At 39.7% G+C, this 142083-nt stretch overlaps 12 protein-coding genes, 1 long non-coding RNA gene and 3 pseudogenes across 20 annotated transcripts in view; 8 read left to right on the top strand and 8 right to left on the bottom strand.

Annotated features, from left to right (window-relative positions):
- Positions 1–7473: 7473 nt before the first annotated feature.
- Positions 7474–8137, bottom strand: LOC121795296 (calvin cycle protein CP12-2, chloroplastic-like). The gene has a single exon (XM_042193802.1). It carries the CDS (start codon positions 8030–8032, stop codon positions 7652–7654), a length of 381 nt encoding a protein of 126 aa, XP_042049736.1. The 5' UTR covers positions 8033–8137; the 3' UTR covers positions 7474–7651.
- A 7086-nt stretch (positions 8138–15223) lies between these two features.
- Positions 15224–21728, top strand: LOC121769031 (annotated as a pseudogene).
- Positions 21729–23757: 2029 nt separating this feature from the next.
- On the bottom strand, positions 23758–32839 carry LOC121740851 (histone-lysine N-methyltransferase EZA1-like). 3 transcript variants are annotated; one of them, XM_042133495.1, is made up of 19 exons: positions 32692–32839; positions 31707–31808; positions 31197–31474; positions 30274–30435; positions 29784–29868; positions 29462–29614; positions 28844–28891; positions 28690–28761; positions 27796–27913; positions 27541–27704; positions 27263–27372; positions 26584–26737; positions 26150–26370; positions 25798–25929; positions 25108–25195; positions 24969–25016; positions 24768–24896; positions 24190–24267; positions 23758–24106 (listed from the first exon to the last, which is right to left on the bottom strand). In XM_042133495.1, exons 1-19 carry the CDS (start codon positions 32713–32715, stop codon positions 23915–23917), a joined length of 2358 nt encoding a protein of 785 aa, XP_041989429.1. In that variant the 5' UTR covers positions 32716–32839; the 3' UTR covers positions 23758–23914. The 3 variants fall into 3 exon arrangements, with proteins under 3 accessions (XP_041989429.1, XP_041989421.1, XP_041989437.1); XM_042133487.1 differs by having other exon boundaries at positions 27263–27704; XM_042133503.1 differs by lacking the exons at positions 31707–31808; positions 32692–32839 and having other exon boundaries at positions 27263–27704; positions 30274–30440; positions 31197–31334.
- An 11450-nt stretch (positions 32840–44289) lies between these two features.
- LOC121796577 (probable WRKY transcription factor 14) lies at positions 44290–45119 on the top strand. The gene is made up of 2 exons (XM_042195400.1): positions 44290–44427; positions 44608–45119. Exons 1-2 carry the CDS (start codon positions 44331–44333, stop codon positions 45030–45032), a joined length of 522 nt encoding a protein of 173 aa, XP_042051334.1. The 5' UTR covers positions 44290–44330; the 3' UTR covers positions 45033–45119.
- Positions 45120–46343: 1224 nt separating this feature from the next.
- LOC121740831 (cylicin-1-like) lies at positions 46344–50843 on the bottom strand. Of its 3 annotated transcripts, XM_042133475.1 has the most exons (8): positions 50397–50843; positions 49612–49631; positions 49085–49517; positions 47631–48231; positions 47440–47540; positions 47261–47350; positions 46787–46914; positions 46344–46694 (listed from the first exon to the last, which is right to left on the bottom strand). In XM_042133475.1, the coding sequence occupies exons 3-8, from the start codon at positions 49505–49507 to the stop codon at positions 46550–46552; spliced, it is 1488 nt and encodes a 495-aa protein (XP_041989409.1). In that variant the 5' UTR covers positions 49508–49517; positions 49612–49631; positions 50397–50843; the 3' UTR covers positions 46344–46549. The 3 variants fall into 3 exon arrangements, with proteins under 3 accessions (XP_041989409.1, XP_041989394.1, XP_041989401.1); XM_042133460.1 differs by having other exon boundaries at positions 49085–49631; XM_042133467.1 differs by lacking the exon at positions 49612–49631.
- A 2197-nt stretch (positions 50844–53040) lies between these two features.
- Positions 53041–55647, top strand: LOC121795285 (pentatricopeptide repeat-containing protein At1g02370, mitochondrial-like). Its single transcript, XM_042193792.1, has 2 exons — positions 53041–53398; positions 54080–55647. Exons 1-2 carry the CDS (start codon positions 53141–53143, stop codon positions 55304–55306), a joined length of 1485 nt encoding a protein of 494 aa, XP_042049726.1. The 5' UTR covers positions 53041–53140; the 3' UTR covers positions 55307–55647.
- An 8390-nt stretch (positions 55648–64037) lies between these two features.
- LOC121767364 (ATP-dependent zinc metalloprotease FtsH-like) lies at positions 64038–65805 on the top strand. Its single transcript, XM_042163973.1, has 6 exons — positions 64038–64241; positions 64603–64683; positions 64793–64880; positions 64968–65128; positions 65490–65570; positions 65680–65805. Exons 1-6 carry the CDS (start codon positions 64038–64040, stop codon positions 65803–65805), a joined length of 741 nt encoding a protein of 246 aa, XP_042019907.1.
- Positions 65806–72611: 6806 nt separating this feature from the next.
- On the bottom strand, positions 72612–75507 carry LOC121802890 (pectin acetylesterase 11-like). Of its 4 annotated transcripts, none has more exons than XR_006050873.1 (6): positions 75401–75501; positions 74829–74879; positions 74268–74757; positions 74096–74175; positions 73803–73889; positions 72612–73489 (listed from the first exon to the last, which is right to left on the bottom strand). XR_006050873.1 is itself a non-coding variant. In XM_042202581.1 (6 exons), exons 3-6 carry the CDS (start codon positions 74296–74298, stop codon positions 73570–73572), a joined length of 342 nt encoding a protein of 113 aa, XP_042058515.1. In that variant the 5' UTR covers positions 74299–74757; positions 74829–74879; positions 75401–75501; the 3' UTR covers positions 72612–73569. The 4 variants fall into 4 exon arrangements, 1 of the variants encoding a protein (XP_042058515.1); XR_006050874.1 differs by having other exon boundaries at positions 72612–73473; XM_042202581.1 differs by having other exon boundaries at positions 72612–73713.
- Positions 75508–86395: 10888 nt separating this feature from the next.
- LOC121740813 lies at positions 86396–88633 on the top strand (annotated as a pseudogene).
- Positions 88611–91688, bottom strand: LOC121740821 (peptidyl-prolyl cis-trans isomerase CYP21-3, mitochondrial-like). Its single transcript, XM_042133453.1, has 8 exons — positions 91469–91688; positions 90969–91152; positions 90478–90517; positions 90210–90260; positions 89809–89894; positions 89484–89621; positions 89247–89397; positions 88611–89081 (listed from the first exon to the last, which is right to left on the bottom strand). Exons 2-8 carry the CDS (start codon positions 91118–91120, stop codon positions 88998–89000), a joined length of 702 nt encoding a protein of 233 aa, XP_041989387.1. The 5' UTR covers positions 91121–91152; positions 91469–91688; the 3' UTR covers positions 88611–88997.
- Positions 91689–100656: 8968 nt separating this feature from the next.
- Positions 100657–117168, bottom strand: LOC121766613 (annotated as a pseudogene).
- On the top strand, positions 103477–104901 carry LOC121740796. The gene is made up of 2 exons (XM_042133428.1): positions 103477–104168; positions 104447–104901. The coding sequence occupies exons 1-2, from the start codon at positions 103484–103486 to the stop codon at positions 104482–104484; spliced, it is 723 nt and encodes a 240-aa protein (XP_041989362.1). The 5' UTR covers positions 103477–103483; the 3' UTR covers positions 104485–104901.
- LOC121740807 lies at positions 110774–111158 on the top strand. Its single transcript, XR_006037676.1, has 3 exons — positions 110774–110808; positions 110892–111007; positions 111102–111158. It is a non-coding gene; the product is annotated as an uncharacterized LOC121740807 (long non-coding RNA).
- Positions 117169–132021: 14853 nt separating the features above from the next.
- LOC121795274 (calcium-dependent protein kinase 11-like) lies at positions 132022–134197 on the top strand. The gene is made up of 7 exons (XM_042193781.1): positions 132022–132559; positions 132646–132789; positions 133064–133216; positions 133285–133400; positions 133468–133635; positions 133703–133927; positions 134003–134197. The coding sequence occupies exons 1-7, from the start codon at positions 132022–132024 to the stop codon at positions 134150–134152; spliced, it is 1494 nt and encodes a 497-aa protein (XP_042049715.1). The 3' UTR covers positions 134153–134197.
- Positions 134198–135656: 1459 nt separating this feature from the next.
- Positions 135657–138522, bottom strand: LOC121795266 (uncharacterized membrane protein At4g09580-like). The gene is made up of 4 exons (XM_042193770.1): positions 137772–138522; positions 136577–136847; positions 136238–136408; positions 135657–136097 (listed from the first exon to the last, which is right to left on the bottom strand). Exons 1-4 carry the CDS (start codon positions 138104–138106, stop codon positions 135969–135971), a joined length of 906 nt encoding a protein of 301 aa, XP_042049704.1. The 5' UTR covers positions 138107–138522; the 3' UTR covers positions 135657–135968.
- Positions 138523–141800: 3278 nt separating this feature from the next.
- The window catches only part of LOC121805162 (beta-amyrin 6-beta-monooxygenase-like), a 1627-nt gene continuing 1344 nt past the window's right edge, over positions 141801–142083 (bottom strand). Inside the window, exon 3 of the mRNA XM_042204953.1 lies at positions 141801–142083. This exon is cut by the window's right edge and continues 17 nt beyond it. Within this exon, the coding sequence (XP_042060887.1) occupies positions 141801–142083 (283 nt within the window).

Raw genomic sequence — 142083 nt, 5'->3', positions numbered from 1 at the left:
CGCTAAGTATAAGAATATCACTTCGGCATCTGTTGGAGCAGAGAGAATAGGAAGCTCGGCTAAATAACTTTTGAGCTCGTCAAAAGCCTTTTTCTGCTCGACTCCCCACTCAAACTTTGGTGCCTTCTTCAACACATTGAAGAACGGCATTTGCTTTTCGGCTGCTTGGGAAAGGAATCTATTCAGTGCGGCTAGACATCCAGTTAGCCTTTGCACATCATGTATGGACTTCGGCGTTGCCATGTTCTGAACAACTTGAACTTTTAGCGGATTTGCCTCGAGTCCTTCCTTTGAAACCCAACAACCTAGAAACTTTCCCGAATCTACCAAAAAGGTACATTTTTGGGGATTGAGTTTGAGGTTGGCTTTTCGGAGCACGTCGAGAGTGGACTTGAGATTGTCTTCGTACTCCGAAGTGCTTCTGCTTTTAACGACTATGTCGTCAACATACACTTCAACCTCTTTTCCGATTAGGTGCCGAAATAGCTTGTCAATCATCCTTTGATATGTGGCTCCGGCATTCTTTAAACCGAATGGCATTTTTTTGTAAGCAAAAATGCCGAAGTCAGTAATGAAAGCCGTTTTTGAAGCATCACTCTCATCCATTAAAACTTGGTGATATCCTTTGTATAAATCAAGAAAACAAAAAATTTCGAAGCCTATCAAAGCTTCTACTTTTTTATCTATGTTCGGAAGGGGATAGCAATCTTTAGGACAGTGCTTGTTTAGATCGGTAAAATCTATGCACATCCGCCATCCTCCCTCTTTTTTCTTGATCATCACAGGGTTGGCCACCCAAGAAGGATATTTCACTTCAAATAACACATCCGCTTTCAGTAATTGGCGGACTTCGTCATGGATGACTAGACTTCTTTCTGCCGCAAAGAGTCTTTGCTTCTGTTTTATAGGCCGGACTGAAGGATCAATATTTAACCGATGTGTAATTACCTCGGGGGGCACTCCGGTCATGTCCAACGGCGACCACGCAAAGACGTCTTTGTACTCTTTGAGGAGCTGGATGGTCTTTTCCCGGAGTAGAGGTGTTCCCGCGAAACCGATCTTCACCGTTCTGGATGGATCATCTTCATATAACCGAACTTCCATCGAGTTCGGCTCCGGTGTGACTTCGGTCATTTCGCCTGCCTCTGACTCCGGCTGCTGTGATTGCTATGCTTGATGGTGCCGATCTGATTGCTCGGCACTTTTAAGCGCAATCTGCAAACACTCTTTTGCTCTCTTTTGATCACCTCGGATGACCGCTATCCCTCCTTTAGTGGGGATCTTGATGGTGAGGTGATAAGTAGAGCAAATGGCCCGTACTGTGTTGAGCCAGTCTCTTCCCAGTATAATGTTGTACGGGGACCGAGCTTTTACCACAAAGAACTCGATCATCGTACTGGAGCTTGTAGGCGCTCTTCCCACCGTAATCGGAAGGCTGATAATACCTTCAGGGCGGGTGTCCTCCTGGGCGAAACTTTTCAGAGGAAGCGGAGCCGGACTGAGCCGAGCTGGATCCACTTCCAGTTTATCGAAACATTCTTTAAAAAGAATGCTAACTGACGCTCCTGTATCCACGAACACTCTGTGGATCAGTTTGTTTGCCATTCCGGCTTGAATGACAATAGCGTCTTGATGAGGAGAGATGGCCGGGACGGGATCGGCATCTGAAAATGTAATCACTTCGTCCTGCTTCAGCCTTTTATGCGTTGGCTCCTCTCGATTGAAGCCTCTGCGCTCTGACTTCAGGGACGATTTAGTCTTCCCGGCTGGGAGAGCGTCAATAGTCTGGATTACTCCATCATATTGCGGCTCGTCATCGTCTTCGGGATCCTGTTGCCTTTTCGGATCCTGAGGAGCACAGTTCGCACCTCTCTGCTTCTTGTTCTTTTTCGGCTGCTTCTTTGGTATTTTTTTAACGTCCCTGTTTTCACAAGAACATCAATACCTGCAGCCAAATGTCGGCACTCCTCGGTATCGTGACCGTGGTCTTGATGGAAGGAGCAATAATTATCCTGACTTCGGCGCGCGGCCGATTTCGTCATCCGCTTTGGCTTTTCGAACATATCGGAATGCAGTTCGAAAATTTCTGCTCTCGACTTGTTCAATGGTACGAACTGAGCGGGCGGTTTCGCAAGATCGAGACGTGGTCCCAATCTGCCTTGTACCGGTGCCCTTTGAATTCTTTCAAAAGGAGTTCGGCGAGGAAGCCTCTGATCGCTGTGATCGGGCTTCTTTTTGTCTCCTCTAGATGAGCTGTCTAAAGACCGTTTTCGACGGTCTGCCTCATCGGCACGAGAAAACTGGTCCGCAATGTCCCACATCTCTTGAGCTGTTTGCGGACTGCATTCAACGAGCTTCCTGTAGAGAGCTCCTGGCAGTATTCCATTTTGGAATGCCGAAATGACAAGTAGATCATTGAGATCATCTACTTGTAGGCATTCCTTGTGGAACCTCGTCATGAAGTCGCTAATTTTTTCATCGCGACCTTGACGAATAGAAAGCAGCTGAGCCGAAGTGATTCGGGCTTCCGCTTTCTGGAAGAATCTCCTATGAAAAGCATCCATTAGATCTCTGTAAGATCTAATGCTGCCTTGAGGGAGGCTATCAAACCACCTCCTTGCGTTCCCGATAAGCAGCTCGGGAAACAGCTTACACATGTGAACCTCATTGAGACCTTGGTTCGCCATATTATACTGATAGCGTCCCAAGAAATCATGAGGATCCACTAACCCGTCATAAGTCATTGACGGAGTTCGGTAATTCTGCGGCAACGGAGTTCGGGTGATATCATCCGAGAATGGAGTCTTCAGCGCTCCATACATGGCGAACCCGACATCTCTTCGGTATGGTGGAGATGGAGTTCTCCTGTGGTTCCGGTAACGAGGAGGAAGAGGAACATGTCGGTGGTGAGGATTCTTTCTCCGGGGAGATGCGACACTACTGCGGTAGTGACTTTCATGTCTGGATGGAGAGGGAGAATCCGCCGTTTTCGTCTCCGGCTTTTGGCCTGTTTGCAGGAATGTTAAGAATTCATCCTGCTTCTCGGCCAAAAACAACTTGACAGCCTCGTTCAAATCGGGCTGCTGGGAAGACTCGGTGCGACGACTTCTGGAGTGGCTTGTTCCTTCACCGTGAGAACTGGAGACAGATTTCTCACGAGGCTGTTTTCCAGACCTACGGGCTGGACTAGCTTCCTCATGGTTATCACGGACGGAAGCACGGGTATTATGTGATCTGGTATGCATTTTTTTGGTGGAAGAGGATCAAAAACTCGCTTTTATCACAGATTTGGTTCTCTGGTTCCCACAGACGGCGCCAGTGATGATTGGGCAAATTTTTGATAGTAATAAATGCAGGTAATAAATATAGATCACGACACAGAAAGTTACGTGGTTCGATTTACTGAGGTAAATCTACGTCCACGGAAAGAAAGGAGGGCAAATTTGTATTGCTTGATGAGGATGAGGAATTACGGACTTCGGCCCTCTCCAGGGAAAGCCCGGAGCCGCTGTCCTATTGTAAAAAAAGAAGCGATTTTGCCATTTCGGCCATTTGGTTTTACAAAAGGCTCTAAAGGGCTGTAAAGGGATCAAGTAAAACCAAGATCCCTTCCTCTTAAACTGGAAGAAATTAAGGATTGCCCTCAGAGACAGATCCTTATCTAGCCTACGCAGTTCGGCAGCAAAGGCCGATAAGTGCCTCCAAGAATTCGGAGTCACCTGACCTAAAGGGAGTTGGAAAAAATCAAGAAGCTCTACAAAAGGTGGGGGAAGAGGGAAACGAAGCCCGCATTCTAAGCAGGCTTCGTAAACGGTGGCATAACCCTCCGGCGGCGAGTTAGCCCTATGATCGTCGTCGGGAATCACCACCTTCCCCCCGGGAAGAAGATATTTTCCGTGTAGGGATATCACAGTGTCCTTACTCAAGATGCTGTGAAAGTATTCTACGGTCTTCTCCCCGGACTCTTTCCGGCTAGAAGATCCCTTACCCCCTTTCCTACCGCTACCTGACTCAGAAGAAGAAGAAGAAGACATGATTCTTACTCTTTGAAAGTCTGAAGAAGTTCTGAAGAAATTCTTGAAGGAGCGGAAGGAAATTTTGCGCAAAAGAGAGAGAATGCAGAAGAAACAATAGCAAAAGTGTTCCAATGATGGAAAATGGTAATATTTATCAGATTCACAGAGGCATTTCAAATCCGTAGCGCCGTTTCAAATCCCCCTTTTTCTGGATTCAACGGCCGGATTCGCTATCGCATTTAATGCAGACACGCGCATGGCACGTCCCCTGACGTCAGCCTCCCCCTTACACTCATCCAAAATGCCGAAGTGATTCACTTCGCTTTTCGGGGGGGGGGGTAGTGATGGGGTACGAACTAAACAACTAAACCCTAATGGCGAGCCCAATAGCAGTGACGGCCCATTAGCCCAAAACCCAAGAAAGAGTATCAGTTCGGCACAACCAAAGAGTTCAGTTCGGTTCGGCACAACCAAAGAGTTCGGTCGCAGCCTACAGCTCGGTAAAAGCCAACCAATCAAGCTCTACTCTCAGATCGGCAAAAGAACCAATCAAGCTCTACTCTCAGATCGGCCAAAGCTGATCGGCAAAGTTCAGCAGTTCGGTCTCAGTATTCGACCGAACAAGGAGATAGTGGACCCATGCAGGACCTCCACGACCTCCACTACACCCACGATCTATTTAGTGGTATGAAGCAGTTGTCAACCTGCAAGCCACGATCTTGGATAGTGGACCCATGCAGGACCTCCACGACCTCCACCACACCCACGATCTATTTAGTGGTATGAAGCAGTTGTCAACCTGGAAGCCACGATCTTGGTTCACATGTATAAATAGAACTTAGATCAGATAGACAAGGGAGCTCTCTAGATATCGAATCTCATATAGCAAGTCAGTATTGTAAGCTGTAATCCAGATCAAGCAATACAAATTTGCCTTCCTTTCTTTCCGTGGACGTAGATTTACCTCAGTAAATCGAACCACGTAACTTTCTGTGTCGTGATCTATATTTATTACCTGCATTTATTACTATCAAAAATTCGCCCAATCATCACTTTGCCTGTGACATCCCTGTTAGATACTGCCCTATTCAGCCCATCCCGGCCTCTTTAGACATCTTGTTTGATTTGCAACAATAAGGTCCTGCGTTTTGGGTTATAAGATTGTGTTATTTAATTTATTGATGGATTTGTGGCATGAATAAATATCTCATTTGTACTACTCCACTCGATTTGATTCAGTAATCACTATGATGTTTGCCCCTTGCTTCACAAAATGATAGCTCCAAGTATTATTTAAGTAACTCAATTCGGAACTCATTCTCTGTTCTGTTTATTGCCCATCATGTTTCCCCCACTTTTCACTTTATGAGTATTATTTCAACCAGTAAAAGAGAAAAAGAGACGTGAAGTGTTCCTAGCTAATAGTGACTAGGGGACCCTTAGGCCATCTGTAATACTGTCTCTTATCCGTCCCTTAAATTATTAATCATGGCCACACTGTGCTTTTTTACTCCATCTCTTAACTAAGGGACGGACCTGCAACCTTCCATCTCTTATCCGTCCATTAACCGTCTCTTAAATTACTATTCATTCAATTTCATTTCTTATTTTTATTTCCAACCAAATTTAATTAATAAAAACACACTTCATTAAATAAAATAAAATTACAACATAAAATAAAAATACAACTTAAAATAAAAAAAATAAAAAAACACATAATTAAAATCCTAAAAAAATAAAAATTACATAATTTAAAATACAATTTTATAAAAAATAAAAAAAACTACTCCGCCGGCGAATCATCCCCCGAAGGCGGTGGAGGTGCACTGAAACCACCTGGAGGCGGAATGCCAAGTTGTCTTGCCATAAACTCAATTCCGGCAAGATAGGCTTGGTATTGAGGAGGCGTCATGCGGGAAGTGTCCTCCATTGTGGCGGTCATGCACATGGACATTAGGGAGTTCGAGGGTGCCCCCGAGCCCGAGCCCGCCTGGCTTGATTCGGCTAGGCCCCTTCTCCCTCTAGCCGCCTTCGCCGCATTTCTCCCTTGCGGCCGACGGCGCCCACGGGAGGACCCCCGGCATCGTCTGCCGTGCCCTCAACCTCCTGCGAGGCAAACTCTTGTGCGGCGCTGCCCGAACCGCCCTCACTAGACGAGTATTGGCCACCCACCGTGTGCTTCGTGCGCTTCGAGGTCGAGCCCGAGATGGACCGGACACCGCCGGCCCACCTTTCTCGTCTTTGACGACCTCCCAAACATCGACATGTTTGAATTGTATAGCGGTGTCGTCGAAGTAGACTCGCAAAGCCGACCTCAGAATGTCGGCTCCCGTGGCTCCGCCTTGGTAATGAGCCGCTTCACTCTTATAGATGGCGCATAATTTTTTGACCTCTCTGTCGACTCGGTCAAAGTGAGCGCGGAGCATCTTATATGTGCGGGAGCGGGACCCCTTCGGCTTAATCTCGTGGTAGGCCTCGGTGACCTTTTCCTAGAAGCACTTCCGAGATTGTTGATTCCCGACGATGGATCGTATGAGACGCTGATCCAGGCGTTGTACACCGCCAGCGTTTCTTTGGGGCTGTACGGATGCCGGCCTAGATCCTCCTCCTCCTCGTCCGCCTCCGCCTCCCCCAACGCCTCAACCTCCTCCACCGCCTCGGCCTTCTTCCGGAGTGGGTTCAACGGAATAATCCTCCCGAATCTGGGATAATCACTGCGAATACCTCAGGGCGGAGGGACGGGTGTATGCATCCACATCAAAATGGGGTGGTTGGTACCCCCCAGCGTCGACGAACCGGAACCACCACCCAGGACATTGTACATGCCCCCAGTCGCCGAACGCGTTGATGTCGAACCCGCCGGAGCCGCCACCGCCAGAGTTTCCGTCGACGGACATTTTGTGATGAGAGGTTAAATGAAAATTGGAGAGGAAATGGAGATAATTTGGGAAGAATAGATGTGTATTTGTGTGTGAAATGAGAATGAATTAGGAGTATTTATAGAGTAAAAAAATAAAAAATAAATAAAAATAAAGAAAAAAAACGGTAATATTAACGGTAATATTATCATTTTTCGTTATTTTATTTTATTTTTTAATTCGAATTAAAAAAATGATTTATTGCGTCAGCGTGACGATGCCCACTCGCGGGCCGGCGAGTGGGCGTCACGCATGGCGCCGGAGCGCGCCACATCGCGCTGGCGCGTGGCGAGACGTCTCGCCATCCGTCTCGGCGGACTGGGGACGAGACGGGGCACTGCAACACGTCACGCAGTTCCGTAGCGGCGTGACGGATTACGGGCCACCCGCTTGACGCCTTGCGGGTGGCCTTACTAATTCACATTAATTTGAGGCCCAAAATTTCTCTCAAGACTTTTTAAGAATGATCTCACAACTATTGGTGAGTTTTATCATTGTCCAAATTAGCTCATGAAATATAAGACACATACCAATCTAGATTGCTCATAAATACTATCTAATTATATTCTCTAATCAACAAGTGATACTATTATGTTTGAATAAGTATCGTATAATGAGTTGGCATACTGTAACAACTAACAACAAACCGTAAATATCGAAAATCCTTAAAAATATAAAAAAAAACATTACAGCAACAATAAAGAAGAAGAAGAAGAATCAATTATCATAAGTGCGGCACTCGTCGGTCTCGGGATTGTCCTTGCAGTAGGTCTCCAAGGGGTCGGAGTCCTTCTGCTTGTCCCTGGCGTGGCTGGCCGCCGCGCTCAGCTCCTCCACCTCGTCCCACGCTGCCGCGCACTCCCCGCTCACCGCATCGCCCGCGCATGCCTCCTCCGCAGCCTTGATGCTCTCCTCCACCTTGTTGGTCAGCTTGTCCGGCGCCGCGGCTACGCACATCCTCCTCAACGGCACGCACACGCTCACGCTCCGCCTCCACGGGTTGTTCAACTGCGAGAAGCTCACGGATTTCGGCTGCTCCGACGCCCTAGCGAACACTTTCACGGCGGCGACGTTCACTCCAGCTACGGCTGCTGCCATTTTTTGAACAAAATGATATGATGATATTTTGATATGGTTTATGTGGAATGGAAATTATATAATCGTTGGGATGTGTGGTGAATTGCGGATAGAAATTCTTATCATTTTCATGACCATCCTTAGCCGTCCACGCTACCATACAAGATCTTTTTATACGTAAAATATCTTTTTTGTGGACTTTTTTTATTTTGTGTTGTGCACGAAAAAGAATTGAGAAATTTTAATGCAATGGTTAATTTGCAGAAAATTAGGGGAGTTCGGTTTGCAAGATTGTATGCGAGATTAAATTTGTAGTGTGTTTGGTGATAGAAATTCATGGGTTCCATCCTAAAACCAATTGGTGATAGGAGGAGGGGCCCATGAGACTTATATACTAGTTTCAGTTTTTATCTTGACACCGATGTGGGACAGTTATATGTTATATTTTTAGTTTCAATTGCCAACACCCTCTCTCAAACCCTTCAAGGTGAACCTTGGAGGGGTTGGACTTTTTTCTAATCGATTGGACAATCGGCCCAATTTTTTTTCGATCGGTTGGACCACTTGGCCCAAATTTTTAAGTACAGATATACTGCTGGGTCAGTCATTTTTTCGGTTTCGGACCAGATATACTGCTGGGTCAGTTAAATTTGACCCACAGTCGGCGACCCGCTCTGATACCATGATAGAAATCCGTGGGTTCCATCTTAAAACCAATTGGTGATAAGAGGAGATGCCCATGAGACTTATATAGTGGATTAAGCTCTTTGTGTACAAAGATGTGGGATATGATTATATTCATTTTTATGTTTCAATTGCTAACACCCTCCCTCAAACCCTTCAACGTGAATCTTGGAGGGGTTGGACTTTTTTATGATCGATTGGACAATCGGCCCAATTTTTTTCCGATCGGTTGGACCATTGGCCCAAATTTTCAGCCCAGTAATACTGCTGGGTCAACCAATTTTAGCCCCAATCGGTGACCCGCTCTGATACCATGATAGAAATCCATGGGTTCCATCCTAAAACCAATTGGTGATAGGATGAGGGGCCCATGAGACTTATATACTAGTTTCAGTTTTTATCTTGACACCGATGTGGGACAGTTATATGTTATATTTTTAGTTTCAATTGCCAACATTTGGTTCTTGAGATTCAACCCTACAACTCAATTTTAGATGGATAATCATGGGATAATTAGTCATAGGGAACCCCCTAAGACTAAAATAATCTCACAACTCAATCCTAGATTTTATCTTAGTATTATTTTATCTTGGAAACCGAACACCACCTTAATGTATTAAGATTTCCACACTCGTGTTGTGAGTTGCAACGCAGGTTGGAAAATATCAGCTCTGAACGGACAAAGCTGTTTCTGTCGTGTGTATTATAAGTACTATGGTTTGATATTTGAGTTGTAACGAGTTATCTTTTTCTTTATCATACTATTATGTGAGTTTTTTCTACTTAATATGCATGATTCAATGACTTACTCCCAAGTCGGAACCGTATCTGGATGTGGGGTTGGCCATAGTAAACAAGATTGAAAAGTATGGCCATACATAGTATAAATATAATACTATTGATAAAAATAAAATGTATTAATACAGATTAGTGTTTGGTCGCAAAATTTGATCGACCATTCGGCTGCCCCGCTACGCCATGACTCCTCTCTTCTTGGATAATTACAGCTAAGCTCGCCGACCCTTCGGCCCGATTCTATTTTGTCGCGACCCATTCTGTTTCCCCTCAATCCCGCGACATTCCATCTCACCCCTACCCCGGTGGCAGTGACTAAATTTATCTTATCTCTCCTCTCTCTTGGCTTTGATGTGATGATCTTTTGCAAAATCGAAAGAGAGTTTTAATTTGTTCGAACGAGCTGAGTGGTGGTCGTTTCTTGGCTGGGCAAACTCATAATGAAACTTCTTTGCAACCATGGCAATGATTTCCTCTCCAAATTCAATTTGTTGTAAATCTGAGCCATTTTCGTTTAATTTCTCTGTCCCATTTTAGAGGAAGTCGGGCCAATTTTTGTTGGATTTTTGTACTCCCTCCTTCTGCGAATAGGAGTTCTATTTTGCCATTTTAGTCCGTCCGCGAATAGGAGTCCCGGTTCACTTTCACCATAAATGGTACTCCCTCCGTCTGCCATTAGGAGTCCCGGTCACTTTTGTGCACTCGTTTTGTAAAAATGATAATAAATAGTTAAAGTAGAGAAATGGTAAAATAGGAGAGAGAATAATAAGAAGAAGATTCTTGTCAACATTATTCTCTCTCTTAACCATTTCTCCACTTTAACTATTTATTATCATTTTTACAAAACGAGTGTGCAAAAGTGACCGAGACTCCTAATGGTGGACGGAGAGAGTAATAAGGTCCCACCTTCCACTAACTCATTCCACTCACATTTCATTTAAAACTAATATATACAAGTGAGATCTCTTGATACGCTCGGATTTTGCACGGTTTTAAGGCCGTTATTTTGTCCGTTTTGAATGTCAAAGTTGCATCACATATCCTTTATTTGCATATTTTGTATATTTTGGTATTTTGACATGTTTTGTGAGAAATGTGCATATTTGAGCTTAAAAAGGGAGTCAAAATGCGAAATAGAAAATCTGGAGTTTCTGGTAGCGTCCAGCGACCGCTGCAATATTGCCGGCGACCGCCATATCTGTAGCGGTCCGTTTCGGAAAATTTGTGCATGCAATGAAGACACGCCCAACGACTGCTGGGCAATGCGTGGCGACCGCCACCCAACAGTCAGAAGCCTCGGATTAATCCATGGCGACCGCTGGCCAAGGTGCAGCAGTCCGCCACAAAAACGCGGCGAGCAGAATTTGCCCTACGTTCTCTCCAAGATTTACCATATTTTGTAAACATTTTCCTTATTTGAGAAGGGACGATTTTCCCCTATAAATACCCCCTCAAGCTTCATCATTGGGATGCTCTTTTTGCAACATATTTTCTAGATATTAAAAGTTAGAGTGCTTCATTGTGCAAGGAGTTGGAGAAGGATTCAAGAACATCAAAGCTATAAGGATTCAACCTTTGGTTTTTATTTGCTTTAGTTTTATGTTCGAAATGTATTCCCTTCAATCTATGTCTTTAGATTATTCTATCATGTGTAACTAAATTCATAGGATTCTAGGGATGTGTTAGTAACGACTTTGGTTATATAATTCCTTTTCTATTAATATATGTTTTGTTCTTACTTTGTTTCTTCCTTAAGTTGTTGGATAATGCTTCACGTTTGAGTGACACATTCTGTGATGAATTAATATAACTTGCTACATAATCGTGAGAGGAGGTTGACGAGTTAGATCCACTTAATAGACACTACAATTAGCTTCCTTTAAAACGGCGCTGTTAATTGAGAGTGGAGACTTTTCAAGGGTCTTAGGAGCTTTTAGGAGTTACGTATTTAGGATTGACAACCTTAATGTTTGTAACCAACGTTTGCATCGCATGAGCATAAACTAGGTGACTCGTTCTATCAAAGTAAGAACTGTGCTAGGGTTAGGGGTGGGTAGGTACGGTATACCGTACCGACCGTGCCATACTGCATACCGTACCGGAAAGTACGGTATGAAAAAATTCAATACCGATACCGTACCGAATTTTCGGTATACCGAAATTCCGGTATACCGGAAATTTGGTATGATATTTTTTGATACCGGTTACCATACCGTTATTACGGTATTCCGTAATAGCGGTACGGTACGGTATACCGTAATACCGAAATAAAGATTCAACAATAGTAATAATAATTTGTTTCTTGATTTGTTCATTTACTAATGATAGTTTTAGATTTTTTGGATGATAAAATGATACTTTTGCATCATAAAATGATAGTTTGAGGGGATAAAATGATAGTTTCAAATGATAAAATGATACTTTTGTTTAATAATGATAGTTGTAGATTTTTGAAATATAAAATGATACTTTTGCATCATAAAATGCTAGTTTGAAGGGATAAAATGATAGTTTCAAATGATAAAATGATACTTTTGTTTAATAATGATAGTTTTAGATTTTTTGGATGATAAAATGATACTTTTGTGTAATAATGATAGTTTTAGATTTTTTGGATGATAAAATGATACTTTTGCATCATAAAATGATAGTTTGAGGGGATAAAATGATAGTTTCAAATGATAAAATGATACTTTTGTTTTAAAATGATAGTTTTAGATTTTTTGGATGATAAAATGATACTTTTGCATCATAAAGTGATAGTTTGAGGGGATAAAATGATAGTTTCAAATGATAAAATGATACTTTTGTTTAATAATGATAGTTTTAGATTTTTTGGATGATAAAATGATACTTTTGCATCATAAAATGATAGTTTGAGGGGATAAAATGATAGTTTCAAATGATAAAATGATAATTTTGTTTAATAATGATAGTTTTAGATTTTTTGGATGATAAAATGATACTTTTGCATCATAAAATGATAGTTTGAGGGGATAAAATGATAGTTTCAAATGATAAAATGATACTTTTGTTTAATAATGATAGTTTTAGATTTTTTGGATGATAAAATGATACTTTTGCATCATAAAATGATAGTTTGAGGGGATAAAATGATAGTTTCAAATGATAAAATGATACTTTTGTTTTAAAATGATAGTTTAGATTTTTTGGATGATAAAATGATACTTTTGCATCATAAAATGATAGTTTGAGGGGATAAAATGATAGTTTCAAATGATAAAATGATACTTTTGTTTAATAATGATAGTTTTAGATTTTTTGGATGATAAAATGATACTTTTACATCATAAAATGATAGTTTGAGGGCATAAAATGATAGTTCAAATGATAAAATGATACTTTTGTCTTAAAATGATAGTTTAGATTTTTTGGATGATAAAATGATACTTTTGCATCATAAAATGATAGTTTGAGGGGATAAAATGATAGTTTCAAATGATAAAATGATACTTTTGTTTTAAAATGATAGTTTAGATTTTTTGGATGATAAAATGATACTTTTGCATCATAAAATGATAGTTTGAGGGGATAAAATGATAGTTTCAAATGATAAAATGATACTTTTGTTTAATAATGATAGTTTTAGATTTTTTGGATGATAAAATGATACTTTTGCATCATAAAATGATAGTTTTATATATATATACCGGTATACCACGGTATACCGGTATACCTTGGTATACCGAATATTCGATATACCACGGTATACCGGTATACCGTGGATTCGGTATATACCGAAGTTTCGGTATATCGTGGTATACCGGAATACCGTGGATTCGGTATACCGCGGTATACCAAGGTATAGAAAAAATGATACCGTTACCGTACCGAAACACTGCGGTACGGTATCATACCGTACCGGAAACTGCGGTATACCGAAAAATCGGTATTTTCGGTATTTTTCCGGTACGGTAAGTCCGATATTACGGTATAATTTCCCACCCCTAGCTAGGGTATTGTAGTTGGAATTTGTATAACCATAACTGTGAACTCACATACATGGAATTCCCTTATCTCTATACTTTTATCTCTGTGATTTATTTGCAATTAGTTGTTTATTGCTTTTAAATAGTTCTTTGTTTTAAAAAATTCCCAAAATCTTTCGGTTCTCCAAATAGTAATTGAGTTTTAGTAGAGGGTAGTCAGTCTGTGATTATTTTTCCCGTGATCGATATCTGGTACTGACCTTTAGCTATATTATTCCTACTCTGTATACTTGCAGGTATTTATAGTACTAATAAAAAGTGAATCACATTTATTCCACTAACTTTTTCCACCCACTTTTCTTAACATTTCTTAAAACCCGTGCCATCAAGAAATGAGACTCCTAATGGCGGACGGAGGGAGTATTCCTTATCTTCGATTTGGTTCGATTGTTGGGGTCAATTCTGGTCCATGAGCTAAGGCTGTGACGATTTTCAGTTGATGTATTAATTTACCAATTTATTAGTACTCTCTACATCCCAAAAAATAAACAACATTTGAAATGACACGAGTTTTAATGTAAAATTGGTAAAATAAGAGAGCGATATGTTGGTGGGAAATGGGTCACACCTCTTTAGCAGAAAGAAATTTCTTAAAATAAAAAATCTCTAACTTTAATGAACGAACCAAAAAGAAAGAATTTCTATTTTATTTGTCAAACCGGACATGGGCCTAAGTGTTGGAAATAGCAATCGAATATGATTATTGGATATATACGCTCAAACTATAAATGAGACGACATTAGACGAAGTCGTTTTTGGTGTATCTATAAATATGTAGTTAATGTGCGGCAAAAGTTTAATTATGCTTTTTGTTTAGAGTGTCATTAGTAGGTCGGCTAATTATGACACTAGTCTTTATTTCTCTAGCATGCATTTTCATTTTCCAAAAGAGTTGTCTAATACTCTCTTCGTCCCATTCAAGATGACCTACTTTCCTTTTTGGTTTGTCCCAATCAAGATGATCCATTACTAAAAATGGAAATACCTTACTCTCTACTTTATTCCCCCTCTCTTACTTTACTCTCTCCACTTCACACACAAAATAAAGCTGCATAAATTCACATGCCGCCCAAGGAAGGGGTTATCTTCCTTGGGACAGAGGGAGTATTCCATCTTTAAATAGTAGAGATGAAGAGTCTTTCAAATCTATCAAATAATCAGTTTTTCTCCCTGCGAAGTCACCTCCGTAACAGCTCCTAAAACAGAAAATATACGACCATTATCTTAATCAGAGCATCTCCAACAAGGAAGGGTAAATAAAAGAGATATATCATCTATATACCTCCTCAAAAAGTGAAATATACTCTTCCAAAAAGAAACATACTCCAAAGGAAAAAAATATATAAAAAGATAAATGATTTTTAAACATAAAATAATAGTACAAAATGCATTAAAAAATATGAAGTGTGATACATTCTCAAATACTTTCTCCCTTGGAGAATGGTTTTTCATTAAAAGAAGACAAATATGGTAGTTATAAAATTTTACCTCTCCATTGAAGGAGAGGTAAAAATACCTCTTCGAATAAGAAAAATGTATAATACCTTGTTAAATACCTCTCTCTATTGGAGAATGATTTTTCATGAAAAAAGGTAAATATAATAGTTATATAACTTTACCACTCCATTTACCTCTCCCCTTGGAGATACTCTCAAAAACAAAGAAAAATTCTAGTGCCGAACGATCCAACGAAATACACCTTTTTTCACCCATCAGTACTCTCTCAGCCATGGCATTGTGCTCCACCAGATTCCTCCTCCTCCTCCTTCTCCTCTCCGCCGTCCCCGTTGCCTACATCATCCACTCCGAGACGTCCGACCGCTAGGCTCACGTCTACGCCTAAGCCAGCAAATCGTGGCTCCGTGAGTGTGCCAAGTGGGACGATCTCAACCGCCGCTTCATTGTCTCCTACATCGAGGGAGGCGTCGGCGTGGTCCCCCTCAACGGAGACGCCTCCATTTTGGAGGAGATCACGGTCGTCGGAGATGCCGGCTTCGGGAACAACTCGTCGCTCGGAATCGTAATTGACCGGCCCAGGAATCGCTTGCTGGTGGCGATCGCCGATGTGCAAGGAAACAAGTACAGTGCCATCGCCGCTTACGATTTGACCACGTGGAATCAACTCTACCACACCAAACTCGCCGGACCAGGTGATTCCTCCCTCCCTCTCTATTCTACTTACTAAAAGTCGATTATGTATAAATCAATAGATTTCTTTCCTCTGCATTTTTCAACATCGCATCCATTCATAGTTCTTCGAATTAACACAAAATCGGATATGAGTTTTAAACAATTGTTAACTTTGATCTGCAATTGCATTTTTTTGCTATAGTTTGGGTCAACTTGTATGGAGGAAGCTAGATTAGATTAGTGGTATGACGTTACACTGTATTTCCTTTGAGTAGTGTATAATTTATGTATGGGATATAAGCACCTAATATTACAGAACTTTTAAAAAGTTAGGTTTTTCCCATTAACTTTAAAATTGACAAATAATATAACAGACTTTACCTTGGATTTGTTATTTCCCACTAGTGAAAAAATTCTTGCTATATTAATAGATTGAAGAACAAATTTGGAGGGTGTGCTTCAAGAAAAACTATTCTCAAAGATTGAAAATCTTGAAACTCTCGAAGTTGTTGTCGATAAATTACGAAAAAAATCTGTATTATGATATTATTTGCCGGAATTTTTTCATTGGTGGAAAATAACAAACTCGGTGTAAAGTTCGTGATATTATTTGCCAATTTTAAAGTTCGTAGAAAAATCCAACTTTTTTAAAGTTCCATGATATTAGGTGTCAATATCCATTTATGCATTTACCATATTTGTTCTTAATTACACATTGGCTTAATTATTAACCACTAATTGTGTAAATGAACAATATTAATTAATTACATATTGCATTTCGCGTAAAAGATGGCAAGTAGGAATAATTTAGGATTTGAAAAACAACGATTTTCTTCATGGATTAAGAGGCAACACATTTACTGCAACAGATATTTACAGTAAATTTGTGGAAATTAAATTAATTGAAATAGGGGATAAGACAGCGATGTACTACTTTCCATTTCATCTAATACCAGTTCCTCTTTTTTTTTTTGTGGCTGCGAATAACGTTTCCACCTTCAACTTTAGGCAGTGTTCACTTGCTTGAATACCTAGAAGCAACGGCTGAGGTGTTTAGAAAAAGTTTAAGCAGTTTTATCTATGAAATTAAAAGACTTCTTTCAATACTACATTTAAATAGATGGAAAAATGGTTTGTATGTATTAATAGACGACGCTGTTGTGTTTATAATGTGCTTGTGCAGAAGGTGAGAAGACATTTGCAGATGATGTAGCCGTTGATATGGAAGGAAATGCTTATGTAACCGATGTAAAGGGAAGCAAGCTTTGGAAGGTTGGTGTGATTGGTGAGCTCCTTTACACCATCAAGAGCCCACTCTTTATCCCAAAAGAGTGGTACTATGATACGTGAATATCTCCAAGAATATCTCCAAATCTCTCTTATTTAGTTTGGTATTGATTTAGCATAACTTTTCATATTTATTAGGATTATTTTCTTGTTCCTTAAGTTAGGGTATCCACTATTATAAATAATGGACATTGTTATTCTTTTGAATCATTCAATCAAGAAATAAACTACTTCCTCTCAATCTCTCTATTCTCCTTTCTCTCTAGTCCAAATCTTCCTCCAAACTCTAGTTCTTGCGAAATCGTCCGGTTGAGGAACTTCTTCCTTAACAAGTTGTGCTTTCATCGTGAGCTCTTCCTCCAATTACGTCATGATGTCACGCAACTATGCCGATTATCAGTCCGGACAACTAGTTTACACATATTGGCAGCTGCCATATCAATTCTACGCTGCCCAAAAGCCGCCCACTCATAACCAATACGTCGCTGCTCGCTCATGGCAGCAGAACCGTGCCTCCTTCGACCAGCGGGACAGGTACCCCCCGCAGCTAGACCCAGACCCGCCCGACTCCGTGGATTGGTGGCAGCCATACCATCCCTACAACCAGAGCACGCCCGCTGCCCGTCAGCCTCACGCGTATCAACCGCAAACGCAGACCTTTATCACACCCTTCGGACAGCAAATTTCCATCGACATGGACCCAATCGACCAATCACTGAGCCACCGCACAGCGCCGCTGCCTGCCGCTGTCCCGCCACAATCCGGCTCCACACATCTGCCTCTACAGGCCAGAAAGTTTATTGATTCGGAGCAGCAACGTGATCTCCACAATATTCCTAGTCTCAAGGTTCGATCGCTCTCCCCTGCCCAAATAGCTGCCGTAAACGATTACAACGAGAAGTTACGTGTGTATAGATTGGACCAAGCCGCCCTGCTCGCCCGTGTGACCACTTGGTTTAGGGAGAATATTGATGACAAAAATCTAGCTGAGGATGTTCCCGAAAATGTTGCTCACAATGGGGGCGTGATACGATCCTAACTCTCTTCTATTATAATTATTTTGTTTAGATATCATAGGGATTTAGCATATCTTCTTTTATTATTTTGTTTAGATATTATAGGGATTTAGCATATCTTTTTTGTATCCACACATATTATAAATATGTGTGGAGTCTTCCATAATATTCATTCAATGAAATACAATATTATTTTGGCCAAGTCCACGTGTGATTCTTTGAATCCCTAATTCCTTACGCTACCTGCTGCCCGACGGAAGGTCTCCGCGCACAGCCGGAACGTATATCTGATCTGTAGCCGTTGCCCGACGGGTTGGAACCCGCGCACAGCCGCCAAGATCTTTATCTCCGCCGACCCTCACGGGCGCTGGATTATCTTTATCTCGTTATTGTCCGTTTTATCGGATCGTTAGGGATTTAGGTCCTTAACAACTGGTGCTTTCACCTGTGTACTCATGAGACGATACAACAACAACGGTAGGCAAGGTTGGGGCGCAAACCGACCCGACTACTTTCCGAATGGCTCGTCGCGCCGTGATAACGCGATTGGCCGCCGAGACAACGTCGGTTTCAACCGACAGCAGACCGACGAGGGGGACCGTGAGGGTCGCCCAACGGAGGATGCGAACCACGATGATTCCGTGGGTTATAAATTGGATCGCTTGATAGATAGACTCGACAGATGGGATTCTTGGAGGGATGAAATGGATCGCCGGTTCGATAATCTTGAACCAAACCCCCACCGCAGGTATGATCAACGAACATGGTATGACGACGATGATTCTGATGGTGACGGGGCACGACGAAAATGTAATTGGGAGATGGGGCCTCACCCCAGAAACCCTAATTTTGGCACGCATGACAACCCGCAGCGAGATCGATATCGTCGCGAGGGGAGAAATCATAGGGGTTCATGTTGGGACCCACCAAGATATCAACAACATCGTCAACAAATAGGCGGGTATGATCAGCAGTTTAGTCGGCCTGCCACTTGTGACGACCCACCACAGTCGTGGCAGCCCTCTTGTTGGGAACCGTCGCGAGGATATTCGAATTATGATCAGCCACCACTGGGTCCGCCTAGTCGTTGGGATCCACCCGACTATCGCTGCCCGCAGACCTTGCAGCCTACGAAGTATGAACGACCGCTGAGTCACCGCACAGCTCCGTTGTCTGCCGTTGCCACGCACCCGCCTCAACGGTCCAGCAGGTTTATTGATTCGGGGAAGCAGCGTGGTCTGCCCAATATTCCCAGTCTCAAGGTTCGTTCGCCTTGCCCGGCCCAACTAGCTGCCGTAAGTGATTTCAACGAGAAGTTACGTAGTTGTAGATTGGAGCAAGCCGCCCTTCTCGCCTGCGTGAATGCATTGTTTGAGGAGAATATTGATGACGATAATCTAGCTGAGGATGTTCCCGACAACGTTGCTCACAATGGGAGTGCTAATCTTGTTGTACCAAATGACGAGTCCCTGGAAGAGATCATCAAGACCAACAATACGCCGCTGCAAGTGCTTGTCGGGGCATATGATGAGAAGATTGATGATATTAGTGTTCCAACACATAAGGAATTGGAGATGAAAGATGATGTAGCGACTTTGTTGGAGAAAGGAAATAAAACCGAAGCCCTTCGATCTAGTTTAGAGCAGAAAGAAAAAGATTTCAGTGTGTTGAGTGAGAAGCCGAACAAGAGAGAGAGCATGGAGAATCAGAGCCTTATTGATGGCATCGAGGCTGGATTGGATATGAAAAAACAGGACAGTCATGAGGAAATGGAAGAGAAGCGAAGGTTGTTTGAGGATGAGCTTAAATTAAAGGCAGAAGAATTGGGTAAGACAGGTGATGCTCACTCCGGTTCGCAAGCACTTGTTTGTGTCTATGTGGATTTGAATGTCAGTAATGTTACAAGTATGAATCCTCGATTACCGTCGCTCGCCGCCGATGCAAGGTTGATTCCTCCGGGAAATGACACGCCGTGTTTGAGCATTCATGGAGGTGTGGCAAAACTTTTCATTTTTGCGTTGAATTGTCACGACAACAATGTGGCGGGGGTGTCCACCATATCTTATACCCAACACGGTTCTCTATTGGTGATTTTGGGTGGAAATGATGAAGGGAGACGCACAACTATTCGGTGGGCGTTTGATCCAGGAGGAGATACCTCGCCAGAGCTTCTACTTTCAACTCTCTTCGTGGTTTTATGGTTCCTACCTTGAGGACAAGGTGGATTTCAACCGTGGGGGAGTTGATACGATCCTAACTCTCTTCTATTATAATTATTTTGTTTAGATATCATAGGGATTTAGCATATCTTCTTTTATTATTTTGTTTAGATATTATAGGGATTTAGCATATCTTTTTTGTATCCACACATATTATAAATATGTGTGGAGTCTTCCATAATATTCATTCAATGAAATACAATATTATTTTGGCCAAGTCCACGTGTGATTCTTTGAATCCCTAATTCCTTACGCTACCTGCTGCCCGACGGAAGGTCTCCGCGCACAGCCGGAACGTATATCTGATCTGTAGCCGTTGCCCGACGGGTTGGAATCCGCGCACAGCCGCCAAGATCTTTATCTCCGCCGACCCTCACGGGCGCCGGATTATCTTTATCTCGTTATTGTCCGTTTTATCGGATCGTTAGGGATTTAGGTCCTTAACAGGGCGCTAATCTAGAGGTTCCAAAGGACGAGTCCCTAGAAGAGATCGTCAAGCCAAACGACGAGCCCCTGGAAGAGATCGTCAAAACGGACAATATGCCACCGAAAGTGATCGTCGGGTCATATGATGAGAAGATTGGTGATCTTATTGTTCCAGAGCATCGGGAATTGGAAATACAAGAGGATATAGAGACTTTTGTTGAAGAGAATGTTGTCTGCTATGAGGATATCGCTGTCCTAATTACTGGTCTGTTTGATAGACATATTGGAGCAACACAGATAAACTCCAAGAGTTCAAGATCCCATATTATGTTCACAGGCATAATTGAATCATGGTGCCGGTCAAGTTTGCAAAGTTCGATCCGTTATCAACAACGACGGCTCAAGTTTGATCCAGGAGGAGAAGCTTCTGTTAGCGACCATCTTCATGGCTTCGTGGTTCCCACCTTGAGGACAAGGTGGATTTCAACCGTGGGGGAGTTGATACGTGAATATCTCCAAGAATATCTCCAAATCTCTCTTATTTAGTTTAGTATTGATTTAGCATAACTTTTCATATTTATTAGGATTATTTTCTTGTTCTTTAAGTTAGGGTATCCACTATTATAAATAGTGGACATTGTTATTCTTTTGAATCATTCAATCAAAAAATAAACTACTTCCTCTCAATCTCTCTATTCTCCTTTCTCTCTCGTCCAAATCTTCCTCCAAACTCTAGTTCTTGCGAAATCGTCCGGTTGAGGAACTTCTTCCTTAACATACTACAACTTCATGGTCTCAATGGCATCGTGTACCATCCGAATGGGTATTTGTTGGTTGTCCATACTCTCCGGTGCAAGCTCTTCAAGGCTGAGATAGGCAAGGGAGATGTGGTTAAGGAAGTTAACATCATTGGCGGTTCTCTAATGTTTGGAGATGGGTTGGAGCTCATATCGCCCACAAAGATCGCTGTTGCTGGCAATGCGATAAGGCTGGTGGAGAGACTGCCCGTATTGTAGGGAAGTCGAAGGGTTTTGGTCATCGTCTGGTGACAGCAGCCACGGTCAAGGAGGGTAAGGTTTATTTGAACCACCTTGTTGGTTTGGGGTATCCTAAGAGAAAACATGTTCTTGTTGAGGCTATTTTTACTTGATTATAACAAGACTCGAGGGGTTCTGATTGTGGGATAGAGGATCTTGTCTGTTACTTTCTGATGGTGGTGTTTCTTTTTGTGTTAGCCTTTTTTTGTTCAAGTTATTATGCATAAAGAGATGTATGTGAGAGAGAGACAGGAAAAATACGAAGAATGAGATTAAAGGCTTGAAAATAGTTTGAACTTCGAACCATATTTTATATTTTTATGGGATGAATTTAGAATAAAATATATTTCTAAAAATCAAAATTTGACCGATTCACAACGCCACAATTCAAATAATAGGAAAAATAACTACTCCCTCCGTCCCCTATTAATCGTCCATTTTTGCTATTTTCGTCAATTCTCATTAATTGTCCACTTTCACTTTTATCATAAATGGTAAGTAGGCTCTATATTCTACTATTTCATTCCACTCACATTTTAGAGACCCACATTTCACTAACTTTTCAATCCACTTTTCTTTACATTTATTAAAATTTGTGCCGGAATCAAAGTGGATAATTATTGGGGGACGGAGGGAGTATTAAAAAAGCTCATTTTTCGTATTTAACTAAAAATAAATAAATAACAAATAAAAAATTGGTGATGGCCAATTGGCATGGTTCTAACTAGTTTGTTGAAATTGTCTTTATTAGCTAATGGTAAATTTTACGTCGAAATATACATGAGCTAGCTAATGCTGATTGTACCAAGTGGAAATAAACATTTCCAGATATGAATATGAATGACATGATATAGCTGTAGTTTGTTTGTGTAAATGTTAAACGTACTATTTGACAGAAAAAAAGTGAGTGCAGCAACTACAATTCTTATGTTTTGACTTTATTTTTGTTTAAAACTTTAAATAATAGTAGTATGTAAAATTACATGTCTGGACATTACGAACATTCATTAACAAAAAATTCTACACACATTCTATAAGAGATGAATTAATTTGAGTATTCCATCACTTCTATAAACGTATCAGTAAATAGACAATAATTTCGATGATTCCAGTAGACGAGAATTATTACTCTTGAGGAACAAATTTAGCCAAACTACTCTGGAAGAACAAATTTAGCCAAACTACTCTTGAATAACAAATTTTGAACAAATTTAAGGAAAAAATATTTCAATTTTAAAATGTAATTGGTGAGATTCAGATGAGAAAAGGTAAAACAGATTCATAGTATAAAACTTGGTTTATAATAGCGACTACTAATATTTAAACTGAAAATCATAATTTAAAAATAATTGTGGATGCATTGCTTTGACTTGGGACACGTGACGTGGTTTATAGGTTTAACATGCGAATTTTCTTTGTATGCAACGAATTATCTACACAACTGTCTCCTTTACTTCTTTAGCAAACTCCTTCCATTACCTAAAGATAGGGGGACTTATTGTTTCTAGTTTGAGGTAGCTTTGCTCAAAGCTTTCTGGCCTTGTGAATTGTGATGATTGATTGTTTACGTTCTGTATTGTTCAAGTTGGTTGCTTTGTAGGAATTCAAATGCACGGTTGAGTTTTATGTTTCACACAATCTAGTCCACGAGAGTAAGGCAAAAAGAAAGGACTGACGTTGTGCATCGATAAAGGATAATCGAGATGTAGATGGGAGGCCACTGCGGAGAGCCACTAAACGAGACATTCACCTCTGTCAACCCGGAGAAGAATTGGATCATGGACGAGGTCTTGAGGAAGATGATGAAGACACCCGTTACTTTTCTGAATATAACAGGTATTACAGACCGGATGCTCATCCGTCTATACATAGAAGAAAACTACAAATCGAGGTGATCAAGATTGCAACCATTGGTGCTTGCTCGGTGCTCCTGATATTTGGAATCAACTGTTGTACTGTCATTTGCAATCAACAAGCAAAGCCATTTTGCAGACTAGATAACATTTTTGTGTCTTCTAATTCTATTTTTTTTTGTGGTTTTCTCTCTTCGCAGCAGAATTAGGCTGCAATTGTAAAGTCACACAACACTTTTTAACTTTTGATTAAGTCCTCCTCACTTTCTACAGCTTAACTCCACAACAGTTTTAACCTCTTGCAGCTTATTTATCATACTATATTGAAGTTAGACACGGAGGTGTAAAATGAGTAAGTTTAGGCGGCAGACTATAGATATGTGACTACATTATACTTGAGTTATTACTTTCCAACAACTTACACTGCGAGGAGGAGATTTGGCTCCTCAACCAGATTGGTGCTTCTTTGCTCGACCATGAGGGAGTGGCGAACCATCTCTCTTTGAAGCCCCGGGCTTCCGGGCCCAAACCGGTGCTTGATCAGGACAATAACGATAATCATAGAAAAGCTCTTCACCAGCTTGGATGTGCTCATTAGCATAGATGCCAACACGGTGATCACCAGCCACCAGCATTACCTGTATATCGCATCCTATATCAGGAAAAAAAAAAAGGAGAAGGATGATATTGTCATAGAAGAAGATCTATGGAAGATGAATACCTTCGCGTAGCAGTTTGGATTTGATGAGTGGTTTGCAAATTTTAACTTGTCGCCCTTGCGGTATGCATCAAGGACATACTGTAACAAGAGAACTCTATAAAATGTCGTATGCAAACCTGGATTGGAGGCTTTTTACATAGTATTTCTTTACACCAGTTGCTCATTCTCCATAACTTAGAAACATACGTGCATACTGAAAATTGCACCAAACATATTTTGGCCTACTGCTAATGTTAGCCCTTAGTTAACAAGTATTGAGTTAATGAGAAATAGTTGCACCAGCTGACATATTCTAGCTCATCCTCTAGCGTTAAATATATAAATCTGCAATGTCCTGTTACTGTTTATTTTGAACCTAGTTCTTTCAATTTCTCATGTACTCATCATATGTAAAGTTTCATGTTATCCTACCATGGATCTTAAGAAAAGTACGAATACGAGACAGTGATCTACAATCTTCCTCTATTGCTATTGTATTTTAGTAGAACAGTCTAAAGAGCAAAATGACTGAAAAACTAACTGATATAGAAATAATTAAAGCAAAGGAGATTATCTGCCAAGAAGATGCTGCTGCTTACCTTATCATTCAAGTCAAAGAGGAATGATGAATTTGCACGATCATATATCTTTCCCCGCTTATCTGCTTCTTGATGGGAGATCAATTCACCAGTATATTCTCCAAGATAATCATTTTTGTTGGCAGGATTCTGAAATTACACATCCTAATGTAACCATTACACGACTACAATCATGATAGAAGGCTTGCACTTATTTAGTACCTTAACAAAAGCTCCCCAACCAGCAACTTCTGACTTTGCCAAGAGAACCTATCAATGAAAAAAGCAAGTAGTTTTCTAGACAGTGCATTCATTACATGAGAGAAGGATAGTAAAATTAGATGTGATCCAAATCAGTTACCCTTTGCTGTTGCCTCAGAAGGAGCTTCATGTTGCCACACTGACTATCTCCTCGTCTTGGTGGTTCCCCCAACAAACCGTCCCCACAGCTGCACAAAGTTGGAAATCCTTTGGAACAAATTCTTCATAAAAATTTAATACTCAGGGGCTGTCAAATATTCTTATTCTCTCTTTTGATGTGCTTAAAGATGAACACAACCAAAAGGGAACCTCAAGAGTATAATATCTGAGCAAAACAAAAGTCCGAAGCAAACAAGTACGCACCAATCTGTATGTGTCCATGGAGATTGAATGGATAATCTTGGGGCAAAGAATCAGTATCACAAAAAAATTGGTGCAAATAACCAGTTTCATAAACAAAGTTTCTAGAACCTGCTATATAACTTCAAAATGCTCAGGCATCGGTTGTAGGTCACAATAAACATAATAATATTGTTTATTCTAATGTTTCTCTCCATATGACGAAAATAACATATTTTAGTATAAAGAATGCAGTGTTTGTAGAATTCCTCAAAAAAGAAGGAAAAGCCAAATGAGGTGCTAGGGGAAATGAAAGCAATGATGAAGAGAAGAAGAGGGAATCAGGGGTGCAACAATTGTGAAAAGTAAATGGAAGGTATAAAAAGATGTAAGAACAAAAAAAACTAGAGTAGTCATGACATTCAGTTGAAAAGACATGAAAACTCAATACCTAACCCAACAATTCCGGCAAACATCTGGGTCACATTCACGTCCAGCTGCAAAGCAGGGGCATTGCCGGCTTTTACATTGACTTTTTGCACAATGACACCCTCTAAACCGATTTTTGCAGCTTTTTGAGCATCTGAAAGTAGAGATAAGTGAATAAACCGAATCTAACCCGACCTCGTAAAAGAATAAATGAGGGACATATATGTAATAATTACAGATATGCAATGATTACATCCTGAGGACCAGATATGCAATGATTACATCCATCACCAAAAATGTATCACATTAATTCCTGGATATAGAACTACATATCCTCAATACGCTGTATGCAACTGAGACGGAATTTTAAGTACCCGCAGTATTTTTCACAGCAAGTTCCATTCTGAAGGCAAGGACATTGCTTTCCACATGTTGGCTGGCAACTACATGGAGAATATTGCTTACAGGGCAGGTCTTTTCCATCCGCGATCCTTCTCCACAAGGATGGATGGCCAGCAGATTTCCATGAAGACTTAACCTTGCGCACTCTGCCCCTTTTACGACATATTCTTGATTTGACAGGCATATCTGGCTCCTGATGTATCATCAATAAAATCAATTATACATTCAACAGCCCAAACTATGTTTTCAAGAATGAACCATCAGAAAAACTGATGAGTCATTCAACGAATTAAGCACACAGAAATAGCAGGTGTAGTTCCTTTTTTAATCCCCCCAAACTCGAAATAAGACCTTTTGGACACATCAGGATCATTAATTGTTAGAAAAACTATGAAAAGGTACAAACCATAGGATCTATGTCATCCCTCCCAGCATCATCAAGATATGAGTTTAGCATAGCTGAAGATCCACGAGACGTCACGGCTCCATCCCCATACATGTAGTTAGATACTTCTTTGCAAGTTCTCAAACCAGCAAGCAAATTCCGAGCTATAAAACAACTTTAAAACATGACATCTGTATTAGCTGTAGAAGGTGCAATATTGCAAAAAAGGTTGTAAAACAATGTTTAAGAGTTCCAAGAAGTGCAGTAAAGACATTTACATCAAGCGTATTTGTAAACAGATAATATAAGAATTCCTAGAAGTATAGGAATATTACTAAAACAATCAAATACTCCCATATAATCTATATTCTAGATTTGTGGATGCAATCTTGTTGCTCTGCTTTATGCACAAATTGGGATATGACTCACCTGAGATACTCTAAATCCCCATCATTGTAGGAGATTAAGCAAGATATTCTGACTTAAACAGGTATACAGTTGATATGTTAAAATAATCTATTTTATGCTTTCTTGTGCCTGTTTACCTTTCTGATACTTACTCACCACATATTAAATGTCAGGGTGCTTCCTTTGCTTATGATATGAGATCCTTGGTAAGCAAGTTTAAATTTAACTTAAAAGCTCTGATCCAATAAGATTCAATACCAGATACAACCAAGATGAATCAATTTTTACATACCTATTTCTTCCAAATATTTCTAATCCCTTGAGGTACAAGTCTTTCTCTAAAGGGTTCCAATTGCTCCATCCACGTGAAGCTTTGGTTGAATTTCCTATAGATTTGCATGTCTGTTTCAGAGAAAGCTCGGTAATATCAGATGCAGCTTTCTCGATGCCCTCAACATTCTCACTCTGGGAGCGATCACTATAACCTACACTGGGCCTGTCAAAACCAAGCCGTGAACCAGATATAGATGTCTCAAGCTCATATTCATGGGATATAACTGCTTCAGAGACCTGGTCCACCGGAGTTGTACTGTAACCCACAGGATCTGGATTGGCCAACTTTAATTTCGAACTGGATGAACTTGGCAATGTGTCAGAAACCACTTTTGATGCTTTTTCCGATGATTTTGAAGATTCAAGCACCGCGGGCATCCCTTGGCATTCCAGATGATGTTCTATCAAGGATTTATATTTTCCTCATGAGATGATCTTAAAACATTTTAACACAGAAGATAACGCAAAAGGAAACAAGTCCATAATTTTTACCTTGCTGAATGACATGTGGAGACAAAGGGGATCTAACTTCCTGAGTGGGTGCATTATGTGTGTTCAACATTTCTCTATCTGATTCTGAACGCTTTGGCATGTCTTTGAAACAATTTGACTAGAAGGAAAAAAGATGAAATTTGGCACAGAGACAGCTTAAATTTACAGCTAGAAGTATGTTACCATTTGGTCAGATAATAACTGTTAAGTGCAACAATGTCAACTAACAATAATTATCTTGCGGAAAAACTACATATAAGAAAACTAAACCGTAGAATCGGAAAAACATACTAACATTCAAAAAAATCAAGTTGGTTGGGTCTCTTTTAATCACTCAGAACTTGCTATTAATACTGTTCTTCTGAAATTGAATTACGAAAAAAAAAACTCTCTTCATCCCACAAGAGTCTCAATTTGTCATTTTCATCCATCCCACAAGAGTGTGCCTGTTCCTTTTCTGGAAACTACCCCTTATATTTTAATTTTAATCTTTATCTTTTCAACTTATTTACAACAAAGCCAGGGATGGCCCACATCCTTTATCCTCTAACTACAAAAGATGGGACCTTTTCTCCACTTCACCCACATACCCCTATACCAAAAAGTGGGACCCTCTGTGCGTGTGTTGGCCTAGTGATAGATTGGTTAATGCCTGAGGCCAAAGGTCGTGACGCGGCCTTTTTTATTAACCAATAAAAAAAGTGGGCCCTTTAAATTTATGTTCATTTTCCTATAAAAAAATAAGTGGGACCACTCAAAACCACCACTACCCTGTTAAAACTTGTGCCAATAAAGAGTGACCACACTCTTATAGGGTAGAGGGAGTAGAAGATAGCCAATTCTTATAAATCTCATGCTAGAAAATAGTTTAAAATGAAGATCCTTTGTCAATACCTGAAAATAACATTGATCTCCACACGGCTTACGGTCTTCTTCCGTGTCAAATTGGACAATTTGCTTTTCATTCTGCCAACCATAACTTATTAGAATCAACATATGAAAAAAAAACTCAAGCACTGAAAAGAACCCAAGCAAACTTTTTGATTACAGGATAGGTTGCAGCTTGGGAACAACCATGTAAACGGCAGTCAAACACCTGCAACAAAGAAGAGTGAATATGCATGTAATAAAAAATATTATATGAAACCCAAAAGCTGATTTAAGACGCATATATACTGTAACTTATATAATCTAAAGCTCAGGTTTAGCACACTGGATGGCCCGAAGTATACACCATAAAAAACATGAATTTTTTTTTAGGGTGAAAATCATATGCTACACTATTTGACTTTTACATTACCATTGAGTGGTCAATGTTGGTGGATTAGTCCATTGAGATTTCATTAAGTGCATGCTACAAATTTTTTGGCGACAAACTTCTTGAGTTAAACAATTTTTACATACCATGTATGTGAGATGAACCCCATGATATACTACAGAAAAGCAAACATTTGATGATACGGTGTAAGAAATTAGTTCAGATGAAAAGTATGATAGAAGTTGATATTATGTGCACTGGGCATACTAAGTGGGAAACTATTAGTACTAACTTTAATAAATTTGAGCAGTGCAATTCATGGTAATGAACAAAATATATAAATAAATGTAGCTTCTCAACACATTGCAACAGAAAACAAAGAAGAATTCACAAGCCAAGACCTCATACCAGACAACGGCGGCAAAATAGATTATCAAAAGAATCTAAAGCAGCACTGAGGCTTTGGTCTAGGTATATGTTAACTCCAGATCTCTCTTCCTTCAAAGGTTTCTTCTGTATCTTCATTTTTTGATCTGTTTCCATGAGCACAGTGCAACGCTCCTGCATAACACGGGAATATTTACATCTGAACAATAGAAAAGAGAAAAGTTTGCAAATGTCAAATTTTTTTTATTAAACTTATGGACACCTTGAAAATAATAAAGCAAAAGAAAACCATCCCTCAATTATTCTCTTCCAAATTCTTAAGGGGCTTGCAGAGAGAAATTACTTGAATTTCCTGAGAGGTTCCTCCAACAAACTGGCTCAACAGATCAAGAACTTCATTCCCAATCCCACACTCTAAAAAAGCCACACTGCGATTCCAAAATAAACATGCCATAATTCATGAGTTCTAAAAATAAATAACTTGCCCATATAAAAAACATAAAAATAAAAATTAATTCAAATTTTGAACCAGTGGAAGACAGCTCATTTGCATCAACAATTTGATGGATGAATAGAACTCCTGGTATATCAGTATGATTACCCAAATCTGGCTCATGCAAATTTGAACATTATAACTATGTACATTAATCATAAAAATGTGACTCTTGCCGATTTGGTTAAAATAAATTCGAATGCTCAAGAGCTACAATCACAGATATGACATCAGGAACAGCCATCACGAGAAACTAGAAGAGCTAAGGAAATATGAAACTAGGGCATAATAGTTTCTACAGTATCAAATTTTGGAAGCGCTATAGACATTACAAACTGACCGCATAAGTCGATCCTCCCCTTCAGAAAATTCACGTTTGTCACCCTCCAATTGCACCAGATCATCTTCACTGTCGCTACAGATCAGTGTCTCACTACCATGCTGATCATAGTATATGCGCCTACGCCCTAGGACTGACTGATCATCAGCCATTCTCTGATTCCTGTGCTGTGTGAAGAAAACTTGAGTAAATAATAGAAATAATAAATTCATGTTAAAAGATGAGAAATTGCTCCATGGTATGGCTGTTGACAAACTTAAAAACTAAGAGTAAAAGGAAAAGATATATCAAAAGTCAAGCATTAGTTCAACTTCCACATTAAGTATCTCTATTTTGCGAGTTCTAATTCATTAAGGAATACATTAGTTGGTCAAGTTCAGTTATTCGTCATATCTAATGTTGTGGCATAGGTTGATCAGATCCTTCTATCCCAGACTAGCCTAACTTTGGCCCATCACCACATAGAAAAGATAGACTAATGTTATAACAAAACGTCTGTGCTAATCAAATCAACATACTCTCAATCAACTATAGCCATGCATCAAGACATCAAAGTAATTGAAGCATTATATCATCGAGAGTCTGTGGTCTCCTCTGAGCACCAACTCAACCAAGCATATAATATAATATACCAAGTCTCTAAACTTCTTTGTGCCCAGATAAAATTGTAAGAAACTAATTGCAATCAATCCCTTAATGATCAGTTAATCATTTAAGATCAAGAAATAAGAAGCTTGCTTATCCTAACACTTGATCTAATATCAAGCAGATTAACCTCTCTTGATCATATAAGAAAAATATTTGAAAGCAAAATAAAAGGATTTCTATATTATATTTTATCTGAGAAGTAAAGAGACAGAACAAAAATATGAAATTCACTATAGGCATTAAGAAAAAGGAAGTAATGATGATATATTTGGTACCTATCCAAGAAAATCCACGTAGTATAGGAAGGTATCCTCTCAACAAGGGGAAGTTTGGCTGTTCTAGAAAATACAACTTCTTCACTGTTATCACCATCTCTATCTTCACATTCGTGAACAAGCCCACTGACTTTGCAGAGAGGATAGTTCATTCTTAAAGAAAGGAGGTTTCCTGAACTATTCGTTGTAGTAGTTGTAGAATCATCCCTTGATTCAGCCAAATCTTTGAGGTGAGAAACATAAGATTGAATGTTTTTGCTATTTTTTTCAAGTTTTTCCTGCAAAGAATAGTGGCTATCAACCATCAGTGCTTGAACTAATGCTATCAAGGATAAGTTAACAACTTTGCAAGACAGGCAGGGGAGAAAGCAACCAAAAAACTCACTCAGGGCATCACATTTGAGGATGATAGCTAAAGATTTGAACATGTGTTATTACTATAATTGAACAGATGCAGCAACTGGACAGACAGGGATCAGCAAATAAGTGAAAGAGCAAGGTAAAACTTACTCCAACTGAAACAACTCTTTCAGTCTGAATTTGCCTTTTCATATGTGCGAGTTTCGCAGCCAAGTTTGCTATAGCATCGATCCCCTGTTCCCCGTAATCTTTCTGTCGAAGAATGAGCAGAATCAATAAAAAAAATGGATCTTTTTTTAATCATCAATTCCCTGTTCCACGTGATGTTTCATGTATGTGTGTGTGACCCTAGGCAGACACAAATGGAGTGGCGAAGGTGCTTAAAGCCCCTACATATCTTTTTTTTCAATTTTTTCTCTTTCATGAAGTCTTCAAATTTATCCAAATTGTGTGTACATTATTACTCAAAAGCCCATATCAATGATCTGAAACATCTACAAAATATATTCCTGAATAAATGTCAGAAAAGATAGGATAGCCCTTGCCAATATTTTTTTTCTTCACCCCCCTGTGAGTGACAGACTACAAATTCACCTAATCACATCAATTTCAACCACACATTGGGTCATTTGAAACATAATTAAGTTATTAACAAAACTAATCAGTATACACGATATTATTTACTGTAGATAAGTTATGACAGATGCATTGCCCTCCTGCTTCCCCTGCACTCGAAGACTCAAAACAGAGGAAATAATCAGTGAAATTTCATCTCGTAGATTCTTCTGCTATATCACCCCTTAGAAAAAGAGTACAAAATCAAAACAACAAACACTATCCGCATCCTCGTTCTCATCAAATTCAAAGAAGCTTACAATCTCCATCACCTTCTTAGCTAGCTACTTATCCATTCAAGTCAAAAAAAAGTGAGCTAGAAAAACTAACGGAATTCAATAATTCAACCATACAACATACGGGCTCAAATTGGGGAGAAACGAAAAAATTAACTACTTTGTGATCACAATAAATTCACCATATGATCAAATTCTCAGCCCAAATTTCGCCAAAATAATACGCAGAAAATCAACTCACGAAAATAAAATTTCAGAAGGAGAAAAGATATAGTAAATCGAACCCTGAATTTAGGCTTGGAGACCATGACTATGTTTCGACGACGAGTTTCTTCTTAGAGCGAGAAACAGAGGGCGCGAGTGAGAGTGAGAGAGAGACATTAAGAGACGAAGTTGCGAGCGAACTCCGTTATGAAGAGAAGTAACTATACATCGCGGTGTGTTGGACCGGCCAAGATGTGGCCTTCGGATCTATCTACTTGACGCTGAATCAACGGTCTCGATCTTATTTTTACACGTGGCACGCTTACTATGGTGAGTGCATGAGGAGAACGGTAGAGTTTGTTGTAGCCTATTATAAACGTTGTGAACCGGCATAATTTTCTTATAGTTCAAGTTTCAACTTTATGCCATTTATGTGTCCTTGGAATACTTTCTTTTCAAATTGTCATAAAAAGGGCGTGGAATTTCATTTCAACTCCCCCCACTTTTATTACTTTTCACTTATATGTAGGGTTGAATAATGCGAAAAAATATCTCTATTCTAATATGAGTATGAATTAATTAGTTCATTCAGGTGATGGTGTTTTTTATATGTTACTATTCGATCTACGACATCATCACTTTTCATTTTTCTTATAAATTTCAAAAATTATCAATTACTATATCACAAACTTTAAGAAATGACGTATAATTTTTCCAAATTGGTCCGACCCTATATTTTTTCGATGAAATTTGTCTTATATGGGTGATTTGAAAATCTTAGAGCACTCACAATGGTTGGGACCTCCCATAGGGTCCCCTTCTATTCCACATCAGCATTTGGCCAAATGGCCTATCTCCTTGTAATGGAAGGGCCCTCCCATTCCATTTCATTTCTACCTTATCACTATTTTATTTTAATTTTTTAGCACTTCTATATTTTATATGTTATCAAATTAAATAAATTTAAATGCAAAAATAATATAATAAATGAAATAAATTTTAATTGATCTTAAATATGTGACAACTTATTAAATAATTAGATGAAAACCTAAATATGTGACAACTTATTTATTTAGGACTACTAAAAGATTGATACTGTTGTTTATTTAATAAATATATTGGCCCACTAATATGCCCAATTAGAATTAATAAAAGAAGTTTAAATACAAATTAGGGTTACCTCTATCTCTCTTTCTCTACTCCTTCACAGCAAAATACAAAAAAAAAATAATAACTTGAGAGGGCCTTCGATCAGCCCTTCCTCCACAATGGAGGGCCGATAGAAGGGCCCTTCTCATTGGCATAGGCCGATATATCGGCCATTTGGGGGAGGAGGGAGGGGGGCGATCGACGCCCCGTTCACCGCAATGGTTGGCCGATGGGGAAGGCCTTCCAACCATTGCTAATGCTCTTACAATGACTTACCAGCTATAATGCAAACAATATTGAAGATTTGTAACATTTTCTACCCCATTATAGGGTTCATGACTGTTATTGAAGAATATTTGCCACACATAGACCTTTGAGTTTGAATTTCTCCATGCATTGACCTTGAAGTTTGGTAAATTATTTCTATTGCAGTTGCTTCTATTTTGGATTTGTATATTTGATTTCCCACCGTATGTATATTTGGTTTCCCATCATATGTCTCAACTTTTGCATAACATATGTACATATCGAAGTTCCTTGTAGTTGATGTAGGAATGTGTGATGTACTTGATATGCATATTGGAGTTGATGAATGCATATCTTTGTCGTCCCACAATTCTAGTTGTAAAGTAAGTGACAAACACAAATTTGCATGTTTTTAAGGCCTAGATCGGGCCAGTACTGATGATTTTTCATGCAAAATATGTTCTTAAATTGTACTCCATGTATTTTGACGTGGTTTGTGATAAATGTGCAAAATAGACTTAAAAAATGACATAAAAATGTTGAAATTGAAGTTTGGAGGAATTGAACTATTTCAGCGGTCCGCCGACCTGAAGTCAGCGGCCACCAAGCAGGCCAGCAGTCAATGGAGGTCCAGCGGCCCGTTGTGGAAATCAAGCCTAAGACGATGTCCCGACCAACGACCGACGAGATGAAGTCAGCAGCCCGCCGAAAGTAATGCCGAGAAGTCCAGACCAGTTAAGCGACTCGCTGGAACCATGTCAGCGGTCCATTGCGTTTGTGCAGTGGGTGCAGTTTGCCCTATTTCACATCACTCCAAGACTTTCCTTTTCAAGCCTAAATTGTTGCCATACTGAAGTTAATGCCCTAAGCTCTATAAATACACCCTATAATGCATCATTGAAGAGAGCTAGACTTAGAGTTGAGAATTCACTATCCAAGATATTCACCCATCCATTCCTCAATCATTCATCCTCATTCTGTACTTGGAGATTGGAGCAAGTAAAGAGAAGAAGATTGAAGACTTCTAAATTCATCATTTGAGTTTTATCTTTGATATGGATTTTGTAATCTCGTATGTGGGTAACTAATTTGTTGAATTCTAGGGATTTGAGAGTAACTCTTTATGTTTTGATATCCAAGACTTATTTTTACTTCTTTCAATCTTGTTCAATAATACTTCTAGTTGCGTGACACAACTATGTATAATCTAATAGCATGAAGGGAATCAAGATAGGATCCATATGTTAGATTAGGATTGATGACACAGTTAATATCCCAAAAAAGGTAAACCTAAGAGTGAGGGTTTCTTAAGGGTCTAATTAATCTGTTGGGAGTTACGTATTAGATAAGATTAAAAACCTTAATGCTAGTAATCAACGTTGTCCGGTCAACGGCAGTAATTAGGTGATTCACCCTAGTAACCCTGAAGTCATAGTTCGAATATTGTATTGTATTTTGAATGAGCTAAAGTAATGAAATCTTATCCTTGGAATTCTCTTATCTCCACTATTTCAATCAATCTATTTCTTGCTTTTGTTTAATTGTTTCTATTATTTGCTTAATTGCTTTAATTAGTTTAAAACCAACCAAATTTTATTTTTCAAAATAGTACATGAAGATGAGTATTTGTTATACAATATGTGAATTTATAAAACTAATACTCCCTCCGCCCGTGAAATGTTGTCTAGTTTTGCCATTTCAGTCCTTCCGCAAAATGTTGTCCATTTTGTTTTTTTTCAATTTTTTATAAATGGTCTCCACTTTCCACTTACGCATTACACTCACATTTTATTATAAAACTAATATATAAATATGGGACCCACAATCAACTAACTTTTTCCACTCACTTTTCTTCACATTTCTTAAAACCCGTGCCGAATTAAATATGGACAACATTTTGCGGACGGAGGGAGTATAAATAAGTGGACCTCATATTCGACTAACTTTTCCAATCCACTATTCTTTACATTTCTTAAAACATCCACAATAAATGTGACTCATATTATGGGATGCGAGTATTTTGCATAGTACAACTTACATCTTGTACTTGTAGCATCATATGCATCTCTCTACCTAGTTCTTTCATATAGTACAATCTTGTAGCATTGCATGCATTCTGCATTGAGTCTCTAACCAATTCTTTCATATAATAAGATATGGTCTAGCTCTATAAACTTAAACTTATATGTCGATTTCAATTTTATCTTTTTATCTATATAAAATATTAATTGTATTTTATATTTATTTAGCAACCTATTATACACCCATCAAAATATATACTGTACTGCTTTTTTTTAATAAATTATTTACTAGTACTACTATTTCAATGCACGGATTCCTTTCAACTACTGCTAGACATGCCCACGGTTTCCGGTTCCGGCGGATAACCGCCGAACCGGAACCGCGACAATTTTTTCGAACTGGAACGGTCGTATTTTCAAGATTTTTTGAACCGAAACCGTCACTGAACCGCCGGTTAACCGGCGGTTTCACAGTTCCGGCGAGGCATCCGATGCATCAGGAGGTGGCAGCTTTTTCAGGCAGTTTTGTTGACCGGAACCGTCGGTTTTCCGGTTCTGGTGCGGAACACGAGGCTGACACGTTGCATGTCGTCAGGCGGTTTTTGTTGACCAAACCGCCGGTTTTGGGGTAAAACCGGCGGTTCCGGCGGTTTTACACCAAAACCGCCGGTTTTGTCGGATTTTCAAAAAAAAATTTATTCTGATTTTGAATTCAAATTAATCCATTTCCCCCCATTTTTATCTATAAATACCCACTTCTATCCTCACTTACATTCACCTCATTCTTGTGTTAACAAGAGTTTCCCTCTTCTATCTCCCAATTCTCTCTCTTTGTCTCCCATTTCTCATTTGTGCTATTGTGCTTACATTTGAATTATTCAAGTGCTACTCTTATATTGTGCATTGTTATACTTATACACTTATACTTGTTCCGTAGTTCTATTTCTATAAGTTGTCTTTCTCAATTGCTAAAACAAAAAAATATATATTATTCCATATTTCTACTATATAATTTGTTACTATCAAGATGTCTTCATCCCGAGAAGGACGTGTTGATAAGGGAAAGGGAAAGTCCAAGAGGCCAAGTCGAAAATCCGTTGTTGATGAGATTTCTCAAAGGAACATGGATGTGTGGCAGGTTAATAATTCTTATCTACTAAATTATTAATTATGAATTACATTACATTATTGTTCATAATTCTATTTGATATTTACAATACAAATATTATTTTGTAGATTCGAGAAGAGCAAGATATGGTCAATGCTATTGCTCTCTCTCGCTCTCAATCCCAAGGCGGACGTGGATATGGTGGTGGTGGCGATACTTATGTTGGTACCGATAGTGGTGCTCCCGGTCCCGATGTCTATTCTCAACAAATTCCAACCCCTGTGAATCTTGATGACGACGATGATGATGATGACGAGGAGGAGGCGGAAGAGGTTCAAGAAATGCCACCCCCACCACCACCAAGGAGTCGTCGTGGTCGTGGTCGTGGACACTCTCCTCAACCTCCTAAACCAATTGAAAGGTCTTTAACCTCAAACACCATGGTGAAACATTTCAAGAAGGTACGAGATAGTACCAATCCGGACACTTATAATGTGTATTGCAACTATTGCGAAAATATATACACATTCCGAAAGGGTGGAGGATATGGTACATTTACCCGTCACATGGAGAAAGCGCATCCGGTTGAGTTTAGTATCGCTCCAACCCAAACTCAACTCAACTTTCAACATGGAGTCGGGACCGGGAGTGGGACGGGTTCATCCCAAACATCAGGTATGTGTAGCAATACTCTTTTAAAATATGATCACAAAAATGCTCTTAATGTGATGTCTAGATTTGTCGTGATGAAACATTTTCCGTTCAATGCTTTTGATTACAATGCGTTTGAGTCGAGTATGCGACAAGTTTATAATGCCGCTGCAAGAAAATTGAGTCGAACTTCTATGACTCGAGCTGTTGTTAGACAATGCATGGAAAAGAAGGCGCAATTAGGTACGTTTATTGTTAACTTGGATCATAAAGTTTCGATTTGCTCTGATGTGTGGACTGATTGTTTTTGCAAAAATTCATATATGGGCATCACTGTGCATTTCGTTGATCACAGTTGGACTTTAAACAAATGTTTGATTGCATTTCGGGAATTTCCCGCACCACACACTGCAGAAGCAATTTCTCAATTGATCATTCAAGTTTTGAATGAATTTCGATTGATCAATAAAAATTTTTCCGTTGGTTTTGATAATGCAAGCGCTAACACTGCTAGTATAGATGAACTCATCAGTGCATGTTCTCACGTTATTGATGGCAAATATTTTCATGTGCGATGTATTGCCCATATTTTGAATTTGTGTGTTCAAGATGCGATCGATTTGTGGCAAAAGTATGTTGATCCTATTAGAACTACTGTTAAGTTGATTCATAACAAAGCTCCTATTGTTAGAGCTTGGAAGAAATATTGTCATAGCAAGCAGTGCAGGTACACCAATTTTCGTTTGGATGTTTCAACTCGTTGGAACTCGACGTACGATATGTTGGAGTCGACCTTGAACCACATTGAATATTTATGTGATTTTTTTAGAACTTGCCCGCATGTTCCTTCTGATTTGCTTTTGATACCCTCTTGTTGGGACCACAACATAGGTTGATGAACTAAGTTTTCCGAATGTTTTCCGAATGTTGATGAAATCAAACTAAGGTTAGATAGTGCACTTCGTGCTCTCTACGCGGAATATAAAATGCGGTATAACACCACTCACCAGGTACGTGCTCCTCCTAGTCCTTCTACATTTGATTTTGGTGGCGGGAACTATAGCAATGTCATGATTGATCCAGACGTAGTATCACAATTGCAAGATCTATACGGTGCTCCAACCAATAGGACTAGAGCTACTAGTGAGTTAGATATATATTTGGAATCACGCTCTATTTTTTAAGATGCAGGTCCTCCTACTCAACAAATTGACGTCCTTAATTGGTGGGGAACACATGACAAAGAGTTTCCGATACTCTCGATAATGGCTAAGGAGATTTTCACCGTTCCCGCTTCCACCGTCACCGTTGAGCAAGCTTTTAGTGTCGGCGGTTGTGTCCTAGACGACAAAAGGAGCAATCTCTCCACCAAAAACATGGAAGCCACTATGTTACTTGATGATTGGGAAAAGACGGACATGAGAGCACAAGAGCCAGATTTCGACTTCCGTGTAGAGAGTGATGGTGAAGACTTTTCCACCGATGGCGATGACGAGGTCGGAAGCGAGGGCGCTCAACAATATCAATGACCGGGGGAGGGGGCGTTGAATGGCGAGCACGGCCGACCAAAAAGGTAAGCGTAAAAGAACTACGTGAGCTTTGATTCCTCAATAAAATTGTGGATACGTAGACAACTCAACTTAAATTTGAGAAGTTTAACTTTGAAAGTTTAAGTTGAGCTCAAGCCCTTTTCAATTTTTTCCTTTTTCCCCCCATTTCATGTTTTTTTATTTATGTTCCGACGACACTTGTAAATTATATTACATTGGTGTATGTTGTATATGTATTAAATATTGTAATGTATCGTTGTCCGTTACAACTCAAATTCAATAAAATTGATATGATTTTCACCTTATTCGTCTTATTTCAATTTAAATTATCCATTGTCTTGTTCCAATTTATTGTATAAGTCTAAATTTCAAATTACATAGTAAAAAATAATAATAAATAAATAAAAACTGAACCGTGAAAACCGCCGGTTTTGGAACTGGAACCGTGAAAACCGTCCGAAAACCGGCGGTTCGGAACCGGAATCAGAACCGCCGGTTTTTGAACCGAAACCGTGAAATAGCCTCACGGTTCGGTTCCGGTTCCGCCTTTCTAAAAACCAGAACCGCCGGTTTACGAACCGTGGGCATCTCTAACTACTGCTGCTTAATTTATACACGCTTTTCTTATTAAATGTTTACATGCAAACTCTATATATTGTACAAACTCCAAACTATGATCTGGACCGTTAGACAATATCAACAGATGACAAAATAGCAGCAATAAAAAATGTCTACACAGTGTCAACGGTTGACGTTTTGTTGATATTGTGTTGACATTGTGTTGACATCAAAATCTTGAAATTTTACTTGTGTTGAAATTGTGTTGATGTTTTGTTGACTATGTTGAAAAATTTGAAGTTTGTACAGTATATAAGTTTGTATTTTATCACTACCCTATACGGATTATTACTCTCTCTGTCCGCGAATAGGAGTTCCGTTTTCCATTTTAGTCCGCCCGCGAATAGAAGTCCCGGTTCACTTTTACCATAAATGGTAATAGGGTTCAATCTTCCACTAACTCATTCCACTCACATTTCATTTAAAACTAATATATATACAAGTGGAAGTGGGACCCCTATTCCACTAATTTTTTCCACCCACTTTTCATAACATTTCTTAAAACTCGTGCCGCCCATAAATGAGACTCCTAATGGCGGACAGATGGAGTACTACTATTAACTATCAATTACATAGTCTGAAACAGATACGCACAAACATAAATAAACAAGCATTACAAGAAGGTTTGTTAATTACTACTAAATTCATTGATTAATTAGAATCATATCCTGTAGACATCACCTTTCCCAAATAACTTGCTACTTTTGCAAGCCAAAGCGAAAATGTAATTAATGTCATAATGAGAAAATCTAAGCCCAAAGGATTTAGATATTTGAGTGATTACAAAAAACAGTCCCTGGACTATGCGTTTATCTCGCCCTTAGTTCCTAGATTTTTAAAATATCCCTAAACAACTCTGGACTAAGCATTTATCTCGAAATGGTCCATTTTCACTGTTTTCGGTCGAAAATACCCTTTTGGGGGGTTTTGGGGGTTTGAGCAATTTGGTCTTTTTACACTTTTAACATTTTAAATCTAATATTATTTCAGTGATGTACTAGATCTGATATTATTTCTAAATTATCATTCTTCTTCCATTTTACTATCCTTCACTTTGTTTCTTTATTTCAATATTAGATTTAATTTTATAAAATTAAATTTTAAATTCCGATTTTTAAATATCAAGAGGTGCTAGGAAGGATGTTGAGTGAGCTTTTGGTGTCCTCCAATCGCGATGGGCCATTCTACGGTGCCCGGTACGAGTTTGGCACGAAAATGATGTCGCCTCCATCAGGTATGCATGTATCATATTGTTCAATATGATAATAGATTACAAAGGATTTGCTGCAGAGCGCTGGGCACTGGAAGATGGTGCTAGTGCGAGTCATGGTATTGCCACCGCCCCACTGCAGATGGGTGTACCGCGTAGTGATGCATACTTGATCCAACGGTTCACCGATATGCAGAGGGAAACATCACATACGGCACTGCAGACTGATTTGGTTGAAGAGGTCTAGAATCGTAGAGGAGGGGGCAGAAAGTGATATGCGTTCGCGGTGTAGTTTGTGTGATGTCGATAATTTTCGTTGTATAATTTTACCCATTTCTATAATACAACGAAGATTTGATTTTAATTTTTTTATTAAATTAGACATTTTTTTATTATTATATTTCGATAATTTTTATTGTAGTTAAATTAAAATACCTAAAAAATGAAAAAAAAATAATATTTGTTAAGTGTGGATACTTAAATGAATGGCCAAAGAAGATCAGGGACTGGATTGCAAAATATGAAGCAGAAGTTGGAAAATCGGTTACAACGGCTATTTCGGTTGTGAAGAGTGGTTGAGCTCGGTTGAGCTGATTTAAAAGAGGTTGGAGCTAAGTGTTGATAGACAATAACTGCATCAACGCATCTGAGAAGAGAGATACACTATCTTTGTGAGGAATTAGTGAGGGTGAGAGTTTGTTCTTGATCCGTGAGTTCATAGAGAAAAGTGAGACATTGATTCTTGAGTGTATAGCTTCTTGTTTGAGTGTTCGATTTGTTCATTGTATTTGCAATTCAGTAGAGTGAATAAAAGTGATTCGTGATTCTCCCGTGAACGTAGGTTCGAAAGAGCCGAACCACGTAAACTCATTGTGTTTTTTCTGTTTCTTGCATCAATTCTTGCTGCATCGATTGTGTTCTACAAATCGTTCGAGTGAAGCATTCTTCATTGGCAGTCTTTGAATCATTGATTTACATATCAAATGGACATGTATATACATCATGTAAAATATTTACGTTTATAGTAAATTTTATCCTGATAAATATTAGTAATAAATTAAATACTAAGTACTCCATAACCAGTTTTACACGTTGTGCATGTGTATTATCATTGTGAATTTAATTAAATTTTTTTTACAATATAGTAAACGAACACTCATCATTTTGCAGCTACAGAAATCAATCTTTTAGTGGCATCTGCCGTCTAGTAGCTAAACTTTTTTTGAAAATTTTGGTGCGGACGTCCGCATTTATAATTTTATTGTTAACTTTGTAAAATAATCAATCTGAATTTTCATTAGTTTTTTTCATCAAAGTCTATTCATATTTAACTAAATTACGAGTCAATTCCTAGAGTTGTCAAATCAAATTTATCTACATGAATACATTACAGTAATAATTCAAATCAAAACAGACTTAAATCCAAATGCATAACCAACTAACCATGATCAAATTTAAATCACAAGATCTTATGATTAATGTAATAGTCAATAAATTTCCACATAATATGTGATAATTTTTTAAAAGTAAGAATAAAAATTCGCTAAAAAGGAAGTATTCCATACTAGACAATCAAATGGTAAATTCTAATATTATGGTAATTTGCTTGTAATGTTGTACATTTAATATTACTCCATGATAGTATATTTTCAAATTTGTAATAACACATAATTTTCAATTATATTTGACTCTCCTAAAATATACTACTATGAAAGAGTTTCAATTTCATACTACTATAACTTTTGATTTTTAAATTATTTGTTTGTATATTATAGTAGTAAAACAGCCCTTCTATATACATCATACATTTAATTTTGATAGACGTACTTACAAAGAAATAAATAATGATAGCTAACGCAAGTGTTCATTTATTAATTCAACGTGTTTATTTTTAACTCATTTCCAAAATACTCCCTCTGACCACTAATAGGAGTCCGGTTTTTTTTTCATTTTGATCCGTCCGCGAATAAGAGTCCCGTTTCACTTTTACTAATGGTGTAATAGGTCTCACATTTCATTAACTCATTTCACTCCGATTCTATTTAAAACTCTGCATATTAGTGAGAGGTCTATATTCCATTAACTTTTTCTTACCCACTTTTCTTAACATTTCTTAAGATCTGCGCCAGAAAGATAGGACTCATATTCGCGAACGGAGGGAGTATATAATTTTAAATATGAATATAAGTATTATAGTATTATCATAAAAGCAGTCGCAATTATGATTTTAGCTAATGGACCTTAAATGTTAATTTTGACAGATGTAGATAAAAAAAAATTTAATCCAAAATTTCAACTCTAGCTATATCATGAAAGAAAACATGAATTGGACATACATATACTTCTATATAGTAATATAGAGAAATATCATTATCATCGCATATCATACTAATTCAATTACATGCATACATCTAACATCTTCATAAGCACATACGACTATTAATTTGAAAAAAAGTAATCCACGTGATAACTATAATGCTAAACTTTCACGAAAATGCTCATGCAATAAAGATAAATATATGATGATACGTTTATATGCACAAACACCATCATGATTCATGGGCAAGGGAATCCAATGCAGCACACACATCATAGTCCACAATGTACAAGAGTCCCTACTTTTTTTGGAATTACTAGTTTGTCTATTGTTCCAAAATTGCGCATCATAATGAAGTTCAAGATTTTGTGCATCAAAAGTACATTCTCACTGTGAGCAGTGTGTGTGTGGATGTGGTGTGTTGTGTGTATGGATTTAATATGTGTTGGTGAGAAAGAAAGATAATATAGAGAGCAGCTTGTGGGGGTTTTCTCCACTCTCTCTACTCAAGTGTGAGATTCTTGATTCATCTCTTTATTGCTGCTTCTTCTTCTTCATAACCAAAACCAAAATATCTCTTTCTGTGATCAGGCTTACATCTCCCATCTTCACTGAAAATTCACAAGAAAAAAAAAACTATTAGAGAGAGAGAGAGCTTGCAAGAAAGTTATTCAGCAGCAGATGATACACATGCAAGCAAGAAAAGGGAAGTGATGTATAGCACTATTTCTATACATACATTCCAAAATTTGCTTTTGAAGTGGGGAATTTTTAAAAAAAATTAGGGGGCCCAATTTAATTGCAGGAAGATGGGTGAAAGAGTTGTGGTTGGTGTGAAAATAGAGGGAAATGATGAGAAACAACATAGAAATGAAGGGCCTTCATCAGATTGTTGGTCTTGGAGAAAATATGGCCAAAAACCCATTAAAGGATCTCCTCATCCAAGGTTCAACATTCTATCTACACATTGCACACACACACACACACACTATATTCTTTTCACTCCCTCCGTTTATTAAGGGTCTTGAAATTCAAAACCAGGCCAAAGATAAAAATCAAATCTTTTTTACCAAGTACATACATATGCAGACTAATTAAGAATGGAGACGTCCAACACTGCATGCAGGGGGTACTACAGGTGCAGCGAAGAAGCAAGTTGAGAGGTGCAAAACAGATGCATCGATGCTCATCATCACTTACACCTCCACCCACAATCATCCAGACCCCGCCCCTTTCTCTCTCCCCACAACTCCAAATCAAGATTCAGAAACAAACCCAGATGAAATCGAGGTCCCACCACCGAATTCCGGAGACGATCCACTGAATTCCACGTCGGGTCACGCAGTGGGCGGAGGCGGAGAACCCTTTGAGGAAATTCTACAAGCACCTGGAGTGCGGTACGGCGATGATCACGGTTGCTATGTGTTGAAATCGGAGGAGAATGATTTCTACGATGAGCTCGAGGAACTTCCCACTTCCTCCTCCTTCACGGCTTTCATGAAGAGTGGCTTCTATGAGGGAAGAATTGCTGTGAATCTCTTTTTTTTTTAATTAATTCCTATATAAGGAAGAAAATTACAAATAAACTCAAGTTATAAATAAATTAATTCCTATATAAGGGAGAAAATTATAAATAAATTCAAATTACAAATAAACTCATATATTATAGATATGAGGAAATTACAAATAACCTATACTATAGATAGGAGGAAATTACAACTGATGTCAAGAGATGGAGATAGGAGGAAATGAGAGGAAATTACAAATAAACTCAAATTACAAATAAACTCATATATTAGAGGAAATGATATCAAGAGGCTCGAACTTGGCCCCTCATGCAATAATGTCTAAGCTCCTTGCCGCTAGGACAAAGACTCTGAATGTGTGAATCTCTCATCTTGAAAGGGTAGATTCTTAATTACAGCATATTACTATTATTATGTAATTTTATTTTATTTTTTTAGAATATTATTATGTAATTTGAATGTTTGATTGTTCCCAAGTTTTACACATGCGGGCTATAATTTTCTTTAATTTTAATTAGACTTGTGAATATGGCACGTGATTAATTTAAAAGCAGGTCTGAGTGTACAGTGAGACTAAAGTACTTCATTTATGTTCTACTTTTTCAAATGTGCACGAGTTTTTCACTTGGGATCCAATCAATTTAAACAAACATTGAGGCATTTTAGTTATTTTTATTTTTATTATTAAATTAAAAAATATTATTATTAAAATACCTATATTTGAGAATTTTGAAGATTTATTGTACTACTCCCTCCGTCCCTGAAAAAGTACGAACATTTGATTCGGTACGAGTTTTAATGTATAATTAGTAAAATAAGAGAAAGATAGAGAGTAGTGTAAGTAGTATTAGTAGAGAGTGGACTCCACATCGTTACTGGTGTATTGTAATAGTATAATTTGTAAATAAAATAATATGTATAGATAATATATTGTTTAACTATTTTAAATTTAGAAAGTTTCTTTTATGGACATACTAATAAAATAAATAGTTAATACTTTTAAAAAAACGGAAGCATATAAATTATGAGAGCCAAACCAGCAGTCTTGCATTTTCGCATGCTATCCATTCTTTAAGAATTTATAAACTTTAAATTTCGAACTGAGTTTTGTCAGATTTAAGAGAAAATTTCACATTGTATATTTCACCTTTTCTAATATGATCAGTATTCAGACATCGATTTATTTCTCTTCCGGCGGGGTAGTACTTAATACCACAAGCCACAATATGATTCTCTTTTATATTGAATTACTTTCTTATTAAAAAGACTTACAAATACTGCAATAAAGTTAAGTGATCCGCAAATACTTTAACCTTTCTAAAATGCGAAGAGATCATTTAACTTTTAATAGCAAAAACATAATGATTTCCGATTGATCATATGGAAGTTTCCTGAAAAAAAACAAAATCTTTGCCTGTAGAGCACCAATTACAGAGCCCATTTCCAACCTCTCTCTCTACCTTTGAGAAAGGAAACTTGGGAGTAGAGAGATAATCACCCACAATCCACATCTCTTTAACTGATAAAAGAAAGGCCATACTTTTAGCAAGCCTTCTCAGTGTGCATATCTTCATTAACAGCCTTGTAGCATTCCAAACTGCAAAGAGGAAGCTTCGACTTTGAATCGCGGTACTTGTAATCATTGGTGCAAGACGGCCCAGCACATTTCTCCCGAGGAGGTGGATAGCTGAAATTTCAAAAAATAGCCTCAACAATCTATGCTTTCACTAAGGGTCTCAATAGCAATATTATCCATGCAGACAACAAAACAATTCTTACCTATAAGGTTTGGATTCGAAAAATTTGGGCAAGCCCAGGTCTTGAGGGAATGTGACAGTAGTCCCCGTAGGTCCCATGACTGTCCTGATGGTGTTTGATGTAAGCATTTGAGCATTCGTCGCCTTCCCCTGTTCAATTTTAGCGGAGGAAAAGGGCTAGTGTTAGCTTCTATTACAAGATTAGTGTATTTTTTGATACACTTGCACAGCTCATTGTAACTCTTGTTTCTGCATACTTTTGATCTTTGATGACACACCAAAAATGTTCCACATTTGTTACTATGACGAAATTTTTAGAACCTAAAAATATAAGAACTAAAATGAATTTAATTGATAATGTAGAGAACTGGGCTGGTAGGAAATTTGTTGTTCAGTTTTTATTCATGGCAAAAATAGAAGTATTAGCTTCCATTAGCAGATTTGGGATATCATCAAATTAATACACATTCAAAGTATTTTGTTTGATGGTAAATACCTGTGCTAATTCTTCCTGGCGCTTCTTAATCTTCTCTTCCCTTTTCTTCCTACTGGAATCTTGACCGAGTATTTTTCTGATCGCCTCTGCCTACAATTTTGAAACGATTAGCTTATTTTTCACATCATGCTTTTAAGCTACATAAAGCAGTGGAGATACTAGTATTTGCAAGAGTTAACCTCTGATTCACGAGCAGCTTTCTCGTTCTGCAATCTACGTCTCTGAGCAGCCTCCACCTTCTTCAGCTGTTGCTCTACTTCCGTTAATTTCTCCTTTTGTTCTGATTCGTTGAAATTAACAAATACAAATTCAAACTGCTTATTCTAATAAGAGATCAAAAGGGTCATAGGGAAAGAGGATTTATACTCACTTCGAGGTGCAGCCGGTGGTAACCCGTTTGGGAACTCAATTTGACTTGCACCCACTTCTGGGGCATCCTTGCTTAGAAGGGCTCGTTGACGAGTTGTCAGAGCTATCTCTCTCTTGTTTTCTGATGGTAACTCTGTCAGATCCCTCTTTTGCTTTTTCTTCTTCCCTTCAGCATCGCCATCAGAGGAAAGTTCGTCTTCCTCTTCATAGTCCGTGTCTCCAGATCTGGGTTTCCTAGAATCTCGCCTTGCAGCATCTTCTGTATTTTCATTCTTCACACCCTTCTGCAATTTTCTGGTTGACTGTGCCTCCAGATCCTTATATCCAGAAAACCTTGAAGTCTTCAGTTTCTCCAGATACCTTATCTCATCATCGTCATCTTCATCAAAATCCCCATCCAAAACTCGTTTCTTAGGAACCCTTCTGCTCTTACGAACTGCATCCGGCTTATCTCCATGCTTCTCATTGGAATTTTTCGCCGATGTCTTCCCCATATCCTCTCTCCCAAAAGTGAAACTACTTTTAGAGAAATCTTTCCATGGAACACCTTTTAAGGTCGCTTTCTTATTGAGAGGTGGGGAATGGTATTCATCAGAACTTTCCTAAAATGATAACATGCCAATGACAGAGTCAGCACATAGTAAGATATGTTAAATCACAATCCACAAACTTAAAATGCAAAAAGATTTGTTTACCAAAAAATAACTATATTCCCCTTAATGAGTGAGCCTCATATCATCATACTTACTACAAAGTAAATTTTTTTTATCCTTCAATACAGTAAAGTACCTTTCTTCTTCAGAATCATCAAGGTAAATAATTTGAGGCCATGAGAAGAAACTCAATTAATCAATAATAACAATTGTCAAGCCATATCACTCTATCCAGTGCCACTGCACAAGTAGAACATCAAACCGACAAAAGACAGCTTCATTGGAGAGATAATTACGACCTCCGTCCCTTAAAAATAGAATCTATTTCCATTTTGGGTTGTCCCTTAGAAATAGAAATTTTCTAAAATTTCTATTTAGAAAGTAGGCCCACAATCCACTAACACCATCTCCACTACTTTTTCTCTTCCTCTTTCTTACTTTACCAATTTTCTCTTCTTCTCTCTAACTTTACCAATTTTCTCTTCTTCTCTCTAACTTTACCAATTCGTCACTCTTACTTTACCAATTGTGCATTAAAACCCTTGCCGTTTCAAAAGTTTCAATTTTTAAGGGACGGAGGTAGTAGTTAACATCCAGTGCAAAATTAGGATACGAATGGCTTTGGGATATCCATTAATAAGTTCATGAGTTCATTCTAAAAAATAAGCAGTGCATAAATCATTCACTAGTTCAGCAGCTAAATGTGCGAACAGTTGAGACCAAGGCAGTTGTGCTAAGAAATGTGTTGTATGCAAAAAAAAGTTAGATGAATCTCAATTATAGAAGCTGCAATTTTGACAACCTGTGGGACCAGCCTCTGTCGTGGCTGGGCATTATCAGAGGAGTGACTGGCTTTTGCTGTAGACCCACTGCCCGACTCTCCATTAGAACTAGATTTAGTCTGAAGTGAGCGTGTCACGCCACCAACCTTCAGCTTAACTTTTTTAGGTCTATTCTCACTTCCTGCTCCATTACACGTACCATTACTTGCAGCACCATTTGAGCCACCAACAGGTAAGGATCTCGACACACACTGACTCAAATTGAACATTTTCCCCCCAGAGTTTCCATCACCAATATTCTCATCACTAGAGACCTTACCCATATCATCTGAACCTGGTGCCACTGACAAAGGAGATTGATCAGAGAGTGGTTGTCCTTCAGGTCTAGGTCGACGTGATGTTTGGCTTCTCCTCTTTTTTATAGAAGCCCCAGCACCCTCCATTGAAGGCCCCCTAGATTGATCCATTAAACCAGATTCAGGCTCCAAAGTCAATAGTGGTACATGTTTAAATTATAAAGACTCAAATTAAGCTGAAGTACACAAACCCCTAGGAGCTTCAAGGTCTCTGCAAAAGTTTTTAGACTAACCATTAGATTAGATTAAGACACAAAAAAGGGAAGAATAGCTGTGCAAATATATTCAGGAATCACACACAAAAAGTGAACGAATATTGAGCTCTAAGTAGCGTGTAGGAATGTATAGAACAAGGAAGAAGCCAATGGCATTGCGGTGACATACATGGCTTATGTAACCACTAACCACGAAGGGATTGATTAAGCAAACAAGGACAACAATGGTAACAACAAATGCAGTAATAGCCAATAGCTGAACTCAAACATCACCCAACCAACTAAAAGAGTAAAATCAAGAAATAAAGCAGAATTAAAATCAGAAACGCATGGCAATCTCTTTGATACAGGGTCATTACAAGCAAAGATAAATGTAAGTAAACAGAATCCATTAAAATAATAAATTATTGCACAACAAATATTAGATACACTTAAATCAATGCCAAAACAGGGTTAATTAACTGAGGGAGAATGTAGAAATAGCCAATTCAAAATCTCAATTTTGCTTGAACATAATAAAACATAACCAACTAAACAAAAACACCAACAATAAACACATTCCACTCCACACCCCCATAAATTATACAGAAACGCATCCCCAAATCGCCCCACGATTAATCGATCGTGGCAGAACCAGATTCCACAACACAGCTCAAACCAATAAAATTCACAATAATCCCCAAAATTGAGACCGGCTCAATCGAAGCCCCAAACACGGAATGTCGGGACAAAAGACGAAACTCAAAAAAGCAAAGATTTACCCAACGAGAGAAGGCGTGCACCGGAACGAGCGAAGGCTGGGAGACGAAGAGGATAAAACAGGAGTTGTATAATTTCGAGGGAAAAAGAGAGAATGGAGTCGGCGAAGCAGATGGATACGCAAAAGCGTGCGAATAGTAGAGAGAGAAAGAGGGAGAGGGAGAGGGAGAGGGAGAGGGAAGTAAAGGGGCGTTTGGATGTTTGCGTTAGGATTAGAGAAGATAGAGAGAGAGGGGTGTGGCGCTGTTGTTGATATGGGGTTACTATAGTAGTAGTAGTAAAGAAGACTCCCAATTTCTTCTCCATTTTTTCCACACCTGTTTGTGTGTGAAATTTTTGTGTGTTTGGTTTAGGGTGGGGGATATTGGGACTCGCCTTCGCGACTCAGTAAGATCCTGGCGAGCTGACTCGGCCTGCTCTGCCCCATTTTAGCCTCCTTTTTTCCTATCTCTCTCTCTTCAACAAATTTATGCTGCAACTATATGCGCAGGATATCACCCTGCGCACCCCCTCCTATCTTAGTAGTTTTTATGCCTCTCGCATGTGTATTACTAGTATTTTTTATTACAGTGATGAAAATTGAATTTTTCAGAGATAATAATTGTTTAAATTATAAATTTAGTTAAAATTTTATGATCAATAAAAAATACTACTGTACTTATTATAGTTAAAAAATTATATTTGTTATAATTTTGAACATCATTAAAGACATAAAATTATACACAAATGAACAATTATTAAAAAAATCAAAACTTTGTAATGTAATTTTTTAAAATATTATTGTTTTTAATATGTTGAATATGGAGTCAATTGTCAATTTGTAAACGGGTGCTTACAATAGTAATGAAATTATAAGTACAGAATATTAATATAAAATCATAAGTGTATAAATGTAATACTATGGTCTAAAGGGAAATGTAATACTATAAATGTAATATTATGGTCAAATGTAAAATCTAAATACTGTACAAACTCTAATTACCTGGATCGTTTGAAAATGTCAACAGATGATAAAATAACAGCAATAAAAAAAATAACACAATGTCAACAGTTGATGTTGTGTTGACAATGTGTTGACATTTTTTGTTGCTATTATTTTGTCATCTATTGACATTTTCAAACGGCTCAGATTATAGTTTGAAGTTTATACAATATATAGAATTTGCATTTTATCAATAGATAGTCAAAATATGTTAAAAGAAGTAGGCTTATAACATGACAGTGTATTGATGTATGATTATTATTGAGAAAATTACATTTTTAGTCCATATTGTATTAATATTCGTGCTTCTTATTATTTAAACTATCACTAAATTTTTTAGATATTATTTGAAGGATTTTGCACTTTTAAAGATTTTTTTACTAAAATACTCCCCCCTCCCAAGTAGGCGTGCACAAACCGAACCGGCTCGGCGGTTAACCGCCGGTTCGGGCCCGCCGGTTCATGAACCGGAACCGGAATCGGCGGTTTGAACCGTCCGGCGGGTTGCCGGTTCAGGGTCGAAGGATGCGTGAACCGTGAACCGGCGGTTTACCGGTTTGAACCGGCGGTTCAACGGTTCAAACCGCCGGTTCAGGGTCGGCGAAACCGTGAACCGGCGGTTCGGCGTTTTGAACCGCCGGTTCAATCAATTTTTTTTAAAAAAAATTATTTATAAAAATTGATTTTTATAAATAAAAAAGTATTTTTTTTAAATTTTCGGTTGAGCCGCCGGTTCATGCCAAAAACCGACGGTTTTGAACCGCCTCGTGAACCGGCGGTTTTTTGAACCGGAACCGGAACTGCCGGGACCCTTGGCGGGTTGGTTCCGGTTCATGCATATGATGAACCGCCGGCTCATGAACCGGAACCGGCGGTTCGAAATGGTTGTGCATGCCTACCCCCCACACTATAAGAGCTACTCCCTACGTCGTCCATTATAATTATATGTCCAGTTTTTATTTTATTTTATTATGTCTTATATTAATTGTTTCACTTATTTTTATTATTTTTAATAGTGGACACTATGTCCACAATTTATTGAACCATCTATTTTATTCCATTCTTAATATGCAGATCCCACATCTCATTAACATTTTATACTCACAATCTAATATTCCATCCGTCCCACGTTACTTGAGGCGTTTCTTTTCGGCACGGGATTTAAGAAAGTTGTGTTTAGTGAGTCAAATAAAGTAGAAGAGAGAATAAAGTAAGTGTATTTAGATGTTTAGTTTTTAACCAAAAATAGAAACAACTCAAATAACTTGGGACAACCCAAAAGGGAATACGTCTCAAGTAACTTGGGACAACCCAAAACTACTCCCTCCGTCCAGCATTAGGAGTCCCGGTTGAGTTGGGTGTGGGTTTTAAGAAATGTTTGAGTGTGTAATAATTGGAGTGTGTGATAATGGAATGTGAGATCCATTTGCATTATTATTTGTTTTATTCTTTGGATGTGTTTTTACTTGTGTTTTTTAATGTTTTATTTTATAATATTTTTATTTCACTTTTATGAAAATGTATAATCGGGATTCCTAATGCCGGGCGGATAAAAATAGTCCACCGGAACTCCTAATGCCATAGTACTATAGTTAGTAGTATTAGTACTCTGGATAAATATATAAGTCGAACTGTCAAACTGCTGGTACCCTAGTTTATTTTATTCCTTTTGGGGTTTAAGTCGCATTTCTTTTCCAGCATTGATTTCCAATAGTTTCAGGCAGCTAAACCCTAACCAACAACTAGCATAGTGGGTAACTGATCATGGTGAATCTCAGCCGTCAATTGGCCGCCGGGGCTCCTGCATTCGTCCGGAGGCTCTCTACGGAGGTGAGAGCCGCGGCGGCGCCCCAACAGGGAGACCGTCTGTATCGGAGATTGTCTGCTTTGGGGCGCAACCCTGGAATGGTGGCACGCACCATAAATGAGTACATACGCGAGGGAAGAACCATCAGAAAAGTTGAGCTCGAGAGGTGCATCAACGAACTCCGCAAATATAAACGATATCGCGACGCTCTCGAGGTGCGTATAATTTCTGCGCGCGTTTCGTGTGCATATTCGAATTCGTTTTATTATTCACGATGGAATTCAATGTCAAAATAGGTTTTAGATTCAAACTAGGTTTACTAAAGGATGGCGATGGAAAACTTAAGATGTTTGGATTATGAATAGTTATAAAGTGTTTGTTTGAGAATTTTTGAGTAATTGAATTGGTTTAATATGCTTAGAATTTGGGGAAGCAAGCTTCAATTTCTAGTTTGCATGGTCTAATTACTGCTCTGAAAATATCTACAATAAGTTGCTAGGAATATTCATAGATGAATGAAAATTAATATTGATGTAATGAGAATTTTTTGTATGCTGTTTTTGGTCTAAGTTCCTAAGCTGTGGATAAAACTGAACATGAACAGTAGATACTGAACCAATGCACTACTGCTGTGAGCTCAATTTTTGCCACAGCACAGTGCTGTGCAAGACTGAGGATCTTGAAAATTAGGAACCAATGTCAATGAATTGTAGTTCTGAAGTGTTGTTGGCTATTTAGTGCTGGTTTTCGGTTGACTTTCATTTGAGAGAATCAGAGTTTGATTAGGGGAAGGAATTGATCCCCTCTTTTGTTGATGTGCCTGTATGTGCGTGTGTGTTGGGGGAGGGGGGTTGTAGTAGGATGGGGACTGATATGTTTACTATCTCACATACCAGATAATGGAGTGGATGGAGCTTCGGAAGTTTAACTTCAATCACAGTAATTATGCAATTCGTTTGGATCTGACTGCAAAAGCGAAGGGGATAGCTGCAGCTGAAGATTACTTCAATAGCCTATCTCCAAGTAACGTGGTCCATTGCGTTTATGGCTCGCTTCTAAACTGCTATTGTAACGAGAAGATGGCTGATAAGGCATTAGATATTTTTGCTAAGATGGTTGAACAGAACATGGTTCTCAAATCATTACCTTTCAACAATCTTATGTCCATGTATTGTAGATTGGGGCAATATGAGAAGGTGCTCATCTTGGGAGAAGAAATGAAGAAGGGGAATATCCAACCAGACACGTGTACTTACAACTTATTGATGAACAGCCATGCAAATCAGAATGATATTGAGGGAGCAGAAAGAGTTTTTGAAGAGATGAAATTGGAAAACGGGAAGCAATGTAATTGGACATCATATAGTAACTTGGCGAATATCTACATCAAGGCTGGATATCAAGAAAAAGCTAAGTTGGCTCTGCAAAATGTAGAGAAGGAAATGGATTCACATGATCGTGAGGCATACCATTTCTTGATCAGCTTGTATGCTGGGGTATCTGATCTCGATTCCGTTCACCGTGTTTGGAAGTCCTTGAAGTCAACATTAGCCGTCACAACGAACAGAAGTTATCTAGTCGTGCTTCAGGCTCTCGGTAATCTGGGCGACATCGAAGGGATGACAAAATGCTACAAGGAATGGGAGGCCGTGTGCTCCAGCTACGATCTGAAGTTGGCTGTTGCAGTTATACGCGCTTATTTAAGATATGACATGGGCGAGGAAGCTGAGACGGTTCTTGAAGTTGCGATGCGTAGATCAGAAGGGCCTTTCGTCTATGCCTGGGAGCAGCTTATGATTTTCTATTTGAACAAAAATCAGATTAGACCTGCTTTGCAGCACATGGAAACGGCTGCATCCATAGCTCACGAGAATAAGTGGCAACCTAGATCTGAAACCATAGACAAATTCTTGAACTATTTCAAGCAAGAGAGAGATGTAAGTCTTGCCGAGGAGTTCTACCATTTGATGAAAAGGGTAAACTGTGTGGACAGCCGTCTGTACGAGTCGTTAATTGAGACATATAAAGCTTCTGGAGAAACCATGCCCGATATGTGTTCGAGGATGGAAGCAGACGGGGTTGAGTTAAGCAGTGATATCGAGCAGTTGCTAGCAAGTCCGTGATGCGAATAATAATGCAGCAAGTTCGTGGTTTGGAGGTCGAGTAGGTGTAAAAGCCTCTCAAATTTTTCTTTTGATTTTCAGTTTTAGAGACATTTGATGAGAAAATTTTGATTGACTGTTGATCATCAGTAGTAGAATTTGATTTCTCTTCTCGATTATGAACTTTAGCTCTATGAATTGTTATAGCATAAACTGTAAATTTTTGTGTACTAACTCAGAGCGTGTTGGTATGATTGTATTAGCTTGTTCTTGCAAATATCTGATTTTCTGACCGGTTACTGTCGAAATGTAAACCCTTTTTTAGTTATGGAATAATTGATGATGATGATGCATTTGAATAATGTTGTAGTGCAATGTAGATAATGAACTCGATGCTTTATTATAGTGATGTACTCCCTCCGTTCCGCCCTACTTGCACTTATTTCCTTTCTGGACGTCCCAAGTTATTTGCACTCTTTTCATTTTTAGTAACAATTTATACCTACATCCGTAATTGTTGACTTTGTCTATCACTCATTCCTTAATCTCCGTGCCCAAAGGAAAGGTGCGAGTAGTGCGGGACGGAGGGAGTAGTATATTTTCTAATCTCTAATGCCAAAATTTAATTTAATATAATTCTCTCGAATTAAATTATTTTTTTATAAATAATATTTTTATTCATCCACAAAATATAGACTCATATTTCTATTTCTGCCTGCTTATCAAAATTAGTCAAAAACTGAAAAAGAAAATTTGCTTTCAATTTAGAGCACCTGCAACGGTAGCCCCCGATTGGAGCTCGGTCCAGTCCTTCCGAGACGAGCCGAACACGGACCTCCGTTGCAGGTGACCCTTCCTGTTGAGACGCCAGCGCAGGCGAGGTGGGAACTATAACACCCCTACTTTTTCTACTTTTTTTGTTCTTGAAGTGCACTTGAAAATTTTCTCCTTTGCTCTTTCGCCGAGAGGACTTTACATTTTGGGCTTAAACCATTATCCATTTGGCTGAGTCATGTAGATATCCTCCTCGAGCAGTCCGTGTAGGAAAGTTGTCTTCACATCTAGTTGCTCAAGCTCCAAATCATAATGTGCAACTATCGCAAGTAACACTCTTATGAAAGTGTGTCTAACCACTGGTGAGAATATCTCATTATAGTCAACCCCTTCCTTCTGCGTGAACCCTCTTGCAACTGGCCGAACTTTGTATCTAACAACCTCATCTGTGATTCCATAATATCCACTTGCAAGTAACAACATTTCTCCCCTTCGACCGTTTGACCAGCTCCCAAGCCAGATTTTTCCATAGTGATTCCATTTCCTCTCCCATTGCAGCGAGCCATCTAGCACGCTCACTGCCCAAAACAGCTTCCTTGTAGGTAGATGGTTCTGCAGTGGATGGTTCATCTTCCACCTCACTGGCAACCTGTAGTGCATATGCCAACATGTCCTCAAAACCTTACTTCTGCGGAGGCTTCACACCTATCCTCCTAGCTTTGTCAATAGCAATGCTTCTTTGACGAGCCTCCGGATGGATATCAGAACCAGTAGTTTCAGCAGTAGTGTGTTGATCTTCTCCACCTTGGAGTTGTGATTCACTCTCATTGTGAGTGACTTGCAGCTCCACCTGTTTATCAACACTACTAGAATCCTCTACACCGACAGACTTCACAACTGAGTTAAGCATAGAATTCTCATCAAACACCACATTCCGATTGTGAATAACTTTATTTTCCGAAGGTGACCAGATTCTATACCCTTTAACTGCTTCTCCATAACCAACAAATACACTCTTCTTAGCTCTTGGTTCCAATTTACCCTCACTCACATGATAGTAAACAGTACTTCCAAAAACTCTCAGCAATGAGTAATCTGCAGGTTTATCAGACCATACCTCATAAGGTGTTTTGCAGTCAGTGCCAGTGTGAGGTCCACGGTTGATCAGGCAACACGCCGTATTTACTGCTTCTGCCCAAAACTTCCTAGTCAATCCAGCCTGGAAAAGAATACATCGCGCTCTTTCCAGCAGTGTCTGATTCATGCGTTCTGCCACACCATTCTGCTGCGGTATATGTCTAATAATGTGGTGGCGAACAATCCCCTTGTTCTTACAGAACCTATTGAACTCAGACGAACATAATTCCAAACCATTATCAGTTCTCAGTCGCTTGATCTTCTTCCCTGTCTGATTTTCCACCAAGGTTTTCCACTGTTTGAACTTCTTGAAAGCGTCACCTTTATGCTTCATCATGAACACCCAAGTCATCCTCGAGTAATCATCAATCATCGACACAAAATACTTGTGACCTCCAATAGATTCAGCACGTGATGGACCCCAACAATCCATGTGAATGTAGTCAAGCGTCCCCTTGGTCGGATGAACAGCCTTCTTTGGGAACTTGTTGAGATGAAGCTTCCCAAAAACACAGTGTTCGCAGAAATCCAGATTCTTCACTTTATGCCCAGAGACAAAATCACGCTTTGACAGAATTTGCATCCCCCACGATGGAACCTTTCAGAATATACAAGGTACCCCGTTTCAAGGCTATCAGAACCACCTTCGAACCTTTCATAATATGCATTACTCAACCTTCACCTTTGAAGCCGAATCCCTTACTGCCAAAGGTACTCAGAGATATAAGATTTTTCGTCATCTGTGGAACATGCCTGACATCGTTCAAGGTGCAGAACACCCCGCCATGTGTCCTTATTCTAATAGAGCCAATGCCAACCACCTTGCAGACAACATTGTTGGCCATGGTGATATTGCCTCCATCTATCTGCTCATAAGTAGTAAAATACTCCCTGTGCAGACACAAATGGTACGATGCTCCTGAGTCAAAAATCCACACATCGTTGCTGTGTGGCTGGTCATCTGCAACCAGCGCCAAGCTTACTTCAGAGTCTGAGTCATCAGCTTCTGCCACAGTTACTGAACCATTGGCATCCTCTTTCTTACCATCTTTCATTTTCTTCTTCGGACAATCATATTGCCAGTGCCCTGATTCTTTACAATATCTGCAGATGTCCCCGGGTTGGAAACCTTTCGATCCCCCTTTTGATTTCGACTTCTTCTTTCCAGATTTCTTCTGACCTGTACCCGTAGCAGATAATCCCGATGCCTGACTTTCTGTGGCTGAACTAGCTGCCTGTTTCCGATCTTCCCTGATGTGGAGAGCAGATCGAACATCTTCCAGAGACAAAGTTTCTTTCCCAGTCACAACTCAGACAAAGAAACTAACAGAATTAAAGCCTACTTTAACTTCAACATTACGCAAATCCAGCAAAATTTTGTTCAAATTTTTCAGACGGCCCCGAAGGGGCGTACCTTCCTGCATGCGTAATCGGAACAAACGTTGCTTCAGGAGCAACTTATTGGTTAGAGACTTCGTCATTTATAAACTCTCCAACTTCATCCAGAGGGCAGCCGCAGTTTCCTGATCAGCGACTTCGATGATAACATCATCAGACAGGCACAACATGATTGTCGAGTGAGCCTTTTCATCTAGGGTTACCCACTCGTCATCCTTCTCGTCTGCCTTTTTCGCCTTTCCTTTTGCAGTTAGCGGCACCCACAACCCTTGCTACTTCAGCAAAGATCGTATCTTGATCTGCCATAGACCGAAACTATTTCTCCCAATAAATTTGTCGACCTTCACGTTCAGAATGCGGAAAGATTAACACAGAAACCCTAACAGATGCGGAATTCAAAACCTTAGTTTGAAAACCAGGCTCTGATACCAGTTTGTTGTGACAGAATAGAGCAATTGTGTAATCGAGATAACAGAAACGTAAAGAGACACAGAATTTACGTGGTTCACCAACGTTGTGTTGGCTACGTCCACAACAGAAACGGAGAACAAGTTGTATTCAGATTGCTTTCCGGATTGTGGCTACAGATTACATGGCTACATATTTCAGATTATAGAATTATGTACTCTACTCCCATATAAATAGGCACACATGAGACAGACTGGGCCTAGGAAACATAATCCTATTCTAATTAGGAAACATAATCCTATACAGATTCAAGGCATACCAACAGATGGCCTAGTGGGGAGTGAGTCCCTTCTAGAAGTTGAGTTTAATCGAATTCGGGTTTGTCTAGGGAGTGAGTCCCTATTCAAGCTAGTGTACACAGAGGGGATAGTGCGCTATCTTTCGAGTTGGCCGGTCCGGGGATCGAGAATGTGGCCACGTTCTCGTTACACATATGAGGTTCAGATATGGTACGAGGAGAGAGAAAAATGGGATGCAGCCATACTTTTGAGCGAGAAAATATTTTGGTGACTTGGTCTTTTGTAAAACCCCGAGTTCACTTCTAAATGCTGACACAATATTTTATAAAATTATTTTGGCACGTGTTCACTGGATACATCAAGTACTCAGCCCTGCATATGTTTTAAAAAATGTGCAGGTTGAACTGTGATGAGCGTGGTGGGTGTTGAGCAAGACCGTTGAAGAAATTTACGTGTCCAGAATGTGTCATGTCTTCACACGTGGCATATTCCTTCTCTCGAAAGCTTCCGCTGAGCAGTTGTTTTTCTTTTGAGTTCTGGTATTATTGAGATAGTGTTCTTTTTGAGTTGTTTGTTGAGATACTCTAATTTTATTCGAGCTATTTCCATTTATTCCGAGCTATGGTCGAGTTTCATTGTTTTTCCCTTTCTTCCCCGCTTCTTTAACCCTCCCCTAGTCGCGATCAACCGTGTTTTCTATCCTTAGAAAATGCGGTCGTGACAGGGACCGAGATGGCGGGACATGTGCCCCCGCCACATGGCATTCCTATGTTGCACAGTGAGTGGGTTTTGTTTGTTAATTAAAAAATAATATGAAAAAACTAAATATTTGGTGAACACTACAATCTAGATTCTAAATATTTTAAACGGGTATTTGATGAATGTTACAATGGTTGACACTACTCGTATGACGTTAAATTAAATAAATGAAATAGTGAGACTCATGAATAACGAATGGAAGAGATGGTTAAGTGATGAATGGTTGTTAATGTCGTCTTTTAAACTCAAAAGATTAGTCAGGAGCTGCTAGACCTCGAAGTCAGCGCCGGCTCCCAAAGCTAAATTTAGTTGAATTTTACCGCCCTAGTGAGTTGAGAATCGAGTTTGATCGACCCTTCAACGACTAACGCCACCTAGGTCCGTCCACAATTGTGACATAGTCAAATATCATATCACATGAGCAATTGACTTGCTCATTTCAGTTCAAAATTTAGACAATGTTCCTAAATATGGGTTAAAGGTTACATAGTGGCGTAAAGATGAAATTAGCCATTGATCGTTGTATCTTGATATTTTGTTGAAGGGTAGTTCAATACTTAATTACGTGAAAGTTTGAAATTTTAAAATTTAGCGTCAAACTCCCGCCGTCCGATATTAAATAAAATTAGTTTCACTGGTTTGTTCACTGCATTTGGGGGAAATCCTCCACATTCAGAATTCCCGTCACTCATCCTTGTCGTGTAGATTTTCTGTTTCATTTATTATGTCGTGTTATTGCTCATTTAGGCCACCCGCAACGCGTCACGCGGGTGGCCCGTAATCCGTCACTAAGTGACGAGACGGCGGCGTGACGCGTTGCAGCGCCCCATCTCGTCCCCAGCCCGCCACACGTTCTGTCTCGCCGTGACTGATGGCAAGACGTCTCGCCACGCGCCAGGGCGACGTGGCGCGCTCCGGCGCCATGCGTGACGCTCACTCACCGACCCGCGAGTGGGCATAGTCACGCTAACGCAATAAATCAATTTTTTTAAATCTGAATTAAAAAAATTGAAAAACGGTAATATTACTGTTATATTACCGTTTTTTCTTTTTTTTTTTCTTTTTTTTTATATTTTTTTACTCTATAAATACTCCTAATTCATCCTCATTTCACACACAAATACACATCTATTCTTCCCAAATCATCTCCATTTCCTCTCCAATTTTCATCTAACCTCTCATCACAAAATGTCCGGCGATGGAAACTCTGGCGGTGGCGGCTCCGGCGGGTTCGACATGAACGCATTCGGCGACTGGGGGGCATGTACAATGTCCTGGGTGGTGGATCCGGTTCGTCGACGCCGGGGGTACCAACCACCCCATTTTGATGTGGATGCATACGCCCGTCCCTCCACCCCGAGGTATTCGCAGGGATTATCCCAGATTCGAGAGGATTATTCCGTTGAACCCACTCCGGAAGAAGGCCGAGGTGGAGGAGGAAGCTGAGGCAGTGGAGGAGGCCTAGGCGGGGGAGGAATCCGAGGCGGTGGAAGCTCCAGGGCGGAGGAGGAGGAGGAGGATGAGGATCTAGGCCGGCATCCGTACAGCCCCAAAGAAACGCTGGCGGTGTACAACGCCTGGATTAACGTCTCGTACGATCCCTTCGTCGGGAATCAACAACCCCGGAAGTGCTTCTGGGAAAAGGTCACCGAGGCCTACCACGAGATTAATCCTAAGAGGTCCCGCCGCCGTACATATAAGATGTTCCGCGCTCACTTTGACCGAGTCGACAGAGAGGTCAAAAAAATCTGCGTCATCTACAAGAGTGAAGCGGCTCATTACCCAAGCGGAGCCACGGGAGCCGACATTCTGAGGTCGGCTTTGCGAGTCTACTACGACGACACCGTCAAACAATTCAAATATGTCGATGTTTGGGAGGTCGTCAAAGACGAGGAAAGGTAGGCTGGCGGTGTCCGGTCCAGCTCGGGCTCGACCTCGAAGCGCACGAAGCACACGACGGGTGGCCAATACTCGTCTAGTGAGGGTGGTTCGTACAACGCTGCACAAGAGTTTGCCTCGCAGGAGATTGAGGGCACGACATACGATGCCGGAGGTCCTCCCGTGGGCGCCGTCAGCCGCAAGGGAGAAATGGGGCGAAGACGGCTAGAGGGAGGAGGGGCCGAGCCGAATCAAGCTAGGCGGGCTCGGGGGCACCCTCGAACTCCCTAATGTCCATGTACATGACCGCCACAATGGCAGACACTTCCCGCATGACGCCTCCCCAATACCAAGTCTATCTTGCCTGAATTGAGTTTATGGTAAGACAACTTAGTATTCCGCCTCCAGGTGGCTTCAGTGCACCTCCACCGCCTTCGGGGGATGATTCGCCGGCGGAGTAGTTTTTTTATTTTTTATAAAATTGTATTTTAAATTATGTAATTTTTATTTTTTAGGATTTTAATTATGTGTTTTTTTTAATTCTAAGCTGTATTTTTATTTTATGTTAGTAATTTTATTTTATTTATAATGAAGTGTGTTTTTATTAATTGAATTTGTTAGAAATAAAAATAAAAAATGAAATTGAATGAATAGTAATTTAAGGGACGTTTAAGGGACGGATAAGAGATGGAGGGTTGCATGTTCCGTCCTTTAGTTAAGAGATGAAGTAAAAAAGTACAGTGGGACCCATGAATAACAATTTAAGGGACGGATAAGTGACAGCGTTGTGGATGGCCTTATGGGTTCTATTGTATGTTATTAAGTTTTTGGAAATGTTCAGATGATGCTGTGATTCATGTTTGTGGGTTTCCGTTCACTAATTTTTTGGCTCTATGAGATGTTTTCTCAAATCGTATTGGCTTTATTTTAGCTCACATTTTATGTTTGTGCTTGAATTTTGGCCTTATTTATATACCCCTTGTCTCATAGTAGATGTCACACTTTCCTTTTTAGTTTGTCACACAAAAGATGTCACATTTCCTTTTTTGGAAAAAGTTCGTTATCACATTAATATAAATATATTATTTTCTGTTTTCACCAAACTCACAAAACAACACCTGCTAAAATCTCGTGTCAATCCCAAAGTGTGATATCTACTATGAGACGGGGGGAGTAGTATTTTTAGATGGAGTTTGTGGAGCGTGGATTCATGAATTTTTCATTTATAAATTATGTTGTAGTCCTGTGCGATTTGGATGGGAATTATCGATAATATGCAGCTTCTACAATAATCTAATGACCTAACCTGTATATTAATTCATGGTGCGGTTTGTGATTATGGATGCAAGATGTAGTTACTCCTTTTGTGTTTATTTCAGGCAAACAAATGATTACATGGTTATAATTGGAGATTTTGCAGATGGTGATGAGATGGGAATTCAATTTGAATTAGTTATCTTTGCTGTATCATGGTCTTTCCTTACTACCCCAAAGTCCATGGGCCATGAGATGAGTAATATAATGTATCTACAATGGTCTGTATATGAGTACGTAAATATAGCTTCAGATTAATAACCTATCTAAATGTGCAATTCCAGTATATCACTATGATTTGATAATGTGTTATATGCTTGGGCTGGTTTGACTTGTTTTTAGCTAGGATGCAATAGTACTATATAAAATTGCCAGGATGATATAATGAAGTAATCTTATGTGTATGGGTTCTCGTTTTCCAGTTTATTTAGTAAAGAAGTTCGAATTTCTGAATTTTGTCTGGAATGTGGCCATCACAGATAGGTGAATGAAAAAGCAAATTTAGTTGTGTGGTTTCCTTGTGGGCACATCACTAGCTATCTTGGTCTTGGTGCAAACTTATTTCTTCAAAACTCTTTCTTGATGAGCTTCCTTTGTTGCTAACAATAGGTACATGAATCTAGGGGTTACAGATCATGAAGCTTCAGTGCCATCAACTTATGATTAGTTCTGTTTTTAATCTTGTTGTGATTCTTTCATATTTAAAAAAATTGACTAGGTATTAGGATCTGAGATGTGAAGAATATATGATCTGTGCAACAATTCAGTTGAGTAAGTAGAAATATATGTTGCCTGATGTTGGGTTGGAATACGTCAGGTGGTATACTTCTTGGTGGCCCTCCAGGAGTGGGGAAGACATTATTAGCAAAGCTGTTGCTGGTGAGGCAGGTGTAAACTTCTTCTCCGTACCTGCATCTCAGTTTGTCGAAATATATGTGGGAGTTGGTGCTTCCTGTGTACGAGCGCTCTATCAAGATGCAAGGGACAATGTGAGATTTCAATTCCTTTTATCTGATTATGGTGATTGTTGGACTTCTTTGGATCAAGCAAATAGGTTAACTAGTCAGAACGTGGAATGCTTTTGATACTCGATTCCTCAATTCTAATAATTTGTTATGATTCTACCTTTGAGCTAGTTTTTGGGGGGAGTTCCATTCTTGAGTGCCTTACCAATTCATTTCTTATAGGTTCGATATGAGATCATAACATGTTTGCTTTCTTTGCTCATTAATCCTAATAGTTGCCCCTTTTTGTCTATGACCATCAAAGACAGTGCATTGTTGTTTTCTTACTTTCACAAAGCTCATATTTGTGGAAGTAATGTGATGAGAGTGAGTCGTGCATTTGCAGGCTCCATCTGTTATTTTCATCGATGAACTGGATGCTGTTGGAAGAGCACGTGGTTTGATAAGGGGTCTGGTGGGAAAGAGCGTGATGCTACTTTAAATCAGGTGTCTTGCTCATATTGCATTGTTTATAGCTGTGACAGGATAATGGTCTGATTTCGACACTGATAAAAAATACGTTACAAATGCTTTAGCTTCTTGTGTGGCTGGATGGGTTTGAAGGCAGAGGAGAAATCATTACCATTGCTTCTACAAAGAGGCGTGACATTTTGGATGCAGCAGGTTCGACCGGAAAACAGACATACCCAAGCCTGGACTGATTGGCCGTGTTAAAATTCTGAAGGTGCATTTGTTGCCTTCCATCAGCAGTACTTTCAGTTGGTTTATGTGGGGAAGACATTATTAGCAAAGCTGTTGCTGGTGAGGCAGGTGTAAACTTCTTCTCCGTACCTGCATCTCAGTTTGTCGAAATATATGTGGGAGTTGGTGCTTCCTGTGTACGAGCGCTCTATCAAGATGCAAGGGACAATGTGAGATTTCAATTCCTTTTATCTGATTATGGTGATTGTTGGACTTCTTTGGATCAAGCAAATAGGTTAACTAGTCAGAACGTGGAATGCTTTTGATACTCGATTCCTCAATTCTAATAATTTGTTATGATTCTACCTTTGAGCTAGTTTTTGGGGGGAGTTCCATTCTTGAGTGCCTTACCAATTCATTTCTTATAGGTTCGATATGAGATCATAACATGTTTGCTTTCTTTGCTCATTAATCCTAATAGTTGCCCCTTTTTGTCTATGACCATCAAAGACAGTGCATTGTTGTTTTCTTACTTTCACAAAGCTCATATTTGTGGAAGTAATGTGATGAGAGTGAGTCGTGCATTTGCAGGCTCCATCTGTTATTTTCATCGATGAACTGGATGCTGTTGGAAGAGCACGTGGTTTGATAAGGGGTCTGGTGGGAAAGAGCGTGATGCTACTTTAAATCAGGTGTCTTGCTCATATTGCATTGTTTATAGCTGTGACAGGATAATGGTCTGATTTCGACACTGATAAAAAATACGTTACAAATGCTTTAGCTTCTTGTGTGGCTGGATGGGTTTGAAGGCAGAGGAGAAATCATTACCATTGCTTCTACAAAGAGGCGTGACATTTTGGATGCAGCAGGTTCGACCGGAAAACAGACATACCCAAGTCTGGACTGATTGGCCGTGTTAAAATTCTGAAGGTGCATCTGTTGCCTTCCATCAGCAGTACTTTCAGTTGTTAAAATTCTGTTAAAATTCTGAAGGTGCATCTGTTACCTCAAGACATCATACACGCCCAACTGCAGTTCTTGAAGGTTTTGAGAGCGGATTTGTGAGACAAGGAGTCCCAATCTTCAACAAGATTGAAGACGAAGACGAATTGCCATTCAATCCATTCTTGGGAGTATTTTCATTGGTTTTCATGTTTAATTCAATGACTATGGATTATTTTTATGTTTTTGAGTTGGATATGAGTAGCTAAATCCTTTGTAGAGTTTTGGTGAAGACTACAATGAATACTTGTGATTGATTCAATAGTTTTTGATTACCTATGCTCTTGTGATTATTTTGTTTCATTCTTGTGCCTTTCAATTCAATTGCCTAGCTACCAATTGGATATATTGACCTAGTTTGGAGTAATCGAGAGATACCTATTTAGGATTGATAAAAGAATGAACAACACCTAGATAATTTGCATTCGAGAGAAGGAATTCTAGGGTGAGGACTTGAATCTTTTGAGTATAGGAGTTAATTGTGAAGTATTAGAATGAGACTTCAGTATTAATAGTTAATCAACGGGTAGAGTGCACTCGAGAGGGGGCTTAGCCTAGAATAGCGATTGTCCTTCTAATCCTAGAGACTTCAACGGGTAATCAAAGGTGTTGAGTTGTTTAGGATTGTAGTCGGATCCAAAGCTCTACCTCGTTCTCTTATTTGAAACTTTATCTTTTGTCTCTTATTTTACTTTGCTTATGTTCATTAGTTATTTACCAAAGCCAAACCTTTGTTTTGTCTAGATAGTAGTTGAAATCGGTCTGTGGTACTTGAGTTTACACATTTTGTCTCAGTGGGATACGATACTCTTGCTTGCTTTGTGCGACATTAGCCCCGTACACTTGCGGGAATTTCTTGTGTTAAAATAAGTTGAGTCAACATGCTATCAATTCATGGCGTCTAATGGTGCATATAATCCCAACACTTTTTCTCCAAAGTAGGTCGGTCGTCGCCAGTGCAGTTCCGAGGCAAGTCGTTGAGCATGTCCATCTCGTGGAACTCGCTCCGGTCGAAATACCAATCTCCCACGGCTTGTGCTATCATCTGAAAAATACACTTAATATTAAATTAGTAGTGTGTGGCCAAACAATTTGTGTGGCAGATACTTATATAGTTTCACTTACTTTATTAGCAAGTCCGTTTCCAACCAATGATGAGCATGTCGAACCGCATTTGTATTCCATATGGCCATGTCGGTAGCAGCTATGTACAAAATAGCCTCTCCTCGAGGAGCTATCCGCAATTGTACTTTTCAGCGTATTTATGAATGTGTACCTAAAATCTAAACAAAAAAACTAGTATGAGAGATAGATTCTATTAAATTGAGTCAAAATAAGTAATAATGTTGTCTATACCTTTCATGATTTTTTCTCAGTCAAATTGCAAAACATCAAGTTATAGGCGCAATTGATCCATCCCGGGCTAGTATCACTCGGAGAGAACACATTTTGTAATATCTGTGACAGATAGATTGGAAATAAAAAATATATAATTAATGACAACAAAGATATTAATGAATATTAATAATTTTTACGTTATAAGATTGTCCATACCTGATATCTGGGACCAAATTTCGGGAAATAAACACTACAAATACAAATATGATTATTGATTATGAGGAATACTTAATTATATTATCTAAAAAAGTAATGAAGATAAGTCAGCTAATGCTATATTGATGCACTTTTTATTAGCACTAAAAATACCTGCAAGTATACATGGTAGATCTAGTATAGCTAAAGGTCAGTACCGGGATATCGAACACGAGGAATATAATTGCAACTGACTATCATGTACTAAGCGTCATATACTATCTAGATAAACAAGAGATTTGGTTTAACTAAGCAAAAATAAATAAAATAAAACAATAAAAGCAAAGAAGATAGAATTATGCAAATAGAAGAATTTCAAGGATAATGATTTTACTAACTCTTTAGTTATTCTAATTAGTTCTACGTTCATCTGACTCAAGTTTTACCATGATTTCTCTCTATCATGAATCAATACTCATGTCACAATTATTGTATGAACATATAAGATAAACCAATCAAAGCTATCACCGATCAAAGATTGACAATAATTAAGGTAACAGTCAATTAGTCGAACAAAAGTTCAAGAAAAATCAAGTGGAACGAGTTCTGAACATTAAACATAAAAAGAACTACATAAAAATTAATTACTATCAAACCTCAAAATTCTATTGTTTAGTAATCCATAGACAGATGAACTAAAACAATAATTAAAGTACGAGACATGAAATAAACAAACAAAATCCAAGGTTGAATCTTGAAGTCTTCATGCTCCTCTTGTCTTGCTTCAATCTCCAAGAATGATGGAAGAATTAGGTTAAGGAGTGGAGAGGGAGGAGCCTTGGAGGCTCCCCTTTGGGGGCTATGGAAGAGTGAATATTATGAATTAGATTATGAGGGTATTTATAGGCTTGAAAAAAATTTAAACTTGGTAAAAAGTCTCCCCCAAGCAATAGTAAATATTGAATTTTCGTGCCCCATAGGTTCAGGAAAAGATTTGGTTTCACAAGGTAATGTCTTCTTTCATTCCTTGAATTTCCGCCTAAAATTCGGCATTTGACAGCTTTGCGCGACTTTGGTAGAATAGCTATAACTTTTTCTACCAAACTCTGATTGAGATGATCAAGGTATCAACACGAAGCTCTTTCAAATACAAAGAGAATAATATATAGCACGCCCTAATCGGACTTCAAAATCGCCAGAAAATTGAGTTTGAATAGAGACTGTCGTGCGTGAATATGCCCAGCGAGCGCTGGCATGGGCCCAGCGGGCGCTGGAGAGAAATCAGAACGTTCTGGAGTGATTTTCAACGACCTCTGGCATGCGCCAGTGGTCCACTGGGTTGCCTTCTGCTCCAGCTTCCGAACTTTGACCTTTTTATGCCCTTTTTAGCTCTATTTTGCACATTGATCACAAAACACGTCAAAATATCAAAATAGATAAAAATATGCAAATAATGGACATGTAATGCAACTTTGACACTCAAAACAGATCAAAAAATGTCCTTAAAATAGTGCAAAATCCGAGCGTATCATATCCCCAAACTTGAATATTTGTTTGTCCTCAAACAAAACAAGAAAGAAACATAAATAGGCGCACAAATTGCATAAAGACAAGACGTCATAATTACCTTAAATTATGGAAAAGATAGATTAAGCATGAATTAACGCAATCAAATCAAGTAAGGCTTATTGGTGCACTTTCATTACTAACTCATGAAACACCTTGAATTCATACACTCACATGTCGCAAACTTCCAAAGATGTGAAGTGTATTTACCTCTCACTCTCAAAGTGTAAATGACAATGTGTATAGCACTCAAATCATGCATCATGCAAAGTTTACCATAGGCTTGCTCAAAGTCTAATCTCTCATCTACTAGATGTGATTAAGCATCAAAAGTACGAAAGGTCTTTATTTTTTGTTGTAATGTAGCCTCTTTGGTAGGTGAGGAATATTTGGCTAAAAAGTGACTCAAAAATAAAAATATCCCAAGTAGATTTAAAGTGACTCCACTTTTCTAAAGACCTAAGACACTTCTAACACTTATTTTCTCCTTCAACTCACTTTCCAAACCTTTGATTTTTCTTTTCACAACCTTTCTTTCTTTTTCTTTTTCATAAACATCATTTCTAGATCAAGCACACATTTTGCATTTTTTTTTTCACTATTTCACAACTTGCACTTCTTTACATTTAAGCACACTACTTTCAATAACTTTCTTCCTTATCTCTTCAATTCCTTTACAAAAGATAATAAAAACTATACTAACCCAAGGAATTGTCCCCATTTATTTTGGCTTCCAAAGAATAGGCTTAAAGGCTCAAAATTGGCTCCAAAGGGAAAATTTTGAGAGGATCGAAAATTTGGGTATAAAAATAGCTAAGAAAAGATGGCCTAACATCCTCCTTCATCAACTTAAACACAATGTAAACTTAGGCAGACTAGGAGCAAGTTCTAGAAACATATACATGCATGCAAATAAATCACACAAGAAATAATTTAGGCTCAAATCTCACAAGGTATAAGCATGATTCAAGACGAATAAGCAATTCACTAAATATGCACCTTTTTACCAAACCATCATATCAAAACGTCAAGCCATACTTAATCAAAGATGAAAAGAACTTAATATCATTGGCAACTCGGTCTAATGTGTCCCTAAACATACATTTTTCTAAGTTATTCATGTTATGCTCATGACACAATTCACCTCGGGTTTTAAAAACAAAAACAAAAACTAAAAACAAAAACCTAAAACCTAAACTCACGGTCCACCACTTCATCCCCCCAAACTTATTTACAACAAAGTGTAAAATAAGTTTGTAGAGCCGGTAGGGACGTGAGTAAACTAGAAAAACAGAAAACATACCTTGAAATTTTCGCGTAGAGCTGGACGGTGCAAAAATTCAAAAAATTTGAAAATTGCGGCTGGAAAACTGCAATTGGGCAGCGGTCGCTGGGGGCCCTCCAGTGGTCGCTGGTGACGAGTCAGAATTTTTCTAGTGAGCGCCCAGCGGGCCGCTGCAAGCTCTGCAGCGGTCGCTGGGGAGAGTCCAGAACCTGGGAAAATTCAATCAATACAAAAACGAAAATTAAACACAAAAAGTACTTGAAAACTTAAGCAAAAACAGGAAATAAATGGCTGGGTTGCCTCCCAACAAGCGCTTATTTTTCGTCTTTAGCTTGACGTTCTTTGAAGTTCATGACTTATCCCCCATCGTGGGAATTCTGTTCGGATGCCTTTGTACCTACAAATTCGCAATGTGAGCATAGAATGAAAAAAATTGTAGTATGATACAACACATAATATATGGCAATCCCCTAAACTCGAACCAATTCAAGGTGTAAAAATAATCATATGCAAGACCAAGTAATCTACCTTGATTCAAAAATCATCCCCCACTATGATCTCTATCCCCCAATAATTTGCAAGAATTTTCAATAATAGACCAAGATCATGCAAAACAATATAAGCTCAAAAATATACACAAGTCATACAAGATAAAATAGCATCACAATGCTATGAACATGAACTATGCGTATCAACAATCAAGTCAACAGGGTATTCAAATTTCATCCACAAAAAGAGGCTAATTCAAGCACACCCAACAATGATACACAACAATGATTAATTCCAACAAATCCAACTCAACAATTTATCACAAGTATATCATCTACCATCAAACTCCAATTCAAACTATCAAAATTTATATCAACAACAAAGTCATTCAATGGAAGGATTCAAGATCAATACTCAGAAATTACAAGAAGAATGTACCTTGCATTGGTTGACAGTTGAGCACAAGAACAATTTGATAGAATCCAAAGAATTTGAGTAGGTGAGCAAATTTAAAGTGTGAGTGTGTGAATAATGTGGAGATATAGAATTTAAAGAGAGAGGAGAAGTGGATGTTAGGGTTAGAAAGAAAAAGAATGAAACAAGGAAAAGAGGAAACATACCTTAAGTAAAATGTCGTGTCTGACTCGCCTCAGAGGTCGCTGACTGCTGTTCAGCGGACCGTTGTGGATGGTTTGTCCTCATCGTTCTTCTATCGGCTGGCCGCTGAAAATAACTCAGCAGACCGCTGACCTTGCTCCAGTAATTTTTTTCAAAGAAAAATGAAAATAAACTAAACAGAAAAAAAATTATAATTTTTTTTAGAAAACCCAAAACAAAAATTAAAACCTAAAAAAAGAAAAGAAAATTAAAGTAATATTGGAACACCTTCGTTGTTGCGCTCCTTGCTCTCCTCAAGTACCTCAAAAACATCAAAAGAAAGAAAACTAAAATTAAATAATGTTACACTCTAAATTAGTATTATCAACATTTCTACAATATCAGCTTAAAGCAAGAATATTCCCCGGCAACTGCCCCAAAAACTTGATGCACTTTTTATTAGCACTAAATAAACCTGCAAGTATACAGAGTATATATAGTATAGCTAAAGGTCAGTACCGGATATCGAACACAGGGAAAACAATCACAGATTGGCTACCTCCTACTAAGTTTCTTTCACTATTTGGAACACCGAGAGAATTTTGGATTTTGAAAACTAAAAACGGTTTGAAAGTAACAAAACAACTAATTGCAAATAATTAAAGAGATAAAATATGAGAGATAAGAGAATTCCAGGGATGTGCGTTCACAGTTATGGTTATACAAATTCCAACTACAATACCTTAGCACAGTTTATACTTCGATAGAACGAGTCACATAAGTTTTGTCCATGCGGTACAAGCGTAGATTACTATCACTAGAGTTGTCAATCCTAGATCCGTAACTCCTAAAAGCTCCTAAGACCCTTGAAAAGTCTTCACTCTCAATTAACAGTGCCGGTTTAAGGGAAGTTAATTGTAGTATCTACTAAGTAGATCTAACTCACCAACCTCCTCTCACGATTATGTAGCAAGTTATATTAAATCATCACCTAATGTGTCACTCAAACATGAAGTATTATGGAACAACTTAGGAAAGAAACGAAGTAAAAATAAAATGGATATTAAATAGAAAACGGAATTGTATAACCAAGGTCGTTACTAACACATCCCTAAAATCCTATGAGTTTAGTTACACATAATTGAATAAGCTAAAAACATAAAATGAAGGGAAAACAAAGTGAACATAAGAACTAAAGCAATAAAACTCAAAGGTTAAATCCTTGTAGCCTTGATCTTCTCTTGATTTCTTCTTCAACCTCTTGCACAATGAAGAACTCTCTCAATTTTATGCTCTAGAATTATAAGGCAAAAAGAAGATCCTAATGAAGAGGTTTGAGGGGATATATATAGAGGAAATTTCGAGCAGCATGAAATAAGGTAAAAGGTGGCTAAGTTTGGTAAATCTTGGGGAGAAAGTAGGTAAAATTCGTGCGCTTCGTTTTCGCAGCGGGCCGCTGCACCTTGGCCAGCGGTGGCTGCACATTGATCCGTAGCCTCTGCCTCTTGGATAGCGGTCGCTACACAGTGTTGCAGCGGTCGCAATGGATAATCTCGTAGCTTTGGAAACTCTTCGAGCGGTAGCTGGCGTGTTCTTCGTTTCAGCACAACTTTCTCTGGAGCGGACCGCTACTGACTCAACGGTCGTTGGGCCCCAACGGTCGTTGTATGAGTTGCAGCGGACCGCTGGGCATCTTGAAGGCTCCAAATTTCTAACTTCGACTTTTTGCTGTCTTTTTAGGATCAAATATGCACAAATCTCACAAAACACGTCAAAATACCAAAATAGAGAAAATATGCAAAATATGGACATGAATTGTGATTTTGACATTAAAAACAGACCAAATAAAGGCCTTAAAACAGTGCAAAATCCGAGCATATCATTTATTCGTACCAAAATTGGGCTAAATTTGGATGTGCATGATGTGGGTAACATATTCATATATGTATATAGCAAAAGTGAGGAACTAATGTAAGAATACACGTGTTAATAATATATAGTACTACTTGATTATAAAACAAAGTAAAATGAAATAAGCAGAGTACATACATGTGCATGCATGTGCTGATACCACACTAAAGAAGAAAGCTTCTCTCCAATCAGCTGCCATAAAAGCTCTCTAGTAAGCCAAACAAAATTAATCAATGACATAGTTTACAATAATATATTCAATAAAAAAATATTTTGATAATTAGGTAATTAATCTAGATAGTCTTGCCCATGAACAAAAAAGCCTGTATCAGATACGAATTTCACTCTAGTTGTTTTGTGAAACAACGATTGAAACTTATCACAGTGTAAAATAGTGGCTAATCCACCTGCCGAAGTGCCTGATAATAAAGCCTACAAAATTAATATAAATTAATATCAAGTAACATCCAGAAGTTAATTAATTCAAGAGTTACTATAACTTAATAACACATACTCCGTACATTTTTAGCATTTCCCATTCCGATTGGTAGAAGCTCCTCCATCATGGCATCATATATTCTCGCACCTCTGTAAGTCAGGTTGTGCTTCTGTGTAAATGTTTCAAAAATTGAACAATTGAGTGAAGGATGCAGCTATAATTGAATTGAGTAAAACATACAATTGGGACTAAACCGCACTCATCAATCTTCTAGTTCATGTCAAACCGTCCAGTCCGGTTTTTAAAAGAGTGCATGTTAGGTTAAATATAGCTAATTGTGCTTATTGGTGACATGGAAGAAATTTAAAAACTTACCGTGTCTACATCCTCAACATTGGACATGAAAGATGAGCCGTCACAGTAGAAGATTTTGAACATATGCCAATTGTAGAAATCTGAAATCATACATATGCAAGAATTAAGTTATCTATTTCAAATTAGAGAAATGAAATTGTGATTTTGATTAGATTTAACTACACATATATACCGGGATTAAAGGTGGAATTGTTGTTGAGCATCCCTTCGAAGGGCACGCTACCATTCTTCGTCGATATAAGCTTAGCACTACTTCCTAAAGGATATCTGCATCTATTGAGGCAGTCATCTACATTCTGACACCACACCCTTGCAACTCCAAATTGTTAGTCTTTGTTGGCAATTGAAACTAAAAATATAACATATAACTGTCCCACATCGGTGCCAAGATAAAACTGAAACTAGTATATAAGTCTCATGGGCCCCTCCTCCTATCACCAATTGGTTTTAGGATGAAACCCATGAATTTCTATCAGTCTTATTACCATATAAGCTTATGAACTTAACAATAATAGAAGTAAATGATAAAGCCATGAACATACAGATAAAAATCCAAAAAAACTGTTCATATTCATACACCTCTAGGAATACGTGCCAGTTGTCTACTCCATCACCGAACCCTGGGCTATAAGCATAGGCTGGAGGGGTGCCGTCTAGACAGACTATACAAATAGTTAAGCAATGAATTAGCATCAATTGAGAATAAAACATATATATGTGAGTATGTATGTACCAGCTCCTCTGGCAATAGCGGAGTCCAACAGAGAGATGGTGACGTTGTGGCCTGCATCGATTCCGGCCGCAACCAAAGATAGTATAGTAAGTATCAGTAGTGGTGTAGCCATGACTTGTGTGTCTACACAATGATTGAAATGAAATCGGCTTCTTAATTAGTGACAAAAAAACACAAAATCTGAAGTAGAAAAACAACAATTCAACATAATTGTCAAAAGGCAAAGTCACAGATATGAAGAAAACTGGGGTCAACTTTTTACTATGTTAAGTCTATAGCATCATTAGTTTGGGAAGGGATTAATTAAGAGACGGAACGAGGAAGTAAAGGAAAGCACGCACTGACGCACACCATAATTACAGAAGAAAATTAAGCCCGGAGTTACTATTAATTGATAAAACCAGTGATTAATTAGAAGGGTCCCACAGATATGAACAAAGTGGAGGTCAAGTATTTTTTTCAAAATATAGGAACAAAATTAAAGTCCGATGAGTTATTAACAAAACCAGGGTTTCAAAAATGACATTTGTGCAGCAGATGTGAAAGGTAAGGAAAGGGAAAGTATAACATACCGAGACGGGGATGCAGACGAGTTCAGAGCTGGCGATCGGCAGAAGTGTGTGTACGAGTGAGATTGAGAGGGTTCGACACCGAGAGTGTAAGCTGAAGTGTGAGAATGAGTGTAGCGTGTGAATCTCCATCTCCATTCCTAATGAATGTGCCAAACTTTCCTAAATCTGCATGAAATTGGAGCATTGTGATTGGTCTACACAAATAGTATTATTCTTTATTTATCTTCTCACTCTCAACATAAATATCTGATGGAGTACGTAATAAACAAGCCAGCACAAAGCCCGAGAAAGAGTATTAGTTCGGCATGACCAAAGAGTTCGGCTAAGAGTTCAGTTCGGCACAACCAAAGAGTCCGGCCTCAGCCTACAGCTCGGTAAAAGCCAACCAATCAAGCTCTGCCCTCAGGTCGGCATCAAGCTCTACTCTCAGCATCGGCAAAAGCTGCTCGGCAATACCGAACTGGGAGACACGATCTATCTAGTGGTGGACCCATGCAGGCTCTCAGTTCTCCACGACATCCACGACATAATTACTGATGATGTAAGCCACCGCCTAATTAGTGGCCATGCAGGATCTCATGACCTCCGTGACCTCCACGACTTAGGGTGGTGATGCAAGCCACGATCTCAGTTCTATATATAAACGGAACTTAGATCCGATAGAGGGATCATCAACTCTAGAGAGAAAATATCATATAGCAAGCTTGTGTTTGTAAGCTGTAGAAAACAGATCAAGCAATACAACTCTGCTCTCTTTTCTTCCCGTGGACGTAGATTTACCTCAGTAAATCGAACCACGTAAATCTCTGTGTTGTGATCTCTACTTTCCTGCATTTACTGCCACCAAAAATTCGCGGATTCATCACTGGCGCCGTCTGTGGGAAACGCAGAACCAAATCTGTGATAAAGCGAATTTTTGACCCTTTTTCCACTACAAAAAAAAAATGCATGCCAGATCGCACAACTCCCGTGCCTCCGTCCGTGATGACCATGAGGAAGCTAACCCAGCAGCCCATAGGCCTGGAAAGCAGCCTCGTGAGAAGTCTGTATCCAGTTCTCACGGTGAAGGAACAAGCCGCTCAAAAGGTCCACACACCGAGTCTTCCCAGCAGCCTGATTTGAATGAGGCTGTCAAGCTGTTCTTGGCGGAGAAGCAGGAGGAGTTCTTAACCTTCCTGCAAAAGAGCCAACAGCCGAAGACGAAAACGGTAGATTCTCCTTCCTCATCCAGACATGAAAGTCACCACCGCAGTAGTGCCGTGTCTTCCAGGAAGAAGAATCCTCAACCCCGACATGTTCCTGTTTCTCCTCGGCACCGGAATCACAGGAGAACTCCTTCTCCTCCGTACCGAAGAGATGTCGGGTTCGCCATGTACGGAGCATTAAAGACTCCGTTCTCGGACGATATCATCCGAACTCCTTTGCCGCGGAACTACCGGATACCGTCAACGACTTATGACGGGCTAGTGGATCCTCATGACTTCTTGGGATGCTATCAATATAATATGGCGAACCAGGGTCTCAATGAGGTCCACATGTGCAAGCTGTTCCCCGAGTTGCTCATCGGGAACGCCAGAAGGTGGTTCGACAGCCTTCCTCAGGACAGCATTCGATCCTACCGAGATCTAATGGATGCTTTTCATAGGAGGTTCTTTCAGAAAGCGGAAGTCCGAATTACCTCGGCTCAGCTGCTTTCTATACGTCAAGGTCGCGACGAAAAGATCAGCGACTTCCTGACGAGATTCCATAAGGAATGCCTACAAGTAGATAATCTCAATGATCTACTTGTCATTTCGGCATTCCAAAATGGAATCCTGCCCGGAGCTCTCTACAGAAAGCTCGTGGAGTGCGGCCCGCAAACAGCTCAAGAAATGTGGGACATTGCGGACCAGTTTTCCCGTGCGGATGAGGCAGACCGTCGAAAACGGTCTTTAGACAGCTCATCCCAAGAAGAGAAAAAGAAGCCCGATCAAAGCGGCCAGGTGCTTCCTCGCCGAACTCCTTTTGAAAGAATTCAAAGGGCACCGGTACAAGGCAGATTGGGGCCACGGCTCAATCCTGAGAAGCCGCCCGCTCAGTTCGTACCATTAAACAAGTCAAGAACGGAAATTTTCGAACTACATTCCGATATGTTCGAAAAACCAAAGCGGATGACGAAATCAGCCGCGCGGCGACCTCAGGATCAATATTGCTCCTTCCATCAAGCCCACGGTCATGATACCGAGGAGTGCCGAAATTTGGCTGCAGGTATTGATGTTCTTGTGAAAACAGGAACGTTAAAAAAATACCAAAGCAAGCAGCCGAAAAAGAACAAAAGACAGAGAGGTGCGAACTGCAAACCTCAGGATCCGAAAAGGCATGAGGATCCCGAAGACGACGACGAGCCGCAATATGATGGAGTAATCCTGACTATTGATGCTCTCCCTGCCGGGAAGACTAAGTCGTCCCTAAAAGCAGAACGCAGAGGTTCCAATCAAGAGGAGCCAACACATAAAAGACTGAAGAAAGACGAAGTGATTACATTTTCAGATGCCGATCCCGTCCCGGCCATCTCTCCTCACCAAGACGCTATTGTCATTCAAGCCGGAGTGGCAAACAAACTGATCCACAGAGTATTTGTGGATACAGGAGCGTCAGTCAGCGTTCTTTTTAAAGAATGTTTTGATAAAATGGAAGTGGATCCAGCTCGGCTCAGTCCGGCTCCACTTCCTCTGAAAAGTTTCGCCCAGGAAGACACCCGCCCTGAAGGTATTATCAGCCTTCCGATCACGGTGGGAAAAGCGCCTACAAGCTCCAATACGATGATCGAGTTCTTTGTGGTAAAAGCTCGGTCCCCGTACAACATCATCCTGGGGAGAGACTGGCTCAACACAGTTCGGGCCGTTTGCTCTACTTATCACCTCACCATCAAGATCCCCACTAAAGGTGGGATAGCGGTCATCCGAGGTGATCAAAAGAGAGCAAAAGAATGTTTGCAGATTGCGCTTAAAAGTGCCGAGCAATCAGTTCGGCACCATCAAGCATAGCAATCACAGCAACCGGAGTCAGAGGCAAGCGAGATGGCCGAAGTCGCTTCAGAGCCGAACTCAATGACCGTTCGGTTATACGATGACGATCCATCCAGAACGGTCAAGATCGGCTTCGCAGGAACGCCTCTACTCCGAGAAAAGACCATTCAGCTCCTCAAGGAGTACAAAGATGTCTTTGCATGGTCTTCGTTGGACATGACCGGAGTGCCCCCCGAGGTAATCACTCATCGGTTAAATATTGATCCTTCAATCCGGCCAGTAAAACAGAAGCAAAGACTCTTTGCGGCAGAAAGAAGCCAAGTCATCCATGACGAAGTCCGCCAATTACTAAAAGCGGATGTACTATTCGAGGTGAAATATCCTTCGTGGGTGGCCAATCCTGTCATGATCAAGAAAAAGGAAGGAGGATGGCGGATGTGCATAGATTTTACCGATCTAAACAAGCACTGTCCTAAAGATTGCTATCCCCTTCCGAATATAGATAAAAAAGTAGAAGCTTTGATCGGCTTCGAAATTTTCTGTTTTCTTGATCTATACAAAGGATATCACCAGGTGTTGATGGATGAGAGTGACGCTCCGAAAACAGCTTTCATTACCGATTTCGGCATTTTCGCTTATAAAAAGATGCCATTCGGTTTAAAGAATGCCGGAGCCACTTATCAAAGGATGGTAGACAAGCTTTTTCGGCACCTAATCGGAAAGCAGGTTGAAGTGTATGTCGACGACATAGTTGTCAAAAGCAAAAGCACTTCGGAGTACGAAGACAACCTCAAGTCCACTCTCAACGTGCTCAAGAAAGCCAACCTCAAACTTAATCCCCAAAAGTGTACCTTTTTGGTAGATTCGGGAAAGTTTCTGGGTTGTTGGGTTTCAAAAGACGGACTCAAGGCAAACCCCTCAAAAGTTCAAGTCGTTCAGGACATGGCAATGCCGAAGTCCATACATGACGTACAAAGGCTAACCGGATGTCTAGCCGCACTGAATCGATTCCTTTCCCAAGCAGCCGAAAAGCAACTGCCGTTCTTCAAGGTGTTGAAAAAGGCACCAAAGTTCGAGTGGGGAGCCGAGCAGAAAAAGGCCTTTGACGAGCTCAAAAGTTATCTAGCCGAGCTTCCTATTCTCTCTGCTCCAACCGAAGCCGAAGTAATATTCTTATACTTAGCGGCATCGGATCAAACCATCAGCGCGGTGCTTGTACGAGAAGAAGGCCTAAAGCAGTTTCCCATCTACTTTACAAGCCGAGCATTAAGAGGTCCAGAAACAAGGTATCAACCTCTGGAAAAAATTGCTCTGGCGTTAGTAAATGCAGCAAGGAGACTGCGGCCATACTTCTACGCTCACAAGGTATGCGTCTTAACCGATCTGCCTCTTCGGCAAGTTTTGACCAAACCAGAAGCATCAGGCAGAATCGCCAAATGGGCCATAGAGCTGGGAGAACACTCAATCGAGTATCTACCTCGGAAAGCTATCAAGGGACAAGCCTTGGCAGATTTTCTTGCAGAAGCAAAGTTCGATCAAGCAATTCCTGTTATTGCCGAACAGAAGAATTCTGCCAATGCCGAACTAGTACAGCCCTTGGAATCCGAAGTAGAGCCGCCGGACTGCTGGAGCGGATTCGTAGATGGAGCTTCAAACAAGATGGGAAGTGGAGCTGGTATTTTACTTGTCGCTCCCGACGGACACGAGGTAACCTACTCACTTCGGTTCCTATTCCCCACTACTAATAATGAAGCCGAGTACGAAGCCCTCCTGGCCGGACTCCAGTTAGCGCAAAGTCTGCTCGTCAAATCTCTCAAAGTCCATTGTGATTCACAAGTCATAGTAAATCACATGTTGGGTACAAGTGAAGCTCGTGACGAGAGAATGAAGGAGTATTTGGACAAAGCGCAAAGCATCAGCCAAAGTTTCTCCTATTTTCGGATAATCCGCATTCCCAGAGCGGAAAATAGCCGAGCAGATACCTTAAGTAAGTTGGCCTCAGATCCGAGCTCAAAGGCGGAAGAATTAATGCATCGAAGCATTGATGAAGCCGAGGTACATTCAGTATCCAGCTCGCCGAACTGGATGACGCCGATCTTGCAGTATCTGGATCAAGGACAATTGCCCGAGGATAGGAGAGAAGCTCGGAAGATCACGTGCCGAGCACTTCGGTACGAACTTCATGAAGGAGTCCTCTTTAGAAAGTCTTACCTCCAGCCATTATTGCGGTGCGTAGGACCAGAAGAGACGGACTACATCCTCAGAGAAGTTCATGAAGGATCGTGCGGTAGCCACATCGGAGCCAGAGCTTTAGCTAAAAAAGTTCTGAGATGGGGATATTATTGGCCAACCTTGGTACAAGAAGCAGTGCAGCTCGTCAAGACCTGCCCGAAGTGCCAAATCCATGCAAATATCCCAAAGATGCCGCAGACCGATCTATCCACTATACAGAGCCCTTGGCCTTTCATGCAATGGGGCATAGACATAGTGGGACCACTTCCTCAAGCTCCTCGGCAAATGAAATTCCTAATCGTTGCCGTGGACTACTTTACGAAGTGGGTGGAAGCTGAACCATTAGCTACGATAACGAGCTCGAAGGCATTGGATTTCGTCTGGAAGAACATAGTGTGCCGATTCGGCATACCCCACATCCTCATCTCGGATAACGGGACTCAGTTCACCGACAAGACGTTCAAGAATTGGTGCCAAGAGCTGAATATTCAACAGCGGTTCACTTCGGTCTCTCATCCACAAGCAAACGGACAAACGGAGGTAACAAATCGTATCCTGGTGAAAGGGTTAAAAGCTCGGTTAGAACAAGCCAAAGGACAATGGGTAGAAAATCTCCCTCAAGTCCTATGGTCCTACCGAACTACACCCACAATCTCCAACGGTGAAACTCCGTACAGTCTGGTGTACGGCACTGAAGCCGTAATTCCGGTGGAGATCGGCGTACCCAGTCCCCGAACTCTAAATTTCTCCTCAGAAATGAATGACGACGGACTGAGAGCCGAGCTAGATCTTGCCGAAGAAAAAAGAGAATTGGCATGCATAAAAGCAGCCAAGTACAAGGAGCAAGTAGCCCGGTATTACAACCAAAGGGTGAAGAAGCTGCAATTTCAAGTGGGAGATCTCGTCTTGAGAAACAACGAAGTAAGCCGAGCAGAAAAGCTGGGCAAGCTCGAACCCACATGGGAAGGTCCGTATCGGGTGTCAGAAGTCCTCGGCAAAGGGTCTTACAAATTGGCTCACATGTCAGGAGAACAGGTACCCCGAACATGGCACATTTCCAACCTCAAAAAGTTCCATTTGTAAGAGACAGTCCGGTCAGTCAGTCTTGAGTCCTGTTCGGTCAATGTGCTTTCTTTGGTTTGCTTGGTCTTTTATTTGTCTCTGTGCGTTTTGTCTGTGTGTTTTGTCTCTCTGTGCGTGTCGTCTCTTACAAATGTTATTGAGGTATCTTGTTCTTCGAAGGCTGATCCCCTTCTTAGAACATATACAAGCCCACGATTGTGTGTCAAAGCTTCTACAGAAGATACAAGACCACAATTCAGCTTAAACAAGCAGTTCGTCTGAAACGAGCTGCAACAAGCCCACGATTGTGTGTCAAAGCTTCTACAGAAGATACAAGACCACAATTCAGCTTAAACAAGCAGTTCGTCTGAAACGAGCTGCAATAAGCCAACGATTGTGAAGTCCAAGCTTCTAAAGAGGATACAAGACCACAATTCGGCTTAAAAATCAAGCACTTCGTCTGAAACGAACTGCAACAAAAGTCCGATTCTCGCGATAAAACTTGCCTGAATTAGGACAAGGGAAAGTCCGATCCACGCGATAAAACTCGCCGAATTAGGACAGGGGAAAGTCCGATCCCCAAATTAGGACAACGGAAAGTCCGATCCGAGCGATAAAACTCGCCAAATTAGGACACAAGCTTAGTCCGGTCAAAGATGTTTATTTCATCAGACCAAAGACGAGTCCGGTCAAAGATGTTTATTTCATCAGGCCGAAGACGAGTCCGGTCAAAGATGTTTATTTCATCAAGACCAAGGACCAAGTCTGGTCAAAGAAGAGTTCACTTCATAAGACCGAGGACAAACATCAACTTACCCCGTACCATTATCCAGGATGCCGAAGTGATTCACTTCGCTCTTCGGGGGGGGTAGTGATGGAGTACGTAATAAACAAGCCAGCACAAAGCCCGAGAAAGAGTATTAGTTCGGCATGACCAAAGAGTTCGGCTAAGAGTTCAGTTCGGCACAACCAAAGAGTCCGGCCTCAGCCTACAGCTCGGTAAAAGCCAACCAATCAAGCTCTGCCCTCAGGTCGGCATCAAGCTCTACTCTCAGCATCGGCAAAAGCTGCTCGGCAATACCGAACTGGGAGACACGATCTATCTAGTGGTGGACCCATGCAGGCTCTCAGTTCTCCACGACATCCACGACATAATTACTGATGATGTAAGCCACCGCCTAATTAGTGGCCATGCAGGATCTCATGACCTCCGTGACCTCCACGACTTAGGGTGGTGATGCAAGCCACGATCTCAGTTCTATATATAAACGGAACTTAGATCCGATAGAGGGATCATCAACTCTAGAGAGAAAATATCATATAGCAAGCTTGTGTTTGTAAGCTGTAGAAAACAGATCAAGCAATACAACTCTGCTCTCTTTTCTTCCCGTGGACGTAGATTTACCTCAGTAAATCGAACCACGTAAATCTCTGTGTTGTGATCTCTACTTTCCTGCATTTACTGCCACCAAAAATTCGCGGATTCATCAATATCCCAACTTTAAATTAACTCATACTCCTACTAATTTCTCCACCTATAAATAAGATTATATACTACTGAGATTAAAATTTCTAATAAAATGCTTATATATTTACCAAAAAAACTATGGAAAATAAAAATGATCACCAAATTTTAGGTCTTCACCTAATACAGATTATTGATACTCCCTATATCTCTATTAGTATTCGAGTTTTACTTGCTTATTAATATAACCAATTTTGAGATCTTTCTTAACAATTTTTCAATCAATACTATTTGAAAATTAATGGATTGTCAAACTCGTTAATTTTTTGGATTGACAAAAAGGAAGATGCAACGTCATAAATGTCATCAGCAAAAGACCAAATGCAAAAAATAGAAGTGAACCTCAAACTCAAAAAAATAGAAGTGAACCTCAAACTCAAAAGATTAGACTGGCCAAGCTAAATTTAGTTGAATTTTGCCGTCCTTGTGAGTTGAGAATCGAGTTTGATCGACCCCTCCGACGACCAACGCCACCTAGGTCCGTCCACAATTATGGCACAGTTAAATATGGTAACATGCGCCATTGACTTGCTCATTTCAGTACAAAATTTACCCTTTGCACAATATGGGTGCGTTATGATGCTAACTTTTCTTAAATTGCTAACTCAACAACGTAGTGTATTAAAAATGTCAACATTATCACATTAAAATGTCACCACAAGTTTGTGTTGACATTTTAATTACAGTGTATTAAAATATCAACTAAGTTTATGTTGACATTTCAATGTCATCGTGTTGACATTTTCAATACACTGTTTTAATAAGTTAGCAACATATCACACCTCTTGCACAATATTTCTAAATATGGTTCAACATTTATATAGTGGTGTAAAGACTAAATTACCCTTTGATCGTTGTACCTAGTTAATATTTTGTTGAAGGGTAGTTCAGAACTTATGTGAAATTCTAAAATTTAGATTCAATCAACTGTATCCCTTAAAAACAAATAGAAAAGAAAAAAAAGATAGTATTAAATAAAATTAGGGTTTTTTGACTGGTCTGGGTTTTAATGCATAATTGGTAAGTAAGAGAGATAGATAGAAAAAGTTTTAAAAATAATTTTAATGGAGAATGAGTTTCACCTCATTAGAGAGAATTTGATTTTTAAAATTAGAATGTTCATACTTTTCAGGGACGAACAAAAAAGGAAAGAGTTCATACTTTTAAGGGACTAAGGAAATTATATATATATATATATATACCTACCTATATTATAATTTTTTCATAGCATTGGTATGATGTATTTTACTATAGACATACATGGATACACCCTTCATCCACGATTATAAGTCCACATTTGATATGGCACGAGTTTTAAGAAATATATGAAAGGTTAGTGGTAGATGGGTTCTACTTTTATGCACTCCATCCGTCCCTAAAGAACATGCGCTTTGCGATCGTCACGAGTTTTAATGTAAAATTTGTAAAGTAAGAGAGAGGTAGAGAGAAAAAGTAATTAAAGTATTGTTAGTGGAGAATGAGTCTCACCTCATTAGAGAGAAGAGACCTTCTAAAATTAGAAAATGCATAATCTTGTGGGACGGACTAAAAAAGAAAGAGTGCATATTCTTACGGGACGGAGGGAGTATTAACTTTATAATGAAATGTGAGTTTTAATAAATAAGGAGAAAAGTAACAGAGAGAGAGAGAGAAAGAGTAGTGCAAATAATGTTAGTGGAGAGTGAGGTCCATATTATTATAATGGTATAAGTTGTTAATGGTAATGATATTAGTTGTAAATAAAATGATGTGTATGGGACAGACTAAAAAAGAAATAGTTCATATCTTTAGGGACGAAGGGAGTATCATTTTACTATTCTAGAATGTCCACAAAAAATAGACTCATTTCTAAGAGCATCCACAATAAGGATAGACTAGCAATAGCCTACCCAAAAACTCATTCTGTCACATCATCATGCACTTCCCATAGCCTAGCAATAGGCTAACCAAATAACAGCCTAGCAATAGCCTAGCCAATACCCTAGCCCAACAAATAAATTGACAAATACGATTAATTCATTTTAATTGTCAGTTTTTATCAAATATTTAAAAAAATAAAGTGCAATGAATTGTAAATATAAAGTATAAACAAAAAAAATAATAATAAAATAATAATAATAATAATAATAAATTATGCTAGCCCATCACTCGCCGCGCAATAGGCGACCATCGATCGGCTAGCCGGTTAGACCACGCCCTAGCTCTAGGGCATTGTTTTTTCGTCCGTCAAGCTAGCCTAACGCAATAGCGGACTAGCCGAGCGCCCCAACCGCACGCCGGTGGCTAGGGCGTCGACTAGTCCGCTATTGTGGATGCTCTTTTACTTTACCAATTTCTCATTAAAACATGTTCGTTCACAAATGAGATTATTTTTATGGATGGAGAGAGTATATTTTGTTATTCAACTTATTATTGAAAAATATGAAAAATCACAAAAATATTATTAAATTATGTCATTCAAACATATGTAATTAAGATATCGTTAATCTTTAGTACAAAACTAATTTTAATTTGTTATATGTTTTGTGAAAAAATATTTACATTGAAATAATTATATGAATTTAAATTTTTGAGATATTTTCTACAAGAGAAAAACTGAATATTTATGATAAAAAATTATTCCCGTTGTCCCACTTTAGAAGTCCCGGTTGAAATATACCATAAATGGTAATAGGTCCAACATTCCACCCACATTTTTTTATAAACTAATATATAAAAATAAGACCTACATTCCACTATTTTTTTCACCAACTTTTCTTTATATTTCTTAAACTCGTGTCAAACTCAAATGAGACTTTTAAAATGGGACGGAAGGAGTAATATATACTCTTATATAGTACTGAACCAAATTTTAAAATAAACATTGGATCACAAAGTCAATGAATTGAATTTGACTGATTTTTATCCAAAGAGAAAGTTATTATTCTATTAAAAAAAACTTCAGGGTTTGTATTTTTCTGGTATGTAACAAAAATAATATCACCCTAAATCTCTAGATAAAGAATTAATTACATTTAAAATATTTTTGTAGATTTTCACTAAAAAATGGTTTAATGAAGGGATGGTCTAAATCGCTGAATCCGTACTCGCGTTTCTCCCGTTGCCATTTAGTACAATAAAAAGCAGAATAAAACCCCAACCTAAAGCCCTCTCTGACTCATTATAACCATGGCAATTCCAAGCTCCCGATTGCGCGCCGGAGCTTCTGCTTTGGTAAGAATTTTCTCTCCCAAACCTAGAACGCCGCCGCAGCAGGAGCTCAATTTGTTTAAGAGATTGTCTGCAGTGGGGTATACCGATGGAGAGGTGGCCAGTGCCATTCATGACTACACAAAGGAGGGAAAAATTGTCAACAAAGCTGAGCTCGATCAATATATCAAGGCCTTCCGCAGATTCAAACGATACCGCCACATTCTCGAGGTGCGCACATTTTTCTCTATGATTCATTATGTTCTCTCAATCTATCATATGAAATGATTTATAGATATCTATTTGATAAACACATTCTAGACTATCTTAACGTTGAACTAATCAACTGTGTTAGATTCATTTCTATAATTGTAATTGTGTTGCAAATTTGCATTCATAATCTTCGGTGGAAAGAGTTTTTACAAGTCACTGCTTTGTTTGAAGATGATTATAGAGATTTTGGCAGCTTTGAGTTTTAGACTGTATTTAGGTCCAACTAAACAGATGCTTCATATTGAGAATCTTTAGACTTTGGAGCTGACAAACCAATATTGAGTTACATGTACGGTTAACCTTGATATGCTTAATGTGTTGGAGATGAAAGTATACTGACACTACTCTTATGCTTTTGTGGACATTTAAGATTGTATTTGAGATTTTTTGGGCCATTTTACATGGCCTCATGTCTTGTACTTGAAGAATTCAGCCAATCGTGTAAGAATAAGATGTGGTTACCTTGAACAACGTTTTATTTCGGTCAGTAAATATGTGTGACTGTAGAATCTTCGTTGTCCTTTGTCTGTAGATATTGTTTATGACTTGACACAATTTCTGTTGTGCATAACACATTCAGGTTGGGGAGTGGATGGCTCAAAAGTTTGTCTTGAAGCCCAAAGATAATGCGATTCATCTTTGGGCGATTGCAAAAGTTAAGGGCATAACTGCAGCTGAAAATTACTTCAACGACCTGCCTCCATCTAGTAGGGTGAGGTGCACTTACGAAAAACTTCTAAATTGCTACTGTACTGAGAAGATGGATGATAAAGCATTAGATCTCTTCAAAAAAATGACTGAGCAAAACATGATAGACACACCTGTGCCTTTTAACCATCTTATGATGATGCATATACGGTTGGGAGAGCCAGAAAAGGCGATACGCTTGGGGGAAGAACTGAAGAAGGCGAATATTGAGCCCAACACATCAACATGTCAACTTGTTGATGAGCAGCTATTCATATTTGAATGATTTCGAGGGAGTGGAAAGAGTTTTGAAGGAGATGGCAGCAGAGAACAGCAAGCTAGTTAACTGGACGACATATAGTCACTTGGCAAACATCTACGTCCAAGCTGGAGATCATGAAAAAGCTAGGATGGCTCTGAAAGCTCTTGAGAAGGAGATTGGTGGCCATGAACGCGATGCATACAATTTCATGATAAGCATATATGCTCGAATGGGTGATCTTGAGAATGTCCATCGTGTTTGGAAGTCTCTGAAGTCGGGCTGTAATGTGATCTGGAACATGAACTATATAACCATGATCCGGACTCTTGATAACCTCAATGACATCGATGGGTTGAAGGAATGCTTCGAGGAATGGGAGAAAGTTTGCTCCAATTATGATGCTAGGTTGCCCAGTACAGTCATTGGAGCTTTTCTGAGGCATGACAAGCTTGAAGAAGCCGAGTCAGTTCTTCAGAGCATGCTCAGCAAATCAAAAGGTCATTTCTTCTATGCCTGTGAAACGTTGGTGAATTTCTACTTGAAAAGGCATGGTGTGAAGCAGGCTATGAAGATCATGGAAAAAGTTACGTCCGAAGCTGTCAACCACGGGTGGAAACCTAGGCAAGACACTATAGATGAATTCTTGGACTGCTTCAAGTTGGAGAGTGATGTAAAGGGTGCTGAGGAATTATATGAGTTGATGAAGAGGATAAACTGTGTCAACGACCATTTTTACGAGATGTTGCTTCAGATTTATGCTGGCGCGGGCCAAAAATTACACAATGTACGTGAAAGGATCAAGAGAGATGGAGTTGAAATAAGCAGTGAGCTTGAGGACTTGGTCGCAAGCGTTTCCTCTTGAATGAAAAATTGTGGCAAATAAGGGTTTTTTCAAAGCATCCCCTCTGAATTTTGTGTAGTAACTTTTTGGTAATCGCATAATTTTGTATGTGGAATATGAGACACAATATATAAGCTTAAACTAGTTGGTTAAATTGATGAGAAACAGTCAATATATGTATAACAATGTCCAATTACAAGAAACAAAGGAACGAGTCAGTTCTGTAGAGGACGTTTCTTCCAGGTCGTTAAAAGATAGCGCTACAAATGCCAATTTATTTGTATACACAAGAGAGAACCAAATCGAAACAAAATTTCAAAAGTTAAAAGCTAAACAGATAATAGGTTTATACAAATCGATCAAATGAATGTGGAAGGCAGGGAATGAGAGCTCGCTCGGGTTTAACGGGACAAGGTGAAGAGGCTACAAGAACAGAAAGTGACTCAATCGCAAGACCCTTCTTTGATTATCAGATGGTTTTCATCCTCCGCTATCACAAACCACTCTACCTCCATTACTTATTCCGTTTTCAGGGTCACGTCTGTGATCCCTATGGGGGCTTTAGGGCGATAGTGCTCGTCCGTGTCTGCCTCTTCGATTTCCTGATTTTCAACACCAAAGTGAGGCAATTATAGTGAATGTCGTCTTGGTTAAAAACAAAGCCCTTCGAAACAGAACTAATTAGCTCGCACAAGATACAAAAACTAGTGTGGAGTTGAAGTTTTTATGGAGTAATTGATGAAAATGTAGTAGGCAAGAGATTTTACCTGAACTACATCTTCACCCTTTATAACACGTCCGAATACATTGATTTTCTCATTTAGATCAGGTATAGGTGCTGTTGTAATGAAAAGGTCAAATCCCCCACCATCAGGTCTTATCTTGGAAGTGCCCAGCATAAAAGCTTCATGCTTCAGGCTATAAAAACATACGACATCAGTAGATATAGTTTCCAAGAGTAAGTTGACTTTGAGAGAGCATGCGAGATCTTGCATAAGGCTGACCTTGTATCGAGTTGATTGTAATGCTTTCCCCTAGAAGTCCAATCTTCAGTAGATCCAGGTCTATTAGCATCACCTCCATGAATTACAAAGTTTTTTATTACACGGTTGAAGAGCATTCCTTTGAAGTGGCCATTCTGGCTACAAATTATAATGGATAATGAACTCATGCACAATGAGATTTCAGAAATTGAAATTTTAGAAAATGTAACAGCAGATCAGAATATCTCAAGCACCAACTTGGCTTGATTATGCTTACGAACATAAGATCAAGCAAAATAACTTTTAGCAGGGTAGTTATAGTTCGAGTAATCAGCAGGGAACCTACCATGCCTGAACAAATTCATTAACAACTTCAGGAGAGCCTTCCTTGTAAAGTTCCACAGTAACCGAGCCTTTTGAGGTTTGCAATACCTGTTAATGAATGTGTAAGCATATTGCATTAAAGGCAAAGAAAAATTAAAAAGAACAGATTGAACGGAGAAGTGCCAAGGCCAACAATAGCAAGGAAATTGACTAGATATATTAGTGCCAAACTGGTTAAACTAAAACTATGCCATTAATAGAAACTGACACCATAACAGAAACTCAATAAAATTTCCAACTATGAAACTGTGAGATGTATAAAAATAAATGCTCACAAAATCTGACCGCATCATGAAAATATTCAATGTAGCGAAACCACTGATCAGTTAATCTAATAATCAGAAAATGTATAAAGAAACTTACAGCATATTTGGGGCTGTTAATTTTCTTTGAATCTCCAAATGAACTATCATGCTGCAAAAACACATAATTTCAGAAGAAAATGGTAAAAACAAATTCAAGAGTATAAGTGATGCACATGATGTGATTTAGGAAGGAAGTTCGTATGATGCTTTTCACATCAAGAAAAATAAACTTATGGCCATATAATCAGCAGCACCGCCATAACTTCATTTTCAATGTAAACTAAGTTTTAGTCAGAAATTATTTTGCTTCAAGCCTTCAACTGTACCTCTGCACTTGAGAATGTATCCTCTATCGGGTATTTTGATCTGAGGAAACAAAGAAAAGAGGTCAGTAAATATAGGTAATTTATAAAACTTATGTTTTAGCAGAAAGAATATAACATATGGATCATAAAAATTTTCTAACTACTTGTCCTACACTTACTCATTCAGCATTCTCGTAGTTCTTACTACATGGACATCAATTGGTCGATTTTGGTTCAATGAGATATGAAGGCCATACATTTTATAGTAGACTGTGGACAAAATGTCCTTAACAAAAATATGTTTCTGTAACACTAGTTACACTACAAGCACCAAAGAAATCAACCTAAACACTCTCATGTTAACACAGACCATCTTAGGTCAACATACTCTCACGAAATTTATCTTGTCCACTCATTCAATTCAGAAAAACCAATCATAAATAGTTTACTGAAACTGCAACTGAGCATTGAAAAATATAACAAAAGATAAAAGGAGAAGACAGAAATAATACCTTCGAGTCCAGTGTCTGTAGGAAGCAAAAAGAAAAAACGCCACGACAACAACAATCAGGCAGTAAATTGCAATTGTAACAACACTGACTCGACTTGGCCCCTTCTTCTTCTTACTCTGTTGTAAGAGAGCTTGGGGTTTGATCCTCGCCATTATGATCGGACACAAACTACAAATGTCTAGCTCTGCAGAACAAAATCACGCATCAACTACTGAAATTTAAAAAGCATCGGCAGCACACAAACAAAATCTAAGATTCAACGCCAGCATACTTCAACGCCACATCGAAAACATCGGAAATCAACACCCTACTTTAAATCCACGCGAAATTATTCGCAATAAAAGAAATCTAATATTCCGATTATGAACGAAGAGTTCGGAAAAATCTTAAAACCTCACAACCTATAAGCTAGAGTAGTTCAAATTTAAGAAAATGAACGAGAAAAATAATTAATCGGTAACGAGATTAAGGGTTTTACAAAATTCAAAAGAGAAGAATACCTGGTCCTGATCTATGCTAGGGCGAATTCTGCAGTCGAAGAAACGATGAATAAAATTCACAAATATCTCCGAACAAACTTATCGGCGCATTCCGCAGTCGAAGAAGGAAAATTGACGACCGCCTTGAATTTTATTTCAAAATTTTGTTCGTTTCTTTTCTCCTTTTCACTGTAGAGAAATTTGTAGTTGAAAGAAAATTCGAAATTCTGGAATGAATTCAATCAATATTGATTATTGAATGAGTATTTACTAGCCAGCTAATTTCAAATTTTATTTTTATTTTTCATTGAACAGCTAATACGATTATTCCTTACCAGTAAAATTCCACGTTTTTCACCTAATCCTCATTTAAACCTTTTCATTTGTTTCAAAAATCCAAATAGAAAATCCTGACTCTAATGTTTATTTTGTAACCATAATTAGTAATATTTCAACAATAAATAGGAAAATCATCATTTATCACATAGTATTATATACGGGTGTTAATAGCTATTTAAAATTTTAAATCATAAAATTTAGTCAAGTTCGTATGTTCCATTAGATGTAAATTAGAATATGAAATTATAAAGTTTCAATTTTACTCAATGATCTCATTTATTTATATACAATATGTAGTCTTTAAATGATATTCAAAATGACTTGTTTCATTAAAATAAATATAGTATTTTTTCTTTTTTATTTTAATTAAAAACACCATTTTAAACATAATCAAAAGACAATATTTTGTGGAGTACTCCATTATATAAAACACAAGTATTAATTTTATGAAGTCGTTTGGTTATTAGGATGGGTTAGAGATTATGTTTCGTAAACAATCCATGTGTTTAGTTAGGTTACGCAATTTTTTTAGTTAATCCCATCTTTTTATTTGGTTGAATGGTTGTTTCGCCTCATAATTGCAAGTGAACAACGACTTTTTGTTTGGTTGAATGATTTACATAATTGCAAATATATTAATACTGCAATTCTACTCCAATTTTCATCTTTCGCGCACATTTTTTCTTTGGAACAGCTTTCCCTCCCGATGGCGTCTTGCATAAACGAACCAATTGATGAATCGGCGAATTTCTGATGTTTGTAAATGCTGGTAGAGAATGAAGATTATGACACAGAGAATTTTACGTGGTTCGATTTACTGAGGTAAATCTACGTCCACGGGGAGAAATGGGGGCAAGTTTGTATTGCTTGATCTGCGAATTACAGCTTACAACACAGACTTGCTATATGATTATTTCTCTAGCGAGATTCTAACCCCTTTCTACCAGATCTAAGTTCTATTTATACATTGAACTAAGATCGTGGCTTACATCATCACTCTAGGTCGTGGAGGTCGTGTAGGTCATGGCCTAAGATCGTGGCCTGAGTTGACGCCACGTGGTAGTGGGTGTGTTGGAAGTTGTGGAAATCTTGCATGGGTCCACTAACTCCTTGTTCGGTCGAAAACTGAGACCGAACTGCTTTGGTTGCCGATCTGAGAGTAGAGCTTGATGCCGACCTAAGAGCAGAGCTTGATTGGTTGGCTTTTGCCGAGCTGTAGGCTGAGGCCGAACTCTTACTGAGACCGAACTGCTTTGGTTGCCGATCTGAGAGTAGAGCTTGATGCCGACCTAAGAGCAGAGCTTGATTGGTTGGCTTTTACCGAGCTGTAGGCTGAGGCCGAACTCTTTGGTAATGCCGAACTCCTCCGAACTCTTTGGTAATGCCGAACTCATACTCTTCCTTGGGCTTTGGGCTGATGGGCCGTCACTGCTGTTGGGTTTGTTTAGTTCGTACCCCATCACTACCCCCCCCGAAAGACGAAGTGAATCACTTCGGCGAAGCGAGTCACTTCGGTATTCTGGATAAAAGTACGGGGGAGGCTGACGTCAGGGGACATGCCTTGCATGTGACTGCATTAAATGCGACAGTAAAATCCGGCCGTTGAATCCTGAAAAGGTGGGATTCGAAACGGTGCGACGATTTTGAAATCTTCGCCGAATCTGATAAATATGCTCTTTCCTCCTCATTTGAACACCTTTGCTGTTGCGTCTTCTATACTCTCTCTTTCTCGAGAAATTTTCTTCCGCTTTCAAGAGCTTCTTCAGACTTTCTTCACTTTCAAAAAGTAAGAAAAATGTCTTCTTCTTCTTCTTCGGTGTCGGGTAGCGGTAGGAAAGGGGATAAGGGGTCTTCTAGCCGGAAAGAATCCGGGGAGAAGACCGTAGAGTATTTTCACAGTATCTTGAGTAAGGATACTGTGATATCCCTTCACGAGAAATATTTTTTACCTGGGGGGAAGGCGGTGGTTCCCGACGATGATCATAGGGCTAACGACCCGCCGGAGGGTTATGCCACCGTTTACGAAGCCTGCTTAGAATGCGGGCTTCGTTTTCCTCTTCCCCCACCTTTTGTAGAGCTTCTTGATTTTTTTCAACTCCCTTTAGGTCAGGTGACTCCGAACTCTTGGAGGCACTTATCGGCTTTTGCTGCCGAACTGCGTAGGCTAGATAAGGATCTGTCTCTGAGGGCAATCCTTAATTTTTTCCAGTTTAAAAGGAAGGGATCTTGGTTCTACTTGATCCCCTTACAGCCTTTTAGGGCCTTCTGCCGAACCAAGTGGCCGAAATGGCAAAACCGTTTCTTTTTTTATAATAGGACTTCGGCTCCGGGCTTTCCTTGGAGAAGGCCGAAGTCCGTGATTCCCCATCCTCGGTTAGAACCGTTGGCCGAGCTCGAGGGCGAGCTCAATAAGATTCCTATGATTAGGAAACAGTATTCGGAAACTGAGCTCGTCAAGGGCGACCTCGTGTTCAATATCTCGTCTTCGGACGAAGAGGCCGAGGGTGAGGATTTCTCTTTATCTTTATGCTCTACTGCTTTAACGAAGAAAACTAACCTTGTTTTCTTGCTTTTTGGCAGTGTTCATGCTGAATAAGGCTATCCGAAAGTCCTCCGAGCTTGAGGAGCCGGAGAAAGAGAAGGCTACCAGCTCGGCGCCTGATGCCGAGAAGAATCCGAAGAGGCAAAAGACCTCTTCGGGTCCAAAGAAGCCGGAGTCGACTTCGGCAAGTAGGAAGGGGAGGACCCAGAAGCCCCCGAGAGCGCCAGAGAAAGACGTGGTCTTGGCGCCTCCTTCGGAGCATATCTGTGAGCCATTTTTATGGCCCACGGACTTCGCCGAGGTGAATTGTCTTCTCGATTCTTTGGCTTGGCTTCTGTCCTGTATTTTTGGTGCCCTCTGTTGACTTTTTTCCTTATCCATTTTCAGAGGAACGATATGCTCTCCAAGCTCGTCGCCGTCGAACTCTCCAAAGCGTCCAACGACTATGCTGAGATGCAGAGGAAATTGGCGGCTGCTTGTCACCGGGCCGAGCAGGCCGAGGCAAACTTTGAGAAAGCCAGAGCTGCTAGGATTTCGGCCCAGGATGAAGCTCAGTTTGCCAAAAACCAGCTCGTCATCCAGCGAGAGCAGACGAAACGGAGTGATGCTGCCGCCGTGGTTGCCCAGGGGGAGGCTCTCCGTGTTTACACGGAGAAACTCTTTTTGAGTAGCTAGTTCTCGGCTTTTGTCGGTAGTCTGGTAAGGCTAATTGCCGATAAGGGCGAGCAGGGGGCCGACGTCGTACTGCCTCTGTACAGCCGAGAGATAGCAGCTCGGCTTCAGAATCTGCCGCTCCTTGAGGAGCTCGCTTCATCTTCGGTCCTGCTTTCTGCAGACCGAGTCCGGAGTTGTCGAGCTGATCGGGACGAGAACCTGGAGGCTATCTTTGCCTCCGTGGGACCCGTTTCACCCGCTTCGACTTACAACGGAGAGGGTGAGGCCGAGCCGCTGGAGCGGGAGGCCGAAGTCGAGCGAGCCGGGCATCCGGAGAAGGAAGCCGATCAGGAGACGCAGCAGATCGGCTACGGTGGCGCCGAGCAGGCTGGGGAGAGCAAGGAGGCAGAGGCTGAAGCTGAAGCAGAGAAGGAAGCTGAACCTCACCGAGAAGGTGGAGACGAAGCTAGCGAAGTATGATTTCGTCTCCCTTCTCTTAGTTTAGTTTCTTCCTTTATGTAAAATGGCCTTGAAGCCCTCCTTGTATAGAAAAATTTTTTTTTTTCTTATGAATGAAAAAATTCTTCTTTCTGCTCTTGTGTCTTCGTATAGCCTTTCGTACTCTCTTACTCCTGTTGTGGTTTACTACCTGCTCGGTAAGCTGAAATGCCGAACTGACGTAGCTGCTTTGTATTCTTAACTCTCAAGGAGCTGGAGGTACTTCACTGGAAGCGGCTGTACTCTTCGGCTTTAGACGAAGCTGAGAAAAGAGCTATAGCCGATCAGACGAAGAATGACGAGCTTCTGGCTCGTTTAGTGAAGCTGGATGCCGATAATAAGGACTTAGAGTCCGATAAGAATGATCTGGAGGCCGAGCTGAATACGACCATTGCTGAGAGGACTGCGTACGAGGATTACATCCGTGCGCGCGGGGGAATGACCATATCAGATGTTCAGAGTCGAGTTGACGAACTGTGGGAGGAATATAATGTACTCCGGAGGAACAATGCGCTGGAGAGCTCGGCTTGCCAACAAGTCGTGACATCATTGCGGCGCTGGGCTTCTCGGTACAACATTGTTCTTTCTCGGCGCCCCTCCATAGAAAGATTCCTTCGGCATATCGTGCCAACAGATGCTCGCACTCCAGATCAAACCTTTGATTCACTTGCTCAAGACCGTACTCCAAGTCAGCAACGAACTCTGGAACAGCCGGAAACGTCAAGACGAGAACAGGCTGAAGTTCGTAGAGGAGCTGTGATTATGAGTGAGCAAGATCAACAAATGCTTCGTGAAGAGACTCTTCGCCGCCGAGGTGCTAGGGCTTCCCGGGCTCAGAGAAGAAGTGGCAGGTCGATTAGAGCATCTCGTCGACCTGCTTATTCTGCAGCTGCCTGGAACGCCCGAACTCAGCTTCACGAGGATTTTGTGAATAGATGGCTCAACTTTAGCAACCCTGGACAGTAGAATAGTCCTTTGTAATAGCGTAACGCCATCTTGTAGGGTAGCGGAGTTGTGAGCCGAACAAGATTTGAAAATGAAATTTTGTTTCTGTTTTCGCTTCTAACACTGTGTATTTACAGCTTAGCGAAAAAATTTCATCGTACTTGTCCTCGGTCTTATGACGTAAACTTCTTTGACCGGACTTGTCTTTGGTCTGATGAAATAAACATCTTTGACCGGACTCGTCTTTGGTCTGATGAAATAAACATCTTTGACCGGACTCGTCTTTGGTCTGATGAAATAAACATCTTTGACCGGACTCGTCTTTGGTCTGATGAAATAAACATCTTTGACCGGACTCGTCTTTGGTCTGATGAAATAAACATCTTTGACCGGACTCGTCTTTGGTCTGATGAAATAAACATCTTTGACCGGACTCGTCTTTGGTCTGATGAAATAAACATCTTTGACCGGACTCGTCTTTGGTCTGATGAAATAAACATCTTTGACCGGACTCGTCTTTGGTCTGATGAAATAAACATCTTTGACCGGACTCGTCTTTGGTCTGATGAAATAAACATCTTTGACCGGACTCGTCTTTGGTCTGATGAAATAAACATCTTTGACCGGACTCGTCTTTGGTCTGATGAAATAAACATCTTTGACCGGACTCGTCTTTGGTCTGATGAAATAAACATCTTTGACCGGACTCGTCTTTGGTCTGATGAAATAAACATCTTTGACCGGACTCGTCTTTGTGTTCTAATTTGGCGATTTTCGTCGCCGGGATCGAACTTTCCCTTGTCCTAATTCGGCGAGTTTTATCGCGTGGATCGGACTTTCCCAGTTAACCGAAGTGGTCTTATGCAGTAAACCTCTTTGACTAGACATGGTCGCCCTCGGTCTTATGAGGTAAACTGCTTTGACCGAACTTGGTCGTCCTAATTCGGCGAGTTTTATCGCGTGGATTGGACTTTCCCTTGTCCTAATTCAGGCAAGTTTTATCGCGAGAATCGGACTTTTGTTGCAGTTCGTTTCAGACGAAGTGCTTGATTTTTAAGCAGAATTGTGGTCTTGTATCCTCTTTAGAAGCTTTGACACACAATCTTTGGCTTGTTGCAGCTCGTTTCGGACGAACTGCTTGTTTAAGCTGAATTGTGGTCTTGTATCCTCTTTAGAAGCTTTGACGCACAATCGTTGGCTTGTATATGTTCTAAGAAGGGGATCAGCCTTCGAAGAACAAGATACCTCAGTAACATTTGTAAGAGACGACACGCACATAGACAGACAAAACGCATATAGACAAATAAAAAGCACATAGAGACGAACAAAAACCAAGCAAACCAAATAAAGCACATTGACCGAACAGGACTCAAGACCGACTGACCGGACTGTCTCTTACAAATGGAACTTTTGAGGTTGGAAACGTACCATGTTCGGGGTACTTGTGCTCCTGACACTTGAGTCAATTTGCAAGACCCTTTGCCGAGGACTTCTGACACCCGATATGGACCTTCCCATGTGGGTTCGAGTTCGCCCAGCTTTTCTGCTCGGCTTACTTCGTTGTTTCTCAAGATGAGATCTCCCACTTGAAATTGCAGCTTTTTCACCCTTTGGTTATAATACCGGGCTACTTGCTCCTTGTACTTGGCTGCTTTTATGCAGGCCAATTCTCTTCTTTCTTCGGCCAGATGTAGTTCGGCTCTCAGTCCGTCACCATTCATTTTTGAGGAGAAATTGAGTTCGGGGACTGGATATGCCGATCTCAACCGGAATCACGGCTTCAGTGCCGTACACCATCGAGTTCGGCTCCGGTGTGACTTCGGTCATTTCGCCGGCCTCTGATTCCGGCTGCTGTGATTGCTATGCTTGATGGTGCCGAACTGATTGCTCGGCACTTTTAAGCGCAATCTGCGAACACACTTGCTCTTTTTCGATCACCTCGGATGACCGCTATCTCTCCTTTAGTGGAGAAGGTGTTCGGCGAGGATGCCTCTGATCGCTATGACCGGGCTTCTTTTTGTCTTCTCTAGATGAGCTGTCTAAAGACCGTTTTCGACGGTCTGCCTCATCGGCACGAGAAAACTTGTCCGCAATGTCCCACATCTCTTGAGCTGTTTGCGGACCGCACTCCACGAGCTTTCTGTAGAGAGCTCCGGGCAGGATTCCATTTTGGAATGCCGAAATGACAAGTAGATCATTGAGATTATCTACTTGTAGGCATTCCTTGTGGAATCTCGTCATAAAATCGCTGATCTTTTCGTCGCGACCTTGACGTATAGAAAGCAGCTGAGCCGAAGTGCTTCGGGCTTCCGCTTTCTGAAAGAACCTCCTGTGGAAAGCATCCATTAGATCTCGGTAGGATCTAATGCTGCCTTGGGGGAGGCTATCGAACCACCTTCTTGCGTTCCCGATAAGCAGTTCGGGAAACAGCTTGCACATGTGGACCTCGTTGAGACCCTGGTTCGCCATGTTATATTGATAGCGTCCCAAGAAATCATGAGGATCCACGAGTCCGTCATAGGTTATCGACGGAGTTCGGTAGTTCTGTGGTAGGGAAGTTCGGGTAATATCGTCCGAGAACGGAGTCCTCAATGCTCCGTACATGGCGAACCCGACATTTCTTCGGTATGGAGGAGATGGAGTTCTCCTGTGATTCCGGTACCGAGGATTCTTTCTTCTGGAAGACCTGACACTACTGCGGTAGTGACTGTCTCGTATGGAGGGAGAGGGAGAATCCGCCGTTTTCGCCTCCGGCTGCTTTTGGCTTCTCTGCAGGAAGGTTAAGAATTCCTCCTGCTTTTCAGCCAAAAACAGCTTGACAGCCTCGTTCAAATCGGGCTGCTGGGAAGACTCGGTGTGACGGCTTTTGGAGCGGCTTGTTCCTCCGCCATGAGAACTGGTGGTGGATTTATCCCTAGGCTATTTTCCGGACCTATGGGGTGGATTGGCTTCCTCCTGGTTCTCACGGGCAGGAATACGGGTCTTCTGCGATCTGGTATGCATTTTTTGGGTTGAAAAAATGGTCAAAAATTCGCTTTATCACAAATTTGGTTCTCTGCTTCCCACAGACGGCGCCAGTGATGAATCGGCGAATTTCTGATGTTTGTAAATGCTGGTAGAGAATGAAGATTATGACACAGAGAATTTTACGTGGTTCGATTTACTGAGGTAAATCTACGTCCACGGGGAGAAATGGGGGCAAGTTTGTATTGCTTGATCTGCGAATTACAGCTTACAACACAGACTTGCTATATGATTATTTCTCTAGCGAGATTCTAACCCCTTTCTACCAGATCTAAGTTCTATTTATACATTGAACTAAGATCGTGGCTTACATCATCACTCTAGGTCGTGGAGGTCGTGTAGGTCATGGCCTAAGATCGTGGCCTGAGTTGACGCCACGTGGTAGTGGGTGTGTTGGAAGTTGTGGAAATCTTGCATGGGTCCACTAACTCCTTGTTCGGTCGAAAACTGAGACCGAACTGCTTTGGTTGCCGATCTGAGAGTAGAGCTTGATGCCGACCTAAGAGCAGAGCTTGATTGGTTGGCTTTTGCCGAGCTGTAGGCTGAGGCCGAACTCTTACTGAGACCGAACTGCTTTGGTTGCCGATCTGAGAGTAGAGCTTGATGCCGACCTAAGAGCAGAGCTTGATTGGTTGGCTTTTACCGAGCTGTAGGCTGAGGCCGAACTCTTTGGTAATGCCGAACTCCTCCGAACTCTTTGGTAATGCCGAACTCATACTCTTCCTTGGGCTTTGGGCTGATGGGCCGTCACTGCTGTTGGGTTTGTTTAGTTCGTACCCCATCACCAATCAAATTCCACATCGGATTAGGTGATTTTGCTTCATATTTTTAACTTGTTGAATTGTAGTTTGAATGATGCTTGGTACAAGCTTGTCTTTTTTTATTTTTTTTTTTAATTTTATATAGTAGGCGTATTTCGTAACTACACTTTGTGCAATCAGTAAAATAGAGTGTAATGAAAGCTTGTAAATGTTAGTGTATTTTCACATCTCGTGTATAGTTGAAATGTGAGCAAGGAAAAGGTGTGTTTAAGATTTTTGGAATTGGTTGGCTACATTGGAATATTTACTCCTCTAGTATCACACCATGCGACATATAAAATATTTTCAATTCATTGACTCTAGGTTGTAAATTAATTAAACAATATTAGAAATAATATCACTATATGAAATTACAAGCAAAAAAATGTGTAGAGAGAGAGAGAGGATTAATTTAGTGAATGAGTTTGAGCTAGAATAGACTGGTCTTCTGCAAACTCAAACAAAAAACGCAAAATCGAGGCTTTAAGATCTTTAACCCCAGACTTATCTTTTGTTACAAAAACGCCCTTCATTATGCTTGTGTACAATCTCTCAAGCTATGGAATGTTGTACTCTTTCGACCGATCCACGAGTAGCTTCTTGATGGAATCCACTTGATGATCGGAAGTTTCTGCTCGTGCACTCGGTGTCACAGTTACGAGTTTCCCGGCTGATCATCACTATCGGAAACTGGCATCTCTACTACTGGCTCCTCTGTACAGTTAGCCTCAGCTTCTTCGGCTGGCTTTGGTGGGTCCAAGTCAAGGTCTGATCCCTCTTCTGCTGCTAACAGTGAGGTGAAGAACAAGCAAAAAACAATTGGTATTGTAATCAAGAAATAAGACATTCAGCTAGATAATGTTGTATAAAATGAAAAGAGACGATGATACCTGCTTGAGAGGCATCGCTATGTTTCTTTGGCTTTCTAGTGGGCTCGTAGCTCTGATGTAGATTAACTTCGGGCTGGACATTACGAAGACGGGCACTTGCCCTAGTCATTGACATCATTTGGGTAACAGGAGGTTGAGGGAGAGTAGAACCGTCTTCAACAGGCAAGGAGATTGGGCCACCTTCCTCAGCAATCTTGTCGCAATATGTTACCAAGGAAGGGTCCATCTGGGACAGCATACCGTGAACCTGAGTAAGTGTGAAATGTTTACTTGCACCAGATGGATTCAAGGCTTCATCTCGAAAAGATAATCTTTAAACTGGTTTAGGAACATACAGAATCACGAAGTTCATATGCTCTACTCACAATCCTAGATCCATTGTAATCATCCCCGTTGTATTTCTGTGGAAGAGAGAAATATATGTCAGAAGAATGAGTCAACTTATTTATAGACAAGCATCTACAGCTGCTATAGCAGTAGAATGGAAAACAAATCTTTCGTAGAGGGTGTACATGTATGTAAGTAGACACTAGAAAGGTAAAGCCACTTGAAGGAGTATGATGAAATAACCAGCACCATCCAATAAATAGCGGAAGATAACGAGTCTTGCCCATAAATGGATCCAAAGTTTGATTATAACCGTGTAAAAATCATTCGAACACATGGGCATGTCTTAAATGCTTCTTTAGTTACTGTTAATGGATCAAGTGATGATGATATACAGTATGTTTGCATAAGATATCCACATCTTATTCATTCAACATTCAGTGGCATATTTGCAGATTTATTAAACCAGTTTTACATGAACACGAACCTTAGCATTAACCAAAATGAGGTCGAAATCCTCCACGAATGATTTACAAGTGATATATGTTCCATTGTCAACACGCTGCAGTAAAGTAGCGATATCCATAGGATTCTGGATTATTGCATGGTAGTTTGGTGCATCTTCGTCTTTGACTGGATAATGGAAGGCACTGAACCGCTTATCGTAAAGAATCCTGTTAAAAAAATAAAGGACTCAACCAAAATTTGACATGATGTATAGATGAATTTGACATGGAAACCATCAGTTAATTAGGTATTTCTCACCGATTGCAAACATCTCGAAGGCACATGCGCAGTCGACGAAGAGCAAGGCCCTGTGCTTCAGCTTTAGCCCTTAGCTCAGAGACCTTAGGTCCTGTAGCCACTTTGGTGCTTTAGGAAGTTCAGGAAGGCCCTTAGATGTAGCTGATGTCGTCACATTCTCAGATTGAACTGACAATGCTGCTTCAATCAGCCGATCAAAAAACAATGATCTGTCTTCTTTTGATGGTGAGCTTAGATGCACACTGTCAAAAATCCCAAAAATAACGAAAAAAAGAACAAATTTTAGTATATTTTGAAAAACAATGTACAATGGATCAAAAATGAGGTAAAAGCAAAACTTGCATAATGGAAATCCAGCAATTACACAGCCAAGGCCTTTCGCCATTACAATTATTTTAGAAATATGTACCAAATTTCCACTTAAAGAGAAGGTTCGAAATATAGACAAGGAATGCAGTTACTTAGAAAATAGTGTAAAAAAAAAGACAAATGCATGAAATAGATGAATGATTGTCTCAATAAGGGAAACAAATTAATGATTGTCCCAAATAGAAGTTTTCTGGCATCCTAAACTGAAATAAAAATTCCTAAAAAAGTAACAAAAATAAATGAATACCGTTAATATAGTATATGGTTTCTATCCCACATCGGTTATGTAACATAGCCTAGCTTAGTTACTTGTATATATATGTGGCCTATGTTTACTAATGAGATATACACTACTACTTTCTCCATTATGTCTCTATATTTTACTGTTCTACATGGTATCAAAGCGGGTTCGAATTCGTAGCTAGTTTTGTAAAAAAAAAAACGAAAATTAGGGTTTCGAAAATTAGGGTTTTTTTTCTGCCTCCGCTGCTCCTGCTCCTGCTCCGGCTGCTCTGCTCCTGCTCCTGCTCCGCTGCTCTGCAACTGTTATCTGCCTGCAACCTTATCTGGCTACTGTTCTACTCCTACTCCGTTGCTCTGCGCTATCATCTGCCTGCGCTGCTGCCCGCTACTTCTTTTTTATTGACTTGCACTCTTGCCTACTGCTCTGCATCGGATTTACTCTCGTTTTATCATGTCCGATTTTAGACCTCCAATTGGAACCACCATTAAGCTGAATGGTTCCAATTCCAACTATATGCTTTGGTCTCGTGCTTTTCTCCTATTTTTGGGATCACAGAAGAAGAAAAGCCATGTTCAAACTGCCCCGCCTGCTACTACAGATGCCAACTACGACACTTGGTGTGCCGATGACTGCTCCGTCATGACTTGGCTTCTCAATAGCCTAGAACCAGCCATCAGTCAAAATATCATGTGCTTGGATAGTGCCAAAGCCATGTGGGATGCTCTACGGGAGATGTTCTTCAATGACAAAAACGTTTCTCGGGTATTTGAATTATATGAGAAACTTTTCTCTCATACTCAGGATACTCAGTCAGTCAATGATTACTTCTCTACCTTGAAAGGCCTCGCTGATGAGATCTTAGTTTATCATCCTCTTTCCTGTGATGCCACAACAAGAGCAAAACAATGGGAGGAATTCATGGTAGCAAAATTTTTGTCAGGTCTTAATGCTGATCTCCAGCCACTTCGAGATAGCTTAATGGCTAGTGATGACATTCCAACGTTGTCTAATGCGTTGTCTCGCGTTCTTCGTGTCTCCACCGGGCGTACGGAATCCACCTCGTTTGATAATTCAGCTATGTCTGCTCGCGGTCGAGGTTCGTATGGTGGACGTGGCCGTGGACAGGGACGTGGCCGAGGTCGAGGACGAGGGTTTCATGATCGACTATGTGATCATTGTGGTCGTTCGAATCATGAGTCTGATAAGTGTTGGAAGAAGTTTGGCAAACCAGATTGGGCTAATAACATTGAGTTTGCTGCGCCAAGTTCTTCATCTACTACTACTGATGCCTCTACCTCTGTAGCTGCGTTTGCTGTGTCTCCTGGTAAGTCTTGGATGTTGGATTCAGGTGCCTCTACCCATATTATTGGTACAAAATCCCTTTTGACATCTTTTTCTCCATCTTCTCTCCCATCTGTTCGTCTTGCTGATGGCAACTATTCTCCTGTAACTGGCACTGGTGTTGTCAAACCCACTACTCATATTACCCTTGATAATGTTTTGTTTGCCCCAAATTTTCTAGTCAGCTTAATATCTATTGGTCAGCTAACAAAAACTCACAATTGTTCTGTCACTTTTTATCCTTCATATTGTATCTTTCAGGACCTGCAGACGAAGAGGACGATTGGTGGAGGACATGAGCGTGGCGGTCTGTACTACTTGGATAATGTTTCACCTGTCTCTCCTAGTGCTCTCTCTGCTGTTGTGTCTCCATATCAGTGGCATTGTCGTCTTGGTCATCCGTCTTCTGCTAGTCTTCGTAGTTTAGTTCCAGTTGCGTCTGTTGATTTTAATTGTGAGTCATGTGAGTTGGGCAAACACCATCGCACTTCCTTTCCTTCTCGAGTCGAGACTCGTAGCTCTTCTATTTTTGATTTAGTTCATTGTGATGTTTGGGGTCCGAGTAGGATTGAGTCCAGAGGGGGTTTCAAGTATTTTCTAATTCTTGTTGATGATTATTCCCGTATGTCATGGTTGTATTTGCTTAAACACAGAAGTGAAGTCCCTACTGTTCTAAAATCTTTTTATCATGAAATAAAGACCCAATATTCTGTTGATCTGCGTGTTCTTCGTACTGATAATGCTCTTGAGTTCACACAACAGTCTATCTCATTTTTTTGTGAATCTCATGGTATAATTCATCAAACCTCTTGCTCTCACACTTCTCAACAAAATGGGGTAGCTGAGCGTAAGCATCGTCATGTTTTAGATGTTGCGCGTACTCTTATGTCTCACATGCATGTGCCTAAGTATCTATGGTCTGATGCTGTTCTTACTGCATGCTTCCTTATTAACAGGATGCCATCTAGTGTGTTGCATGGGGATATTCCTTTTTCGTGTCTTCATCCTGATAAACCTCTTTATCATATTCCTCCACGCATTTTTGGATGTACTTGTTTTGTTCATGATCTGACTCCTGGGTTGGATAAGTTGTCTCCTCGCTCTATTAAGTGTGTTTTTCTTGGTTATTCTAGAACCAAAAAGGGATACCGATGCTTTGACCCCCTTACCAAACGTCATTATATCTCTGCAGACGTTACTTTCTTCGAGTTTCAGCCTTATTTTACTCATTCTCAAACTAAACCAACCAGCCAGTTATATCATACTCCTTTACCTGCCCAAACTTTTGTTTCTCCTATGTCTTCTGCTCCTCCTGCTCCTCTTTTACAGGTCTATACACGACGTCGTCGACCTGCAACAGCCCCTGAAGCCCCTGAAACAGTACCAACAGTCTCATGTCCACTGCCACAGTCATCTTCGCCTCCAGCTTCTGAAGATCCACCTCCTTCTGATGAGTTACCCATAGCCATTCGCAAAGGTAAACGTACTTGTACCACCAAACACCCCGTATCTAATCATGTTTCCTTTACTCGCTTGAGTGCTCCTTTTCGTGCCTTTGCTCTTTGCCTTTTGTCTACAGTGATTCCAACTTCTTACCAAGAGGCACTCAAACACCCTTTATGGCGAGCCGCTATGGATGAGGAGATGCGAGCTCTCTTGAGTCGTGGTACTTGGGTTCTGGTCCATGCCCCTGATTCGGTGGATATTGTGTCTTGTCGTTGGGTGTTTACCATAAAATTTCTGGCTGATGGCAGTATTAATCGTTACAAAGCTCGGCTTGTGGCCAAAGGATACACGCAAACTTATGGTATTGATTACTTTGAGACGTTCTCGCCCACTGCTCGTATGAATTCAATCCGAATTCTGTTCTCTTTGGCTATTAATCTTTCGTGGCCCATGTATCAACTTGATGTGAAGAATGCTTTCTTGTATGGTGATTTGACTCCGACGGTCTTTATGGAGCAACCTCCGGGATATGTTGCTCGGGGGGAGGATGCTACTAAAGTTTGTTGTCTCAAAAAGGCAATTTATGGCCGTAAACAAAGTCCCAAGGCGTGGTTCGATAAGTTCAGCAGTGTCCTTGGAACTATTGGTTTTAAGCAATGCAAGTCTGATCATTCGGTTTTTGTGCGACATCAAGCATCGGGTATTGTTATTCTCATTGTATATGTTGATGATATACTCATATCTGGAAGTGATGTTCGTGGAATTGAGGAAACTAAGAAATATTTGCAGCAACATTTTGTTATCAAGGATCTGGGCCGTCCTAAGTATTTCTTGGGAATTGAAATTGCACACGAAAATTCTGGAGTGTCTCTATCTCAGCAAAAGTATGCTACAGATCTATTGAAAGAAACTGGACTACTTGGAGCAAAGCCCGTTGATACTCCTATGGAGGTTGATCCAAGTGTTTGGGATGACAGTGGAGAAGTCTTGGAGGATAAAGCTAAGTATAGACGTCTAGTTGGAAAACTTATCTACTTGACAGTAACAAGGCCGGATATTTTCTTTGTTGTTGGCTTAGTCAGTCGTTTTCTGGATAAGCCTAAGCAAGTTCACTGGGATGCCGCTATTCGAATTCTTCAATATGTCAAGAAATCTCCCGGCAACGGATTGTTATTCAAAAAGAATGGGCATCTAAAAATTGAAGGATATTCTGATGCTGATTATGCTGGTTCTAAGTCTGATAGAAAGTCTACTTCTGGATATTGCACCTACTTGGGAGGAAACCTTGTAACTTGGCGAAGCAAGAAACAACATACTGTTGCGAGATCGTCTGCCGAGGCCGAGTATAGAGCTATGGCTCATACTGCTACTGAGATGATCGGAGTCAAGAATCTACTTGGAGAATTGGGATTCACTTTCAATGAACCTTTACCTATGCATTGTGATAACCAAGCTGCAATCTATATTGCAAACAATCCGGTTTTTCATGAGAGGACTAAACATATTGAAGTTGATTGTCATTTCATTCGAGAGTGTGTTTTGAATCGGACAATTACTACTCCTTTCACTTCATCGTCTAACCAGATTGCTGATATCTTCACAAAACCGTTGCCTGTGAAGCGTTTCTCAGAACTTTGTACCAAGCTGGACTTGATCAATATATATGATCCAGCTTGAGGGGGAGTGTTAATATAGTATATGGTTTCTATCCCACATCGGTTATGTAACATAGCCTAGCTTAGTTACTTGTATATATATGTGGCCTATGTTTACTAATGAGATATACACTACTACTTTCTCCATTATGTCTCTATATTTTACTGTTCTACAAATACTATTAGACACTGCTCGAATTATCATGTTAGAAAGAACATGAATACTGACAAGAAATAGAAATCAACAGAATAAATATTTGGTGTATAAGTTTTCACAATGTGATGCAGCTACAAGTTAAACCTGAAAGTAAATCCACATCATAAGAAATGAAGTATTGATAGACATACACATGGCGATCGGAAAATATTGAGGGAGTATAACATATCTCAGCAAGTGGGAGAGACGATGTTCCCAATAGTAATATGGGCAAACCAGAAGGTAATTCTTCCATTAGTGTCCGCAAAACAGCCTTGAGTTGGTCATGAGTCTAAAAAAGCAAAAATGTTTATGCAATTAAAAGAAAATTATTGATGCTAGTGTGACTTGGCATAGAGAGAGGGATGCATACAGATAAATCACTGAACAGAAGAAACCAGATCCAGATAATCACTAAAAGGAAAGTGATAATGCACTCACACTCTACCACCAAAGGTGGAATTGGGGCAAATATAGTATAGAGGGTGTAGTTCTCCTGGCTTCACCAAAAACATGCACCAAAGCTTCTTCAGGTGTTTTAGCTCCAGGATCAGAAAGTAAAGATGGTAGTGCAAAAGAGTGAAAAGGAAACTCCTCGAGTTCATGTAAAACTGCAGGCCCAAGATGATCCTGAAAACCAAAGCAGTCGGTACTTTTTGTCTCAAATAAGCGGTATATGATTGATACAAAAAAATTAAAAAAAGAGAGAGAAGAAATAATAAGACATTTACCTGTCCAACCCCATCATCACCACACAATAGGAGCCTGGGTCTATACACAAGGGAAATTGCAGATCCATAGGAAAGCATTGAGAGCTTTGTTATATCTGATGAAACAACAGGGAATATGTCACAAATGATACTCATAGCCTTTTCCAGAAGTCGTTGCAAACATGGCAAGACAACAGGTGATAATGGCCTTGAGTTCACAATGGAGCCTCTGTGTGCAGCAGGGGTGATTGTTGTCATAGCCTCTACAAAGTGATACTTTTCGACCTTCACAGAATCAACATCTATCAAGAATTTGTCATCACTTGTATAAACTTATGGATATTTTTCTCGAAAATCACGTATTGCAGCTTCTGTGCATAGAGCTTTTAAGTCAGCACCACAGTATCCTACACAACTAGCTGCAAGCTCCAGTTTTAGCTCCTTCGAGGGGGCTTCCTCCCACTTACGAGTATGTATATCCAAAATTTCAGTGCGTGCTTCACAGCCAGGCAAGGGAAAGTTGAATTCACGATCAAATCTCCCAGGGCGCCTCAAGGCTCCATCAATAGCATCAACTCTGTTAGTGGCACCAATCAAGACTACTTGTCCGCGAGAATCAAGACCATCCATTAAGGCAAGCAAAGTTGACACAATTGAATTATGAATCTGCTCTTGTTTGCTAGACCTAACAGGTGCAAGCCCATCAATCTCATCGAAGAAGATTATTGAGGGCTGATTTTTTTTAGCTTCTTCAAATAACAATTTCAATTGTCTTTCAGCTTCCCCAACCCATTTGCTCAGGACATCAGCCCCCTTTCGCATATAAAAACTGACTTTCTGTCCAGCTTTTGAAGCAGCACATGCCATTGCTCTTGCAATCAATGTTTTCCCTGTGCCAGGAGGACCACATAATAAGACCCCCCTTGGTGGAGTAATGTTGTAGTTTGCCAAAAAGTCTGGATATAACAGTGGAAAGAACACCATTTCCTTCAAGGCATCAATATACTCAGACAAACCACCAATATCATCAAAACTAACAGTCTCATCAATTTGAGCAGGCTGAATGTCAGCCCCTCCTTTGGAGCTTGGACCTGCAGTTTGAATAGCAGAAGATATATTAGAAAGAGTATCATTTTGAGGATCAATTCTTTTTTTGGTAAAGGATTTTAATGGAATTCCATTTTAATGAAGAGCATTAGTCGTATTCCGCCTCAGGGAGTGACGCATAACTCTTATGCGTCACTAACAAAAAGACGCATAATCCTTATGCGTCGCTATTAAACGACGCATAATCATTGTGCGTCGTTAGTTAATGACGCATAACCATTGTGCGTCGTTTATTAGAGACGCATAACACTTATGCGTCGTTTATTAGAGACGCATAATACTTATGCGTCGTTTAATAGCGATGCATAACTCTTATGCGTCTTTAGTTATCGACGCATAATACTTATGCGTCGTTAGTTGAGTTTTAAAACGGGCAGAACAGAAGGCAGAATCAGGCAGAAACGCGACGAAAGAGGCGAAGCAGGCGAGGCAGGCAATTTCCGACGAATCCGAGCAAAATCCGGCGAATTACCACCATTTTGCAACCATTTTCCGGTAATTGTTCTTCAATTTGGCTAAATACATCCTTTAATGTTTAATTTGGGCAGGTTTTCCGTTATTTAGTAAAAGTAGGGTTTTTGATTAAATTGATGGATTTTTGGTATTTTTGTGTTGTTTTGTTGCATATAAGTAGCGATTATGATGAAATTATGGGTTATGATGAAATTGATGGAATTTTTGGACGACTTTCCGTAATTTGTGTATTTCATATGGATTTAATTTAGCAAAATTAGCGTTTATGATGAAATTGTTGGATTTGTTGGTCGATTTTCCGTAATTTGGGTATTTCATATGCATATAATTGAATGGGTAGAAGCAATTGATTAAGTTTTTGTAATTGTGCCCCTTTTGGTGGGCGATTTTATGCATATATTGTGCCCCTAAGTTGCAATTTAGTTAGCTTGTAATTGTGCCCCTTTTGGTGTGCCCCTATTGTTATTGAATGGCAAATTTACGTTCCTGAGAACTGACCCCCAACTTCCATATAATGGCCTTCACATTGGGGCCCTTGTGCTTCTTCAACACATTTGCCCTCACATGAAGCAAACAAAATTTGTGGTGTATCTGCGGGGCCCTAGTCATGATTTCAGACTCCATTGCATTCAAGAGTCCTTTATGCCTATCTGATATAATGCACACCTCCCTCTCGTATTTCACTACATGAGTTCTGACATGATCCAAAAACCACGACCAACTGTCATTGGTTTCTTCATCCACCACAGCATATGCAATAGGCAAGCATGTCTTGTTAGCATCAAAACCACAAGCAACAAGCAACTTACCTTTAAATCTTCCTCGAAGGTGAGTCCCGTCCACTGTTAACACCGGTGCGGCCTTCTGGAACGCATGTATTGCAGGCCCAAATGCCCAGAAAACATAGTTGAACACCATTGTACGCCTCTGACTCAACAGATCGTTATGCTTCCACTCAACAATTGTGCCCATATTCTGTGACTGGAGTTCAAACATGTAGCTTGGCAACTGCCTAAACGACTCCTCCCATCCACCGTATACAAACTCTATAGCCTTTCTCTTTGCATACCACGCCTTCTTATAACTGATTAACACACCAAATCTGTCTTGAATATCAGCTATTATTGAGAAGACCTTGAAATCGGCACATTGTCGCACATGATGTCGAATCAACAGAGCTATCATTGGGGCTGAAAAGTTAGCATGATCTCTATTAGCACGATGGCCTATACAGGTATGTCGATTCTTCCACTTCCTAACTTCCCACATATCGTCATGCGACCTTTGTGTAACTGAAACCTCCCACTTACATTCCCTCGCATTTTCAGCATCGGTGGTGCTGATGATGCCTGCCCCTGTGACTGTCGTTCCTGCTGGAAATTTGCATACAGCATGCCACCTTCTTAATTTGCTCTCGACAACCTTAAACTGTTTTTCATTCCATAAACTCCACATAGTTATAGCAGTTTTCACGTGTAGCTTGGAATCAAATTTTGTTCCCAACACAATCCGATGCGGCTCATTCTCATTCCAATACAAAAGGCTGTGTTCATTACCTCCCACATCATCCGATACTCCAGAAGGACGACTTGGTAATTCACGAAAGAATCTAAACCCATTAGGATTGTATTCCGGAAGTGGTTGTTCACCTTGCATAACAGGTTTACATGGTACTATCTCATCATCAGAACTAGCACCGACATCATCAGCACCATCACCATCACTGAGATCGGGGTCTGGCTCTGTCTCGGATAGTGGCCTTGGCTCATCAAGATCATCTGCATCATCTACCTCATCATTCAATCCAACACCAACATCAGCAACATCTACAACATCTACAACATCTCTCTGCTTATTCATTTGGTCCACCCTCGCAGATGATCCAATACCACACTCAAAACTCATTTGTTCAAACCTCGCAGATGCTCCAATACCATAATCAACAACTGGTGGGATTTCTTCACTCCTCACAGGTGAATACTCAACAAATAATTCAATACACCCACTTGAATTTTGAGCATTGTTGAACATAAACATTACACTATCATCATTGCGAATCACAGAACATGTATAACTCATACCGGAACCATAGACTATACATTGTCTCCATAATAATTCAATTGTGTGTTGGTTCATATCTATTCCCATCGCATCACAAATCATTGCTACCAACTCATAATAGGAAACACATGAATTTAATATAATGGAGCTCCTCGCACGAGGTGGGTCATAACCAATACCCATATGTGGTAGTTGAACTACTCTACCACCCCAATACAAACTCACAAATACTTGCATGATTTCTGCATCAAAAACATATAAACCAACGACAATTATGGACATTTTCCTACAAGCCCTAATTTGTATAAATTGGGTAAAACTAACAAATGAAAGCACAATAAACATGAATAATGATGAATGTAGCTAAATTGATGAACAAATTACCGGATCTTATGGAGAAATCGCCGGAAATTGCCAGAAAACGCCGGAAATCGCCGAGATAGAGGAATTGAAAGTGTATGAAGGTGCGTTCTGTGATCTGCGTGTGACTGGAGGCAGATAAAAGCCGCCTTAACGACGCATAACCAATGTGCGTCGTTCATGAGCGACGTACAACCCTTATGCGTCGTTAAGCGACGCATAATCCTTATGCGTCATTACTTAACGACGCATAATGGTTATGCGTTTCATTAAGAACGACGCACAATCATTATGCGTCACTCCCTCAATTAGAATGAATCTATTCTCCTTCATTAAATTGGAATTCCATTACTCTCTTAGCACAAAAGAAGAAAGACCTCTCATTTTGATGACCCCAGCCAGATGCAGCAACATTTAGACCCCATGATGTAGTCCCTTGGATATCTAGACCTCCAAACAACCAAAGAGGCGCAGATCTGCTCCCACCTCTCGCCCAAGGTATTGGAGGACCTTGATCAAGCTCATCTACTAGAAGGGAATCATCAGAGTCGTCAGCTCGAGTCATTCGATGACGTTTATGAACTCGTGAGCCCCTTCTTGTGACTACTTTAGAACCCAATCCTTGATGAAGTACTCTATGTGGAGATCTTCGCATTTGTTTACTCTGCTCTATTGAGAGCCTGCGGACATCTGCTCGATTACGGAGATCATATCGCCTTCTACCCTCTTGCTCTTCCCCCTCTTCATCATCAACATCTTCCTCTTCGTCTTCGCCATCCTCCTCACCAGCAACCTCCTCTTCCCCCACTCCATCATCAGCATCATTATCCTCCATCTCTTTACCATTTTCAGGTTCGTCATTTGCCTCTTTTTCATCGGATGTGCTTTGTTCCTGATAGAAATCCATGTATTCCATCATAAAACCAATTGGTGATAGGAGGAGGGGCCCATGAGACTTATATACTGTTGTTCCTGATAGAAATCCATGTATTCCATCATAAAACCAATTGGTGATAGGAGGAGGGGCCCATGAGACTTAGGGTGTCCACTATAAGGTGGACACGCCCAATAGCCCCGCCCCAGTTTTTTGTCCATAGCCCCGGATTTTTGTCCATAGCCTCAAAATTCTATTTCCGCCACTATAGTGGACACCTCCAATAGCCCCCAAATTTTATAATCAATTTTCATTTTAAAAATAAAAAATTTTGCATGCGTCGACCGCCGCGCCGGAAGCTGCGGTCACTATGACCGCCGCGCCTATAGGCGCGCCTCACCCCCACCAGCCGCGTCCTCGCCCCGCACGCGGCGAAGCCGTTTCCGCCCCCCTCCCCCGTCCTCAGGCGCGGCGGCCACCCCAGCCACTATGACCGCCGCGCCTCCCGCCTCGCCCCACACCCCTCTTCGGCGACCGCCGAGCCGCTCCCATAGTGGACACCCTTATATACTGTGATAGGAGGAGGGGCCCATGAGACTTATATACTAGTTTCAGTTTTCTCTTGACACCGATGTGGGACAGTTATATGTTATATTTTAGTTTCAATTGCCAACACCCTCCCTCAAACCCTTCAAGGTGAACCTTGGAGGGGTTGGACTTTTTTTTTAAGGTGAACCTTGGAGGGGTTGGACTTTTTTTTTCTAATCTATTGGACAATCGGCCCAATTTTTTTCGATCGGTTGGACCACTTGGCCCAAATTTTAGCCCAGTTATACTGCTGGGTCAGTCATTTTTTTCGGTTCAGCCCAGATATACTGCTGGGTCAGTTAAATATGACCCACAGTCGGTGACCCGCTCTGATACCATGATAGAAATCCATGTATTCCATCATAAAACCAATTGGTGATAGGAGGAGGGGCCCATGAGACTTATATACTAGTTTCAGTTTTCTCTTGACACCGATGTGGGACAGTTATATGTTATATTTTAGTTTCAATTGCCAACAGTTCCTCGTCGGATTCTATGCGCAGTGCCTTTCTAGAACCTACCCTGGAACGTTGAGGCCGGAGTCCTTCCCGACGGGGTCTTAGCCCTTCACGACGAGTTGTCAACTCATCTTGGCTTGCAATGTTATTTTTTATTCCATTCCTAGATCTTCTATACCTAGGCCTCGGAGACACCATCAAGTCATTATCATCTGTTCCAGAACTATCGGTATATTCCTCAAGATTCATGGGCATCCTCCGCTTCCTGGTAGACCGCCTAAGATTGGCATCCACTGACTGCATGAACTCAAAAGTGACAACCAGGAACAAGTAACTTTATATAAATAGGGCATTGCTCCGATTCTAGTAGAAGTAGAGAAAACAATTTACAGGAAGAGAATCCTAGACTTGCTCAACAAATCAAACGAAAAATTAAAAAAATATGTTGTAGAATATACATGTGTCTAGGTTTCCTTGTATACCTCTAGTTATTTTAGGATTAGATTTAACCTAGTGGTAACCCTAGTTTCCTACTACCAGTCCCTATACATGGGAGATCATATTCTCTTACTGCGAAATATATGTTTTCATACTTTCCTGCTCTACAAAAATAAAAAAATAAACAAATAAACAAATACAAACCACATTATACTTCATACGTTTGCATTTGAGTTTCTTTCCTTTTGAAAAAACTTCGCCAAATGTGAAGATGAAGCTCGTTTCTTTGGCTTCCTTTGCTGACTCCGCATAACAATGCTTGGAGTATAATACATGCGACGATTATGATGCTTTGTCCTACTCTTGAGCCTATCACTTGTATGAACTGGCCTTGAATCTAGAGACTTCCCATGGTCTAAAAGTAACACACCAGAAATACATAGTAAATTACAAATGCATACAAAGTTTTGACTGAACCTCGTTAAATAGAAAAACAATTGTAAAAATAATCTGGTGACAAACAGGATACAATATTACAATGAACCAATAGGCAAACAGCATGTGCAATTTGGAATCATAAGTCATGACCAGTGCAATCACCCCTAAGAACCAGATTGGACACTAATTCAAGTTCACACAATCATCAAGACATGGTCCAGAACTTGAGAGAAGAACATTTGAGATGATTAAATAGAATCCAATTACTGTTAACCAACAAGAACCTAAGTTGTAATTTATTTCATTGTCACGACCGCAGTTAGCTAAGGATAGCATAACTCTGGGAAACATGACTAGGGGGATTAAAAGAAGCGGGGATAGAATTTAGGGAAAAAAAATAAGGCCAAGCGGAACGAGACACACAAATTAACGTCAAAATAGAGAAATACTTATAACAGAATACACTCGATCATGCAAGATCGAGTGGTTATTCATACAAGTTCTGATTATCAGAGTCAAACATAAAGTAGGCACTGCCTCTTAACCGACACAGCGGAAGCAAAAGAATGCGGTCCATGTGTGGAGACATGAACCTCCGAGAGTTTTATTCTTAGTTAGCTACTAGCTTGCACTCCACAGCACTTGTTCCTCCCCCTTTTCACGACTCAACCTGCATATTTAGAAATATATGCAGGGCTGAGTACAAAAGTACTCAGTGAACACATTGCCGAAAAAAAATACAAGTATACATTTGAAAATATTGTCAAGCCATCGTCACAGTAACACTCGGGGGTTTTATTGAAAAGACCCGAGCTTACTAAAAATATTCACATTGGACTGCAGTCCCTTTTTTCTGTACTTTGCCATATCTGATCACATCGTGCCGTCGAGATGGTGTTCTCGCACGGTCACCTTCTCTGCCCATCATGTCAGAGGTTTCCATGTGCCGGGAAGGTGGCCACCTTCCACGGTCACCTTCTCTGCCGTTCACGGTCAGAGGATTCCCGTGTACACTAGTCCGAGCGGGGACACCACCCTCACTGGGACCCGAATTCGACTTATATATCATCGTTCATAATTTCCTTGGCCGTAGCCAACAGATAGGCATCATACACAAAACATTTATGGCAAGACAACATCTTTAAGAATCACGAACATGAGTTCGTGTTTTTATAAAATACGATTTGTATATTTTTTTTTGTATAAGAAAGCTCACCTTGATCGTTTAGTTTCCTTAACTTGAATCTTTCGTCCCGACTTTTCTTGCGAACGTACCCTTTTTAAAACATCACAAAAGGAAAATACTAATTTAGTTTTAAACTAACTAATTAAATGAGAAATAACAACTCAAGGTTTAACTTTATTATTAAAGTTATGATTATGATTATCATTATTATTATTATTATTATTATTATTATTATTATTATTATTATTATTATTATTAAGAAATTTCCCAAAACTTATACTCCCTCCGTCCCAAGCTACTCGCACTTATTTCCTTTTTGGGCGTCCCAAGTTACTTGCACTATTTCCATTTTTAGTAAAAATTTTCACCTACAGCCGTCATTTTTGACTTTCCTATACACTCATTCCTTAATCTCCGTGCCGAAAAGGAAAGGGGCGAGTAGCCCGGGACGGAGGGAGTACCATCTATTGTTACTTCATTTGCTAATTCGGTTCCAACTAAAATTAGCGTTCTATACTTTATTCATTAATCTTACAAAAATATAGCACTTGGGCCACAACTAATTATTTTAGCTAACTTAATCATTTCATTCTTAAGCCCAAAATTTAATTTATTCAAAAATTGGGCCATTCATATTTATTTCCAGCTGCACCAATTATCCACAAGTAGTTGGGCTCATTTTCATCATTTTTTTTTCTTAAAGTGGCCCAACTAATTAATTAGGAGCCCAAAAGAGAAGAGAACCCATTTAAAGAAAAACCTAACTCTATCTTCCTCCCTCATTTCAAAACAATATACAACAATTTCTCTCTTCTCTCTCTCTCACCTGGACTCCGCCGCCGCCAGCTTCTCCGCCTCTGATCGGCGGCGGCCCTCTCCTCCCCCGCGTCTCTCTCCATCTCCTTTCCCTCTCTCTTTCTTCTCTTCTCTCTCTCCCTATCTCCTTCGCTCGCCACCTCTGCTGGTCCAGATTCGCCGCCGCCGCCGTGCATGCACGGGCGGCGGCTTCACCGTCCTCTTCCCGGGAGTTCGCCGTCTGCATGCTCCCTCTCTCTCTCTCTCTCTCTCTCTGTGTGCAGATTCGCCACACCGCCACCACCGCTGAGGGTCCACCGTCGCAGCGAGTTCGCCGTCGCAGAGGGTTCGCGCCCCGCCGCCGTCACCGAGAACCCCCCCTCTCTGCCGTCGACGCCGATTCCCATCAGGTGAGGGCGTCGGAAGGTTCGACCCTTCATCCCCTTCTCTTTTATTTATTTCTCTTTTTTTTCTTCTTATTTAAGGTTTATATTTTAACTACATTCTTTTGATAAAACTTTGTTAATCATATTCCAAATTTTCCAGATTCACGGAAATGATAAAAAGGGCAGTTGTGATTTTAGAGCGTGGGCTGCCATCGATGGCGACGGAGTGCCGAGCTCGTTGCCGAAAGTTCTTCAACAGATCCCTATATCAATCAAGCTAAGTTCATATTTTCCTATGAAAAACCTGCTATTCTTATGCTGAGAGGCTATAGCGAGTAACTACGTTCTTGAATAGCTAATTGTCTATGTGCATGATATTATGGTTTTGGCAGAGGATACTTTCGGTCTATGTATAGTGTTTCAATATGTGGGAAAATGAGAGGTGGGTACTCACCTTTGTGTGGTTGTGAAAAGGACTTGTTGGATTTGTCTTCTTTATGATATGAAAAAGCCTTGCTGGATTGCTTCCTTCCTCTGCTTCGATTTTGTTGGTAGGATGTGGGGGAGTAAATGTTGATTTGGTAAGATGTGGTGGAGTAAATGAAAGAGATAGGTAATATTTAAGAGAAGCAAAACAAGTTGCCAGACATAATCATTTATCAAAATTCTCCTAACACATGAGATATGGTTGCAAGATACACATTAAATGCTGCATTAAATGCAGCTGAAATAAAAACGATCTTCTAGGATTTGCTAGGATTTGTATTAGCTTTTCAAATCTGCTTTGTCTTCCATCTTGCCTTATTTACTTATTTAAAATATGCATTTGCTTACTATTTTTTTTTAATTTGGTGTAGGAAAGAATCCGTCTTCAGCTCGTGGCTGTCCGCGTAGTAGTTCCCGATCTTCTTTAGAACGAAAGATGTATTAAATTTTGTTGGAATTTTTATGGATGTATCGGACATTATTATTATTTTAATTTTTGGGCTCTTATTTATTTATTTAAATTAATATTCTTATAGGTGTAATATATTTACGTTTACTAACGTTAAACAAACAACAACTACAATCCATCGTGGTTCAGATTTAATAGCATAAAAGTTACTTACTTAGATAATCGAGCTAATATTATAGTCTCTGAGTAATACCGGCTTAGCGGGTCGTTACATACTACCCCTCTTAAAAGAAATTTCGTCCCGAAATTTAGGAAGTATTTAAACAAAAAGCTCAGAATATCTCTCTTTCATTTTCTCTTCTAGCTCCCACGTTGCTTCTTCATGTCCGTGGTTCTTCCACAAAACCTTCACTGTAGTAATCGACTTGCTCCGAAGCTGCTGCATCTTCTGGTCTAGTATTTCTACCGGCTTTTCTTCATAACTCAGGTCGGGTTCTAAAGTGATTTCTTCATGACGAATCACATGTTTCGGGTCGGACACGTACCTCCGAAGTTGGGAGACATGGAATACGTTGTGCACATTCCCAAAGTTGGGTGGTAATGCCAAACGATATGCTACCGGGCCCACTTCTTCCAGAATTTCATAGGGTCCAACAAATCGTGGTTTCAGCTTTCCTCTGAGTCCAAATCTGGTTATTCCTTTGGAAGGAGATACTTTCAAAAAGACTTTGTCCCCGATGTTCAATTCCGTTCGACGCTCATCGGCGTAGGATTTTTGCCGGTCTTGCGCTTCCTTGTTTCGACTCCGGATTTGTCTCACGATTTCGATCATCTCCGCCACGGATTCTGGACCTAATACTCTTCTCTCCCCTACTTCATCCCAATAGAGTGGAGATCGACATTTTCTTCCATATAGCGCCTCGTAAGGTGTCATGTCGATGGTGGCTTGATAGCTATTATTATAGGCAAACTCTACCAGGTGCAAGATGGATTCCCAGCTTTCTCCTCTATCGAGTACGACGGCCCTTAATATATCTTCCAGGGTTTGAATTGTCCTTTCGGATTGCCCGTCAGTCTGGGGGTGGAATGCGGTGCTGAAGTTTAATCTCGTACCCAATTCCCTCTGCATGCTTTGCCAGAATCTAGATGTAAACTTCGAGTCTCGGTCTGACGTGATAGATACAGGTACTCCATGCAGACGCACGATTTCCTGTACATATAATTGTGCTAGTTTCTCGGATCCGTACGTGATGGGAATAGGGATAAAATGAGCACTTTTCGTGAGTCAATCAACGATTACCCAAATGGCAGTATTTCCGCGCTTGGATCTGGGCAGGCCTGTAATGAAATCCATGCCGATGTGTTCCCATTTCCACTCGGGAATCTCCAAGGGTTGTAATTTCCCATATGGTCGTTGGTGTAATGCCTTGACTTGTTGGCAAGTTAGACATCTCTCGACAAACGTTGCAATGCTTCTTTTCATGCCGTCCCACCAAAATTTTCTTTTTAGATCCTGGTACATTTTTGTGCTTCCGGGGTGTGCGGTATACGGGGTGTCGTGTGCCTCAGTCAATATTTCATTTCTTAGGTCTGGGTTGGCGGGTACACATAGTCTTCCCTTAAAAGTGAGGGCATTGTCCGCCTCTTCTCTATAGTTGCTTTGCTCACCGGTCCGCACCTTCATTCGTATTTTCTCTAGCGCTTCGTCATGTCTTTGGGCGTCAATTATTCGTTTTCTCAAGTCAAGTTGCAGCACCATAGTTGCGATTTTTGCTTTCACTGTTTCCGGGGCTTGTACTATTTCTATTTTCATCTTGGTGAATTCCTGTATCAGTGCTTCCTCCCGGGTGGCCAGACAAGCTAGTTGTTGAGACTTTCGACTCAGTGCGTCAGCTACTACATTTGCCTTGCCAGGGTGGTAGTTTATGTTGCAATCGTAATCCTTCACTAACTCCAGCCATCTCCTCTGCCGCATGTTTAGATCCTTCTGTTTGAAGAAGTACTTTAGAATCTTGTGGTCAGTGAAAATCTCACATTTAACCCCATATAGGTGGTGTCTCCAAATTTTCAGTGCATGCACTACAGCTGCTAATTCCAGATCGTGGGTAGGGTAGTTTAGTTCGTGGGGTCGGAGTTGCCTCGACGCATAAGCTATCACTTTCCCGTTCTGCATTAGAACGCATCCGAGTCCATTTTTTGAAGCATCTGTGTAGACCACGTAATTTGTGCCTGGTTCTGGCACGGCTAACACGGGGGCGGTAGTTAGTTTCTCTTTCAGTAGTTGGAAGCTAGCTTCACATTCAGGAGTCCACACAAACTTGATGACCTTTTTGAGTTGTTGCGTCATTGGCCTGGCAATCTTTGAGAACCCTTTGATGAATCTTCTGTAGTAGTCCGCCAGTCCTAGGAAACTCCGAATTTCGTTCGGGCTGGTTGGAGATTTCCAGTTTTGTACCGCCTCGACCTTCGCTGGATCCACCCGAATTCCTTCTGCCGTCACAATGTGTCCAAGAAAATTAACCTCTTTCAGCCAGAATTCGCACTTGCTGAATTTAGCATACAGCTTCTCGGTCCTCAACGTCTTGAGGGTAGTTCTTAGATGCTCAGCGTGTTCCGCTCTATTTTTCGAGTAGATGAGGACGTCGTCTATGAAGACCAGGATGAATTTGTCGAGATACGGGTGGAATATGCGATTCATCAGATCCATGAACACCGCAGGGGCATTGGTCAATCCAAAAGGCATTACAACAAACTCGTAGTGACCATACCTTGTGCGAAAAGCTGTCTTGGGTACATCTTCAGACCGGATCTTCAGTTGGTGGTACCCGGATCTTAAGTCAATCTTTGAAAATACACTGGTTCCCTTAAGCTGGTCAAATAAATCATCTATCCTTGGCAATGGGTATTTATTCTTGAGTGTCACCTTGTTCAATTCTCGGTAGTCTATGCACATCCTCAAGGTTCCATCCTTCTTTTTGACAAAGAGTACAGGAGCTCCCCATGGCGACACACTGGGTCTGATGAAACCCAAGTCTAAAAGTTCTTGCAGTTGTAACTTGAGTTCTCCCAATTCCTTTGGGGCCATTCGGTACGGTGCTTTTGAGATTGGCGCAGCTCCTGGTTCTAAGTCAATAGTGAATTCCAGTTGTCTATCTGGGGGTAGTCCGGGTAGTGTGTCAGGAAACACGTCTGGAAATTCACGTACCATCTCCACATCCTCAATCTTCATTTCTTCCTTCTGTCCCTCACTTAAGTAAACGAGGTAGGCGGGACATCCTTTTCTCACAAGTGTAGCTGCTTGTAGGGCCGAAATTATGGATTTGCGCTTGTTCATCGTGATTCCATAGAATTCAACTCGTCCTTCTCCTGGAGTTTGAAAAGAAATCTGTCTTTCGCTGCACTTGATGGTGGCGTGGTTTTTGGCCAACCATTCCATCCCTAGTATAATATCGACATCTTCCATGTTCATGACCCCCAAGTTATTAGCAATAACCTTATGTTCTCCGAGTGTAATCTCTAGGTTCGAGCATTTTTGTGTGATTTCTATAACTCCTCCTACTGGTGAGGACACCGTTATTTTAGATTCTGCTGGTTCTGGTGTGAGTTCTAAAGTGTTTACACACGAGGTGGATATGAAGGAGTGCGAAGCACCCGTATCAAACAATAGGACAATAGGTATGTTTAGTAGGATGCCCATACCTGCCAGATTCCCTTGGTTGTTGCCCTGCTGGTTTCGTCCCAATGCATATGCCCTGGCTTGTGTTGGAAGGCTCGGTCGTTGTGGATGCGGGACCTGGTAGTCCTGAGTGTCTGCCCGCAGAGCTCGCAGTTGTTGACGTTGTGCGGGCTGGTTAGTTGGCGCATTCCATCCCTGGGGTCCATTTCGACAGTTCTTGGCGATGTGACAATTTTTCCCACAAGTGTAACAAGTCATCTCTCTGGCCCTGCATATCCTGCCGTGGGGCTTGTTACATTTGGGGCAAAGGGGATTCCTTGGCTGAGTGTTCCCTGGAGGGTTGAAGGTAGGCTGTCTTGCAAAGTTCTGTGGACGGGGTGGGGGTGGTCCATGCCATGGCTTCTTCTGTCCCCACTGGTTTTGATTTCCTTCCCATTTCCTCTTATCTCTTAGGATGTGAGACGAGGTCTGCGGTGGCATATTTGTGGGGTTGGGTGCGGGTTTTTCTTTAGGCAATGCAGCCTCAACGTCCAGAGCTAGCTTCAGAGCTTCAGAATATGGTAGTCCGCCGCGACTGGCCAATGCTACTCTTATTTCGTGCCTTAAGCCAGTACAAAATTTCTCGGACATCTTTTCATCCGTGTCCACTTGATCAGCACCGTACCTGGACAGGTCAAAGAAGACGCGATCATATTCCGTCACTGACATTCGTCCCTGTCTCAAGTTGTAGAACTCCGTTTCTTTTTACTTTTTATAGCTCTTGGGGATGTACTTGTCGTAGATTCCTGTCTTGAACTGATCCCAAGTTAGGCCCTCCAGCTGATGCGGGGTCATTGTCTTCTTGCGGGCCTCCCACCAATAATCTGCAGACCATGTCAGTTGGAGTGAGGCACAAACCAAACGTTCCTCATCTGTGCATTGCAGTAGGTCAAACAGGCGTTCAAGCGCACGTATCCATGATTCTGCTTCAGCGGGGTCGCCCCTTCCATCAAATGTTGGAGGCTTCTTTTTCAGAAAGGTGTTTATGATTGTCCTATCCACTGTAGGGGCAGGTGGAGGCGAAGGTGATCGAGGTGGAGATGGTGGCGGATGGTTTACGTATTTTTCCTCGGGCTCGGGTTGTGGTCCTCTACCACGTCCCCTTCCTCTCCCTCGGGGTCGCCCGGCTATCCTTGGCGGCATTTTCTATCGATAAAACATTTCCCGGTAAGTTATTTTTGTTGGAAAGATTAAACGATTCAGAGAATAGAGAACATAAATTTTATTCAAACAACCAATAACAGATATCATTAAAGACAGGAATTAAAACATGTAGATTTTCATATAAAAGTTTATGTACAGGGAAAATTGCCTCCACCGAGGACTTTCGTACAACCATTCTTGGTGTCGCAAAATAATGTCACATCTGTCACTATACAGACGCTAGTCAAAAGTCAAGCCACGGAACACTCGCACGAATGTTTCCAAGATGTCAAAATACTGTAGCTAGTCAAAACATAAACCAGAACGGTCTCATAACGGATCCGTTTCTGAGGTACAAACATATATACATAAGCATCACATCACTATCACGAGGTCTAAATAGTGCTCTCTGCTGTCCCTGGATCCTCCTCCTCGGGTACCTCCTCATCTGAGCTCTCGTCAATGTGAAATGCCGAGTCTCTAGTGGTGTCGGGCGCATGAGGTCCTCGAGTGATGGCTCCCCAGTGGCGCCTAGCCCATGCACGGGGCCTACGCTTCCGGGGAGTGGGCTTCTGGCTGATGGTGGGAATCATCTCTCCCAGCGGTGACTCTGTAAAGACCGATAGCGGCTGTAGACGGCCGGTACTGACAACAAATGTCGGCTCGTCAGAGCTCTCCGTCCCCGAAGAATGAACGGGGGCCTTGCCCCTCCTTCTCTCCTCCGCAGTGGCTGCATGCAGCTCCCTAGCCTCCGAATCGGTCGTCCCTACCTCGGCCAAGCTCGATGTCGAGGAGAGGTCAATGAAGCCGAAGTCATCCTCATCCATAGGGGGACGGGATGGCCCAGCCTCGAATTCCCCACGAGTCCGACGTCTTAGAAGAGAAGGCGACGGGAGCGGGTAAGGCTCATCGAGCTGCGGGGGAGCTGGCTGTGGGACGACTGGCTCGACTGGTGGTGCTGGCTGTAGTAGAACTTCGGCAGATCCTACCGCGGCTAGATCGCCCGGGCGTATGTATGGCCCTCGCGGCGCCTGCCCGTGCAGGATGAAGCACAAATAGATCTCTCCGATAAACTCTGGAAAGTTCCCTACAGTGTCGAAAAATGGGGGCACAGAAAATATGTAATGACGAGTCAGATCGAGAGCAAAACCTACCCAGTCAGAGGGCAGGATCCGGATAAGTCAATGTATCCCGTCAATGTGCGTGACCCCAACCGAGTAGGCCTCTCCCAGAGCCAGCGAAACTGCGCCAAGCATAGGCCAAGATCGGTACCCTCCAATATTACAAACGTAAAATACTCAAAAAGGATGTCTGACACTGTCGGGTACACCATCTACAAGAAGACATGTCGATCAGACCCTCGTATCCCCATACATAAGTATGCGTATAAAGCGTAAGGAAGTAACGTGATATGATGCAAATGCTCGGCCATTCCTACGAGTCGTATCTAACTATGTTATATTTGGCCACTAGAAGCAGTCCTAAAAGTCACTTCTGTGTCACATAATACATATTCACTATCGTTTGGAACTACTCGTTATAAGGTTTGTGGTATTGTTGCCTAGCTCAGGAAAGCGTTGGCGAATTCACTATTCTTGTTCTGCCAAGGTCACGTATAAGAGTTCAATACATAATTCGGTAAACAGAAAATGCACATTTGCTTTTAAAACCAAAAATAACTTACCGTTGCTTTGGTTGAGCGTGTTGGGGTGAGTGCTGGGAGTCTCTTTTGCTAGACGAAAAGTCTAGCGGAGCAATGCTAGACCGAAGATTATTGAAAAAGACTCTCGGGTTCAGAGCATGAAAGACGGCTCTGATACCACTCTGTCACGACCGCAGTTAGCTAAGGATAGCATAACTCGGGGAAACATGACTAGGGGGATTAAAAGAAGCGGGGATAGAATTTAGGGAAAAAAAATAAGGCCAAGCGGAACGAGACACACAAATTAACGTCAAAATAGAGAAATACTTATAACAGAATACACTCGATCATGCAAGATCGAGTGGTTATTCATACAAGTTCTGATTATCAGAGTCAAACATAAAGTAGGCACTGCCTCTTAACCGACACAGCGGAAGCAAAAGAATGCGGTCCATGTGTGGAGACATGAACCTCCGAGAGTTTTATTCTTAGTTAGCTACTAGCTTGCACTCCACAGCACTTGTTCCTCCCCCTTTTCACGACTCAACCTGCATATTTAGAAATATATGCAGGGCTGAGTACAAAAGTACTCAGTGAACACATTGCCGAAAAAAAATACAAGTATACATTTGAAAATATTGTCAAGCCATCGTCACAGTAACACTCGGGGGTTTTATTGAAAAGACCCGAGCTTACTAAAAATATTCACATTGGACTGCAGTTCCTTTTTCCTGTACTTTGCCATATCTGATCACATTGTGCCGTCGAGATGGTGTTCTCGCACGGTCACCTTCTCTGCCCATCATGTCAGAGGTTTCCATGTGCCGGGAAGGTGGCCACCTTCCACGGTCACCTTCTCTGCCGTTCACGGTCAGAGGATTCCCGTGTACACTAGTCCGAACGGGGACACCACCCTCACTGGGACCCGAATTCGACTTATATATCATCGTTCATAATTTCCTTGGCCGTAGCCAACAGATAGGCATCATACACAAAACATTTATGGCAAGACAACATCTTTAAGAATCACGAACATGTGTTCGTGTTTTTATAAAATACGATTTGTATATTTTTTTTTGTATAAGAAAGCTCACCTTGATCGTTTAGTTTCCTTAACTTGAATCTTTCGTCCCGACTTTTCTTGCGAACGTACCCTTTTTAAAACATCACAAAAGGAAAATACTAATTTAGTTTTAAACTAACTAATTAAATGAGAAATAACAACTCAAGGTTTAACTTTATTATTAAAGTTATGATTATCATTATTATTATTATTATTATTATTATTATTAAGAAATTTCCCAAAACTTATACTCCCTCCGTCCCAAGCTACTCGCACTTATTTCCTTTTTGGGCGTCCCAAGTTACTTGCACTATTTCAATTTTTAGTAAAAATTTTCACCTACAGCCGTCATTTTTGACTTTCCTATACACTCATTCCTTAATCTCCGTGCCGAAAAGGAAAGGGGCGAGTAGCCCGGGACGGAGGGAGTACCATCTATTGTTACTTCATTTGCTAATTCGGTTCCAACTAAAATTAGCGTTCTATACTTTATTCATTAATCTTACAAAAATATAGCACTTGGGCCACAACTAATTATTTTAGCTAACCTAATCATTTCATTCTTAAGCCCAAAATTTAATTTATTCAAAAATTGGGCCATTCATATTTATTTCCAGCTGCACCAATTATCCACAAGTAGTTGGGCTCATTTTCATCATTTTTTTTTTCTTAAAGTGGCCCAACTAATTAATTAGGAGCCCAAAAGAGAAGAGAACCCATTTAAAGAAAAACCTAACTCTATCTTCCTCCCTCATTTCAAAACAATATACAACAATTTCTCTTTTCTCTCTCTCTCACCTGGACTCCGCCGCCGCCAGCTTCTCCGCCTCTGATCGGCGGCGGCCCTCTCCTCCCCCGCGTCTCTCTCCATCTCTTTTCCCTCTCTCTTTCTTCTCTTCTCTCTCTCCCTATCTCCTTCGCTCGCCACCCCTGCTGGTCCAGATTCGCCGCCGCCGCCGTGCATGCACGGGCGGCGGCTTCACCGTCCTCTTCCCGGGAGTTCGCCGTCTGCATGCTCCCTCTCTCTCTCTCTCTCTGTGCAGATTCGCCACACCGCCACCACCGCTGAGGGTCCATCGTCGCAGCGAGTTCGCCGTCGCAGAGGGTTCGCGCCCCGCCGCCGTCACCGAGAACCCCCCCTCTCTGCCGTCGACGCCGATTCCCATCAGGTGAGGGCGTCGGAAGGTTCGACCCTTCATCCCCTTCTCTTTTATTTCTTTCTTTTTTTTTTCTTCTTATTTAAGGTTTATATTTTAAGTACATTCTTTTGATAAAACTTTGTTAATCATATTCCAAATTTTCCAGATTCACGGAAATGATAAAAAGGGCAGTTGTGATTTTAGAGCGTGGGCTGCCATCGATGGCGACGGAGTGCCGAGCTCGTTGCCGAAAGTTCTTCAACAGATCCCTATATCAATCAAGCTAAGTTCATATTTTCCTATGAAAAACCTGCTATTCTTATGCTGAGAGGCTATAGCGAGTAACTACGTTCTTGAATAGCTAATTGTCTATGTGCATGATATTATGGTTTTGGCAGAGGATACTTTCGGTCTATGTATAGTGTTTCAATATGTGGGAAAAATGAGAGGTGGGTACTCACCTTTGTGTGGTTGTGAAAAGGACTTGTTGGATTTGTCTTCTTTATGATATGAAAAAGCCTTGCTGGATTGCTTCCTTCCTCTGCTTCGATTTTGTTGGTAGGATGTGGGGGAGTAAATGTTGATTTGGTAGGATGTGGTGGAGTAAATGAAAGAGATAGGTAATATTTAAGAGAAGCAAAACAAGTTGCCAGACATAATCATTTATCAAAATTCTCCTGACACATGAGATATGGTTGCAAGATACACATTAAATGCTGCATTAAATGCAGCTGAAATAAAAACGATCTTCTAGGATTTGCTAGGATTTGTATTAGCTTTTCAAATCTGCTTTGTCTTCCATCTTGCCTTATTTACTTATTTAAAATATGCATTTGCTTACTATTTTTTTTTTAATTTGGTGTAGGAAAGAATCCGTCTTCAGTTCGTGGTTGTCCGCGTAGTAGTTCCCGATCTTCTTTAGAACGAAAGATGTATTAAATTTTGTTGGAATTTTTATGGATGTATCGGACATTATTATTATTTTGATTTTTGGGCTCTTATCTATTTATTTAAATTAATAATCTTATAGGTGTAATATATTTACGTTTACTAACGTTAAACAAACAACAACGACAATCCATCGTGGTTCAGATTTAATAGCGTAAAAGTTACTTACTTAGATAATCGAGCTAATATTATAGTCTCTGAGTAATACCGGTTTAGCGGGTCGTTACATTCATGTTTTTGCATCACTGCTTGGGTGGGATACTAGGGATTCACCAATCACCCATGCCAAAATAATAATTGTTCAATGTGCTGAAAAAAATCACAAGCAATACAGAAACGTTATAAAAGCATCCACACTCCATGCAAAACTCTACCGTTGGAAAGCCCCTTAAAAACAGCAATATTCTAGATTAAATCTCACGGCATGATACATAATCAACGTTTTCTGTTACTATCATAGTCTTTCTTCAGATGTTTCTACTGGTTAACAAAGTAAAACAATGCCGGCTCATCATGCAACTACTACCTACTACATCATAGAACAAATAAATAAATAGCCGAACAGCTTCTTGTTTCATAGAATAACAACTTGTCCCGAAATCAGAACCATCTAAGCACTAAAAGTAAAGATCGAAATCATTGACGCCTACAACTAGGAATAAAAATTTGATGGTCCTTCCATATCAAGTGGCATGATGATTTGGTATACCTCACCAATAATTCTTTGACAAATGGATATAAAAAATTGTCCACATGCCACATCTATTTAAAGTCAATTCCATAATCTAACGGTGTCATGAATCAATTTATGGAAAGTAGTATAATACTATTAAATAAGAATTATCATACCTTAGAATTGGCAATGTCATATAATACAATATATATGTATATTAACTTCATAATATTTCACTCATAAAAAAGTAATCATAGTATTACATTCTTTCATGTCAAGAAAAAAAATTATACTATTATAATTGTTTAATAGTAGTATTTTTTTCTTTATTTTATATTCATATATATATATATATATATATATATATAATTTATAAAAATAAAATTTATGACTATAACTTATATTTTATATAGCTTTCAATTATTATTGTGTTAAAAATTATTAATAAAATTTAATATGAGGATTCACTATCTTATCTTTATACAATTAAATTGAACTTATTAATAAAAGAAGAACTTCGATTATAAAATCAAAAGCAAAGAGTATTTTAAACAATATATTAAAAAAATACAATTAATAACATATTACACTATCTATGTAGTCAAACAAACACATACATATATATTTTATAAAAAGCTTTGGAGGAAAACTTACCCATGGAATTCAAAAGGAATGGAGAATTGAAAATAATTTCTTCTCTATATTGTATAAAAACACCGAATGAAAATTGAATAGACATAAGAATATTTTTTATTTTATAAGAGAGATTTGAGTATATTTCACTCTAATTTTATGGTACGATAATTCCATATTTAATAGTATTATACTACTTTCTATAAATTGATTAATGAAACCGTTAAATTAGTGAATTGATGTTAAATAGATGTGGCATATGGACCATTTTTTATATCCATTTGTCAAGAAATTATTGGTGAGGTATACCAAATCATCATGTCACTTGGTATGGAAGGACCATCAAATTTTTACTCCTACAACTGAATAAAAATTTGATGGTCCTTCCATATCAAGTGGCATGATGATTTGGTATACCTCACCAATAATTCCTTGACAAATGGATATAAAAAATTGTCCACATGCCACATCTATTTAAAGTCAATTCCATAATCTAACGGTGTCATGAATCAATTTATGGAAAGTAGTATAATACTATTAAATAAGAATTTAGCTTTTGATTTCCCACTTACCAAAAAACTAGTATTCAGCCGTAATCTTCCACCATAGCACCCAGGGTTTCTCTCTCTTTAATTGACACACACAAGCATCCAGTTGAAATAATTCCATTCTGCCCAATATCCTAAACCTAGGAAACAAAAAAAAGATCAATTGAACTGCCAAGTTTCCTAAAAGAGCAATTGAACTGCCAAATTTAGAACCAACAATTACCAAGAATATTACAAGTAACAAAAGTAAATTAAGACATAGTAACAATCACAATAATACTCCCTCCATCCTAAAAAATACACCAGTTTCACCACATTTTTTGGTCGTCCCCCAAAATTAGACCAAGTCTAAATATGGAAACTTTTTAACTAATTACTCACCATTAATAATGTAGATCCCATAATCCACTATCATAACTTCCACTGCTTTTTCGCCTCATCGTATTTTTTCCCATCTCTTTCTTACTTTACAAATTGCACGTTAATACCGTGTCATTTACAAGTTTGTATTTTTTGAGGACGAAGGGAGTACTGTTTACAGCAAGATGATAGCTCCAAATATAATTGCATGTAAGCCCCGTGAAATTAGTGAAAACAACAGACAACAGCTGGACTGCTGGAGAATCAGCAGATATATTTCCAAAAGTAGAGAAAATATTCCGAAGTGATGGAGATAAATAGAGCTAAACAAGCACAAAATCCAGTAATAGAAACATAATAGATAGAATTCCACAAGAACTGGAGTTTTACCTTCAGATGAATTCAACAATTGCTATAACAGAAATGTCAGGTGAAAAAAACTTCAGCGGTTGCTGGCGATGTAGAGAGAGAAAACAGATTTTGCCTTTACATTGACTCTATTTAATTACAAATATTCGTAATTTTTTAAGTAAGCGGCCCAATTTTTGTAAATGGGTTGTGCTTGGCCCAATTCTACCTCTGAGCCTAAAATGGTTCTCGAGACTACTACTATTAAGTTTAGACCCAATGTTTTTAGGCTGTTAAGTTTCAGTAAAGGTAAATAAAACTAAAGTAAACTATGCAAATGGTCCCTAATAAGTTATACGTTTCGCACATAAACGGTTTCTGAACTTTAAAAATATTATGGGTAGTTCCTGGATTATGGTATAATGATATTGATGATACTTTTTCGCTATCATCACAATTTTGCACCAAAAATTCCCCCCAAAGCATTAAGAGCATTTTTGGACTTTCATATCGAGGTACTGGATATGATATTTTTTTCTATCTCTCTAGTATTTGATATGATATTTTCTTATAGTTTGAATGGCTGAAATGATATTTTTCATTTCACTTTTTCAATCACTTTATGTCAAATCATTTTTCTCTCTCTTTGTCTTAAACTATTATAAAGTAAAAAATTAAAATAAAAAATACTAGTATGATTTTAAATATATTAATTATAAATAATTTGAAACTAAATTTAACCTTGATTGTAATTTGATTACTTTTTTAATACTATTAAAAATTAAAAAATTTTAATTAACCCTAAAGTTTTTATTTTTAATAATTTTTGGAAATGTTCTAACATAACCTTGTGCTGATATGAAATAATGTTTTCCGCCAAAACGGTATAGAATGGCAATTTAATGAATTTTATTAAAACTCTCCTTTTATATAATTATGATGATAAATAAGATAATGCAGTGCTAAAGCAATAACTCGCATCACTTTTTTTTAGTTACAACATTCTTGACCAATAAAATACTACCTCCGTCCCACAATAAATATCACATTTTGCTATTTCGGTCCATCCCACGCAGGGGCGGAGCCAGGAATTAAACATAAGAGGGGCAAAAATATGCATAAGGAAATAATTTGAAGAATTGAGAAGGGGCATTTAAGAAGGAACTCAAATAAATATTCAAATTTGAAGAAAAATTAGTATAGAAGTAAAATTTTGAGCAGGGGCAATTGCCCCACTACAAGTCTATGTAGATCCGCCCCTAATCCCACGGTAATATGGTTAGATCAATATAGGGCAATTACATTTATTTAGGATGATTCTTTTTCGCAAAAGATAGTGATGTAAGTGCAACCTTTTATTATCACAAGCTACAGTGAATGTGGCAATTTTATAAATTAAAACTCTTTATTTATTAGCTAACCGAATATATTAATAGCATAAAACTATTCCAAAGCGAAAAAGAAGTGACGCCAAATAGCGTTAACCAAAACCAAAAAAAAAAAAGAAAGAAAGAAACAAAAAACAGGTGAAGGCCAAAAAAGTGGAGAGAAATAAAGATGAAGAAACGATCAGCGTCGAAGGTGTCGGGGCCGATCCTCCCATACCAAACCCCGCGGCTGCGCGACCACTACAGCCTGGGGCGGAAGCTGGGGCAGGGGCAGTTCGGGACGACGTACCATTGCATGGAGAAGGCGACGGGGCTGGAATTCGCGTGCAAATCCATCCCAAAACGGAAGCTCATGTGCAAGGAGGACTGCGACGACGTGTGGCGGGAGATCCAGATAATGCACCATCTCTCCGAGTACCCATGCGTGGTGCGGATCAAGGGTACCTATGAGGACAACATGTTCGTCCACTTGGTCATGGAGCTATGCAAGGGCGGTGAGCTCTTCGATCGGATCGTGCAGAAGGGGCATTACAGCGAGAAGAAGGCCGCCCATCTGATGAAGACCATTGTCGGGGTGGTGGAGGCGTGCCACTCGCTTGGGGTCATGCATAGGGATCTCAAGCCTGAGAATTTCCTCTTTGATTCGCCCGATGAGGACGCCATGCTCAAGGCCACGGATTTTGGCTTGTCCGTTTTTTATAAACCAGGTTTCTTCCACATATTATCAAATACTATTACCCTTACCTGCAAAACTACATGAATTATGGATTTGAAAGTTGATTTGCTCTTTTAGGCCAATATATATATGACGTTGTCGGAAGTCCTTACTACGTTGCGCCTGAAGTTCTGCACAAATACTATGGGCCTGAAATCGACGTATGGAGTGCCGGTGTGATTCTATACATATTGCTATGTGGTGTTCCTCCGTTTTGGGCAGGTGAACCTTTATAGTAGAGTTACGGGTTCAAACCGTCCCACATCGTGAAGTTAGTAAATGTGCAAACAATATATATATATATATATATATATATATATATATATATATATATATATATATATATATAAGGTTTAGTCTAAAGTGGATAATATCATACTAATATGAGTTTGGATTTGGATGTGCATAGACTAACCTCACAACAGCTAGGCCTAGCACTATTAGGGGATATTATAACAAGTTGGGGCTTTATTTATTTTTTATTCTTGGCTTGCAGAAACTGATAATGGGATCTTTAGACAAATCTTGAAAGGCAAGATCGATTTAGTGTCGGAGCCATGGCCCCACATTTCAGACAGTGCCAAAGATCTGGTGAAAAAGATGCTCGAAAGAGACCCCAAACAAAGAATATCTGCTCACGAAGTCCTATGTTAGTAGTACCATTCATCCCTCATTATTCGTTCCCACACCATAACAGAATCAGGGTTTTTGTAACAGGCCATCCATGGATCGTGGACGACACGGTCGCACCTGACAAGCCGCTCGGATCAGCTGTCTTGTCGCGGCTGAAGCAGTTCTCGGCCATGAACAAGCTCAAGAAGATGGCTCTTCGCGTACGTATCAATGAATTTGTTAGAGAATGAAGTATAACTACTAGTTTAATGAAGTTGTAACGTGCAGGTTATAGCGGAACGGTTGTCGGAGGAAGAAATCGGGGGATTGAGACAGTTATTCAGCATGCTCGACGCGGATAACAGTGGGACAATAACGTTTGAGGAACTCAAACATGGCCTAAAAAAAGTGGGATCCGAACTCATGGAATCGGAGATTCTTGCACTAATGAAAGCGGTTCGTACATTTCTATTACAAGTTTTTTTATGGGGAAAATTGATTCACATACATATGGTTATGGCAGGCTGATATCGACAACAATGGGACGATAGACTACGGTGAGTTCCTAGCAGCAACACTGCACATGAACAAAATGGAAAGGGAGGAAAATCTTCTTGCTGCTTTCTCCTTCTTCGACAAAGATGGGAGTGGCTACATCACTACTGATGAGCTCCAACAAGCTTGCAAAGATTTTGGCCTCGCAGACGATCAGATTGACGAGATCATTAAAGAAATCGACATAGATAATGTAAGACTATATTATCTCCACTCATTCATTCACCACCCTGCCTTGCTACCTAAATGCTGCTTTCATTATCTCAAGGATGGACGCATCGACTATGGTGAATTCGCAACTATGATGAGGAAAGGCAATCCTGGAGTTAGTTCAAGAACCATGAGAGGAAATCTTAACTTTAACTTGGCCGATGCACTCCAAGGTAAACAAGATCCCAAGGAGGAGGACGATGACTAAATTTCACTTTTTTTGTATATGATTCTGACAAATGTAATCTTCAATTTTTTCATGTCCTACAACTTACCTCTCCTGCACCCTCTTTGTAATTTGTACTATATACTGTACTACTTTTGTTTTCATTCTCTTTGACAAGAGTAATATAATTTGTAGTAACAAGAAGCGCCATTTCCTTTTCGTATGCATACTTCAACTCATTATTCCTTTGTTATTTATTTTTCTGACAAGACAAGATTTTCTAGTCCATAATCTTGAGTGTCAAACAAGATGAGCTTTTCTTCATAAAAATCAAGGATTCTCATGGATGAAAAATATACTTTCATTGCTAGAAATTTGGTTGTCAGAGAAGCAAAGAGCATATTAACTGAACATTTGTGTTGAGGGAGCTAATACTATGTAAAATTGATATCTCTTTTGACTCAAACTTGTCAGTTATACTATGATAATAAAGCCGCAATCAATATTTTAGAAAATTCGACTCAATATAATTGAACCTAACACGTTGAAGTAGATAGACTTTTTATTAAAAAAACTTGAAGCAGTGGGGCTACCATATATCCGTTCAAAAGATCAACTGATAGATATTCAGTTCTAACCAATGCCGTGAATTAACTAAACCTTGATAAATGTAATTGATTGCAGTTCAGTGAAATGAGTACAGGTAATCCGAAATCGCCAATACGGGCGATCATGTCTGGATTCAAAAGAATGTTATTGGGATTCAAATTACATGAATAGCTATGGAGTCACTACCAACTGCAGATACAATATCGAATATCGAACAATGAGTCAACAGCACTGAGAGTTATGCCTCGCTCCTCAGGACTGGGATGCAGTCAGCCTTCTGAAGGCCATAATTTCATACACCATGCTATCACACACACTCATAATCTTGATCAGATTTCTGTGTCGTATGCCTCTTAATGCATTGCATTTTGATGTTAAACTCTTTCACCAGGAATAAGAACCTTCACTACCACATCTCTCCCCTCATCGTCATTCATATATCTTTATACACAGATCCAAATCTCCTGGAACCAACTAAATTGGCCCATACGATTACACCCGGATCGTGGCATTCCAGAGATAGCCTCTGGCAACCTCGAATATAGCCATGGTGATTCCAACATTTGGCAGTGTTCGTCTCTTGTACATGATCACCAAAGATGAAAGCAGCTAGAGCAACGCATATGGCTCCAGCAATAATTGCAATAAAGTTTTTTACTGGTTTTGTTTGTTGCAAATGTTTGTGGATATCAACTCACCTCAAATTCACAATCTTTCCCCTTTCCTTTTGTCTTCGTATTGTATAGAAATCTTTTCCATCCATATTACTTGTCAAGATGACTGAGATGAGGCCAGTTTTAAAGAGCAAGTATGATCAGAATCCATAACGTTTTCTTGTATATATAATTAAGTACTAGTTTACTGCATCAACTTAGTTGTATTTTATGCATAAGCTGGATAAGAAGGTGAATTATGACTGCTATTTCATTGAGGCAAATGAGAAACAATAATCTATCAATTCAGAACAGTATAACTCAGTGCTTAATATTGATTAATGGCAAACACCAAAATAACTATCACTATAAAGCGACATTCAAAATTTGAGTTGAATGAATATATACATACAGCAACATCCATGTGTTGCTTCATGTCGCATAAATGTAAAATCTCACCATTTCTGCTGCGATATCTTGAAAGAAAGAATGAATAGCAGGCTTCTGCACTTGAATACTCACCTTGGATGAAGGAATCGCCGTGTTTATGGTTTCCTTCTCCACTGAGATGGGAGGAAATGCACGAACAAATCTATTCATACACTTGCTTTTCTCTTCAAAAGGGTCGGAAATAATAAAACAGACCCAATGAGGAAAAGTATGGCCAAGGTCTTGTAATCATATAGATCTTTCACCGACTTCAGATCTCCGAGTGCAAGTCCAGCCTAAACAAAGGAAATGTAGCATCAATTATAGACACCCCAGAGTGACACAGATATGAATCATATGTTCATAAGATGAATGTCAACAGCCATAATAAACATAGAAAATTGAAGAAATGAAGATGAAAGTGAAAAGGGCTTACGCTGACAGTAATATAAGAGGCTGGAACAAGACCAATGACAGTTGCAAGAAAGAAGGTATAAAATGGGATATCTACAATTGGTGAAGCCAAATTGATGAAAAGATTGGGCAATGTTGGGGTAACTCTCAGGAAGAGCATGTAGTTGAGCAACTTGTCTCTATGCCTCGCTATCTGAAATAAATGAGACGGATATCAGCAGCATGCCAAAGTAAAGAGTGTTGGATAACGAGAATAGCTAACATATCTAAACCATTGATGGCTGTAACATGCATAAAGGATTGTAAAATGTGATACTTGGCTACTTGCTAGTTGAGATCCAAAGGGGAGAGAGAAACACACCTCTGCCTGAAAGTATCTTAGCTTTTCAGGCCACAACCAGAGAACAATGGGTTTGCCAATAAGCTTTGACAAAAAATAGCAAGACGATGCACCAGCAGTGGCATTAAAGACAACCAAGAAAAGGCCTCGGCCAACTCCAAAAAGAGCTCCAGCTAGCAAGGACATGAAAATTGTCCCTGGTATCATAAATGTCTGCATGAATATGTATGTCGAACAGTAACCCAGAATAAACTTTGCTGGGTAGTGTCGAGCATAGCTTGCAAGATGATCTCTGGAACACAAAACAAGTTTCACAATAAAAACTTCACAAATAAGGCATCAAACATAAATGTACCTAGTTACCTACACAATAAAGCTTAGGCAACCCAGGTTTTATTACATTTTTCTGATATATCAATCTCATTTTCCACAACAGATGAAATTGAAATTTCAGTCTATAACTTAACATGCTATTCTAATTTCTAATCCTATAAAAGATCAGTATTCCTTGTACTAGGCATTTTCAATCTTAATTTTTTGTTCACCATTCTTGCGACATTATTTCAAATTCTGATGTTTTGAAAAAAGGCTTAAAAAAGCACAATGCTGGGATAATAATCTTGGATTCCCTATTACATATTTGTGTTTCTCTTACTTTAGGCTAACTCTATCCCATAAAAAAGCAAAAAACGAATTGTGCAAAACACAATTCTCAAAACTTAGAACTTCCATTCTTTAACATAACATGCTATTCTAATTTCTAATGCTATAAAGAGATCATTATACATTATACTAGGTATTTTCAATCTTAATTTTTCCTGCCAACATTATTTCAAATTCTGATGTAGAATTCCGAAAAGTGGTGGAAAACAGCACAATCAAGGTGCATTGTCATGACCATAATCTTAGATTCTCGATTACATATTTTGAGTTTCTCTAACTTTCTGCCAACACTACCTCATCAATGAACAATATACAAATTATTCAAAACACAACTCTCAAAATACAAATCAAAAGCAAGTTGAGCTAATACTATCAATCATCGATCAATATTCAACCTAATATGGAGCAACTAAATTCTTAAAATCAAAGCAATAAAAAGGTAACTCATCAAAAGCAAATTGAGCTAATGCCTAATGCTATATCAATTGTCGATCAATATTTAGCCTACAAATAGAGTATATCGAGCAACTCAATTAAAAAAATCATCTCTTACTTGAGCAAGCGAAGATCTGCAAGAGTGCGAGGCAGCTTGAGGATATCATAATCCGCCGCGGGCATCGTGAGGTATATGAACAACAAACCAGACGAGAATGACAAAAATACCCCCAACGCTGCCACAAATTCCCACCTAGAGGGCGGCGATTTCTCCGCCCTGAATTTCTTATCTGTCGGAGACTCCGCATTCTTCTCCCTGTCCTCATCCAACGACCTCTCCACGTAGACGCTCCGCGGCGCCGCCATGGAAATCGATGGCGCAGACGACGTCGAAAACGACTCGAACAATGCGTTGGGAGCCGACAAACTGCGCAGGATTTTAGTAGCCTTCATTATGATCAGAACACGAATTCAAATAATTGTTTTGGGATTCGATCATTCCTGCTGATCCTGCGATTAACAAGTCGAAACCGCCCCCACCCAAAAACACGCTCAGAAATTGGGGGAGATTTGTTAATGCAACTGGAATTGGGGGAATTTCATCAAATTGAGCTGGAATTGAGGGGCGGATAACTGAATTGCGTGTGTGCGCTTATATATCAACAAAATTAGAAGAAATAAAAATGAGGGGTTGATATTGATCATAGAAAAACAAACCCTAGAATGCAAATTGAGAGAAGTGGAATAGGAGTCAAATGATTGTTCAGCAATCGTTTGAATTTGAGAATAGAATCGGAGATTCTTCAAGGATTTGGTGTTATTGATTCATATCTCTAGTTACACATGGTGCTTTGGAACCTATTAAAAAAATAAACCTAAATATTGGTAAAAAAAAAGTATCTATTCTATGTTTTTTTTATGTCCCCTATTCCCTAATATAGTGTAGCTCTATTTTAAATGTTTTCATCACATGTTATTGTATGCTTGCTTGTTCGGTTCTGATTCTAACTAGACTGGTTGATTGGTTAACCAATTTTAATTTTTATAAATTTTAGAATCGGAACTGGAACCGGTCTATTCCAGTTCTGAACCGGAACCGATATGTAATTTTAATCCAAATTTATTTATAATTTTAAATAGTTCAATACTAAAAAAATAATAATCCAATATCTAAAAATATAACAAATAATACCTAAAAATACAAATAAATACACATAAAATACAAACCAATAATACAATAATATCCATGTATGGGTAAGAGTGATGCCAAGTGTAGTAGGTCGAATTAGTTTATATTGACAATTTTTTTATAAAAAAATAGGAGTTCTAAGATTTAGCAACTTTTTTTAAAATGAGTTGTAAAATTGAATTATATTTTTCCTTTTTTTTTGCTAAATAAATATTCAATGGAATTTTCAATACTAATTGATCTTGTTGTGAATTTTTGGTTTATAAGTTAATAAATTATTCACAAACAGGTTAAAATCGTATGTTAAATGAATTGTTACATAAATTTTTTATAAAGTAAATTTCTATCATATGAAATGATATTATATTTGTATAAGTTCTTTTGGAAATAAAAAAACAAACAAACGTATGATGTCCTACTCATAGTAGTTAGTTCATAAAAAATGAATTGAGGAAATAGTTGTAGATTCAATCAAGCTTTAAACATTTTAAATACTTTAGAAAACAAAGCTCGCAAATTTAACATGGTTTAAATCTAAAAATCCTCAATATTTCAAATTAATTTACTTCAATTCAATTTTAATTCAATTAAGTTAGATTTATTAGTATATTAAATTCTAAAAAATAAAATTGAAATATAATCTAGTTCCTAATTAGAAACCGGTAACCGGATCGATTTTATTTAAAAAGTTGGAACCGGTACTTAAACCGGAACCAATTTTCTGGTTCCTGGTTCCTAGTTCCTTAATTAATCGGTCGGTTCCGATTACGGTTCTGGTTAACCGAAAACCGAAGAAAGGTTTAAGCACCCCTATGTTATCCTATTAATATTGGGGTTCAACTATCCAACCTCACTACTTTAATTAACTTTTTTCTTTCTCGTATTTTAAAAATTTTAAGTTAATATTCATGTATATTTTTAAAGTCTTTGTTTCTAGGAGGTGGAATAAATTTAACTCTTCCCGTTTAGACTTAAGTGAGGAGTATATGAATTGAGAAACAAATATTAAAAAATTAAAAAAATTAAAGTAAAACAAAAATAGGAGTATTAGTTAATTTTTGTCAAAAATTGTAATTTAATATGGGACGTGAAGTACTACTCCCAATTCAATTAATCTTAGAGGGAGTTTATTTTTCAAATTATACAAAAATATTATGAGGGCGAAGATGAACCGGAACGCCTTATAAATATCAATCTCAGACAAAAATTTGTTTCTTGATCTTCATTCTCGTTTTTGGAGGTAAGATTGTGTAGTTCATAATTTCTTTTGATTAACATTCAATCATATTATGGGTAAAACTATTCGTTATCTTTTTTAATAATCGAATATAGATATATGGCTATAAAATAACTTAGACGCCTCTCTTAACAGAAACATAATAAAAACCTTGATAAACACGGTTTTTGCAAGTTTTTAAGGCCTAGATTTGGCTCGTCTTAAATGTCAATCATGCAAATTATGTTCTTAAATTGCGTATATTATACATTTTAATATTTTGACGTATTTGTTGATAAATGATAGAAAAAGATAAAAAAAGGTGCAAAAATGGCCAAGGTGCAGCAGCTTCTGTTCGAGCCCATCTGCCAACGAGTTTGAAGTCCAATCAGTGCTTAATACATACCATTCTCTTCTTCTTTAAAAGTGCTTTGCGTGGGTACCTTGAACATCTAAATCGGAGTTCTGTGGAGAAAGTTATGACCATTTTACGAACTTTGCGTTGTGTAGTCAAAATTAGGCGGAAATTAAGTAAGGAAAGAAATTGTTGTCAAATCTCTCCTATTAATTGAAGAATTCGAATTTACCATCTTTACTATTACTTGGAGGATACTTTTTACCAATTATAAACCATTTTTTATTTTCAAGTCTATATATGCCCCATAACCTAACTTATAATATTTATATCAGGGCCTCCAATCCTTCTTCCATCTTTACACCTTCTTCCATCTCAGAGCCTCCAATCCTTCTCCATCTCTATACTTCTTCCATCCCATATTCCATATATTATTCTTCCATGTTCCATTGGAGCGGAACTCTGCAGATCCAGGCAAGAGAAGATTGAAGATTGCATCATTCAACCTTGGGTTTTGTTTTATTTTTCTTCATGTCTAGTACTTTTTGTTGTTTTTACTTGTCTATGAGTATTAAACATCTTTTGTAGAATTTTTGGTTAACATGCTATGATTTTGAGTTATTTATTCAATTGTTTTTCCTTGTTAACTCTTGTAGTTATTTTGATTTCTCTTGTGCTTATGCATTTATTTGATTGGCCATCGTATAAATGCATGTGGATTTTATTACAATACTCGGGAGATGAGTAGTTTAATTTGAAAGAAGAGAAGTTGACGTCTTTGCCAATATAATCGGGAGATTTGAGCCTTTGAATGAAGCAAATTTATCTTAGGAGCTTTTAGGAGTTGTTGTCTTAGTTTTAGGAAGGACACTTCGGTTCTAGGTAGCAATCTACAAATTGTATGCTTCGCTTAGTAACTCTAGAGACAGTAATTCAAGGAAGTCCTTTGGATATTAGCTTTTGATCGTGGTTCCTTAAACTCTACATTCCTTAGCCTGCTTTGTATTATTTATATTTTATGTTTTTCGTTATTTATTTCTTTCTGTCTAGTTTATAAATAAACCCAAAAATCTGTGTCTTTAAATAGTATATGACGCTCAGTACATAATAGATAATAGATAATAGACAGTTGCAATCTTATTCCCTGTATTTGATATCCGGTACTGACCTTTAGCTATACTAGATCTACCTTGTATGCTTGCAAGTATTTTAGTGCTAATAAATAGTGTATCAAACCATTGAATTCTGGAAGAAGAAGAAGAAGAAGAAGAAGAAGAGTGTATATATATTTCATTGTCAATATTGAAAGCTCTACATTGGTAGATTATTAGCAAATAGAAACAGAAAAGAAAGAAATGCATGTGCAAGCAGTGAATAGCGGATGTAGCTAGTTTTTATGAGGCCGAAGATGAACCGGAAGGCCATGAACCGGCGTAGGCGAAGCATAGAAAACTATCTTCTCATTAGGTATTGCCTTCTCCATTTTGAACCTCCTCACCACATTGTGCATGAAAACCAGCACTTCAAGCCTAGCATACTCTTTCCCGGGGCACATTCTTGGCCCTCCCCCAAACGGAACGAACGTGTAGGGCGCCGGCCCACTCCCCTCAAACCGAGATGGATCAAACTTTTCCGGCTCTGGGAAGTATTTAGGGTTCTTGTGGGACGAA

Source organism: Salvia splendens, chromosome 1 (assembly GCF_004379255.2).
Source record: "Salvia splendens isolate huo1 chromosome 1, SspV2, whole genome shotgun sequence".
Lineage (NCBI taxonomy): Eukaryota > Viridiplantae > Streptophyta > Magnoliopsida > Lamiales > Lamiaceae > Salvia > Salvia splendens.
This window is presented reverse-complemented; position numbering and strand designations above follow the sequence as displayed.

Excerpts from the sequence above, each read along its gene's own strand:
- LOC121795296 (XM_042193802.1), bottom strand. The coding sequence starts at position 8,032 with ATGGCAGCAGCCGTAGCTGGAGTGAACGTCGCCGCCGTGAAAGTGTTC.
- LOC121740851 (XM_042133487.1), bottom strand. The coding sequence starts at position 32,715 with ATGGTCTCCAAGCCTAAATTCAGG. Across the intron at positions 28,762-28,843 it reads CCCAAGCTGCAACCTATCCT|AATGAAAAGCAAATTGTCCA; the intron begins GTAATCAAAAAG and ends TATGGTTGGCAG. Across the intron at positions 24,268-24,767 it reads TCTTTGACTTGAATGATAAG|TATGTCCTTGATGCATACCG; the intron begins GTAAGCAGCAGC and ends CTCTTGTTACAG.
- LOC121796577 (XM_042195400.1), top strand. The coding sequence starts at position 44,331 with ATGATGAGAAACAACATAGAAATGAAGGGCCTTCATCAGATTGTTGGT. Across the intron at positions 44,428-44,607 it reads AAAGGATCTCCTCATCCAAG|GGGGTACTACAGGTGCAGCG; the intron begins GTTCAACATTCT and ends CACTGCATGCAG.
- LOC121740831 (XM_042133460.1), bottom strand. The coding sequence starts at position 49,531 with ATGGATCAATCTAGGGGGCCTTCAATGGAGGGTGCTGGGGCTTCTATA. Across the intron at positions 47,351-47,439 it reads AAGCTGCTCGTGAATCAGAG|GCAGAGGCGATCAGAAAAAT; the intron begins GTTAACTCTTGC and ends TCAAAATTGTAG. Across the intron at positions 46,695-46,786 it reads TTCGAATCCAAACCTTATAG|CTATCCACCTCCTCGGGAGA; the intron begins GTAAGAATTGTT and ends TTGAAATTTCAG.
- LOC121795285 (XM_042193792.1), top strand. The coding sequence starts at position 53,141 with ATGGTGAATCTCAGCCGTCAATTGGCCGCCGGGGCTCCTGCATTCGTC. Across the intron at positions 53,399-54,079 it reads GATATCGCGACGCTCTCGAG|ATAATGGAGTGGATGGAGCT; the intron begins GTGCGTATAATT and ends CTCACATACCAG.
- LOC121767364 (XM_042163973.1), top strand. The coding sequence starts at position 64,038 with ATGTTGCCTGATGTTGGGTTGGAATACGTCAGGTGGTATACTTCTTGG. Across the intron at positions 64,881-64,967 it reads TGACATTTTGGATGCAGCAG|TACTTTCAGTTGGTTTATGT; the intron begins GTTCGACCGGAA and ends TTCCATCAGCAG. Across the intron at positions 65,571-65,679 it reads GGGGTCTGGTGGGAAAGAGC|CTTCTTGTGTGGCTGGATGG; the intron begins GTGATGCTACTT and ends CAAATGCTTTAG.
- LOC121802890 (XM_042202581.1), bottom strand. The coding sequence starts at position 74,298 with ATGCTCAACAACAATTCCACCTTTAATCCCG. Across the intron at positions 74,176-74,267 it reads CAATTCCACCTTTAATCCCG|ATTTCTACAATTGGCATATG; the intron begins GTATATATGTGT and ends GTATGATTTCAG. Across the intron at positions 73,714-73,802 it reads GAATGGGAAATGCTAAAAAT|GCTTTATTATCAGGCACTTC; the intron begins GTACGGAGTATG and ends TTAATTTTGTAG.
- LOC121740821 (XM_042133453.1), bottom strand. The coding sequence starts at position 91,120 with ATGGCGAGGATCAAACCCCAAGCTCTCTTACAACAGAGTAAGAAGAAG. Across the intron at positions 90,518-90,968 it reads TACAGACACTGGACTCGAAG|ATCAAAATACCCGATAGAGG; the intron begins GTATTATTTCTG and ends TTGTTTCCTCAG. Across the intron at positions 89,895-90,209 it reads TTAACAGCCCCAAATATGCT|GTATTGCAAACCTCAAAAGG; the intron begins GTAAGTTTCTTT and ends ATTCATTAACAG.
- LOC121740796 (XM_042133428.1), top strand. The coding sequence starts at position 103,484 with ATGACTTGGCTTCTCAATAGCCTAGAACCAGCCATCAGTCAAAATATC. Across the intron at positions 104,169-104,446 it reads TGCGTTTGCTGTGTCTCCTG|GACCTGCAGACGAAGAGGAC; the intron begins GTAAGTCTTGGA and ends TGTATCTTTCAG.
- LOC121795274 (XM_042193781.1), top strand. The coding sequence starts at position 132,022 with ATGAAGAAACGATCAGCGTCGAAGGTGTCGGGGCCGATCCTCCCATAC. Across the intron at positions 132,560-132,645 it reads GTCCGTTTTTTATAAACCAG|GCCAATATATATATGACGTT; the intron begins GTTTCTTCCACA and ends TTGCTCTTTTAG. Across the intron at positions 133,928-134,002 it reads AAGAAATCGACATAGATAAT|GATGGACGCATCGACTATGG; the intron begins GTAAGACTATAT and ends CATTATCTCAAG.
- LOC121795266 (XM_042193770.1), bottom strand. The coding sequence starts at position 138,106 with ATGAAGGCTACTAAAATCCTGCGCAGTTTGTCGGCTCCCAACGCATTG. Across the intron at positions 136,848-137,771 it reads GCAGATCTTCGCTTGCTCAA|AGATCATCTTGCAAGCTATG; the intron begins GTAAGAGATGAT and ends TTTGTGTTCCAG. Across the intron at positions 136,098-136,237 it reads CCTCTTATATTACTGTCAGC|GCTGGACTTGCACTCGGAGA; the intron begins GTAAGCCCTTTT and ends TCCTTTGTTTAG.